This window comes from Osmerus mordax, chromosome 3 (genome assembly GCF_038355195.1).
Source record: "Osmerus mordax isolate fOsmMor3 chromosome 3, fOsmMor3.pri, whole genome shotgun sequence".
Classification (NCBI taxonomy): Eukaryota; Metazoa; Chordata; class Actinopteri; order Osmeriformes; family Osmeridae; genus Osmerus; species Osmerus mordax.
In genome coordinates this window covers 23,657,574-23,800,667 of record NC_090052.1, presented here as the reverse complement: position 1 = coordinate 23,800,667, position 143,094 = coordinate 23,657,574, and the positions used below count along the sequence as shown (strand labels likewise).

The window sequence follows — 143,094 nt, the reverse complement described above, 5'->3', positions numbered from 1 at the left end:
TTGTCCGGCCCATAACTCTGCCTAGAAAGCCCCTACATGCCCCAAACTTGGTCTGGTCTGCTCATCAGAGTCCCCTCTACGGGCGTGTTTTGGATTGGATCTTAAAAAAATTGACCATATTTGACTTCCCTTTTTGTCCGGCCCATAACTCTGCCTAGAAAGGCCCTACATGCCCCAAAATTGGTCTGGTCTGCTCATCAGAGTCCCCTCTACGGGCGTGTTTTGGATTGGATTTCAAGATTTTTGACCATATTTGTCTTCCCTTTTTGTCCGGCCCATAACTCTGCCTAGAAAGGCCCTACATGCCCCAAAATTGGTCTGGTCTGCTCATCAGAGTCCAATGTACAGGAGTGTTTTGGATTGGATTTTAATATTTTTGACCATATTTGACTTCCCTTTGTGTCCGGCCCATAACTCTGCCTAGAAAGGCCCTACATGCCCCAAACTTGGTCTGGTCTGCTCATCAGAGTCCCCTCTACGGGCGTACTTTGGATTGGATTTCAAGATTTTTGACCATATTTGTCTTCCCTTTTTGTCCTGCCCATAACTCTGCCTAGAAAGCCCCTACATGCCCCAAACTTGGTCTGGTCTGCTCATCAGAGTCCCCTCTACGGGCGTGTTTTGGATTGGATTTTAAAAAAATTGACCATATTTGACTTCCCTTTTTGTCCGGCCCATAACTATGCCTAGAAAGGCCCTACATGCCCCAAAATTGGTCTGGTCTGCTCATCAGAGTCCCCTGTACGGGAGTGTTTTGGATTGGATTTTGAGATTTTTGACCATATTTGACTTCCCTTTTTGTCCGGCCCATAACTCTGCCTAGAAAGCCCCTACATGCCCCAAAGTTGGTCTGGTCTGCTCATCAGAGTCCCCTCTACGGGCGTGTTTTGGATTGGATTAAAAAAAAATTGACCATATTTGACTTCCCTTTTTGTCCGGCCCATAACTCTGCCTAGAAAGGCCCTACATGCCCCAAAATTGGTCTGGTCTGCTCATCAGAGTCCCCTGTACGGGAGTGTTTTGGATTGGATTTCAAGATTTTTGACCATATTTGACTTCCCTTTTTGTCCGGCCCATAACTCTGCCTAGAAAGCCCCTACATGCCCCAAAGTTGGTCCGGTCTGCTCATCAGAGTCTTCTCAACGGGCTTGTTTTGGATTGGATTTTAAGATTTTTGACCATATTTGTCTTCCCTTTTTGTCCGGCCCATAACTCTGCCTAGAAAGCCCCTACATGCCCCAAACTTGGTCTGGTCTGCTCATCAGAGTCCCCTCTACGGGCGTGTTTTGGATTGGATCTTAAAAAAATTGACCATATTTGACTTCCCTTTTTGTCCGGCCCATAACTCTGCCTAGAAAGGCCCTACATGCCCCAAAATTGGTCTGGTCTGCTCATCAGAGTCCCCTCTACGGGCGTGTTTTGGATTGGATTTCAAGATTTTTGACCATATTTGTCTTCCCTTTTTGTCCGGCCCATAACTCTGCCTAGAAAGGCCCTACATGCCCCAAAATTGGTCTGGTCTGCTCATCAGAGTCCCCTGTACAGGAGTGTTTTGGATTGGATTTTAAAAAAATTGACCATATTTGACTTCCCTTTTTGTCCGTCCCATAACTATGCCTAGAAAGGCCCTACATGCCCCAAAATTGGTCTGGTCTGCTCATCAGAGTCCCCTGTACGGGAGTGTTTTGGATTGGATTTTGAGATTTTTGACCATATTTGACTTCCCTTTTTGTCCGGCCCATTACTCTGCCTAGAAAGCCCCTACATGCCCCAAAGTTGGTCTGGTCTGCTCATCAGAGTCCCCTGTACGGGAGTGTTTTGGATTGGATTTTAAGATTTTTGACCATATTTGACTTCCCTTTTTGCCCATAACTCTGCCTAGAAAGGCCCTACATGCCCCAAACTTGGTCTGGTCTGCTCATCAGAGTCCCCTCTACGGGCGTACTTTGGATTGGATTTCAAGATTTTTGACCATATTTGTCTTCCCTTTTTGTCCGGCCCATAACTCTGCCTAGAAAGGCCCTACATGCCCCAAACTTGGTCTTGTCTGCTCATCAGAGTCCCCTCTATGGGAGTGTTTTGGACAGGATTTTGATATTTTTTACCATATTTTTTAAATGCACCCCCCTTTATTGTCTGTTCTGTATATCCCAGCATCAAATTATTCTTACTGTACACTGAGGGCACTAGTATGAGTGACCACAGTAAGTTTCGGATTGTATTTTTTTTTTTACTGACCATATTTCACTTCCCTTTTTGTCCGGCCCATAACTCTGCCTAGAAAGGCCCTACATGCCCCAAACTTGGTCTGGTCTGCTCATCAGAGTCCCCTCTACGGGCATACTTTGGATTGGATTTCAAGATTTTTGACCATATTTGTCTTCCCTTTTTGTCCGGCCCATAACTCTGCCTAGAAAGGCCCTACATGCCCCAAACTTGGTCTGGTCTGCTCATCAGAGTCTTCTCTACGGGCTTGTTTTGGATTGGATTTTAAGATTTTTGACCATATTTGTCTTCCCTTTTTGTCCGGCCCATAACTCTGCCTAGAAAGCCCCTACATGCCCCAAACTTGGTCTGGTCTGCTCATCAGAGTCCCCTCTACGGGCGTGTTTTGGATTGGATCTTCAAAAAATTGACCATATTTGACTTCCCTTTTTGTCCGGCCCATAACTCTGCCTAGAAAGGCCCTACATGCCCCAAAATTGGTCTGGTCTGCTCATCAGAGTCCCCTCTACGGGCGTGTTTTGGATTGGATTTCAAGATTTTTGACCATATTTGTCTTCCCTTTTTGTCCGGCCCATAACTCTGCCTAGAAAGGCCCTACATGCCCCAAAATTGGTCTGGTCTGCTCATCAGAGTCCCCTGTACAGGAGTGTTTTGGATTGGATTTTAATATTTTTGACCATATTTGACTTCCCTTTGTGTCCGGCCCATAACTCTGCCTAGAAAGGCCCTACATGCCCCAAACTTGGTCTGGTCTGCTCATCAGAGTCCCCTCTACGGGCGTACTTTGGATTGGATTTCAAGATTTTTGACCATATTTGTCTTCCCTTTTTGTCCTGCCCATAACTCTGCCTAGAAAGCCCCTACATGCCCCAAACTTGGTCTGGTCTGCTCATCAGAGTCCCCTCTACGGGCGTGTTTTGGATTGGATTTTAAAAAAATTGACCATATTTGACTTCCCTTTTTGTCCGGCCCATAACTATGCCTAGAAAGGCCCTACATGCCCCAAAATTGGTCTGGTCTGCTCATCAGAGTCCCCTGTACGGGAGTGTTTTGGATTGGATTTTGAGATTTTTGACCATATTTGACTTCCCTTTTTGTCCGGCCCATAACTCTGCCTAGAAAGCCCCTACATGCCCCAAAGTTGGTCTGGTCTGCTCATCAGAGTCCCCTGTACGGGAGTGTTTTGGATTGGATTTTAAGATTTTTGACCATATTTGACTTCCCTTTTTGCCCATAACTCTGCCTAGAAAGGCCCTACATGCCCCAAACTTGGTCTGGTCTGCTCATCAGAGTCCCCTCTACGGGCGTACTTTGGATTGGATTTCAAGATTTTTGACCATATTTGTCTTCCCTTTTTGTCCGGCCCATAACTCTGCCTAGAAAGGCCCTACATGCCCCAAACTTGGTCTGGTCTGCTCATCAGAGTCTTCTCTACGGGCTTGTTTTGGATTGGATTTTAAGATTTTTGACCATATTTGTCTTCCCTTTTTGTCCGGCCCATAACTCTGCCTAGAAAGCCCCTTCATGCCCCAAACTTGGTCTGGTCTGCTCATCAGAGTCCCCTCTACGGGCGTGTTTTGGATTGGATCTTAAAAAAATTGACCATATTTGACTTCCCTTTTTGTCCGGCCCATAACTCTGCCTAGAAAGGCCCTACATGCCCCAAAATTGGTCTGGTCTGCTCATCAGAGTCCCCTCTACGGGCGTGTTTTGGATTGGATTTCAAGATTTTTGACCATATTTGTCTTCCCTTTTTGTCCGGCCCATAACTCTGCCTAGAAAGGCCCTACATGCCCCAAAATTGGTCTGGTCTGCTCATCAGAGTCCCCTATACAGGAGTGTTTTGGATTGGATTTTAATATTTTTGACCATATTTGACTTCCCTTTGTGTCCGGCCCATAACTCTGCCTAGAAAGGCCCTACATGCCCCAAACTTGGTCTGGTCTGCTCATCAGAGTCCCCTCTACGGGCGTACTTTGGATTGGATTTCAAGATTTTTGACCATATTTGTCTTCCCTTTTTGTCCTGCCCATAACTCTGCCTAGAAAGCCCCTACATGCCCCAAACTTGGTCTGGTCTGCTCATCAGAGTCCCCTCTACGGGCGTGTTTTGGATTGGATTTAAAAAAAATTGACCATATTTGACTTCCCTTTTTGTCCGGCCCATAACTATGCCTAGAAAGGCCCTACATGCCCCAAAATTGGTCTGGTCTGCTCATCAGAGTCCCCTGTACGGGAGTGTTTTGGATTGGATTTTGAGATTTTTGACCATATTTGACTTCCCTTTTTGTCCGGCCCATAACTCTGCCTAGAAAGCCCCTACATGCCCCAAAGTTGGTCTGGTCTGCTCATCAGAGTCCCCTGTACGGGAGTGTTTTGGATTGGATTTTAAGATTTTTGACCATATTTGACTTCCCTTTTTGCCCATAACTCTGCCTAGAAAGGCCCTACATGCCCCAAACTTGGTCTGGTCTGCTCATCAGAGTCCCCTCTATGGGAGTGTTTTGGACAGGATTTTGATATTTTTTACCATATTTTTTAAATGCACCCCCCTTTATTGTCTGTTCTGTATATCCCAGCATCAAATGATTCTTACTGTACACTGAGGGCACTAGTATGAGTGACCACAGTAAGTTTCGGATTGTATTTTTTTTTTTACTGACCATATTTCACTTCCCTTTTTGTCCGGCCCATAACTCTGCCTAGAAAGGCCCTACATGCCCCAAAATTGGTCTGGTCTGCTCATCAGAGTCCCCTCTACGGGCGTGTTTTGGATTGGATTTCAAGATTTTTGACCATATTTGTCTTCCCTTTTTGTCCGGCCCATAACTCTGCCTAGAAAGGCCCTACATGCCCCAAACTTGGTCTGGTCTGCTCATCAGAGTCTTCTCTACGGGCTTGTTTTGGATTGGATTTTAAGATTTTTGACCATATTTGTCTTCCCTTTTTGTCCGGCCCATAACTCTGCCTAGAAAGCCCCTACATGCCCCAAACTTGGTCTGGTCTGCTCATCAGAGTCCCCTCTACGGGCGTGTTTTGGATTGGATCTTAAAAAAATTGACCATATTTGACTTCCCTTTTTGTCCGGCCCATAACTCTGCCTAGAAAGGCCCTACATGCCCCAAAATTGGTCTGGTCTGCTCATCAGAGTCCCCTCTACGGGCGTGTTTTGGATTGGATTTCAAGATTTTTGACCATATTTGTCTTCCCTTTTTGTCCGGCCCATAACTCTGCCTAGAAAGGCCCTACATGCCCCAAAATTGGTCTGGTCTGCTCATCAGAGTCCCCTGTACAGGAGTGTTTTGGATTGGATTTTAATATTTTTGACCATATTTGACTTCCCTTTGTGTCCGGCCCATAACTCTGCCTAGAAAGGCCCTACATGCCCCAAACTTGGTCTGGTCTGCTCATCAGAGTCCCCTCTACGGGCGTACTTTGGATTGGATTTCAAGATTTTTGACCATATTTGTCTTCCCTTTTTGTCCTGCCCATAACTCTGCCTAGAAAGCCCCTACATGCCCCAAACTTGGTCTGGTCTGCTCATCAGAGTCCCCTCTACGGGCGTGTTTTGGATTGGATTTTAAAAAAATTGACCATATTTGACTTCCCTTTTTGTCCGGCCCATAACTATGCCTAGAAAGGCCCTACATGCCCCAAAATTGGTCTGGTCTGCTCATCAGAGTCCCCTGTACGGGAGTGTTTTGGATTGGATTTTGAGATTTTTGACCATATTTGACTTCCCTTTTTGTCCGGCCCATAACTCTGCCTAGAAAGCCCCTACATGCCCCAAAGTTGGTCTGGTCTGCTCATCAGAGTCCCCTCTACGGGCGTGTTTTGGATTGGATTAAAAAAAAATTGACCATATTTGACTTCCCTTTTTGTCCGGCCCATAACTCTGCCTAGAAAGGCCCTACATGCCCCAAAATTGGTCTGGTCTGCTCATCAGAGTCCCCTGTACGGGAGTGTTTTGGATTGGATTTCAAGATTTTTGACCATATTTGACTTCCCTTTTTGTCCGGCCCATAACTCTGCCTAGAAAGCCCCTACATGCCCCAAAGTTGGTCCGGTCTGCTCATCAGAGTCTTCTCAACGGGCTTGTTTTGGATTGGATTTTAAGATTTTTGACCATATTTGTCTTCCCTTTTTGTCCGGCCCATAACTCTGCCTAGAAAGCCCCTACATGCCCCAAACTTGGTCTGGTCTGCTCATCAGAGTCCCCTCTACGGGCGTGTTTTGGATTGGATCTTAAAACAATTGACCATATTTGACTTCCCTTTTTGTCCGGCCCATAACTCTGCCTAGAAAGGCCCTACATGCCCCAAAATTGGTCTGGTCTGCTCATCAGAGTCCCCTCTACGGGCGTGTTTTGGATTGGATTTCAAGATTTTTGACCATATTTGTCTTCCCTTTTTGTCCGGCCCATAACTCTGCCTAGAAAGGCCCTACATGCCCCAAAATTGGTCTGGTCTGCTCATCAGAGTCCCCTGTACAGGAGTGTTTTGGATTGGATTTTAAAAAAATTGACCATATTTGACTTCCCTTTTTGTCCGTCCCATAACTATGCCTAGAAAGGCCCTACATGCCCCAAAATTGGTCTGGTCTGCTCATCAGAGTCCCCTGTACGGGAGTGTTTTGGATTGGATTTTGAGATTTTTGACCATATTTGACTTCCCTTTTTGTCCGGCCCATTACTCTGCCTAGAAAGCCCCTACATGCCCCAAAGTTGGTCTGGTCTGCTCATCAGAGTCCCCTGTACGGGAGTGTTTTGGATTGGATTTTAAGATTTTTGACCATATTTGACTTCCCTTTTTGCCCATAACTCTGCCTAGAAAGGCCCTACATGCCCCAAACTTGGTCTGGTCTGCTCATCAGAGTCCCCTCTACGGGCGTACTTTGGATTGGATTTCAAGATTTTTGACCATATTTGTCTTCCCTTTTTGTCCGGCCCATAACTCTGCCTAGAAAGGCCCTACATGCCCCAAACTTGGTCTTGTCTGCTCATCAGAGTCCCCTCTATGGGAGTGTTTTGGACAGGATTTTGATATTTTTTACCATATTTTTTAAATGCACCCCCCTTTATTGTCTGTTCTGTATATCCCAGCATCAAATGATTCTTACTGTACACTGAGGGCACTAGTATGAGTGACCACAGTAAGTTTCGGATTGTATTTTTTTTTTTACTGACCATATTTCACTTCCCTTTTTGTCCGGCCCATAACTCTGCCTAGAAAGGCCCTACATGCCCCAAACTTGGTCTGGTCTGCTCATCAGAGTCCCCTCTACGGGCGTACTTTGGATTGGATTTCAAGATTTTTGACCATATTTGTCTTCCCTTTTTGTCCGGCCCATAACTCTGCCTAGAAAGGCCCTACATGCCCCAAACTTGGTCTGGTCTGCTCATCAGAGTCTTCTCTACGGGCTTGTTTTGGATTGGATTTTAAGATTTTTGACCATATTTGTCTTCCCTTTTTGTCCGGCCCATAACTCTGCCTAGAAAGCCCCTACATGCCCCAAACTTGGTCTGGTCTGCTCATCAGAGTCCCCTCTACGGGCGTGTTTTGGATTGGATCTTCAAAAAATTGACCATATTTGACTTCCCTTTTTGTCCGGCCCATAACTCTGCCTAGAAAGGCCCTACATGCCCCAAAATTGGTCTGGTCTGCTCATCAGAGTCCCCTCTACGGGCGTGTTTTGGATTGGATTTCAAGATTTTTGACCATATTTGTCTTCCCTTTTTGTCCGGCCCATAACTCTGCCTAGAAAGGCCCTACATGCCCCAAAATTGGTCTGGTCTGCTCATCAGAGTCCCCTGTACAGGAGTGTTTTGGATTGGATTTTAATATTTTTGACCATATTTGACTTCCCTTTGTGTCCGGCCCATAACTCTGCCTAGAAAGGCCCTACATGCCCCAAACTTGGTCTGGTCTGCTCATCAGAGTCCCCTCTACGGGCGTACTTTGGATTGGATTTCAAGATTTTTGACCATATTTGTCTTCCCTTTTTGTCCTGCCCATAACTCTGCCTAGAAAGCCCCTACATGCCCCAAAGTTGGTCTGGTCTGCTCATCAGAGTCCCCTGTACGGGAGTGTTTTGGATTGGATTTTAAGATTTTTGACCATATTTGACTTCCCTTTTTGCCCATAACTCTGCCTAGAAAGGCCCTACATGCCCCAAACTTGGTCTGGTCTGCTCATCAGAGTCTTCTCTACGGGCTTGTTTTGGATTGGATTTTAAGATTTTTGACCATATTTGTCTTCCCTTTTTGTCCGGCCCATAACTCTGCCTAGAAAGCCCCTTCATGCCCCAAACTTGGTCTGGTCTGCTCATCAGAGTCCCCTCTACGGGCGTGTTTTGGATTGGATCTTAAAAAAATTGACCATATTTGACTTCCCTTTTTGTCCGGCCCATAACTCTGCCTAGAAAGGCCCTACATGCCCCAAAATTGGTCTGGTCTGCTCATCAGAGTCCCCTCTACGGGCGTGTTTTGGATTGGATTTCAAGATTTTTGACCATATTTGTCTTCCCTTTTTGTCCGGCCCATAACTCTGCCTAGAAAGGCCCTACATGCCCCAAAATTGGTCTGGTCTGCTCATCAGAGTCCCCTATACAGGAGTGTTTTGGATTGGATTTTAATATTTTTGACCATATTTGACTTCCCTTTGTGTCCGGCCCATAACTCTGCCTAGAAAGGCCCTACATGCCCCAAACTTGGTCTGGTCTGCTCATCAGAGTCCCCTCTACGGGCGTACTTTGGATTGGATTTCAAGATTTTTGACCATATTTGTCTTCCCTTTTTGTCCTGCCCATAACTCTGCCTAGAAAGCCCCTACATGCCCCAAACTTGGTCTGGTCTGCTCATCAGAGTCCCCTCTACGGGCGTGTTTTGGATTGGATTTAAAAAAAATTGACCATATTTGACTTCCCTTTTTGTCCGGCCCATAACTATGCCTAGAAAGGCCCTACATGCCCCAAAATTGGTCTGGTCTGCTCATCAGAGTCCCCTGTACGGGAGTGTTTTGGATTGGATTTTGAGATTTTTGACCATATTTGACTTCCCTTTTTGTCCGGCCCATAACTCTGCCTAGAAAGCCCCTACATGCCCCAAAGTTGGTCTGGTCTGCTCATCAGAGTCCCCTGTACGGGAGTGTTTTGGATTGGATTTTAAGATTTTTGACCATATTTGACTTCCCTTTTTGCCCATAACTCTGCCTAGAAAGGCCCTACATGCCCCAAACTTGGTCTGGTCTGCTCATCAGAGTCCCCTCTATGGGAGTGTTTTGGACAGGATTTTGATATTTTTTACCATATTTTTTAAATGCACCCCCCTTTATTGTCTGTTCTGTATATCCCAGCATCAAATGATTCTTACTGTACACTGAGGGCACTAGTATGAGTGACCACAGTAAGTTTCGGATTGTATTTTTTTTTTTACTGACCATATTTCACTTCCCTTTTTGTCCGGCCCATAACTCTGCCTAGAAAGGCCCTACATGCCCCAAAATTGGTCTGGTCTGCTCATCAGAGTCCCCTCTACGGGCGTGTTTTGGATTGGATTTCAAGATTTTTGACCATATTTGTCTTCCCTTTTTGTCCGGCTCATAACTCTGCCTAGAAAGGCCCTACATGCCCCAAAATTGGTCTGGTCTGCTCATCAGAGTCCCCTGTACGGGAGTGTTTTGGATTGGATTTTGAGATTTTTGACCATATTTGACTTCCCTTTTTGTCCGGCCCATAACTCTGCCTAGAAAGCCCCTACATGCCCCAAAGTTGGTCTGGTCTGCTCATCAGAGTCCCCTGTACGGGAGTGTTTTGGATTGGATTTTAAGATTTTTGACCACATTTGTCTTCCCTTTTTGTCCGGCCCATAACTCTGCCTAGAAAGGCCCTACATGCCCCAAAATTGGTCTGGTCTGCTCATCAGAGTCCCCTCTATGGGAGTGTTTTGGACAGGATTTTTATATTTTTTACCATATTCTTTAAATGCACCCCCCTTTATTGTCTGTTCTGTATATCCCAGCATCAAATGATTCTTACTGTACACTGAGGGCACTAGTATGAGTGACCACAGTAAGTTTCGGATTGTATTTTTTTTTTTACTGACCATATTTCACTTCCCTTTTTGCCCATAACTCTGCCTAGAAAGGCCCTACATGCCCCAAACTTGGTCTGGTCTGCTCATCAGAGTCCCCTCTACGGGCGTGTTTTGGATTGGATCTTCAAAAAATTGACCATATTTGACTTCCCTTTTTGTCCGGCCCATAACTCTGCCTAGAAAGGCCCTACATGCCCCAAAATTGGTCTGGTCTGCTCATCAGAGTCCCCTCTACGGGCGTGTTTTGGATTGGATTTCAAGATTTTTGACCATATTTGTCTTCCCTTTTTGTCCGGCCCATAACTCTGCCTAGAAAGGCCCTACATGCCCCAAAATTGGTCTGGTCTGCTCATCAGAGTCCCCTCTACGGGCGTACTTTGGATTGGATTTCAAGATTTTTGACCATATTTGTCTTCCCTTTTTGTCCTGCCCATAACTCTGCCTAGAAAGCCCCTACATGCCCCAAACTTGGTCTGGTCTGCTCATCAGAGTCCCCTCTACGGGCGTGTTTTGGATTGGATTTTAAAAAAATTGACCATATTTGACTTCCCTTTTTGTCCGGCCCATAACTATGCCTAGAAAGGCCCTACATGCCCCAAAATTGGTCTGGTCTGCTCATCAGAGTCCCCTGTACGGGAGTGTTTTGGATTGGATTTTGAGATTTTTGACCATATTTGACTTCCCTTTTTATCCGGCCCATAACTCTGCCTAGAAAGCCCCTACATGCCCCAAAGTTGGTCTGGTCTGCTCATCAGAGTCCCCTCTACGGGCGTGTTTTGGATTGGATTAAAAAAAAATTGACCATATTTGACTTCCCTTTTTGTCCGGCCCATAACTCTGCCTAGAAAGGCCCTACATGCCCCAAAATTGGTCTGGTCTGCTCATCAGAGTCCCCTGTACGGGAGTGTTTTGGATTGGATTTCAAGATTTTTGACCATATTTGACTTCCCTTTTTGTCCGGCCCATAACTCTGCCTAGAAAGCCCCTACATGCCCCAAAGTTGGTCCGGTCTGCTCATCAGAGTCTTCTCAACGGGCTTGTTTTGGATTGGATTTTAAGATTTTTGACCATATTTGTCTTCCCTTTTTGTCCGGCCCATAACTCTGCCTAGAAAGCCCCTACATGCCCCAAACTTGGTCTGGTCTGCTCATCAGAGTCCCCTCTACGGGCGTGTTTTGGATTGGATCTTAAAAAAATTGACCATATTTGACTTCCCTTTTTGTCCGGCCCATAACTCTGCCTAGAAAGGCCCTACATGCCCCAAAATTGGTCTGGTCTGCTCATCAGAGTCCCCTCTACGGGCGTGTTTTGGATTGGATTTCAAGATTTTTGACCATATTTGTCTTCCCTTTTTGTCCGGCCCATAACTCTGCCTAGAAAGGCCCTACATGCCCCAAAATTGGTCTGGTCTGCTCATCAGAGTCCCCTGTACAGGAGTGTTTTGGATTGGATTTTAAAAAAATTGACCATATTTGACTTCCCTTTTTGTCCGTCCCATAACTATGCCTAGAAAGGCCCTACATGCCCCAAAATTGGTCTGGTCTGCTCATCAGAGTCCCCTGTACGGGAGTGTTTTGGATTGGATTTTGAGATTTTTGACCATATTTGACTTCCCTTTTTGTCCGGCCCATTACTCTGCCTAGAAAGCCCCTACATGCCCCAAAGTTGGTCTGGTCTGCTCATCAGAGTCCCCTGTACGGGAGTGTTTTGGATTGGATTTTAAGATTTTTGACCATATTTGACTTCCCTTTTTGCCCATAACTCTGCCTAGAAAGGCCCTACATGCCCCAAACTTGGTCTGGTCTGCTCATCAGAGTCCCCTCTACGGGCGTACTTTGGATTGGATTTCAAGATTTTTGACCATATTTGTCTTCCCTTTTTGTCCGGCCCATAACTCTGCCTAGAAAGGCCCTACATGCCCCAAACTTGGTCTTGTCTGCTCATCAGAGTCCCCTCTATGGGAGTGTTTTGGACAGGATTTTGATATTTTTTACCATATTTTTTAAATGCACCCCCCTTTATTGTCTGTTCTGTATATCCCAGCATCAAATGATTCTTACTGTACACTGAGGGCACTAGTATGAGTGACCACAGTAAGTTTCGGATTGTATTTTTTTTTTTACTGACCATATTTCACTTCCCTTTTTGTCCGGCCCATAACTCTGCCTAGAAAGGCCCTACATGCCCCAAACTTGGTCTGGTCTGCTCATCAGAGTCCCCTCTACGGGCGTACTTTGGATTGGATTTCAAGATTTTTGACCATATTTGTCTTCCCTTTTTGTCCGGCCCATAACTCTGCCTAGAAAGGCCCTACATGCCCCAAACTTGGTCTGGTCTGCTCATCAGAGTCCCCTCTACGGGCGTGTTTTGGATTGGATCTTAAAAAAATTGACCATATTTGACTTCCCTTTTTGTCCGGCCCATAACTCTGCCTAGAAAGGCCCTACATGCCCCAAAATTGGTCTGGTCTGCTCATCAGAGTCCCCTCTACGGGCGTGTTTTGGATTGGATTTCAAGATTTTTGACCATATTTGTCTTCCCTTTTTGTCCGGCCCATAACTCTGCCTAGAAAGGCCCTACATGCCCCAAAATTGGTCTGGTCTGCTCATCAGAGTCCCCTATACAGGAGTGTTTTGGATTGGATTTTAATATTTTTGACCATATTTGACTTCCCTTTGTGTCCGGCCCATAACTCTGCCTAGAAAGGCCCTACATGCCCCAAACTTGGTCTGGTCTGCTCATCAGAGTCCCCTCTACGGGCGTACTTTGGATTGGATTTCAAGATTTTTGACCATATTTGTCTTCCCTTTTTGTCCTGCCCATAACTCTGCCTAGAAAGCCCCTACATGCCCCAAACTTGGTCTGGTCTGCTCATCAGAGTCCCCTCTACGGGCGTGTTTTGGATTGGATTTAAAAAAAATTGACCATATTTGACTTCCCTTTTTGTCCGGCCCATAACTATGCCTAGAAAGGCCCTACATGCCCCAAAATTGGTCTGGTCTGCTCATCAGAGTCCCCTGTACGGGAGTGTTTTGGATTGGATTTTGAGATTTTTGACCATATTTGACTTCCCTTTTTGTCCGGCCCATAACTCTGCCTAGAAAGCCCCTACATGCCCCAAAGTTGGTCTGGTCTGCTCATCAGAGTCCCCTGTACGGGAGTGTTTTGGATTGGATTTTAAGATTTTTGACCATATTTGACTTCCCTTTTTGCCCATAACTCTGCCTAGAAAGCCCCTACATGCCCCAAACTTGGTCTGGTCTGCTCATCAGAGTCCCCTCTATGGGAGTGTTTTGGACAGGATTTTGATATTTTTTACCATATTTTTTAAATGCACCCCCCTTTATTGTCTGTTCTGTATATCCCAGCATCAAATGATTCTTACTGTACACTGAGGGCACTAGTATGAGTGACCACAGTAAGTTTCGGATTGTATTTTTTTTTTTACTGACCATATTTCACTTCCCTTTTTGTCCGGCCCATAACTCTGCCTAGAAAGGCCCTACATGCCCCAAAATTGGTCTGGTCTGCTCATCAGAGTCCCCTCTACGGGCGTGTTTTGGATTGGATTTCAAGATTTTTGACCATATTTGTCTTCCCTTTTTGTCCGGCCCATAACTCTGCCTAGAAAGGCCCTACATGCCCCAAAATTGGTCTGGTCTGCTCATCAGAGTCCCCTGTACGGGAGTGTTTTGGATTGGATTTTGAGATTTTTGACCATATTTGACTTCCCTTTTTGTCCGGCCCATAACTCTGCCTAGAAAGCCCCTACATGCCCCAAAGTTGGTCTGGTCTGCTCATCAGAGTCCCCTGTACGGGAGTGTTTTGGATTGGATTTTAAGATTTTTGACCATATTTGACTTCCCTTTTTGCCCATAACTCTGCCTAGAAAGCCCCTACATGCCCCAAACTTGGTCTGGTCTGCTCATCAGAGTCCCCTCTATGGGAGTGTTTTGGACAGGATTTTGATATTTTTTACCATATTTTTTAAATGCACCCCCCTTTATTGTCTGTTCTGTATATCCCAGCATCAAATGATTCTTACTGTACACTGAGGGCACTAGTATGAGTGACCACAGTAAGTTTCGGATTGTATTTTTTTTTTTACTGACCATATTTCACTTCCCTTTTTGTCCGGCCCATAACTCTGCCTAGAAAGGCCCTACATGCCCCAAAATTGGTCTGGTCTGCTCATCAGAGTCCCCTCTACGGGCGTGTTTTGGATTGGATTTCAAGATTTTTGACCATATTTGTCTTCCCTTTTTGTCCGGCCCATAACTCTGCCTAGAAAGGCCCTACATGCCCCAAAATTGGTCTGGTCTGCTCATCAGAGTCCCCTGTACGGGAGTGTTTTGGATTGGATTTTGAGATTTTTGACCATATTTGACTTCCCTTTTTGTCCGGCCCATAACTCTGCCTAGAAAGCCCCTACATGCCCCAAAGTTGGTCTGGTCTGCTCATCAGAGTCCCCTGTACGGGAGTGTTTTGGATTGGATTTTAAGATTTTAGACCACATTTGTCTTCCCTTTTTGTCCGGCCCATAACTCTGCCTAGAAAGGCCCTACATGCCCCAAAATTGGTCTGGTCTGCTCATCAGAGTCCCCTCTATGGGAGTGTTTTGGACAGGATTTTTATATTTTTTACCATATTCTTTAAATGCACCCCCCTTTATTGTCTGTTCTGTATATCCCAGCATCAAATGATTCTTACTGTACACTGAGGGCACTAGTATGAGTGACCACAGTAAGTTTCGGATTGTATTTTTTTTTTTACTGACCATATTTCACTTCCCTTTTTGCCCATAACTCTGCCTAGAAAGGCCCTACATGCCCCAAACTTGGTCTGGTCTGCTCATCAGAGTCCCCTCTACGGGCGTACTTTGGATTGGATTTCAAGATTTTTGACCATATTTGTCTTCCCTTTTTGTCCGGCCCATAACTCTGCCTAGAAAGCCCCTACATGCCCAAAAGTTGGCCTGGTCTGCTCATCAGAGTCCCCTCTACGGGCGTGTTTTGGATTGGATTTCAAGATTTTTGACCATATTTGTCTTCCCTTTTTGTCCGGCCCATAACTCTGCCTAGAAAGCCCCTACATGCCCCAAAGTTGGTCTGGTCTGCTCATCAGAGTCCCCTCTACGGGCGTGTTTTGGATTGGATTTCAAGATTTTTGACCATATTTGTCTTCCCTTTTTGTCCGGCCCATAACTCTGCCTAGAAAGGCCCTACATGCCCCAAACTTGGTCTGGTCTGCTCATCAGAGTCCCCTCTACGGGTGTACTTTGGATTGGATTTCAAGATTTTTGACCATATTTGTCTTCCCTTTTTGTCCGGCCCATAACTCTGCCTAGAAAGGCCCTACATGCCCCAAACTTGGTCTGGTCTGCTCATCAGAGTCCCCTCTACGGGGGTGTTTTGGATTGGATTTCAAGATTTTTGACCATATTTGTCTTCCCTTTTTGTCCGGCCCATAACTCTGCCTAGAAAGGCCCTACATGCCCCAAACTTGGTCTGGTCTGCTCATCAGAGTCCCCTCTACCGGCTTGTTTCGGATTGTATTTTTTTTTTTACCGACCATATTTGACTTCCCTTTTTGTCCGTCCCATAACTCTGCCTAGAAAGGCCCTACATGCCCCAAACTTGGTCTGGTCTGCTCATCAGAGTCCCCTCTACGGGTGTACTTTGGATTGGATTTCAAGATTTTTGACCATATTTGTCTTCCCTTTTTGTCCGGCCCATAACTCTGCCTAGAAAGGCCCTGCATGCCCCAAACTTGGTCTGGTCTGCTCATCAGAGTCCCCTCTACGGGCGTGTTTTGGATTGGATTTCAAGATTGTTGACCATATTTGTCTTCCCTTTTTGTCCGGCCCATAACTCTGCCTAGAAAGGCCCTACATGCCCCACAATTGGTCTGGTCTGCTCATCAGAGTCCCCTCTACGGGCGTACTTTGGATTGGATTTCAAGATTTTTGACCATATTTGACTTCCCTTTGTGTCCGGCCCATAACACTGCCTAGAAAGGCCCTACATGCCCCAAAATTGGTCTGGTCTGCTCATCAGAGTCCCCTGTACGGGAGTGTTTTGGATTGGATTTTAAGATTTTTGACCATATTTGACTTCCCTTTTTGTCGGGCCCATAACTCTGCCTAGAAAGCCCCTACATGCCCCAAACTTGGTCTGGTCTGCTCATCAGAGTCCCCTCTACGGGCGTGTTTTGGATTGGATTTCAAGATTTTTGACCTTATTTGTCTTCCCTTTTTGTCCGGCCCATAACCCTGCCTAGAAAGGCCCTACATGCCCCAAAATTGGTCTGGTCTGCTCATCAGAGTCCCCTGTACGGGAGTGTTTTGGATTGGATTTTAATATTTTTTACCATATTTGACTTCCCTTTGTGTCCGGCCCATAACTCTGCCTAGAAAGGCCCTACATGCCCCAAACTTGGTCTGGTCTGCTCATCAGAGTCCCCTCTACGGGCGTACTTTGGATTGGATTTCAAGATTGTTGACCATATTTGTCTTCCCTTTTTGTCCGGCCCATAACTCTGCCTAGAAAGGCCCTACATGCCCCACAATTGGTCTGGTCTGCTCATCAGAGTCCCCTCTACGGGCGTACTTTGGATTGGATTTCAAGATTTTTGACCATATTTGACTTCCCTTTTTGTCCGGCCCATAACTCTGCCTAGAAAGGCACTACATGCCCCAAAATTGGTCTGGTCTGCTCATCAGAGTCCCCTCTACGGGCGTGTTTTGGATTGGATTAAAAAAAAAAGTGACCATATTTGACTTCCCTTTTTGTCCGGCCCATAACTCTGCCTAGAAAGGCCCTACATGCCCCAAAATTGGTCTGGTCTGCTCATCAGAGTCCCCTGTACGGGAGTGTTTTGGATTGGATTTTAATATTTTAGACCATATTTGACTTCCCTTTGTGTCCGGCCCATAACTCTGCCTAGAAAGGCCCTACATGCCCCAAACTTGGTCTGGTCTGCTCATCAGAGCCCTCTATGGGAGTGTTTTGGACAGGATTTTGATATTTTTTACCATATTTTTTAAATGCACCCGCCTTTATTGTCTGTTCTGTATATCCCAGCATCAAATGATTCTTACTGTACACTGAGGGCACTAGTATGAGTGACCACAGTAAGTTTCGGATTGTATTTTTTTTTTTACTGACCATATTTCACTTCCCTTTTTGCCCATAACTCTGCCTAGAAAGGCCCTACATGCCCCAAACTTGGTCTGGTCTGCTCATCAGAGTCCCCTCTACGGGTGTGTTTTGGATTGGATAAAAAAAAAAAATGACCATATTTGACTTCCCTTTTTGTCCGGCCCATAACTCTGCCTAGAAAGGCCCTACAAGCCCCAAACTTGGTCTGGTCTGCTCATCAGAGTCCCCTCTACGGGCATGTTTTGGATTGGATTTTAAGATTTTTTACCATATTTGACTTCCCTTTTTGTCCGGCCCATAACTCTGCCTAGAAAGGCCCTACATGCCCCAAACTTGGTCTGGTCTGCTCATCAGAGTCCCCTCTATGGGAGTGTTTTGGACAGGATTTTGATATTTTTTACCATATTTTTTAAATGCACCCCCCTTTATTGTCTGTTCTGTATATCCCAGCATCAAATGATTCTTACTGTACACTGAGGGCACTAGTATGAGTGACCACAGTAAGTTTCGGATTGTATTTTTGTTTTTACTGACCATATTTCACTTCCCTTTTTGTGCGGCCCATAACTCTGCCTAGAAAGGCCCTACATGCCCCAAACTTGGTCTGGTCTGCTCATCAGAGTCCCCTCTACGGGCGTGTTTTGGATTGGATTTTAAAAAATTTGACCATATTTGTCTTCCCTTTTTGTCCGGCCCATAACTCTGCCTAGAAAGGCCCTACATGCCCCGAACTTGGTCTGGTCTGCTCATCAGAGTCCCCTCTACGGGCGTGTTTTGGATTGGATTTTAAGATTTCCGACCATATTTGACTTCCCTTTTTGTCCGGCCCATAACTCTGCCTAGAAAGGGCCTACATGCCCCAAACTTGGTCTGGTCTGCTCATCAGAGTCCCCTCTACGGGCGTGTTTTGGATTGGATTTTAAGATATTCGACCATATTTGACTTCCCTTTGTGTCCGGCCCATAACTCTGCCTAGAAAGGCCCTACATGCCCCAAAATTGGTCTGGTCTGCTCATCAGAGTCCCCTCTACGGGCGTGTTTTGGATTGGATTTCAAGATTTTTGACCATATTTGTCTTCCCTTTTTGTCCGGCCCATAACTCTGCCTAGAAAGGCCCTACATGCCCCAAAATTGGTCTGGTCTGCTCATCAGAGTCCCCTGTACAGGAGTGTTTTGGATTGGATTTTAATATTTTTGACCATATTTGACTTCCCTTTGTGTCCGGCCCATAACTCTGCCTAGAAAGGCCCTACATGCCCCAAACTTGGTCTGGTCTGCTCATCAGAGTCCCCTCTACGGGCGTACTTTGGATTGGATTTCAAGATTTTTGACCATATTTGTCTTCCCTTTTTGTCCTGCCCATAACTCTGCCTAGAAAGCCCCTACATGCCCCAAACTTGGTCTGGTCTGCTCATCAGAGTCCCCTCTACGGGCGTGTTTTGGATTGGATTTTAAAAAAATTGACCATATTTGACTTCCCTTTTTGTCCGGCCCATAACTATGCCTAGAAAGGCCCTACATGCCCCAAACTTGGTCTGGTCTGCTCATCAGAGTCCCCTCTACGGGCGTACTTTGGATTGGATTTCAAGATTTTTGACCATATTTGTCTTCCCTTTTTGTCCGGCCCATAACTCTGCCTAGAAAGGCCCTACATGCCCCAAAATTGGTCTGGTCTGCTCATCAGAGTCCCCTGTACAGGAGTGTTTTGGATTGGATTTTAAAAAAATTGACCATATTTGACTTCCCTTTTTGTCCGTCCCATAACTATGCCTAGAAAGGCCCTACATGCCCCAAAATTGGTCTGGTCTGCTCATCAGAGTCCCCTGTACGGGAGTGTTTTGGATTGGATTTTGAGATTTTTGACCATATTTGACTTCCCTTTTTGTCCGGCCCATAACTCTGCCTAGAAAGCCCCTACATGCCCCAAAGTTGGTCTGGTCTGCTCATCAGAGTCCCCTGTACGGGAGTGTTTTGGATTGGATTTTAAGATTTTTGACCATATTTGACTTCCCTTTTTGCCCATAACTCTGCCTAGAAAGGCCCTACATGCCCCAAACTTGGTCTGGTCTGCTCATCAGAGTCCCCTCTACGGGCGTACTTTGGATTGGATTTCAAGATTTTTGACCATATTTGTCTTCCCTTTTTGTCCGGCCCATAACTCTGCCTAGAAAGGCCCTACATGCCCCAAACTTGGTCTGGTCTGCTCATCAGAGTCCCCTCTATGGGAGTGTTTTGGACAGGATTTTGATATTTTTTACCATATTTTTTAAATGCACCCCCCTTTATTGTCTGTTCTGTATATCCCAGCATCAAATGATTCTTACTGTACACTGAGGGCACTAGTATGAGTGACCACAGTAAGTTTCGGATTGTATTTTTTTTTTTACTGACCATATTTCACTTCCCTTTTTGTCCGGCCCATAACTCTGCCTAGAAAGGCCCTACATGCCCCAAACTTGGTCTGGTCTGCTCATCAGAGTCCCCTCTACGGGCGTACTTTGGATTGGATTTCAAGATTTTTGACCATATTTGTCTTCCCTTTTTGTCCGGCCCATAACTCTGCCTAGAAAGCCCCTACATGCCCCAAACTTGGTCTGGTCTGCTCATCAGAGTCCCCTCTACGGGCGTGTTTTGGATTGGATCTTAAAAAAATTGACCATATTTGACTTCCCTTTTTGTCCGGCCCATAACTCTGCCTAGAAAGGCCCTACATGCCCCAAAATTGGTCTGGTCTGCTCATCAGAGTCCCCTATACAGGAGTGTTTTGGATTGGATTTTAATATTTTTGACCATATTTGACTTCCCTTTGTGTCCGGCCCATAACTCTGCCTAGAAAGGCCCTACATGCCCCAAACTTGGTCTGGTCTGCTCATCAGAGTCCCCTCTACGGGCGTACTTTGGATTGGATTTCAAGATTTTTGACCATATTTGTCTTCCCTTTTTGTCCTGCCCATAACTCTGCCTAGAAAGCCCCTACATGCCCCAAACTTGGTCTGGTCTGCTCATCAGAGTCCCCTCTACGGGCGTGTTTTGGATTGGATTTAAAAAAAATTGACCATATTTGACTTCCCTTTTTGTCCGGCCCATAACTATGCCTAGAAAGGCCCTACATGCCCCAAAATTGGTCTGGTCTGCTCATCAGAGTCCCCTGTACGGGAGTGTTTTGGATTGGATTTTGAGATTTTTGACCATATTTGACTTCCCTTTTTGTCCGGCCCATAACTCTGCCTAGAAAGCCCCTACATGCCCCAAAGTTGGTCTGGTCTGCTCATCAGAGTCCCCTGTACGGGAGTGTTTTGGATTGGATTTTAAGATTTTTGACCATATTTGACTTCCCTTTTTGCCCATAACTCTGCCTAGAAAGGCCCTACATGCCCCAAACTTGGTCTGGTCTGCTCATCAGAGTCCCCTCTATGGGAGTGTTTTGGACAGGATTTTGATATTTTTTACCATATTTTTTAAATGCAACCCCCTTTATTGTCTGTTCTGTATATCCCAGCATCAAATGATTCTTACTGTACACTGAGGGCACTAGTATGAGTGACCACAGTAAGTTTCGGATTGTATTTTTTTTTTTACTGACCATATTTCACTTCCCTTTTTGTCCGGCCCATAACTCTGCCTAGAAAGGCCCTACATGCCCCAAAATTGGTCTGGTCTGCTCATCAGAGTCCCCTCTACGGGCGTGTTTTGGATTGGATTTCAAGATTTTTGACCATATTTGTCTTCCCTTTTTGTCCGGCCCATAACTCTGCCTAGAAAGGCCCTACATGCCCCAAAATTGGTCTGGTCTGCTCATCAGAGTCCCCTGTACGGGAGTGTTTTGGATTGGATTTTGAGATTTTTGACCATATTTGACTTCCCTTTTTGTCCGGCCCATAACTCTGCCTAGAAAGCCCCTACATGCCCCAAAGTTGGTCTGGTCTGCTCATCAGAGTCCCCTGTACGGGAGTGTTTTGGATTGGATTTTAAGATTTTTGACCACATTTGTCTTCCCTTTTTGTCCGGCCCATAACTCTGCCTAGAAAGGCCCTACATGCCCCAAAATTGGTCTGGTCTGCTCATCAGAGTCCCCTCTATGGGAGTGTTTTGGACAGGATTTTTATATTTTTTACCATATTCTTTAAATGCACCCCCCTTTATTGTCTGTTCTGTATATCCCAGCATCAAATGATTCTTACTGTACACTGAGGGCACTAGTATGAGTGACCACAGTAAGTTTCGGATTGTATTTTTTTTTTTACTGACCATATTTCACTTCCCTTTTTGCCCATAACTCTGCCTAGAAAGGCCCTACATGCCCCAAACTTGGTCTGGTCTGCTCATCAGAGTCCCCTCTACGGGCGTACTTTGGATTGGATTTCAAGATTTTTGACCATATTTGTCTTCCCTTTTTGTCCGGCCCATAACTCTGCCTAGAAAGCCCCTACATGCCCAAAAGTTGGCCTGGTCTGCTCATCAGAGTCCCCTCTACGGGCGTGTTTTGGATTGGATTTCAAGATTTTTGACCATATTTGTCTTCCCTTTTTGTCCGGCCCATAACTCTGCCTAGAAAGCCCCTACATGCCCCAAAGTTGGTCTGGTCTGCTCATCAGAGTCCCCTCTACGGGCGTGTTTTGGATTGGATTTCAAGATTTTTGACCATATTTGTCTTCCCTTTTTGTCCGGCCCATAACTCTGCCTAGAAAGGCCCTACATGCCCCAAACTTGGTCTGGTCTGCTCATCAGAGTCCCCTCTACGGGTGTACTTTGGATTGGATTTCAAGATTTTTGACCATATTTGTCTTCCCTTTTTGTCCGGCCCATAACTCTGCCTAGAAAGGCCCTACATGCCCCAAACTTGGTCTGGTCTGCTCATCAGAGTCCCCTCTACGGGGGTGTTTTGGATTGGATTTCAAGATTTTTGACCATATTTGTCTTCCCTTTTTGTCCGGCCCATAACTCTGCCTAGAAAGGCCCTACATGCCCCAAACTTGGTCTGGTCTGCTCATCAGAGTCCCCTCTACCGGCTTGTTTCGGATTGTATTTTTTTTTTTACCGACCATATTTGACTTCCCTTTTTGTCCGTCCCATAACTCTGCCTAGAAAGGCCCTACATGCCCCAAACTTGGTCTGGTCTGCTCATCAGAGTCCCCTCTACGGGTGTACTTTGGATTGGATTTCAAGATTTTTGACCATATTTGTCTTCCCTTTTTGTCCGGCCCATAACTCTGCCTAGAAAGGCCCTGCATGCCCCAAACTTGGTCTGGTCTGCTCATCAGAGTCCCCTCTACGGGCGTGTTTTGGATTGGATTTCAAGATTTTTGACCATATTTGTCTTCCCTTTGTGTCCGGCCCATAACTCTGCCTAGAAAGGCCCTACATGCCCCACAATTGGTCTGGTCTGCTCATCAGAGTCCCCTCTACGGGCGTACTTTGGATTGGATTGAAAGATTTTTGACCATATTTGACTTCCCTTTGTGTCCGGCCCATAACACTGCCTAGAAAGGCCCTACATGCCCCAAAATTGGTCTGGTCTGCTCATCAGAGTCCCCTGTACGGGAGTGTTTTGGATTGGATTTTAAGATTTTTGACCATATTTGACTTCCCTTTTTGTCGGGCCCATAACTCTGCCTAGAAAGGCCCTACATGCCCCAAAATTGGTCTGGTCTGCTCATCAGAGTCCCCTGTACGGGAGTGTTTTGGATTGGATTTTGAGATTTTTGACCATATTTGACTTCCCTTTTTGTCCGGCCCATAACTCTGCCTAGAAAGCCCCTACATGCCCCAAAGTTGGTCTGGTCTGCTCATCAGAGTCCCCTGTACGGGAGTGTTTTGGATTGGATTTTAAGATTTTTGACCACATTTGTCTTCCCTTTTTGTCCGGCCCATAACTCTGCCTAGAAAGGCCCTACATGCCCCAAAATTGGTCTGGTCTGCTCATCAGAGTCCCCTCTATGGGAGTGTTTTGGACAGGATTTTTATATTTTTTACCATATTCTTTAAATGCACCCCCCTTTATTGTCTGTTCTGTATATCCCAGCATCAAATGATTCTTACTGTACACTGAGGGCACTAGTATGAGTGACCACAGTAAGTTTCGGATTGTATTTTTTTTTTTACTGACCATATTTCACTTCCCTTTTTGCCCATAACTCTGCCTAGAAAGGCCCTACATGCCCCAAACTTGGTCTGGTCTGCTCATCAGAGTCCCCTCTACGGGCGTACTTTGGATTGGATTTCAAGATTTTTGACCATATTTGTCTTCCCTTTTTGTCCGGCCCATAACTCTGCCTAGAAAGCCCCTACATGCCCAAAAGTTGGCCTGGTCTGCTCATCAGAGTCCCCTCTACGGGCGTGTTTTGGATTGGATTTCAAGATTTTTGACCATATTTGTCTTCCCTTTTTGTCCGGCCCATAACTCTGCCTAGAAAGCCCCTACATGCCCCAAAGTTGGTCTGGTCTGCTCATCAGAGTCCCCTCTACGGGCGTGTTTTGGATTGGATTTCAAGATTTTTGACCATATTTGTCTTCCCTTTTTGTCCGGCCCATAACTCTGCCTAGAAAGGCCCTACATGCCCCAAACTTGGTCTGGTCTGCTCATCAGAGTCCCCTCTACGGGTGTACTTTGGATTGGATTTCAAGATTTTTGACCATATTTGTCTTCCCTTTTTGTCCGGCCCATAACTCTGCCTAGAAAGGCCCTACATGCCCCAAACTTGGTCTGGTCTGCTCATCAGAGTCCCCTCTACGGGGGTGTTTTGGATTGGATTTCAAGATTTTTGACCATATTTGTCTTCCCTTTTTGTCCGGCCCATAACTCTGCCTAGAAAGGCCCTACATGCCCCAAACTTGGTCTGGTCTGCTCATCAGAGTCCCCTCTACCGGCTTGTTTCGGATTGTATTTTTTTTTTTACCGACCATATTTGACTTCCCTTTTTGTCCGTCCCATAACTCTGCCTAGAAAGGCCCTACATGCCCCAAACTTGGTCTGGTCTGCTCATCAGAGTCCCCTCTACGGGTGTACTTTGGATTGGATTTTGAGATTTTTGACCATATTTGTCTTCCCTTTTTGTCCGGCCCATAACTCTGCCTAGAAAGGCCCTGCATGCCCCAAACTTGGTCTGGTCTGCTCATCAGAGTCCCCTCTACGGGCGTGTTTTGGATTGGATTTCAAGATTTTTGACCATATTTGTCTTCCCTTTGTGTCCGGCCCATAACTCTGCCTAGAAAGGCCCTACATGCCCCACAATTGGTCTGGTCTGCTCATCAGAGTCCCCTCTACGGGCGTACTTTGGATTGGATTGAAAGATTTTTGACCATATTTGACTTCCCTTTGTGTCCGGCCCATAACACTGCCTAGAAAGGCCCTACATGCCCCAAAATTGGTCTGGTCTGCTCATCAGAGTCCCCTGTACGGGAGTGTTTTGGATTGGATTTTAAGATTTTTGACCATATTTGACTTCCCTTTTTGTCGGGCCCATAACTCTGCCTAGAAAGCCCCTACATGCCCCAAACTTGGTCTGGTCTGCTCATCAGAGTCCCCTCTACGGGCGTGTTTTGGATTGGATTTCAAGATTTTTGACCTTATTTGTCTTCCCTTTTTGTCCGGCCCATAACCCTGCCTAGAAAGGCCCTACATGCCCCAAAATTGGTCTGGTCTGCTCATCAGAGTCCCCTGTACGGGAGTGTTTTGGATTGGATTTTAATATTTTTTACCATATTTGACTTCCCTTTGTGTCCGGCCCATAACTCTGCCTAGAAAGGCCCTACATGCCCCAAACTTGGTCTGGTCTGCTCATCAGAGTCCCCTCTACGGGCGTACTTTGGATTGGATTTCAAGATTGTTGACCATATTTGTCTTCCCTTTTTGTCCGGCCCATAACTCTGCCTAGAAAGGCCCTACATGCCCCACAATTGGTCTGGTCTGCTCATCAGAGTCCCCTCTACGGGCGTACTTTGGATTGGATTTCAAGATTTTTGACCATATTTGACTTCCCTTTTTGTCCGGCCCATAACTCTGCCTAGAAAGGCACTACATGCCCCAAAATTGGTCTGGTCTGCTCATCAGAGTCCCCTCTACGGGCGTGTTTTGGATTGGATTAAAAAAAAAAGTGACCATATTTGACTTCCCTTTTTGTCCGGCCCATAACTCTGCCTAGAAAGGCCCTACATGCCCCAAAATTGGTCTGGTCTGCTCATCAGAGTCCCCTGTACGGGAGTGTTTTGGATTGGATTTTAATATTTTAGACCATATTTGACTTCCCTTTGTGTCCGGCCCATAACTCTGCCTAGAAAGGCCCTACATGCCCCAAACTTGGTCTGGTCTGCTCATCAGAGCCCTCTATGGGAGTGTTTTGGACAGGATTTTGATATTTTTTACCATATTTTTTAAATGCACCCGCCTTTATTGTCTGTTCTGTATATCCCAGCATCAAATGATTCTTACTGTACACTGAGGGCACTAGTATGAGTGACCACAGTAAGTTTCGGATTGTATTTTTTTTTTTACTGACCATATTTCACTTCCCTTTTTGCCCATAACTCTGCCTAGAAAGGCCCTACATGCCCCAAACTTGGTCTGGTCTGCTCATCAGAGTCCCCTCTACGGGTGTGTTTTGGATTGGATAAAAAAAAAAAATGACCATATTTGACTTCCCTTTTTGTCCGGCCCATAACTCTGCCTAGAAAGGCCCTACAAGCCCCAAACTTGGTCTGGTCTGCTCATCAGAGTCCCCTCTACGGGCATGTTTTGGATTGGATTTTAAGATTTTTTACCATATTTGACTTCCCTTTTTGTCCGGCCCATAACTCTGCCTAGAAAGGCCCTACATGCCCCAAACTTGGTCTGGTCTGCTCATCAGAGTCCCCTCTATGGGAGTGTTTTGGACAGGATTTTGATATTTTTTACCATATTTTTTAAATGCACCCCCCTTTATTGTCTGTTCTGTATATCCCAGCATCAAATGATTCTTACTGTACACTGAGGGCACTAGTATGAGTGACCACAGTAAGTTTCGGATTGTATTTTTGTTTTTACTGACCATATTTCACTTCCCTTTTTGTGCGGCCCATAACTCTGCCTAGAAAGGCCCTACATGCCCCAAACTTGGTCTGGTCTGCTCATCAGAGTCCCCTCTACGGGCGTGTTTTGGATTGGATTTTAAAAAATTTGACCATATTTGTCTTCCCTTTTTGTCCGGCCCATAACTCTGCCTAGAAAGGCCCTACATGCCCCGAACTTGGTCTGGTCTGCTCATCAGAGTCCCCTCTACGGGCGTGTTTTGGATTGGATTTTAAGATTTCCGACCATATTTGACTTCCCTTTTTGTCCGGCCCATAACTCTGCCTAGAAAGGGCCTACATGCCCCAAACTTGGTCTGGTCTGCTCATCAGAGTCCCCTCTACGGGCGTGTTTTGGATTGGATTTTAAGATATTCGACCATATTTGACTTCCCTTTGTGTCCGGCCCATAACTCTGCCTAGAAAGGCCCTACATGCCCCAAAATTGGTCTGGTCTGCTCATCAGAGTCCCCTCTACGGGCGTGTTTTGGATTGGATTTCAAGATTTTTGACCATATTTGTCTTCCCTTTTTGTCCGGCCCATAACTCTGCCTAGAAAGGCCCTACATGCCCCAAAATTGGTCTGGTCTGCTCATCAGAGTCCCCTGTACAGGAGTGTTTTGGATTGGATTTTAATATTTTTGACCATATTTGACTTCCCTTTGTGTCCGGCCCATAACTCTGCCTAGAAAGGCCCTACATGCCCCAAACTTGGTCTGGTCTGCTCATCAGAGTCCCCTCTACGGGCGTACTTTGGATTGGATTTCAAGATTTTTGACCATATTTGTCTTCCCTTTTTGTCCTGCCCATAACTCTGCCTAGAAAGCCCCTACATGCCCCAAACTTGGTCTGGTCTGCTCATCAGAGTCCCCTCTACGGGCGTGTTTTGGATTGGATTTTAAAAAAATTGACCATATTTGACTTCCCTTTTTGTCCGGCCCATAACTATGCCTAGAAAGGCCCTACATGCCCCAAACTTGGTCTGGTCTGCTCATCAGAGTCCCCTCTACGGGCGTACTTTGGATTGGATTTCAAGATTTTTGACCATATTTGTCTTCCCTTTTTGTCCGGCCCATAACTCTGCCTAGAAAGGCCCTACATGCCCCAAAATTGGTCTGGTCTGCTCATCAGAGTCCCCTGTACAGGAGTGTTTTGGATTGGATTTTAAAAAAATTGACCATATTTGACTTCCCTTTTTGTCCGTCCCATAACTATGCCTAGAAAGGCCCTACATGCCCCAAAATTGGTCTGGTCTGCTCATCAGAGTCCCCTGTACGGGAGTGTTTTGGATTGGATTTTGAGATTTTTGACCATATTTGACTTCCCTTTTTGTCCGGCCCATAACTCTGCCTAGAAAGCCCCTACATGCCCCAAAGTTGGTCTGGTCTGCTCATCAGAGTCCCCTGTACGGGAGTGTTTTGGATTGGATTTTAAGATTTTTGACCATATTTGACTTCCCTTTTTGCCCATAACTCTGCCTAGAAAGGCCCTACATGCCCCAAACTTGGTCTGGTCTGCTCATCAGAGTCCCCTCTACGGGCGTACTTTGGATTGGATTTCAAGATTTTTGACCATATTTGTCTTCCCTTTTTGTCCGGCCCATAACTCTGCCTAGAAAGGCCCTACATGCCCCAAACTTGGTCTGGTCTGCTCATCAGAGTCCCCTCTATGGGAGTGTTTTGGACAGGATTTTGATATTTTTTACCATATTTTTTAAATGCACCCCCCTTTATTGTCTGTTCTGTATATCCCAGCATCAAATGATTCTTACTGTACACTGAGGGCACTAGTATGAGTGACCACAGTAAGTTTCGGATTGTATTTTTTTTTTTACTGACCATATTTCACTTCCCTTTTTGTCCGGCCCATAACTCTGCCTAGAAAGGCCCTACATGCCCCAAACTTGGTCTGGTCTGCTCATCAGAGTCCCCTCTACGGGCGTACTTTGGATTGGATTTCAAGATTTTTGACCATATTTGTCTTCCCTTTTTGTCCGGCCCATAACTCTGCCTAGAAAGCCCCTACATGCCCCAAACTTGGTCTGGTCTGCTCATCAGAGTCCCCTCTACGGGCGTGTTTTGGATTGGATCTTAAAAAAATTGACCATATTTGACTTCCCTTTTTGTCCGGCCCATAACTCTGCCTAGAAAGGCCCTACATGCCCCAAAATTGGTCTGGTCTGCTCATCAGAGTCCCCTCTACGGGCGTGTTTTGGATTGGATTTCAAGATTTTTGACCATATTTGTCTTCCCTTTTTGTCCGGCCCATAACTCTGCCTAGAAAGGCCCTACATGCCCCAAAATTGGTCTGGTCTGCTCATCAGAGTCCCCTGTACAGGAGTGTTTTGGATTGGATTTTAATATTTTTTACCATATTTGACTTCCCTTTGTGTCCGGCCCATAACTCTGCCTAGAAAGGCCCTACATGCCCCAAAATTGGTCTGGTCTGCTCATCAGAGTCCCCTCTATGGGAGTGTTTTGGACAGGATTTTTATATTTTTTACCATATTCTTTAAATGCACCCCCCTTTATTGTCTGTTCTGTATATCCCAGCATCAAATGATTCTTACTGTACACTGAGGGCACTAGTATGAGTGACCACAGTAAGTTTCGGATTGTATTTTTTTTTTTACTGACCATATTTCACTTCCCTTTTTGCCCATAACTCTGCCTAGAAAGGCCCTACATGCCCCAAACTTGGTCTGGTCTGCTCATCAGAGTCCCCTCTACGGGCGTACTTTGGATTGGATTTCAAGATTTTTGACCATATTTGTCTTCCCTTTTTGTCCGGCCCATAACTCTGCCTAGAAAGCCCCTACATGCCCAAAAGTTGGCCTGGTCTGCTCATCAGAGTCCCCTCTACGGGCGTGTTTTGGATTGGATTTCAAGATTTTTGACCATATTTGTCTTCCCTTTTTGTCCGGCCCATAACTCTGCCTAGAAAGCCCCTACATGCCCCAAAGTTGGTCTGGTCTGCTCATCAGAGTCCCCTCTACGGGCGTGTTTTGGATTGGATTTCAAGATTTTTGACCATATTTGTCTTCCCTTTTTGTCCGGCCCATAACTCTGCCTAGAAAGGCCCTACATGCCCCAAACTTGGTCTGGTCTGCTCATCAGAGTCCCCTCTACGGGGGTGTTTTGGATTGGATTTCAAGATTTTTGACCATATTTGTCTTCCCTTTTTGTCCGGCCCATAACTCTGCCTAGAAAGGCCCTACATGCCCCAAACTTGGTCTGGTCTGCTCATCAGAGTCCCCTCTACCGGCTTGTTTCGGATTGTATTTTTTTTTTTACCGACCATATTTGACTTCCCTTTTTGTCCGTCCCATAACTCTGCCTAGAAAGGCCCTACATGCCCCAAACTTGGTCTGGTCTGCTCATCAGAGTCCCCTCTACGGGTGTACTTTGGATTGGATTTCAAGATTTTTGACCATATTTGTCTTCCCTTTTTGTCCGGCCCATAACTCTGCCTAGAAAGGCCCTGCATGCCCCAAACTTGGTCTGGTCTGCTCATCAGAGTCCCCTCTACGGGCGTGTTTTGGATTGGATTTCAAGATTTTTGACCATATTTGTCTTCCCTTTGTGTCCGGCCCATAACTCTGCCTAGAAAGGCCCTACATGCCCCAAACTTGGTCTGGTCTGCTCATCAGAGTCCCCTCTACGGGCGTACTTTGGATTGGATTTCAAGATTGTTGACCATATTTGTCTTCCCTTTTTGTCCGGCCCATAACTCTGCCTAGAAAGGCCCTACATGACCCACAATTGGTCTGGTCTGCTCATCAGAGTCCCCTCTACGGGCGTACTTTGGATTGGATTTAAAGATTTTTGACCATATTTGACTTCCCTTTGTGTCCGGCCCATAACACTGCCTAGAAAGGCCCTACATGCCCCAAAATTGGTCTGGTCTGCTCATCAGAGTCCCCTGTACGGGAGTGTTTTGGATTGGATTTTAAGATTTTTGACCATATTTGACTTCCCTTTTTGTCGGGCCCATAACTCTGCCTAGAAAGCCCCTACATGCCCCAAACTTGGTCTGGTCTGCTCATCAGAGTCCCCTCTACGGGCGTGTTTTGGATTGGATTTCAAGATTTTTGACCTTATTTGTCTTCCCTTTTTGTCCGGCCCATAACCCTGCCTAGAAAGGCCCTACATGCCCCAAAATTGGTCTGGTCTGCTCATCAGAGTCCCCTGTACGGGAGTGTTTTGGATTGGATTTTAATATTTTTTACCATATTTGACTTCCCTTTGTGTCCGGCCCATAACTCTGCCTAGAAAGGCCCTACATGCCCCAAACTTGGTCTGGTCTGCTCATCAGAGTCCCCTCTACGGGCGTACTTTGGATTGGATTTCAAGATTGTTGACCATATTTGTCTTCCCTTTTTGTCCGGCCCATAACTCTGCCTAGAAAGGCCCTACATGCCCCACAATTGGTCTGGTCTGCTCATCAGAGTCCCCTCTACGGGCGTACTTTGGATTGGATTTCAAGATTTTTGACCATATTTGACTTCCCTTTTTGTCCGGCCCATAACTCTGCCTAGAAAGGCACTACATGCCCCAAAATTGGTCTGGTCTGCTCATCAGAGTCCCCTCTACGGGCGTGTTTTGGATTGGATTAAAAAAAAAAGTGACCATATTTGACTTCCCTTTTTGTCCGGCCCATAACTCTGCCTAGAAAGGCCCTACATGCCCCAAAATTGGTCTGGTCTGCTCATCAGAGTCCCCTGTACGGGAGTGTTTTGGATTGGATTTTAATATTTTAGACCATATTTGACTTCCCTTTGTGTCCGGCCCATAACTCTGCCTAGAAAGGCCCTACATGCCCCAAACTTGGTCTGGTCTGCTCATCAGAGCCCTCTATGGGAGTGTTTTGGACAGGATTTTGATATTTTTTACCATATTTTTTAAATGCACCCGCCTTTATTGTCTGTTCTGTATATCCCAGCATCAAATGATTCTTACTGTACACTGAGGGCACTAGTATGAGTGACCACAGTAAGTTTCGGATTGTATTTTTTTTTTTACTGACCATATTTCACTTCCCTTTTTGCCCATAACTCTGCCTAGAAAGGCCCTACATGCCCCAAACTTGGTCTGGTCTGCTCATCAGAGTCCCCTCTACGGGTGTGTTTTGGATTGGATAAAAAAAAAAATTGACCATATTTGACTTCCCTTTTTGTCCGGCCCATAACTCTGCCTAGAAAGGCCCTACATGCCCCAAACTTGGTCTGGTCTGCTCATCAGAGTCCCCTCTACGGGCATGTTTTGGATTGGATTTTAAGATTTTTTACCATATTTGACTTCCCTTTTTGTCCGGCCCATAACTCTGCCTAGAAAGGCCCTACATGCCCCAAACTTGGTCTGGTCTGCTCATCAGAGTCCCCTCTATGGGAGTGTTTTGGACAGGATTTTAATATTTTTTACCATATTTTTTAAATGCACCCCCCTTTATTGTCTGTTCTGTATATCCCAGCATCAAATGATTCTTACTGTACACTGAGGGCACTAGTATGAGTGACCACAGTAAGTTTCGGATTGTATTTTTGTTTTTACTGACCATATTTCACTTCCCTTTTTGTGCGGCCCATAACTCTGCCTAGAAAGGCCCTACATGCCCCAAACTTGGTCTGGTCTGCTCATCAGAGTCCCCTCTACGGGCGTACTTTGGATTGGATTTCAAGATTTTTGACCATATTTGTCTTCCCTTTTTGTCCGGCCCATAACTCTGCCTAGAAAGCCCCTACATGCCCCAAACTTGGTCTGGTCTGCTCATCAGAGTCCCCTCTACGGGCGTGTTTTGGATTGGATTTTGATATTTTTTACCATATTTTTTAAATGCACCCGCCTTTATTGTCTGTTCTGTATATCCCAGCATCAAATGATTCTTACTGTACACTGAGGGCACTAGTATGAGTGACCACAGTAAGTTTCGGATTGTATTTTTTTTTTTACTGACCATATTTCACTTCCCTTTTTGCCCATAACTCTGCCTAGAAAGGCCCTACATGCCCCAAACTTGGTCTGGTCTGCTCATCAGAGTCCCCTCTACGGGTGTGTTTTGGATTGGATAAAAAAAAAAATTGACCATATTTGACTTCCCTTTTTGTCCGGCCCATAACTCTGCCTAGAAAGGCCCTACATGCCCCAAACTTGGTCTGGTCTGCTCATCAGAGTCCCCTCTACGGGCATGTTTTGGATTGGATTTTAAGATTTTTTACCATATTTGACTTCCCTTTTTGTCCGGCCCATAACTCTGCCTAGAAAGGCCCTACATGCCCCAAACTTGGTCTGGTCTGCTCATCAGAGTCCCCTCTATGGGAGTGTTTTGGACAGGATTTTAATATTTTTTACCATATTTTTTAAATGCACCCCCCTTTATTGTCTGTTCTGTATATCCCAGCATCAAATGATTCTTACTGTACACTGAGGGCACTAGTATGAGTGACCACAGTAAGTTTCGGATTGTATTTTTGTTTTTACTGACCATATTTCACTTCCCTTTTTGTGCGGCCCATAACTCTGCCTAGAAAGGCCCTACATGCCCCAAACTTGGTCTGGTCTGCTCATCAGAGTCCCCTCTACGGGCGTACTTTGGATTGGATTTCAAGATTTTTGACCATATTTGTCTTCCCTTTTTGTCCGGCCCATAACTCTGCCTAGAAAGCCCCTACATGCCCCAAACTTGGTCTGGTCTGCTCATCAGAGTCCCCTCTACGGGCGTGTTTTGGATTGGATTTTGATATTTTTTACCATATTTTTTAAATGCACCCGCCTTTATTGTCTGTTCTGTATATCCCAGCATCAAATGATTCTTACTGTACACTGAGGGCACTAGTATGAGTGACCACAGTAAGTTTCGGATTGTATTTTTTTTTTTACTGACCATATTTCACTTCCCTTTTTGCCCATAACTCTGCCTAGAAAGGCCCTACATGCCCCAAACTTGGTCTGGTCTGCTCATCAGAGTCCCCTCTACGGGTGTGTTTTGGATTGGATAAAAAAAAAATTGACCATATTTGACTTCCCTTTTTGTCCGGCCCATAACTCTGCCTAGAAAGGCCCTACATGCCCCAAACTTGGTCTGGTCTGCTCATCAGAGTCCCCTCTACGGGCATGTTTTGGATTGGATTTTAAGATTTTTTACCATATTTGACTTCCCTTTTTGTCCGGCCCATAACTCTGCCTAGAAAGGCCCTACATGCCCCAAACTTGGTCTGGTCTGCTCATCAGAGTCCCCTCTATGGGAGTGTTTTGGACAGGATTTTAATATTTTTTACCATATTTTTTAAATGCACCCGCCTTTATTGTCTGTTCTGTATATCCCAGCATCAAATGATTCTTACTGTACACTGAGGGCACTAGTATGAGTGACCACAGTAAGTTTCGGATTGTATTTTTTTTTTTACTGACCATATTTCACTTCCCTTTTTGCCCATAACTCTGCCTAGAAAGGCCCTACATGCCCCAAACTTGGTCTGGTCTGCTCATCAGAGTCCCCTCTACGGGTGTGTTTTGGATTGGATAAAAAAAAAATTGACCATATTTGACTTCCCTTTTTGTCCGGCCCATAACTCTGCCTAGAAAGGCCCTACATGCCCCAAACTTGGTCTGGTCTGCTCATCAGAGTCCCCTCTACGGGCATGTTTTGGATTGGATTTTAAGATTTTTTACCATATTTGACTTCCCTTTTTGTCCGGCCCATAACTCTGCCTAGAAAGGCCCTACATGCCCCAAACTTGGTCTGGTCTGCTCATCAGAGTCCCCTCTATGGGAGTGTTTTGGACAGGATTTTAATATTTTTTACCATATTTTTTAAATGCACCCCCCTTTATTGTCTGTTCTGTATATCCCAGCATCAAATGATTCTTACTGTACACTGAGGGCACTAGTATGAGTGACCACAGTAAGTTTCGGATTGTATTTTTGTTTTTACTGACCATATTTCACTTCCCTTTTTGTGCGGCCCATAACTCTGCCTAGAAAGGCCCTACATGCCCCAAACTTGGTCTGGTCTGCTCATCAGAGTCCCCTCTACGGGTGTGTTTTGGATTGGATAAAAAAAAAAATTGACCATATTTGACTTCCCTTTTTGTCCGGCCCATAACTCTGCCTAGAAAGGCCCTACATGCCCCAAACTTGGTCTGGTCTGCTCATCAGAGTCCCCTCTACGGGCATGTTTTGGATTGGATTTTAAGATTTTTTACCATATTTGACTTCCCTTTTTGTCCGGCCCATAACTCTGCCTAGAAAGGCCCTACATGCCCCAAAATTGGTCTGGTCTGCTCATCAGAGTCCCCTCTATGGGAGTGTTTTGGACAGGATTTTAATATTTTTTACCATATTTTTTAAATGCACCCCCCTTTATTGTCTGTTCTGTATATCCCAGCATCAAATGATTCTTACTGTACACTGAGGGCACTAGTATGAGTGACCACAGTAAGTTTCGGATTGTATTTTTGTTTTTACTGACCATATTTCACTTCCCTTTTTGTGCGGCCCATAACTCTGCCTAGAAAGGCCCTACATGCCCCAAACTTGGTCTGGTCTGCTCATCAGAGTCCCCTCTACGGGCGTACTTTGGATTGGATTTCAAGATTTTTGACCATATTTGTCTTCCCTTTTTGTCCGGCCCATAACTCTGCCTAGAAAGCCCCTACATGCCCCAAACTTGGTCTGGTCTGCTCATCAGAGTCCCCTCTACGGGCGTGTTTTGGATTGGATAAAAAAAAAATTGACCATATTTGACTTCCCTTTTTGTCCGGCCCATAACTCTGCCTAGAAAGCCCCTACATGCCCCAAACTTGGTCTGGTCTGCTCATCAGAGTCCCCTCTACGGGCATGTTTTGGATTGGATTTTAAGATTTTTGACCATATTTGACTTCCCTTCTTGTCCGGCCCATAACTCTGCCTAGAAAGGCCCTACATGCCCCACACTTGGTCTAGTCTGCTCATCAGAGTCCCCTCTATGGGAGTGTTTTGGACAGGATTTTGATATTTTTTACCATATTTTTTAAATGCACCCCCCTTTATTGTCTGTTCTGTATATCCCAGCATCAAATGATTCTTACTGTACACTGAGGGCACTAGTATGAGTGACCACAGTAAGTTTCGGATTGTATTTTTTTTTTTACTGACCATATTTGACTTCCCTTTTTGTCCGGCCCATAACTCTGCCTAGAAAGGCCCTACATGCCCCAAACTTGGTCTGGTCTGCTCATCAGAGTCCCCTCTACGGGCGTACTTTGGATTGGATTTCAAGATTTTTGACCATATTTGTCTTCCCTTTTTGTCCGGCCCATAACTCTGCCTAGAAAGGCCCTACATGCCCCAAAATTGGTCTGGTCTGCTCATCAGAGTCCCCTGTACGGGAGTGTTTTGGATTGGATTTTAAGATTTTTGACCATATTTGACTTCCCTTTTTGTCGGGCCCATAACTCTGCCTAGAAAGCCCCTACATGCCCCAAACTTGGGGCATGTAGGGGTCTGCTCATCAGAGTCCCCTCTACGGGCGTGTTTTGGATTGGATTTCAAGATTTTTGCCCTTATTTGTCTTCCCTTTTTGTCCGGCCCATAACTCTGCCTAGAAAGGCCCTACATGCCCCAAAATTGGTCTGGTCTGCTCATCAGAGTCCCCTGTACGGGAGTGTTTTGGATTGGATTTTAATATTTTTTACCATATTTGACTTCCCTTTGTGTCCGGCCCATAACTCTGCCTAGAAAGGCCTTACATGCCCCAAACTTGGTCTGGTCTGCTCATCAGAGTCTTCTCTACGGGCGTGTTTAGGATTGGATTTTAAGATTTTTGACCATATTTGTCTTCCCTTTTTGTCCGGCCCATAACTCTGCCTAGAAAACCCCTACATGCCCCAAACTTGGTCTGGTCTGCTCATCAGAGTCCCCTCTACGGGCGTGTTTTGGATTGGATTAAAAAAAAAATGACCATATTTGACTTCCCTTTTTGTCCGGCCCATAACTCTGCCTAGAAAGGCCCTACATGCCCCAAAATTGGTCTGGTCTGCTCATCAGAGTCCCCTGTACGGGAGTGTTTTGGATTGGATTTTAATATTTTAGACCATATTTGACTTCCCTTTGTGTCCGGCCCATAACTCTGCCTAGAAAGGCCCTACATGCCCCAAACTTGGTCTGGTCTGCTCATCAGAGTCTTCTCTACGGGCGTGTTTTGGATTGGATTTTAAGATTTTTGACCATATTTGTCTTCCCTTTTTGTCCGGCCCATAACTCTGCCTAGAAAGCCCCTACATGCCCCAAACTTGGTCTGGTCTGCTCATCAGTCCCCTCTACGGGCGTGTTTTGGATTGGATTAAAAAAAAAAATACCATATTTGACTTCCCTTTTTGTCCGGCCCATAACTCTGCCTAGAAAGGCCCTACATGCCCCAAAATTGGTCTGGTCTGCTCATCAGAGCCCTCTATGGGAGTGTTTTGGACAGGATTTTGATATTTTTTACCATATTTTTTAAATGCACCCGCCTTTATTGTCTGTTCTGTATATCCCAGCATCAAATGATTCTTACTGTACACTGAGGGCACTAGTATGAGTGACCACAGTAAGTTTCGGATTGTATTTTTTTTTTTACTGACCATATTTCACTTCCCTTTTTGCCCATAACTCTGCCTAGAAAGGCCCTACATGCCCCAAACTTGGTCTGGTCTGCTCATCAGAGTCCCCTCTACGGGTGTGTTTTGGATTGGATAAAAAAAAAATTTGACCATATTTGACTTCCCTTTTTGTCCGGCCCATAACTCTGCCTAGAAATGCCCTACATGCCCCAAACTTGGTCTGGTCTGCTCATCAGAGTCCCCTCTATGGGAGTGTTTTGGACAGGATTTTGATATTTTTTACCATATTTTTTAAATGCACCCCCCTTTATTGTCTGTTCTGTATATCCCAGCATCAAATGATTCTTACTGTACACTGAGGGCACTAGTATGAGTGACCACAGTAAGTTTCGGATTGTATTTTTGTTTTTACTGACCATATTTCACTTCCCTTTTTGTGCGGCCCATAACTCTGCCTAGAAAGGCCCTACATGCCCCAAACTTGGTCTGGTCTGCTCATCAGAGTCCCCTCTACGGGCGTACTTTGGATTGGATTTCAAGATTTTTGACCATATTTGTCTTCCCTTTTTGTCCGGCCCATAACTCTGCCTAGAAAGCCCCTACATGCCCCAAACTTGGTCTGGTCTGCTCATCAGAGTCCCCTCTACGGGCGTGTTTTGGATTGGATTAAAAAAAAAAATTGACCATATTTGACTTCCCTTTTTGTCCGGCCCATAACTCTGCCTAGAAAGGCCCTACATGCCCCAAAATTGGTCTGGTCTGCTCATCAGAGCCCTCTATGGGAGTGTTTTGGACAGGATTTTGATATTTTTTACCATATTTTTTTAATGCACCCGCCTTTATTGTCTGTTCTGTATATCCCAGCATCAAATGATTCTTACTGTACACTGAGGGCACTAGTATGAGTGACCACAGTAAGTTTCGGATTGTATTTTTGTTTTTACTGACCATATTTCACTTCCCTTTTTGCCCATAACTCTGCCTAGAAAGGCCCTACATGCCCCAAACTTGGTCTGGTCTGCTCATCAGAGTCCCCTCTACGGGTGTGTTTTGGATTGGATAAAAAAAAAAATTGACCATATTTGACTTCCCTTTTTGTCCGGCCCATAACTCTGCCTAGAAATGCCCTACATGCCCCAAACTTGGTCTGGTCTGCTCATCAGAGTCCCTTCTATGGGAGTGTTTTGGACAGGATTTTGATATTTTTTACCATATTTTTTAAATGCACCCCCCTTTATTGTCTGTTCTGTATATCCCAGCATCAAATGATTCTTACTGTACACTGAGGGCACTAGTATGAGTGACCACAGTAAGTTTCGGATTGTATTTTTGTTTTTACTGACCATATTTCACTTCCCTTTTTGTGCGGCCCATAACTCTGCCTAGAAAGGCCCTACATGCCCCAAACTTGGTCTGGTCTGCTCATCAGAGTCCCCTCTACGGGCGTACTTTGGATTGGATTTCAAGATTTTTGACCATATTTGTCTTCCCTTTTTGTCCGGCCCATAACTCTGCCTAGAAAGCCCCTACATGCCCCAAACTTGGTCTGGTCTGCTCATCAGAGTCCCCTCTACGGGCGTGTTTTGGATTGGATTATTAAAAAATTGACAAAATTTGACTTCCCTTTTTGTCCGGCCCATAACTCTGCCTACAAAGGCCCTACATGCCCCAAACTTGGTCTGGTCTGCTCATCAGAGTCCCCTCTACGGGCATGTTTTGGATTGGATTTTAAGATTTTTGACCATATTTGACTTCCCTTTTTGTCCGGCCCATAACTCTGCCTAGAAAGGCCCTACATGCCCCAAACTTGGTCTGGTCTGCTCATCAGAGTCCCCTCTATGGGAGTGTTTTGGACAGGATTTTGATATTTTTTACCATATTTTTTAAATGCACCCCCCTTTATTGTCTGTTCTGTATATCCCAGCATCAAATGATTCTTACTGTACACTGAGGGCACTAGTATGAGTGACCACAGTAAGTTTCGGATTGTATTTTTTTTTTTACAGACAATATTTCACTTCCCTTTTTGTGCGGCCCATAACTCTGCCTAGAAAGCCCCTACATGCCCCAAAGTTGGTCTGGTCTGCTCATCAGAGTCCCCTCTACGGGCGTGTTTTGGATTGGATTTCAAGATTTTTGACCATATTTGTCTTCCCTTTTTGTCCGGCCCATAACTCTGCCTAGAAAGGCCCTACATGCCCCAAACTTGGTCTGGTCTGCTTATCAGAGTCCCCTCTACGGGCATGTTTTGGATTGGATTTTAAGATTTTTGACCATATTTGACTTCCCTTCTTGTCCGGCCCATAACTCTGCCTAGAAAGGCCCTACATGCCCCAAACTTGGTCTGGTCTGCTCATCAGAGTCCCCTCTATGGGAGTGTTTTGGACAGGATTTTGATATTTTTTACCATATTTTTTAAATGCACCCCCCTTTATTGTCTGTTCTGTATATCCCAGCATCAAATGATTCTTACTGTACACTGAGGGCACTAGTATGAGTGACCACAGTAAGTTTCGGATTGTATATATTTTTTTACTGACCATATTTCACTTCCCTTTTTGTCCGGCCCATAACTCTGCCTAGAAAGGCCCTACATGCCCCAAACTTGGTCTGGTCTGCTCATCAGAGTCCCCTCTACGGGCGTACTTTGGATTGGATTTCAAGATTTTTGACCATATTTGTCTTCCCTTTTTGTCCGGCCCATAACTCTGCCTAGAAAGGCCCTACATGCCCCAAACTTGGTCTGGTCTGCTCATCAGAGTCTTCTCTACGGGCGTGTTTTGGATTGGATTTTAAGATTTTTGACCATATTTGTCTTCCCTTTTTGTCCGGCCCATAACTCTGCCTAGAAAGCCCCTACATGCCCCAAACTTGGTCTGGTCTGCTCATCAGAGTCCCCTCTACGGGCGTGTTTTGGACTGGATTTAGAGATTTCTGACCATATTTGTCTTCCCTTTATGTCCGGCCCATAACTCTTCCTAGAAAGGCCCTACATGCCCCAAACTTGGTCTGGTCTGCTCATCAGAGTCCCCTCTACGGCCGTGTTTTGGATTGGATTTTGAGATTTCTGACCATATTTGTCTTCCCTTTTTGTCCAGCCCATAACTCTGCCTAGAAAGGCCCTACATGCCCCAAACTTGGTCTGGTCTGCTCATCAGAGTCCCCTCTACGGGCATGTTTTGGATTGGATTATTAAAAAAATTGACCAAATTTCACTTCCCTTTTTGTCCAGCCCATAACTCTGCCTAGAAAGGCCCTACATTGCCCCAAACGTGGTCTGGTCTGCTCATCAGAGTCCCCTCTACGGGCGTGTTTTGGATTGGATTTTGAGATTTTTGACCATATTTGTCCTTCCTTTTTGTCCAGCCCATAACTCTTCCTAGAAAGGCCCTACATGCCCCAAACTTGGTCTGGTCTGCTCATCAGAGTCCCCTCTACGGGCGTGTTTTGGATTGGATTTTGAGATTTTTGACCATATTTGTCCTTCCTTTTTGTCCAGCCCATAACTCTGCCTAGAAAGGCCCTACATGCCCCAAACTTGGTCTGGTCTGCTCATCAGAGCCCCCTCTACGGGCATGTTTTGGATTGGATTATTAAAAAATTGACAAAATTTGACTTCCCTTTTTGTCCGGCCCATAACTCTGCTTAGAAAGGCCCTATATGCCCCAAACTTGGTCTGGTCTGCTCATCAGAGTCCCTTCTACGGGCGTGTTTTGGATTGGATTATTAAAAAAATTGACCAAATTTGACTTCCCTTTTTGTCCAGCCAATAACTCTGCCTAGAAAGGCCCTACATGCCCCAAACTTGGTCTGGTCTACTCATCAGAGTCCCCTCTACGGGCGTGTTTTGGATTGGATTTTGAGATTTCTGACCATATTTGTCTTCCTTTTTTGTCTGGCCCATAACTCGGGAGGCAAACTGTCAGGCCCTCGCCAGCTCTCCACTGGTGTCCCACAGGGCTCCGTCCTTGGACCCCTCCTCTTCTCTCTGTACACCACCTCACTTGGACCAATCATCACCTCCCATGGCTTCTCCTACCACTGCTACGCTGATGACACGCAGCTGTACCTGTCGTTCCCCCCGATCGATCCGGGGATCCCAGCTAGGATTGAGGCCTGCCTCACAGACATCTCCGCCTGGATGACCGAGCACCACCTCCAGCTGAACCTCGCCAAAACAGAACTTCTCATCATCCCGGCTAAACCCTCCATCTCCCACGATCTCTCAATCACCCTGGGATCTGTGACGGTGACCCCTTCATCCTCTGCCAGGAACCTTGGGGTTACCATGGACGACGAGCTCTCCCTCACGGCCCACATTGCTGCGGTCTCCCGGTCGTGTAGATTCACCCTCTACAACATCCGGAAGATCAGGAGATACCTGTCTGAACACTACACCCAGCTGCTAGTCCATTCACATTTACATTTAGTCATTTAGCAGACGCTCTTATCCAGAGCAACTTACAGTAAGTACAGGGACATTCCCCCGAGGCAAGTAGGGTGAAGTGCCTTGCCCAAGGACACAACGTCAGTTGGCATGACCGGGAATCGAACTGGCAACCTTCGGATTACTAGCCCGACTCCCTCACCGCTCAGCCACCCTCAGGACTGTCTTTAGGACCTGACTTTAGGACTTTACCATGGTGAAGAAAGGGTTTCGCTTGACTCCCCTTGACCTGAGAGAAACAAAAGGTAGGAATGGTAGCCACAAAGAGGGGTACTGGCATGATTTTAAATGAAGATCAAGCTGATCTGTTTGTCTGATAGACATAGCAACTGGTGACTGGCACCAAAGGTGTCAGGACCACTCCCCAGAAATGAATGGAGGCCCTGGGCTGCCCCCCCAAAACAATGCGGCGAGGCCCAGGGCCACCCCCCCAGAGAGATGGAGAGAGGCCCCTGTGAAGCTAAATGGTATGGCAGAACCAGGCACCTGAGGGTTACAGAAAGAGACTTTAGGACTTTACCATGGAGAAGAAAGGGGGGGTTTGGACTCCCGCTTGACTCCCGCTTGACTCCCGCTTGACTCCCGCTTTGTTTTTTTTGGGACTTTTTCTTCCACCCCATAACTCTGCCTAGGAAGGTCCCCCAGGCCCTAACTTGGTGTGGTTTGCTCCTTAGATTCCCCTGTAAGTGCAGTTTTTGGATGGGATTGTTTTACACTTTTTCAGTGAGGGAGAGCTTGTCATCCATGTTAATCCATGGTAACCTGGTAACCATGGTACTTAAGTATAAAAAGTATACAATTATCATGGTATTTAAAGTATACTAGTAGTGTACTTATTGGGTGTGCTCATGCCTTCGGCTAGCACACCCACAACCAACCTTTCTTTAGGGTTAGACATTGAGATAATCTCTGAAACTTTAAGTCATTCGCATATTTGGATGCATTTTTATTGGTTACATTTACAATGCATTCACCCATTGCATAACAGTGCGTGCAATAGCATAGGTACTGTGCTTAAAACTATACCTCGTGCATGTTCTCTACCATAATACTAATTTAAAAAACAATTAAAAAAAACATTATCCAGTATATGCCAAAAAGAGGTCACAATGTAAAAAAAACATTAGGCACAATAGAGAAACCAATGATTAGAAAGGCATAGAAATAAGAAAAATACATATGTGGGGCATACATTTTTACACATTGAACTTTTTGATAACTCACAGTAAATGTAGTTAGACTGCATTAGATCAAAACAATATTGTATGGCTATTTATGGAGTGAAAAAGCGTTCCCTATATATTTTGAGCAGGCACCATCTTTATACAAATTTTACAGCACAGATTACAATAGCACATGCACACACTGCACATGCATGGTAGATTTTATACGAAAACACATCAGTCAGCAGCCACAACATGTGTTCAAACAAATATGTCTATGTTTTCTTACATTTCATAGTTCAAATGTGTAAAACATTTTTTGTTGCTTTTTGATCATTTGAATTTTCAGTGATTAGAATACAATAGATTTTCTATGATTTATATTTTTTTCCCATGGGATTCACTTTTAACACAGTGATATTTCCACTGAAAAGATGTTGAGTTTCAGAATGAAAATCACAATCCTTCAGTCGAAGAGGAAGCTTAGCTGCCTTTTTTTCAAGAAAAACAAGAAAAACATGGCCACTGATGTTCATTGTTCAGGGCAGAAAATATAGTCCAAGGCTTGTCTCTCTGCTGCAGCCACATTTGGGTGCCAGAAGTCGACGCTGAAAATGACCCGTTGTCCATCCTCTGCCACCCCTTCATGAAAAGCAAGAACGTTAAATAATTTCATAAGTTGCAATTTGATCTACAGCGCTACCTAGTGAGCCTTGTAAATTTGGATAATGTTCTCTGTATTTCAGAAAAGATATTATTGGGATGGCATGCCCTCTTTCAGTATTCAAAGACTGGGATGAAAATGTGAAATGAGTGAGCGGTGTAGCTCACTTACCATTGTGGGAAACAGTGTGAAGGAAAGAGTCATCTACCAGGAGGCAGTGCCCCTCTGACCAGCACTGAGGCTCACCGCCCACTACCAGCTCACACTGAGGTGGGGTCTGTAAACCTAAGAGGACATCAATAGATGTGGGAACAAGATGGCATGAGCTGTTCATCTTCTTTTTTTTTATTGGCTGGAGAAAAGATTTTGAGTAAGTAAGTAGATTCACTCAAAATATAAGTAGATTTTTCAAGAATTACAATTTCAACTTTAGTCATAACTACGGTGGCCCTGAAGTGCAAACCACAACCCCTAATATGAGTACATCCCTCAAATGAAAACACTTCCCCCAAATACGAGTCAACTCCCCCCAAATAGGATGACTTGCTCACCTCCCCCCAATACAAAGACACACTCCCCCAAATGGGAAACGACATTACATTAACTCAAAAACACATTACATTAACTCAAAACGGAAAGGGTTGGTACTACACTTCGTCGCTGAAAATTCAATAAAAACTAAGAACTTGCAGCCCAAGTACCCCCCCAAATCTTACTCTGTATCATAAATAAATAAGATATATTTAGGTACCGTATGGTTAATTATGCAGATTTTATCCTTTTATTGATTTTATGATTTTATAGACTTGATGTCAAGATTCTCACATCAGAATCTGATTGTCTGCTGAGGGCTGTGAAAACATGAATTGAGTAAGCAATAAACCCAAATATGATTATCTTCCTTTATGGATCAATGAACCAGACCCCCACCTAAATGACAGCGTAGACGGGTGTTGGTGGGGCCATATGATCCACTCAATGTAGCCCCAGGTCCTAAAAGCCAGAATCCAGCAGCCCCCAAAGAATTGCTGCTTATGAAGGTGCGAAGTGAGAGGAGAGTACGGTAGGTGGAGGGGCTGGAGCGGCAGTTGGCGGTCATACACACACCTGCATTGTAAAGGAGAAATGCTGCCTGGCCCTGAAAAAGAAAGCTCTGAAATAAATGGCTAGTTTTCAAAATGAATAAAGAAAGAAAGAAAATTACTAAATAAATAATTACATTTTTGGTAATGAAAACATAAAATTGCATATGGAAGTTGTAGTTAGTTTTTACCTTTGGTCCAAAACAAGTCCAACCAAGCTTTGGGTCAATTCCCCGTTGGTAGATAGCCTGGAACTCTGCCAGGATAACAGGGTAGTTGGCCTCCAGTATTTCAATGTCATGGCGATGGGCATCACGTGGAAAGTAGGGGATGCTTGGGACATCTGGAAGGAAGAAAAGATGAGGCCTCTGGATAGCGGAGCGGTCTTTTGACCTGACCTGATAGAAAGAAATGTTTTATGTATTAAACAGGAAGAAATGTACTAACATTTATCAGCTGTGCAATCATTGATTGTTGAATGTTGTCTCCACGGATTAAATTAAGGTATAACATGATGGTTGACTCCCTTGAGTGAGTGAGCTGGCCCCTTTTTGAACCTTTCCAAATATTTTCAACATTCCACAGTGCAAGTTATTTTTCCGAAACGGTAGCTAGCCAGCTTTGTTAGTTGCCGGGCTAAGTTACCGAGCATTATACTCGTAGCAATGCTTCTACCAATGCTAATGTTACTTGCCAAACTTCTAATTAATACATTCTGAGGCCATACTAAAGCAATTGTTGCTTAGTTTTTTGCCTACACGCTCAGGTTGCCACACTATATCGGCAACTGTCCTTACAGTCTGATACTTTTCCAAAAATATTATTTCAACATGACAACATCTCTTAACTCATAACATCTCGATTAACTCATAACATCTCGATTAACTCATAACATGTCTCTTAACTCATAATTCAAACATACATATAAGGTGCATATGAGGCAATATGTAGATGTATAGACATAAAACATACCTGCTCACGGAGGCCCTTGTGGATGCGCCCCATCCCAGCCCAGCTATAGCGCTTAGCATACTCTTGCAGTGCTGCATACAACTTCCTACCACTTGAAGAGGTCTGAGCTGGAAACAAGACTTGGCTTAAAACTGGTGTGAGGTAACCCTGCCCTTGTTCTTCTTCATCTCCTGTCTCCAATGCAATGCATGGAGTGCCCTGTTCACTGGACAACACTTTGGACGCTGCAATGTTCTCTGGTCTTGCACTACCTGTACGGGATAAAATTGATCGCATTGAACTGGACTTGAGCTTTCCTGTGTGTGCTCGGCCTGAGGCTGGAAGGTCAGAGCCAACCCGGTAACAGTACCATAGGAAGAGAAGGAGAAGAGTCCACAGGAGCCCATTCAGAGGTCGGACCCCTGATTCCGCATATGGAGTGAGGGGGAGCAAGTCCATTGACCAATGCATCCTTGGCAGGAAGTGCTCTGAAATGATGCAGTAACTAAAGGTGAGATGGACTGAAAAATAATGAATGAAAGAAGGGAAAGTGGTAATGATAATAATAATAATTCCACAGCCCCCACACAGTATACAATACATTTGTGTTTGAGTTAGGAACAATTGAACAGTATGGAACAAACTAGTGGAAAAATTGAGCTTGAGACAAGGCAGAGCATCTGGACTTCAGTTAAATGTATATACAGTAGAAGGGTATATATATCTACTGTAACATGTGGGTTTCCCCATATGATTTCCTTGTTGCTGTCACCTTGACATGGTAGTTTGCCTAAAGGCTGTTTTATTAATTATTGAAAGACTGAACTATGGTCCAACTGTATGTTTCAATATTAGTTTTTGGTCCGAATTCAAATGAGTGCATAATAAATCTATATTATTACAATGTTTTAATTTAGATTTCAGAAATAAATTATTGTTTTCTCACAGACTAAAATAAGATTCGATTTAATTTCTCTGTTTGCATCTTACAAACAGTTTGATGTTACCTACCTAGGTCTGAACCATTGCAAGCCAATATATAAACAAGTTGTTAATCTTAGCACTTTAAAATTGCCATTACACTGAGATGAAACATAAATAGGCTTATCAGTGAACATTTGCTAAAATTACAGTATTATATGTTTTAAATATGGTGCTAAACTTGTCTTATCATCATCAGTTTGACTTACCACGGCTGATTTATTTTCTGTATTTCACCCTGTTCCTGGTTGCACAGCTACAATTCTCTATGCTACATAATGTTCCGCATTCTACGTTCCCGCAAATCACCGATGAGTCCAGACTCTATACGGAAAATACCGAAGTAGCAAATAACACGGATATTATTGTGAACATTTCTGTATTAAATTTTAAATGTAATATTTTCTAACGAGCTTCAATACCACTTAATAGGTCACGAGCACCAAAGCACCAAGGAAAACAATTTCAGCCCTTAATGGTAGACAGAAGGGCTAATGGTTCAACTGCGTTGAGGTGGTGTGTGCTATAACTGAAACAACCACTATACGGCGCAGCTGATAAGCGTAACTCCATGCACAAATGCCCTCACATCCCATCGATAGCCAACGCGTCAAACCTAAAAGATAAAACCTGCAAGCTCTGTGCGTTCTACCACCTTGGTGGCCTTGCAAAGAATCAGAGAGGCAAACGAGAAGTATATCTGAGGAAGAAGACAGTGGGGTAGGATACCTTTTTACAATACTGGTTGGATATGTATTAATTTCAGTGGGACTGTGCATCTTAAAAACATATTGCACGCGTTTGCCGAGACAATTCTACACAATAGGGCCGGGATGAGAAGAACTGTCATAATTTTCGTTAGCAGCATCGGTAGCCTACTGGTATTTTTGATGGCAGCCTACTGTCATTTACGACCGAGAAAACGTTGGCTCTAAATATGTTTTGGAATCAAAAGAGGCATTCTTTATATGCGTCTATATTAACGTGAAGATCCGCTGGCTAAACCGAATTCCACTATTCTCCATGAAACGTTATTTTTGTTCAGCAATAAATGTTACAACAGATTGTGTATAGCTTTCAAATTACGCTAGCCAAATGTTTTAGTCGATGGCCATTGCCATGAAAATATGTTTACATTTCATGTCTGTCCGAGGAAAATGACAAGCATAATGTGTTGATTTGATAGATATTGTCAAGGTACGGAGGGGAACGCAGGACCCATGTGGGGCTGTAGACTATGTCGCTGTTGCGTCATACATTTAGACAAGCTGCATTTTTCATGTTTTTGACAGGTAACCCAAAAGGTATGTCCAAACTAGCTCCATGATTGCCGTAACTTGTAGGTCGGTGTAACATCACACAATCTATATAGGTCTATTGTAGGCCTCGGAAGGCCTTGAAAAGTAATTTGAATGATTCAACAATGATTCTGTTTTGGTAGTCCCATGTTATTCTATGAACTGTAGTTAACTCTAAGCATTTCGAGTAATTTCCTCGTCTAAGATGGTACTACAAGATCAAGGGATTGTCATGACATTATAAAAAATTGTTGAGTGAAATTGAGTTTTTCAGCAATGAAGTGAGCTTGGTTCTATTCTTCTTTCAGTCCACACTCAAATCAAACATAGACCTACAACTCATAACATTGTAAGTTATTGGCCTACGTAGGTCTATAACTTATGAAAAGCATTGGAACAAAGTTATTGTCTATAGGCCTACTGTAGCGAGAACATTTTGCAACCTTACAACCTGAATTGGATTGATCAATTTTCTTCTACACAAATGCTTTATTTATTTTTACAATTCCGCACATATTCTAAACCAAATGCCAAAATATGAATGCGCTCAAGTATGTAGCCTAACTACACCCCTGCACCCTGCATTCTGACGCATCAACCAACACACAATATAATATGATTTGTCACTTCCACTCAATAACCTTGGAAAAGTGTGGAATATTTAGTTGATTACATAACTATACAGTAATATGGTATACATATGTACATTTACATTTAGCAGACGCTCTTATCCAGAGCGACTTACAGTAAGTACAGGGACATTCTCCCCGAGGCAAGTAGGGTGAAGTGCCTTGCCCAAGGACACAACGTCAATTGACACGGCCGAGAATCGAACCTGCAACCTTCTGATTACTAGTCCAATTCCCTAACCGCTCAGCCACCTGACTCCCTGTTTATCAGACGCTTTTATCCAAAGCGACTTAGAAGAAAGTGCTTTACAAAACGTGCATAGGTCAACTATCATAAACAACGAGCTAGCCCCAAAGGCGGGTAGCCAAAACCTGAAGCATACATTGTGAAAAGCAAATAAGTGCCAATGGGTAGAACCAGAAGAGCATGTAGTTAAACAAATTACAATTAAACAACATGATCCTCGAAAGTGCTAGAGTGTACCTGCACTGTAAAAAAAAAAACAATCTGGCATCTGGGACGCCAGATTAAACCCATTAAATTACAGTAAAAATAAAAATAAAAATATGAACATCAATTAACCGTAAAATAATTGTAATTTTCCTGTACCAATTTTACAAGATATATTACATTACAAGCTGTTCTTTACCGGTAAATATTACTTTTATTAATTAAACTTCAATGTAAAAATACAGCATTTTCAAAAAATACAAATATTCAATAAAGACAAAGCAAGATATCACGATTTAACATGTTCATTCAAAACAAGTCGTGTGCACAACATACAGCATCCAGATGCTATAATCAGTGGCAGTTAGCCCCGCCTCTTTCTTCCTCACAGCATTTAAAGCTACAGACACAGAAACAGGGCGTCCTGAGGAAAGCTCATTGTGGGACCGCTCGTAGTGCCTGTAATTCTGCACCAAGGCTGAATTTCGGGAAAGAGACTACAGTATTAGGGGACCACTGAGGCCTATATAAAAGCATCCAAAAACAGCATGTTATGGGATCTTTAACTCTGTAGCTTTTCAGCTTGCCACGGGGTATTCTGGGAAACAGGAGCATTGCCGCTACACAACTATCTAATCAACTTTCCTTTGTCCTACTCTGGAGTCTTTACATTTATTAATTTAGCAGACACTTTTATCCAAAGCGACTTCCAAGATAGAGCTTTACTAAAAGTGCATTGGTCAATGATCATAAACAACGAGATAGCCCCAAAAAGGCTTTTGCAGGCTTTTGTAGTCTTGGATATTGACTGGTGCATGCTGGGATTGCATGACAACTACCCGAGCTCAGTTCACAATTCAAGGTTCCTATGTCTAAACCAAATAAGTTATTAAGAAGTTATTTGTCCGTGGGATGAAAGTAAATATCTGCAAAATAACTGTTCAAATAGCTAGTTTTGATAAAGTGAAATTATGTGTTTTAACAGAACATTTTGGTGAAAATTGTATTCATATTTGTAAAAAAAAAACTGAAATTTTAGTGTATTTTTAAGTAACATTTATTTAGCTGTAATTGTAATGTAAATATATAAATTTAAAATTTTCCATTGTCTTTCTATCTGTATTTCTTGTCATTCAGAAATACAGAAAAAAACACGTATAATTTACAGAAAAAGTACTGTGATTAATCTTTTTTTTTTTTTTTTACAGTGTATTTATATTGTATTCATTCTTTAAGAACCCCCTTTGTAACAAGCTGAACCCCCTTTGCAACAAGATATTCAAACAATGTTGTCACCGGCAGTATTTTAGATGGAATCGCGATTCAAACAGTACCAACCACTACCACCGAAAAATATGGTAGATCCCAATAGAACAATCCAATCGGGACCAAGACGAACATTTTGACACTGACGTTGTGTATGTAGTCCAAATATTGAGGGATCCTTAGGGGTGGGAAAATAATAATAATAAGATATATGTGAGAGAACAATGGTTGTGCTCGCCAAAGGCTTGAGCATACCCAATAATAATATTCACAGCTAGTACAAGTAGTTAAATCAGTTACAACTAAACAACAAGTGCAACAAGTCCCTCAATAAGTGTCATTGTGTTCCTGGAGAAAATAAACTAACATCTGATCAACCAAATCTTTCTTAAGTATCGTTGTACTCCCGGAACAAGTGCGTCTTAAGCCTTTTCTTGAAGGTTCATGTAGATGAATAGTCGCTCTGGATAAGAGCGTCTGCTAAATGACTAAATGTAAATGAATAATGGAACATGTTATGTAATCCATTTAAAATTAATTCTGTGTAAATGTAAAATGTTTGAATAAATTCACTAACCTAACCTTTTTCTTGCAATTGAAAAAGTCCCGTCAAGTTCTATTTGTAAATCTTTACTCTGGAGAGATCAAGGGATAACTCAATTGCTTGAGAGTTGAGAAATTATTAAGGGTACGGTACCAGTCATGTAATAAAGAGGATGTTATTAACAGTAAGATCTTACCACAACTGAAGCAGTCAACTATCCACTTATGCTGAAAGAATGTTGTTTTAGAGGTTTGAAATTGTGAGTATGATATTTTTAAGGACAGCTGACCCCTGTATCCATCCTTTTCATCATCCTCAACTGAGATTATGTGAAATAATATTTTTAGATTTAAGAATAATAATAAAATAAATGTTTATTGAAAAGGATGTTAAATCCTGCACTGTAAAATAAATGCTGCGTACCACTTAAAATTACACATACTATGAACACACCCTGGTCAGAATTACATTTCAGTTTCCTTCACAGATGGCGTTTTCTTTCATATTATCCACCTAGAAATTCTATAAACCCTATTAAAATTCAGTGTTCAGGTTTAATAATTCGGATTTGTTCCCATGTTTTTCAGGAAAACAAATGTGTTGCTTTATTACCTCTTCTTCTCCTCAGACTTTGCCATGATGTCCACACTGTTTGCTGTGACACTGTCAACAGTTTTTAATCTAATATCAGGTAACAACAACTGGACTTTGTGTATGAGTGCATAGATGTAAGTATGTTTTATGTTTGATACTAATGTATTTCTCTCTTTATGTCTAGGTGTGAGCTTGGGGACTGTGGAGCCTGAGTCTCCTCCCACACCCTCCCCTGGTCCTCATGCTCTGGGTGACTTGATACATGCAGCTCTACTGAGGAAGGAGTACCTAGGACATGCCCCTATGGATACAGGTAACAGCTTAACAGTAATTACTGGGGCATTGGGGTATGTACTTTAGGAGTGTTTGAAATGTACCTTTAAAATTAAATTGACAGTCTGTCAAGTGAAAAGTATGTATTTTTTTAAAGAGATATTTTCAGCACAATTGAACATAGATAGACACGGAATGTAGGGAAGAGAGAGAAGACATGCAGAAATGAGGCCCTAACGCAGTATCCTGGATTAGGGCCTCATGGTACCAGCCTGTACCCTGTGAGCTAAACCTACAAATATGGTTCCATCTAAAGGATCCAAACCTTCTTTTTTTGTTTTAGGTTGAATCTGTGACTCTAAGACTATAAACCAGGCTTTGCTAGTATGACTTGTGAGTGTGTATGCATACTTCTCATTTTTTGGCAGACACAACCACCAACCCCACTCAAGCAGTCCCTGCTATTGGGCAGACTGAGCCTGCATCCACAGTGATGTCACCAGGGGTGCTCACTACAGCTTTGGGGTCGACCAGCCTGTCAGGAGCAAGGAGCAGCCTGCCACTTACAGAGGAAGAGACTACTACCACTTTGATCACCACAACAACCATAACTACTGTGCACGTACCAGGTAAATGTTAGGTGTTATGGATATAAAAAGGGGCCAGGTGAATAAGAGAGATATACATATTTAATCACTGTGGAATCTGGATGGGAATAAACCTTGTGTGTGCGTAATGTGTCAGTAGAAACCTGTCAGTCCAACCAAGGGGGTTAGGGCTAGGGCAGCACCCAGTATGTAACAGTGCAAATTTTACACAACACTGATTAAAAAAGACATAAAATTGGGAATTATTACAATCAAAGCAAACATGAAGTGTGATATGAGTTATTCTGCCTGTGGGAGGGTTCCACTCACTGTGCGGGTCTGTTGTTCCATCCAGTCCCCCAGAGCAAGTGAAAAGTAAAGACTGGTTGTCTTTGGATCTTATTTATCTAAAAAAAATCATTTGAATCTCAATAAATAATCCACAAGATGTTCATCCCCATCCCACTCTCTAACCCTAACCCTGCATCCATGCCTCTCTGTGACCCACTTGCTCACATTGCCATTAATTGCCTCGTTAGCAATAGCAACACACTCTCCTTCATATCTATATACATTTTTGCTGTTAGCTTTACAATTCCTTCGGGATGCTACAAAAACGGACTTGTTGCATTGGCTAAAGTAGCTAGCTACTGTCAGCTATGTCTGTGACTGTTAGATGAATTTGTCTGTCAGAAGATGGGCCAAGGAATACACCACAATGTAAAAGAGTTGACTTGGTTTATTAGTCGAGGTGCTCGGATCACATCATCAGTTCATGACAAAATGATTAGCATGAGTGCAAACTCTGTCTCTCAAGACGTGCTTATATACATTAGCTGGACATGTTCAAACATAGAATGCACAGAATCGCTCCTTACTGGGTCTCAGAGATCAGTACATTTGACAGTAAAACAGACAAAACAGGTGAAGTCATCGTGACTCATGTAAGCTCCTATTTGTGCATGTTTGCTCCCTACTTTCCCCTAAGAGTCTAAGCCCCAGTGCGTTCCGTGTCTATATTTTGCTCAGTGAGGGGCCTCGCTGCATGACCTCTTGACCTCACGAAGACCCAAGCTTCATGTACATAGAAAATCTGCCTATCAGTGACATAATGTCACAGATTAGCATGAAAAACAAAGTACATTGAATTGATGTCAGAGATCCTGCCCTAAGGAGGACAGCAGGAGCCCATCCTCCTCTGCCCTCCACACCCAACATCGCCATCACCACTTCACAATCCTCTCCCAACATTGCCATCACCACTTCACAATCCTCTCCCCACTTGCCTGCCCTGCAGGTGTAAAAAAATAATTTTACTATAGGTTTTCCAAAAAACTCGAAACTCTACACACTAACCACAAAACCTTACACCAAACCAGCAAAACATTACACACACTTAGCAGTAGCTAACTAGCACAGACAGTCATTGGACATGCCTCACATTTTGTCATCTTGGTTGAGCGACAATGAGATTATGGTGCAGATCATGGACATTTTATCTATATTGTAAAATATCTTATAATTAAAGCCGACAGTCTGCACTTTGCTATCTTTGTATCCTTTCATGGAGAGACACATGGTTGATTACTTTTTTCTCCCTCTTTAGTTCAGTGCAATGCCAGTCTCTCGGGCATGGAAGGAATTGTGGAGTCTCCAGAATCCATGTCACCATTTTCCCCCCTAGAGTGCATCTACAGCATCACTGTATATCCAGGGTATGGAGTGGAGTTGCAGGTATGAGAAGGCTATTGTCATTACAGTATGTTGTTAACTATTTAGCAGCCTCACTTATTTTGTGTAATCCTTCAAAGACATTAACACCAACCAGTTGGAATAAAACATATATGTTGTTTAGTAAAAGGTATATGCAGGTTTTTTCTTCTTCCACATATGATTTTGAGGTTAATTGTTAATCGCACATTTTATTGGGTACAGATGGTGATCCAAATATAAGTGAAGATTGGAAAAAAAGTACATTAAAATGGAAGCTAAAATATAATACATTTTGATCTCCATTACACAGGTGAAGAAGGTCAGCCTTTCAAAGAAGGAGTCACTGACCATTTTTGGATATGGAGAATTGGGACCTGAGGTTTTAGCCAATGAAACGTTGATCAATGAGGGTCAAGTAATTCGCAGCTCAACCAATAAGGTGCAGATTCACTACCGTAGCCTGCGGCAGACCAATCATGGCATTTTCAGCCTCCAGTATCAAGGTAATCATCCCAAATTACAATTATTAAACAGAAAATGCTATGTACGAGGGGTTATGATATGTGTCAAACAATAAATACATTTTTGGTCCTGTCTCTTTCCATCTTCTGTCAATACATTTCTGACTCTCCACATATTCCAGCATTCCTCCTTTCATGCACGTTCCCTCTCTCTCCTGGGGGAGGGGGTGTAACAGTAACAGACATTCATCCGGGAGGTCAGGCACACTTTCATTGTGATCCAGGGTTTCAGGTCAGGGGTCACGAGGTAGCCACCTGCCTCAACACGACACGTCCGCATTGGAGTTTTCCTGAGCCACAGTGTGTGGGTCAGTAATGCTCTTTTAAATTGTTTTTATTGTTAATTAGAAGTAATATTATGGTGGCTTCTTTTTCAGTCCAGTTCCAACATGTTTTTAAAGGAATCCTGAGTAATTTTTCCTATGAAATCAAAATAATTTATTGTCTTATCGCAGAATGAAATTGGAAACAAATTGATTTAGCAACTTCAAAAACTGTGTCAAGCTTGTATCTGCCGGCACTCACAATGAATGCCCATAGAGATCAAATGTATGCAGTGACCCAGTGGCTGGTGTGCGTACTAGGTAGAAGTATATAGGAATGTCACAGTACTTAATCAAGCAGACATATACAGATAGCAGTGAAAGAAATGAAAAAAAAACATGTATTTCACAGATGTGTCCAAAATCTGATAATTGTTGTAGCTAGATTTAACTTCTTTCTCCTCCTTCTTCCTCCTCTTTTCTAGCTGTGTCATGTGGAGGGTGGATTCGAAATGCAACCATGGGACGAATTTTCTCGCCACCTCACCCATCTGCAAATAACCACAGTAACGGAAATAATCTGAGCTGCCACTGGTTACTAGAGGCCCGGGAAGGACATAGACTTCATCTCCACTTTGAAAGGGTTGCGCTGGATGAAGATGATGATAAGTAAGCTTTAATATTACTTGTATTGTTATTAGTATGTTATAAAATTATTTAATACTAGCGGTGGTATCTTGCTAGTGCTCTTTACTGCTGCCACAATGACACTGTCAAATGGCAGTCCTATCCTTAAAGAGATGTGCTAACCAATGCTAGAGAAACTTCCTTCGTGAGATATAAATCTGTCAGATTTTCCATAGCTAAGTTACATATTTTTCCCAATAAACCTTTTCCTTTTGGTAAAGCCATAGTTGAATTGGAGGGGAGGGCAGCAGCCAGCTAGCATTTAATTTTGATAGCAAAATAAGCTAATTAACAAATTAATTAGCCTAGCTACATTGTTTGTGGAATTTGAATTTAATTATATAAAAGATAGGAATCATCAAAACACGTTTTACTGTTTTGTATGTGAGTAAAAAAAATCAATCCTCAAAAGAAATGAAATTCTAAATGTATTATACTGGGTCAGATGGCTGAGCAGTTAGGGAATCGGGCTATTAATCATAAGGTTGCCGGTTTGATTTCCGGACATGCAAATTGACGTTGTGTCCTTGGGCAAGGCACTTCACCCTACTTGCCTCGGGGGGCATGTCCCTGTTCTTACTGTAAGTCGCTCTGGATAAGAGCGTCTGCTAAATGTAATGTATACCACGTCATACAGTACATCACAAAACACCTTGATGTGCATCGTTGAGTTAGGGTTGTGGTGGTCATTTGATTTTCCTTTCTTTTGAGGATTTTCACAAACCATGACTCACCAAATAACGTTTTGTTTACATTTTTATTATGAAAATAGCATAGACAATTAACTAGTTCACATTGACGCCCATGCCATCATCTCCTTTTATTAAGCCTAAATGGTTTAGCCTACTATTTGCAAAATAGTTGCAAACTATTAAAGTAATATCATTTGTTTCGTTCATGTGTGAATATGCAAAATGTATTTAGGCTATTAGTTTGTATTAATATGATATATTATATGTAATATGAGCAATTATGTTCATCCACTTTACAATACATATTCGCATTTTAGATTACAATTATTGTTCCCACTATGTAATGACATAAGAAGAATTATAGAAAATATATAAACTATAAGTATTTTGCTAGATATATCTTATTTAGGCTGCATAACCTTTATCTGAAGGGGCAAGGGAATCCTTGCGACATCTGCTGATAGAAAGGTGAATTGCAGCCTTGAAAGGCAGGGGAAAAAATGGCAGAATGCGCAGCTAAACCAAAACATGAGCAAAATAGCCTTAAATTAGCTTTCCCCGGTGTGATTTTGAAAATGTAAAAATACTGGGTGATAAAAAACACATATCTAGGAAAAGTTAAGAAATCAGGGCCCTGGAATTTGATTGAGTGCGAAGATGAAATTTTATTTCTCTTCACTGGGGTCAAATGACTGCTCAGCGCTGAACATAGTCTCACGACTTCTGGATAAATTGCGACAGCACAATAAAAATGTCTGTCCATTTTGCCAGTATTATTTGTCCTGTGACAGCTACACAATCTACACAATATTGGGCAAGTGGTAATACTGTTATGGCTGAACGGTGTATGTTTGTAATTTAACATTTCCTTCAGTGGAACTTAAGGGCTTAAGCCAGCCCCTAACTCAGATATATGCTTGTCAAATATTTTCTTAACTGTAGGGAAATTACATTGTTTCTCAACTCCAAAAAAACCCTACATATGCAATATAAATTACTCATATATTATTTATTGTATTCGTATACATTACACAATATTAACCATAGTATATTCTCCCCTCCCTTTGGATAAAAGCTTCTTGTTCTTACCCCCCCCCTCCCTCCTCCGTAAGGCTGATTGTGCGCAGCGGCAACAGCTCTACAGCTCCTCTGCTCTTTGATTCAGACCTGGATGATGTTCCAGAGCGAGGGATTGTGAGTGAGGGCTCTATGCTCTACCTGGAGCTCACAGCAGACTCCTCTGCCATACCACTGCTTCTGGCTCTGCGCTATGAAGGTGAGCATAAAGAACTCACAATGTTCCCGTTATACCTCCATAAGTCACTTCCCTCTCTTTCTAAAACATCTATCAACAACAGCATCAAGTCAATCTGGTTCATCTATAAACAGATTTGTTTTTCCTAGAATGCACTAAAATATGTGTCTCTTCTCCATCAGCTTTTGACAGTGAACACTGTTATGAGCCCTACTTGCCTCATGGAAATTTCAGTAGCAGTGACATCACCTTTCAGCTGGGTACAACTGTAACCTTCTCCTGCTCTTCGGGATTTGTCATGGAACAGGGCTCTGGGATCATTGAGTGTGTTGACCCCAGTGACCCCCACTGGAATGAGAGTGAGCCTGTGTGTAGAGGTAAGAGCTAAGGCTGAAATATATAATATATATTCCACAGTAATTGAATGACTTCAGATTATGTGGGTAATGAGGTTAGACCAGTTGAGAAACACTGGTTTCTATCATTCACCCTGCAATACACTGTTGCTGAATGACTGAATGTCTTTACTCTTAAAACTATCTCCTTTTCTCTGTTCTGTTTCATACTACTCCTATTAATTATTTTATTGTTTTACCCTGTTTCTCTCCTTGCCTCCTTCTTTCTCTTTCTTTAATTGTTCCATTTCCATCTACATCTCCCTATTATCTTCTATTACCCCCAAATTGTCATTTCCTGTGTCTCTCTCTTTCATTTGTGTCTAAGCTCTATGTGGGGGGGAGCTGACTGACCCCACAGGCACTGTCCTTTCTCCCGACTGGCCTCAGAGCTATTCTAAAGGGCACGACTGTGTGTGGCAGATCCATGGAAGTGAGGAAAAGCGCATTGAACTGGATGTGCAGATGTGAGTTTAGCCTGGCTTGGTTTAAGTGATTGTCAATTCCTGCAAGATATCTAGTTATTGTATAACTATATAGGATGCTACTTGTTTAAAAATGCACTGGAAAGGGAGGAACAATGCTATTGGATCATATCTTCTATTACTCAAAGGTAAAGAGGGAGGAATCAATACAAAATCACTGAAGTTAGTTATTGGTGGTTTGTTTTCATAATGTGTAATAAAATGTCTTGAGAATAAATTATTGTGTTATATTCACCTCTTAGTGCAGCTATTGTAACTGTCAACAGTTTCTGCAATAGCAAAGGTAAGAGATACTTAATATAATTCCTGATTCTGGTTTTCTTTCTGCTTCTTGAAGCTTAAATATTCGTCACAAGGATGTCCTCACCATTTTTGATGGACATGACCTCATGTCCCATGTGATTGGTCAGTACCTGGGGTCCAAAGAGCGTTTCCAGGTTGTCTCAGGAGGCTCAGAAGTCACTATTCAGTTCCAGAGTGACCCTGACGATTCCACATTTATTTTAAGTCAAGGATTCCTTATTCACTACCGTGGTATGTATTTTGATACGTTTTTCTTTTTACCTGAATAAAAATGTTATATATCCATAGACAATATCAAATTGTTCAGATTCTGACTGTGGTAATTTGCTGATGTTAAGTGTGAAATTAGTTGAGTAATAGTAGTTAAAATTCAACTTACTGTTTGGTTCCTCTGCCTTGGCAATAAAAAAGATGCCATTAGTACATTTTGAAATTCCAATCTATTCAGTTTCAAGTGCATATGTAGCCGACACACTCTGTCTAAGTGATGGTGTGGTTGTGTTGTGTTCTGGCACAATTATAAGTGCTGAGGACACTACCAATTCTACTTCTGGGTTTAGCCGTTTTCACAAACAGATTGACATCAAGTTTAGGCTGTGGCATTGAAGACAGCAACCCACCACACAATCTTGAGTTTAAATACATTATTTAATGTGACCACTTACTGTACATTCAAGTTTTGAATTGCTTAAATGTATGATGCTGCTAGTACACCACGATACTTGCTGAGCAACAGTCTTACTAGCATGTTGTAGATACACGTCGCATCAATGCATCGTTGTGATGTTGGGCTAGCACTGAGGTCCCTTGGTGCACACAAGGCACTTTTTGCCACAAAAACTTAATTCAAGCCTAAACCGTGAAATGTCACGTAAATCCCAATATAAGCAACACAATCGCTACCAAGACAAACCTTTTGACACCAGCGTTGTCTATGTAGTCCAAATATTGACGGATCCTTAGGGGTGGGAAAATAATAATAATAAATATATATGAGAGAGTACAATGGTTGTGCTTGCCGAAGGCTTGAGCACACCCAACTAAATCATAACCTCATAACTGACTCAGGTAATTTACAGTTAGCGCTAGCATAATTGTAAAATGTTCATAAATTCCGCATAGGTGCACAACTTTAACAGTTTTTAAAATATACTTTAACACTAATACAATACAATTTATATTTTATATTTTAATTTAAAAGTATAGGCAACAATTTTACACATTCTAAACTTTGTTTTTGGAACTTTTATATTTTAATGCTATAGAGTGACAAAGACCTAACTTTTTACTACCTTCTCGTTCATATAGAACTAGCGATGAACAGGCACATACGCGCAACACTGACAACTCTCATAAACCTAAATAGCATATGAACATCCCAAAATGGATGAATGACACTGGGGTGAAATGGTGACAATTCATTCTGAGAACTTATTACAGTTTATTGAATGGAATAACTATATAAAATGTTATTCTGGTCATTTATTGTAATCATGTAATCCTGCACTGAAGTTATGAACATATCATCTGAACACCTCAATTTTGACATTATCCTTTAAAAAAGTGAAAATGCCTTTCAACAATTGCAATCCATATTTTCATTCATTTTCAGAAGTTGAGCCCAACGACACCTGTCCCATTCTCCCTCAAATTGAATTTGGATGGATTAGCTCCTCCCACACGTCTCCTGTCAGGGGCAGTGTGTTGACATATCAGTGTCAGCCTGGGTATGATATCAGTGGCTCTGACATCATCACTTGCCAATGGGACCTTTCCTGGAGCAACAGTCCACCTACCTGTGTTAAAGGTGAGATGGAGGTATTGCTTATGGTTGACTTTAGTTTGCACTGTAACTGTATAATAGTTCTGTATTATTATTCAGTTTTTATAGAAAACTAGTTGGAAGAATTGTTTGAAGAAAACGTAACAAGAAAGGTTTCCTTTTACAGTTTCCATTAAGTCTCCAAGTTTCTTTCATAAAAAAGTATTTGTTTTCAAGTCCCTGTATCTTTTGAGCATGTTTTTCAGTCAGTTTTATAAAACTTTAAGAAAGAACACCTAAGACATATGCTACAGTATTGGGAAAGATGAGGCAGAGGGTCTCCACGTACGACGGGTGGAGTGCATTATAAACAAAACGAACAAACCCCATCATAGCCAAGATCTCTCGTGGAAGGGATGGTACAAAATTTGTAACAGAAAACTGTATTTGTTAGACAGCACCCAGAAAGTCTGATAAGGACAAGACACAAAGACTGATCTTAAATATGCAATTCAAGTCATTGACATGTAAACAGAAAACAAACTTTGTCTTTGATAGTGATAATGCCACTTCAGTTGAACTTTTTGAGTTGTACAATAGTTGTCACAAAATTGCCAAAGCAGGTTGTGGGAGTGACAGAGAAGCAGTGTGAAGAGGTGTTCTTGAATACGTAGAATTACTGGTGTTTTGTCTTCATAATTGTTTATCCTATTTGCATTTATGTCACTACGAAACATTTACTACCATAAACATGTTTAAAACATATTAATTTAGCTGTCCAGACAATAAAGGTCCCATGACCTGAAAATTTCACTTTAGGAGGTTATTTAACATTAATATGAGTTCCCCGAGCCTGCCTTTGGTCCCCCAGTGGCTAGAAATTCAGATAGGTGTAAACCAAGCCCTGGGTATTCTTCTCCGCCTACGCTCCGATTTGAAAATGTTCCTCTAATGTCGTTATAGGGTTACCTCCCCTTTGCCCGACCAGAGAATTTGGCCCGCCTTTGAGAAAATGAGCTACGACCATGCTAGCGCGATATTGGTTTTTCCTCGAGAGACATCATGGCTTGCAAACGACCGAATCATGGCAGTTAGCCCCGCCTCTCTCCTCCTCATAGCATTTAAAGCTACAGACACAGAAATGGCATGTCCTAAGGAAAGCTCATTGTGGGACTGCTTTTAGTGGCTGTAATTCGGCACCATGGCTGAATTTCGGGAAATAGACTTCAGATACAGTATTAGGGGACCACTAAGGCCTATATACAGCATGCCATGGGTTAGGGTTAAGATTTTTAGGTCGTTATGACCCTACATTTCAAAAATTTTAATTATTTCCTTCATGGTGAATTAATTAAAATTCACTATTTAGTCATTGCCTATCCATCCTTATTACTTATAGGGAGTCAGGTGGCTGAGCAGTGAGGGAGTCGGGCTAGTAATTCGAAGGTTGCCAGTTCGATTCCCGGTCATGCCAACTGACGTTGTGTCCTTGGGCAAGGCACTTCACCCTACTTGCCTCGGGGGAATGTCCCTGTACTTACTGTAAGTCGCTCTGGATAAGAGTGACTGCTAAATGTAAATGTAAATACAACTGTAAATATTTATTAGAAATGTCCATTTGTCCTGTTATGATGGATAAGAACATTGTGTACCCTAAGACTTATAAACAAATAATTTTAAACAATCATCTGTTTTGAAAATGCCTATTAATCCCCAGGTGCATGTAGCTTTCAGCTATAAAGGGTTAAACTGTCATGTCTGGAAATGCTTAGGTCTTGATTTTTCCATAATGTACATTTCCACAATGCTAACACTTTTCCAAACTAGTTTCACACCCACTGTAATAACATCCAAGCCCTATCTTGTGTACCTCAGGTAGCTAATAACAGAATGTTTGGCAAATGCTTCTGTTGTTATCTCTGTTGCTAGGCGCTAATCTCACACCGTGCAGCCTCCCTACGTGTTTATTTTACAAAATCCTAATCTTTTATGGATCAGTTGGTTATTCCACCCATATTTTATATGCAGTCTAATTGACTCATCTAACAATGTTATGCTTTGATTGTTTTTTATTATTGTACAAAGACAATCCATAGTTAATATTAAGCTGAGATGTCTGCACATATTTATTAATTTCAGTTCAGCAGTGTCCGGATCCAGGGGAGGTTGTAAATGGAGCCCGTTCTGTACGGCCGGAAGCTGGTTTTGCAGTAGGAACTGTGGTGCGCTTCTCCTGTAACCAAGGTTATCAACTAGAGGGTCCTGGGCAGATTACTTGCCATGGGAGAGACACTGGCACTCCCAAATGGAGCGACCGCAGTCCAAAATGTGTCTGTGAGTCACAATACTAACGTGTCTGTATTTTTGTACCCAGTATCTTATTGGTCCTCCAACAATGAAAGGAGTCATCCCTAACTCCCCTCACCATTCTCTCTTTCAATCTTAAACAGTGAAGTATGACCCATGTCCAAACCCGGGCGTCCCTGACAATGGTTACCAGACTTTGTACAAGCATAGCTACCAGGCTGGAGAAACTCTACGGTTCTTCTGCTATGAGGGCTATGAACTGATTGGGGAGGTCATCATCAACTGTGTTCCAGGCCACCCCTCTCAGTGGAATAGCCCACCACCCTTCTGCAAAGGTAAAAACTATCTTGGATCTGTTTAGTCACAGTAAATTACCATACGTTAAACCAGACAATGTCCTATGTAACAATTTGGAAAAACACAAGGTTCTATTGAGCAGCCTGTAAAGGAAATGTTTAATTTAAAATAATAAACAAAATGAAAATATAATATTCATCTCTGTTTCAGTGGCATATGAGGAGCTACTGGATGATCATAAATTGGAAGGTAGTACTCTTGTAAAATGTGTTTAATAAATATCCCTCTATACAGTTACGGATTGATGAGATCTCATTTCATAGAAAGTGGCTTATCTTTACGTTTTCTTCTATTTTGACTTTTTCCAGTTTCCCAGTCATTTGAGCCGTCCCACCAGATCCTAAGTGAGAACATAGCCTTGGCCATTGTCCTGCCTATTGTCCTAGTCATTCTGCTGATTGGAGGAATTTATATGTATTACACAAAGTAAGTACACTTTTCTACTCTTTACACCCAAGAGGAAATATTATTTTACATAAATTAAATCCACTATATAGAAGGTGAAGAAAAAATTCTCAGTGATTGTATAGTAATTTAAGACCTACTGTTTTATAAAAACGTGTAGATTACAAACTAGAACTAATCCTGTTGTACAGATCTGTGGGACACATTTTAAATGTTTACTACGATTGAAGACTGATACAATTAATACGTTTTTTTCTTCTTCAAAGAACATGTAAAATAAAATAAAAAATCTTCAAGTGGACACTGTGCTCCCCCCCCCTAAACATTTAACTTTTTAATGAGTGAGTTCCAAATATTTCCAACAGTCCCCACAGCGCAAGTTATTTTTTCTGAAAAGGTAGCAAGCTAGCTTAGTTAGCTGCCAGGCTAAGTTATCTTGTATTATACTCGTAGCAATGCTACTACCATGCTAGTGTTACTTTCTAGCCTTCTGATAAGAATATTATGAAGCCATACTAAAGGGTCTGTTGGAAAATAATCAATTGGAATGTTCAAATCAGATATTTGTTACGCTTTGGGACCCACATTCAAACAATCATATATTTGTGATTAAAACCTCATTAAAAGGTTGTGACATACTGTACATACCATAGACCCAGGGGTAATAATAATGTGTGTAGGTTTAAAAAGTAACAATTAAACAAAAAGGTTTGCTGTGTGCATTCAGTGTATTTCCAGGCCCTGCTGTTTGAACACCGACAGCCTGTCTGTGTGCTTGCCTGTCTGTGTGCTTGCCTGTCTGTGTGCTTGCCTGTCTGAATGTCTTCTGATTTTTACCCTTTGTAATGTGTGAAACTACATTATTCAATACATTATTTAGATACATTGTAAAAAGTGTACTACTTTACTACACTCTACCCCAGCCAGGTGCAAATTGGTGGTTAGTTTGCAGAAATGGATTTGGCTGTATTGTTTTAAACCCCCAATAAGGTTGTGGGTCCATCAGACCCGTAAATATTGGGTGAGTATCAAAAATATGGACGCCACACCACTTCTAACTAAAACACCACTAAATTAGGTCTCAGATAGACTGGCATTGTAGATTTATCGATCATTTGCTAAATATGTTTTTTCATGGATGATTTATTTCTCTATTATGTATGTCTGTGGCATGGTGTGGTTGAAAATGCATTCAGGGTCTTGAGTGGGTCCCCTCCTTTCTGTCTTAGTATAGCTCTATACTTTGTGCACAGTTTCCACCTCTCTTCTTATTTGTAACACCAACAAAACACCTGTCAATATTTTCAGGCCACATGAAGTGAGGTTAACGGCTTCATAAACCAACCAAGATATTCTAGGTGTACAGAATACACGTCTGACTCAGAAAGGGTAGATATTCTAGGTGTACAGAGTACACGTCTGACTCAGAAAGGGTAGATATTCTAGGTGTACAGAGTACACGTCTGACTCAGAAAGGGTAGATATTCTAGGTGTACAGAGTACACGTGTTACTCAGAAAGAGTACAGCTGGTTACAATGTCTGAAAAAGTTGTCAATAGGGACCACATGACTTAATCCTCAACTGAAAACATCTTCCTATGGCAATTATAAGAGAGTAGTTCATTGTATTATTAGTTATTATTTGGGGGAGACAAGCAAGGTTGTATTATTTCTAAATAAATACTATAAACATTAGTTTACTGTTTGTGTATGTACATCATGAATTGTGGATGTTAAATGTTTAATAGCAATGAATAGTTATGCTTTTGTCTGGATATACTCGTCTCTTCATGAGTAGTGTCAGTGATGAGTAGTGAGTCATGAAGAGGCTGTAATTCTGTCTGTTTTTCTTTATTTTGATCTATGTCTCTCATTCCCTCTTCTTCTCAGTGTATGTAGACTACAGTGGAAGCCTCTGTTCTGGAAGTCTCTCTCACACACACACTCATACAGTCCAATTACAGTGGAGTCTGATTTCAACAACCCTCTATATGAGGCAGGGGTAAGTGTAACAATGTCAAAAACATTTACTATACAGGTATACTTATCCAAAAGATAAGTTTTGACATCTGTTAATTAGATAGAATGTATTAAATAATAACAAAGTAATAGATGTAGATTGAAGCAAATCAGCAAATCAGTAATTGTTTATTAACATATTTCAACATTCTAAATAAACTGTTTTGTTTTACTGTTTGTTTCCCAGGATACACGAGAATATGAAGTGTCTATTTAATATGGAAATGTAAAAAAGAAAAACTGGGAGACATGGCTTCTTTTTATCCCTTCATCTCAAGCCTGCCCTCTAACCCTAACCCAAGCCTGCCCTCTAACCCTAACCCAAGCCTGCCCTCTAACCCTAACCCAAGCCTGCCCTCTAACCCTAACCCAAGCCTGCCCTCTAACCCTAACCCTCTCCATGTCCTACCTGTTCTTTACAAGTGTAAAACTTTAACTGTGAATCATTTCCCTCCATCCCTCCAATCTCCCCATCTCGCTTTGTATTGATGGTCTGAGCTTGCGTTTTAACATTTATGTACTTTACGGCTGTCCTTCAGTGTTGTGCTCATATTCACATACCAACTTCGTCTCACATTAGGACTGGTGCCTTACAACAAGTAAGATGAGAGAGAGAGAGGCAGAGACAGAGAGAGGGAGACGGAAAGAAAAAGAATGAAAAAGAATGAAAATTGCATCAAAAGAGAGTTGAGGGTGAATAACACATTGTTAGAATTGATATAATTGTATAGAGGCAATTAGAAATCTACATATATACGGTTTACACATTATTCAGTTCTGGTACTTTACGTACATCTTTAGTGTGATGAAGGTTATACTGAAATTTAAAAAAATAAAAACGAGACAGAGAGGAATGCAGACACATACACACTGCCATCATTTCACCACACGCACAACCCCAGACACAATTGCGCACACACAAAACCCCCAAAAATATTGAATGTAAATACTTGGTTAAATATTGAGGCTGACTATATAAAGTATGTAGACTATTCAGTGCCAAAATGTAACATTGCATCATGTAATGTATCTAAATGTTTCTCTTGTTGCCATAGTATTTCCTTCATGAAATGTAAATTATGTGTAAAGCCAGCAATACAGATTGTTCTTTGCTGTTTCAAATTGTATTTTCACCTGTTTTTGACTGATGTGAAGAAAAGGTGAAGGCCTGAATGTCATCGCGCTATAGCACGCAATGATTGTATATTTTACTGCTTGTACTGAATCATGTTTTATGATTATGGTAAGTGAAAAGTATCATTGTTATTGATGCAGGTTTGGTGTTGTACATGCACTGTGTTGATGAAAATAGCTATATTGGCTGCTTGCTGTAATGCAGAATAAAAATAAAAGCTTTTTAATTTCTTACAGTTTATTGTTTGAGCAGTAAACTTGCGAGTCCTAGGGACTGTTGCATTGTACATTTATTCTGCTCTTATTACTATTTATTATATATACGGTATAATGTAGAAAATGTATTATTTATTTGAGAGAGAAAATTAACATAAAATAAAGTATTTGTTGAATGGTTTCATGAGGTTGTGTCCTGATTCATGCAAACAAATCATGAATTTATAACATTTACAATTGTTTTTGAACATCAGACATCAAAAACATCAGAAAGTTAACTGCCAGTAGAACAGAGCCCGGCCTAAAGTTGCAGAATTCCGCGAATCTTCTGCCTTGGAAACTTTTCATGGGAATTTGGGGGAATTAACCCTAACAAAATTAGATCTGGATGACAATTGAAAAACATCTCTAGGTCTTTAGATTGAGAGCATTTGAAACTAGAGAGGGTACAATTTCTGGGGAAATTGTAGGGTGTGCTTGCTTGCGTCGGTTGCAGGTGGGTCCATCCCATTAAGTTTTTCCCTTCTAGTGATATTTTCAAGCATTTAGCCTAGCTAGGCTACTCATATTGCATAATTCATTAAGAACCCCCTTTGAAACAAGCTATTGTAACAACATTGTCACCGGAAGTATTTCAGATGGAATTGCGATTCCATCAGCTAACTGAAAATATGCCCCCAAAAACTTAAATAAGCTTGACATTATTTAGGGGAAATGGCTAATTCAAAAGAAGTTCGCTATGAACAAGCTAGCTGCTATTGCAAGCCAAACATCAGTGAGGGGATTGTTTGAAAGCGCCAGAAATTAGAATGTTGGAGGAACCGACTCCGTCCGTCTGTCCGTAACGGAGTCGGAGAAGTAGAATTCGGCCTTTAGGGGGCAAAAAGGCGTGAGCACACCCAATAATAACCTTGACCCTGCCTCCACTTTCTCCCTTACTTTCTTTTTCCCTACTTCTCTCTGTTTCTGCATCTGCTTTTTGATGTTACAAAAGAACAACAATCAGTTAACTATAGTCAAAAATGAAAATCAATTAATTTCCATATAATAACCCTGTTAACATGGCCTAGTCTATTGTGTACAGTTGCATTGCTGCATCTGTCAAAGTCTCCACTGGACCCTGTCACCACAGCAGCCTCCATCTCTAACCCTAACCCTAGCTCTATATATTTGCTAGAAAATTGAAAACAATATGGTTTGGATATTTGAATTTTCTAAATGTCGAAAATGCAGCTGCTTGCACCTGACGCCTCTGGTACTGCCTCATCTTCGGGCTGCAGACTCTCCCTAACTTAGCTTGGCTTTTGGCGGTCTAAACATTTGTTCAATATTTTTACATTTTGCAGCATTTGCTTGGAGTGCCCGTTGTTTTTTGTCTCTTGCTTTTACCGCTCCACCCTTTTCTCCTTTTCTTTTCCTTTCCATTTCTTTGCAAAAGAAACTTTAATACAATGCATTGCTTCCACCCACTCCAACGAATTGGCCATACGAAAACGATAGATTTTTGACCAATCGCGATCTGTAAACCGGATGGACAAGTGCACCGTTCAAGTTTACACCGGGGGAATCCCCAACCCCACAGCCTTTGGATTTTGGATCGGTCCAGTTAAACAGTTGCTTGGTATTCAGGCCGTCTTCAAAGTGAGCGTAAACTATTAGGCTATATATTTGTTTGCATAGTGCAATGGCCATAGCGGCCGTTAGCTTGACCGGCCGTTCGGGAAATTTCCCGATTCTCCCGATGGCCAGTCCGACACTGTGGACAGGGCATGCAAGGAATTGCAACTTCACTGAATTCATACAGGTTTGTTTTCACCTAAATGCAAAATACAATGCAAAATACAATGTAGCCTATATATGCATTTATATAGCCTATATTGTGTGTGTCACTGAAATATGTGTGTGTCACTGACATCTTACTCACTGACTGCATCACGGCCACTGAGCCTTATCTATAATACTAGGAATTTGTGTGTTCATCATGGGCACTGTGCACTGGTATGGCCGTGTGCACTTATGCACCTTTTCGGTCGGTTATTTAATTTCTATTGACTTGAGAAATGTGACGTTCTAAGCAGGTATAGGGTGCAAGGGTGGGTGACAACAACGATAGGGATGTTTTTTCTTTAAGGGACTGAGACATTTTAAGCTACGATATCTTGTTGTAATGCCACTGTCTGACCTATACTCCAGAGCAAAAGGTGGCGGTAATGCACCAATAAACTGGATGCAGTAAAACAAGAAGTAGACATTCAGTTACATGCACAGTCAACAACGACAGCTTGCAGTTTGCTTTGTACTGTGTATTATAGCTAGTTAGTTAACCTAAGCTTCTCAGCATTTACATTCAAACGTAGCCACAGCAGGACACTTGCAGCGACTTTGCTGGCCTGGTTTGGTGAGTAGTCTAACGTTAATTTACACATAGGCCAGCTAGTAGGCTACGTGAGTAGCAGTATGTAGCAGGCACTTTAGCTAGCTAAAAATATGGCAACTACTGGAGATAACTTCTTACCAAGTCTACCTATGCATTGAGAATGGGTCACCTTTGGGCTCCCAGGAACCCTTCGCCATAACTGTGGTGGACTTGGACCGGGTCTCGAAACCGTGCATGATACCGGAGCGGCAGAATTCTAAAATCACTGATTTGATCAGCGTTTACACGTCGATTGTTTGTCAATGTAACAGGAAGAAGACGATGCGCAATGGACAATTTACCGCTATGGCAACTTAAATTAAGAAAGTGAATACATGTGAAAATAATTCAAATTTAAGAATGAATGAGTCAGTTGGCTGAGCGGTGAGGGAGTCGGGCTAGTAATTCGAAGGTTGCCAGTTCGATTCCCGGTCATGCAAACTGATGTTGTGTCCTTGGGCAAGGCACTTCACCCTACTTGCCTGGGGGGAATGTCCCTGTACTTACTGTAAGTCGCTCTGGATAAGAGCTTCTGCTAAATGACAAAATCTGAATATAGGCCAAGCAAATTGACTTGAGGTACTTTTTTTTTTTCATACCAACGATTAGCTAGCTAGACATACCTAGCTTCAAATTACTAAATGTAATGTAGTTAGTGATATGAAACCAATCACAAATTTGCAATAGCATGCGACCACATTACGTACGCACAGGCAATGTTAGTGAACTGACCGAAAGAGCGAGCCGTTGTTGCTATAGTGTCAAAAAAGCAAACAAGCTAGCCTAACACTTAGCCGAATTGTTCTGCAGATTTACATTACATTTACAATTAGTCATTTAGCAGACGCTCTTATCCAGAGCGACTTACAGTAAGTACAGGGACATTCTCCCTGAGGCAAGTAGGGTGAAGTGCCTTGCCCAAGGACACAACATCAGTTGGCATGACCGGGAATCGAACTGGCAACCTTCGGATTACTAGCCCGAATCCCTCACCGCTCAGCCACCTGACTCCGATAGATAGATTGTATTGTACGTTGTACATTAAATCGTACAAAGTAATTTTGAGCTAAACTGTGTACTGTATATTTCATCCAGTATCTAGAGCTATCACTAAGCGCGTTGTTGGTTTTACCCATGGCGGAGCTAACCCTTACCTACGAGGACGCTGTTACTGACACAATTGATCGCTAGATGGCGCATACTGCAACCAGTATGTTAGAGTTTACAGAGCTTTGAGTCCAGATAAATGACTGTAAAAAGAATGGACATAGTAACAGCAGAGAATGCCTGGTAACAGCCAGACCCCCGCCCTTCGGCTTGAGGCAACGCCCCGGTGGACGCGAATCGCTTGCCATCGCTCGCCTTCCCACAGTTCACCACGCGCGGGGGCGTATCAAACAGATTAATGTAGAATTGTAGTTCTCTAAAGTCACTGTTGTAGTTGTCATGGCCAAGTGTGCAGACTTGGGTTTACGTACTCGCAACATCGATCAAAATACAACTTGTATACTAAATACAAAACTGTTTAATAGACATACACGTTGACATGTGTAAAAACGTTTTATTATAGTACTCAAAGTCTCTGCTAATCTGTCGATACGACCAGGGAGTTCCAGCCGGGTTTATAGTAGTAGCCCGGCTAGAACTCCCTGGAACGTAACTTTGTTCGAGAGTACAAAGTACAAAAAAAACACCAGGAGCACTGACAACGTCGGCAAACCTGTGCCTGGCCTCATTCTTTTTATTAATGTCTTTGTACAAATACAGAGACGTATCGTACTGTACAGGACTGGATATGCAGCCACACAGGCGATTAGTTTCTCCTCCATCTTAAAAACTGAAAGCTAGACATGTTTACCATGGTTGCTACGTTACGAGAAACAAGAAAACACTGCCATTGGCCATCGCTAGCGAAAATCGCTCCTCATTTGCATAAATTTGAGAAAATCTCAACTCCGTCGCGTCGCTACCCACAATGCACCACGCAAGCGATTCGCCTGGCTCCATTGAAAATGAATGGAAAACATGTTGTCGCTCGCATCGCGTCGCTGCAGTGTAAACGCACCGTAAGAATTATTTTGCAAAGACGGTGTCTGTCATTTTAGGTTGTTCTTATCACTGATGTCTGCTCAAGTGCTAATTTTTTGCTCAGTTTGTTTTTAATTAGTTATTTGACAACCGCGGCACCACCACCCGATCACTACTGTGCAGACTTTGCCTACGTTCTGCCATTTATGCTCCAGCCTCTTCTGCTTACTCTCTTACCACTGTCACGCAGCGGGTGTAGCGGTTGTATACTCATCGTGCGTTGTGTATTGATGGCACCAGTTGTATGTAACAGACGTGGTCTTGCTCCATCAGAGGGTTCACTTGGCCAATGGTTGCTCCGGGAGTCAAACCTGCCACCTCTGGCATCCCAAGCGCGACCACTACCAGCTACGCCAAAGAAAATCTAGCTATTCATTGACGCGGGTGGCCTGTTACATACTTGAGGAGTGAGTTTCACCGATTCACACCGGCAAAACTGGGACCATCAGACAGACCCCCCCCTCAGACAGTTAGCTAGAGCTAGAGACGTTCACTGACAAGCTAGAGACACATTTATTTTGACAGACTGTTACAGAATGTAACAAACTCACACATTACACACATTGTTTCTTTTGTCGAGATATTAAAATGTCATTCTGGGCTACACTCAAAAGGTTGGAGGCTGCAGCCCCTGAAAAATGGTTGGCGACACCCCTGCTCAGAACTAGGTCATCAAATTCTGTGATGGTACTGCTATTTTTGGCATATTATACAGGGATAGCAATCAATCAGTTTATTACTCTAAAATAAAAGAAACTGTTAAACCCTGTTGACATGTTATGTTAAGATGGTCTCCTATCTGTGCCTTTGTTTTTCATTCTGGAATCTGTAGCTTCATGAGCTGCTATGTCTGCTGAGGCTTCAGCTCAGAGGATGGCAACTTCCCCAGTCCCTGTTCCTCTGTCTGCCAGCCAGGGCTCTGCCAGCCAGGGCTCTGAGGAGAAGGAGAGTGGTGGAGCACTGGCAAGGAGCAAGTATATCAAGTTGAACGTGGGGGGCTCCCTGCATTATACCACAGTACAAACCCTGAGCAAAGAGGAAAGCTTGCTGAGGAGCATGTGTGATGGAGGAACCGACGTCGCTATAGACTCGGAAGGTATGTGACACTTCCTGCTACCAGAGCTCACACTTTGGGATTAGAAGAAACAGTGCTGATTGTTGAAAGTTACAAGAAAGAAACATTTCATATGGTTTTATTCTAGGCTGGATAGTGTTGGATAGGTGTGGGCGCCATTTTGGATTGGTCTTGAACTTCTTACGGGATGGCTCAGTACCTCTCCCTGAAGCCCACAGAGAGCTGGAGGAAGTTTTGAAAGAGGCTCAGTACTACAGGGTCCAGGGGCTGGTCCAACACTGCCTCGCTACCATGCAGGTACTGTCTCGCCTCATCTGTTTAATTTTGCAGTGGAATTGGGTGTTCTTTATCCATACCCTTATAATAATCAGAACCCATGTATTGAATAAAATGCTGTTTATGTAACAATTCCTAAAATCTATATATACCTCAATCTACTTCTAAAGATTTGTCTGTGTTTTTTGTCATATCAGTCCTATTTATTTTTTCATTGATATATTGATGGAGAATGTAATGACTCTGGTGTCCCTCAGATGCGAAATGACATTTATGAGGGGGTGTGCCGCATTCCTATGATCACCTCAGCCAAAGAAGAACAAAGGATGATTACCACCTGTAGGAAGGTGAGAGAAACGAATGGGAATATCGAATGCCAAAGGAGAGCTTCAAGAGAAAAAAGTTCAGGGCAATACAGGGTGTTAAGACAACAATAAATCTTACATGTGCAAATGAAATATTATCCAGTAGTGAATTATATTTGAGCAGTAAATATAAATGAATTCATATTTTAATGTTTTCTGTCTTCTGCAGCCTGTAGTTAAGCTTCAAAACAACAGAGGAAACAACAAGTACTCGTATACCAGGTAATGTTACCCTTCAAAATGGTTCTCAGAAAAAGACATACCCTCACCTAAATAGCAAGCACAGAAGTGTTAACTTCATACAAGTAGTAGTGATAATAATAAATGTTTGTGGTGAGTTATGTTTTGTGAAAAGCCTCAAATGACAACCAGAACCTACTCCACCAATGCAATGCAAAAAAAAGAGGCGTTTCCTGATGTTTAAAGAACAGAACGCTGTGCATCTTTAAGGTTAGGTCATTTGAATTTCAGTTATTTCAAAGCTTTTCACAAACCATAAATCATCACATAAAAGTGATTATTTTTTCTAGGTTTATTCACTCCAGGCCTTTTCTTCTAGATATCTTTCAATATACAAGTTACCAAAAACAAAACAGTTCATTGGGTAGAATCACAGAAGCTCCTCGTGGATTAATAAATTGTCATTCCCCCTGGGATGTTAAGTCATCTTTAATTATATGAAATCGAAAATTTGTGAAAATGAATCAATTTACTGTACTGAATTATCAAATGATCTGGAGTCGTGCGCAAGCTAGCCAGATGTTGTAGAATATTTTAATGGTTGTCTAGCCAAAAGGTTTCCCTAAGCCCGAGAATCAGCTTTATTCAACAAGTTACACAAACAAGGAATGTACTGTGGCAGGAAGGTTCATACGATAAACATATAAGAATCTTAAATATTAAAAAGTAGAAAATGTACAACTGTCTAAATAATTCTAAACACTACTATACAATGTAAAATATAAAATAAGATAAGAAATAAGTGCAATATGACTGGTGATTTTGATTCAATATGATTCAGATTTTGAATGGAGGTGCCAACCAAATCATTTTCATCCAAGGAGTCCTTCAGATACTCTAATAATAATCTAGTAATATTTAAAAAGCATTATCCAGTCACTTTTACTAGTGAAGGCCAGAGTATTCACAGTCACTGAACTTTAACAGTAAATAATACAAAAAACTGCTTTGACAGTACTGGATCATTTGTCATTGGTTTTCTTGGTGTCAGATACATTTATAATTATGAGTAATGATTGGTTTGAGCCGTATATTACTGACGCCTTTCACAAGATTTTCATGTAATTATTGAAAATGTTGGCACACACATTAGTTATTATTAATTGTTATGGACTGACAAACCTAATTTTTTCCTTTTCATTAGTAACTCTGATGACAACCTACTCAAGAACATTGAGCTGTTTGATAAGCTGGGTCTACGCTTCAACGGCCGTGTTCTGTTTGTCAAAGATGTGCTTGGTGATGAGATCTGTTGTTGGTCCTTTTATGGCGAAGGCCGCAAGATTGCTGAGGTCTGCTGTACCTCCATTGTCTATGCAACTGAGAAGAAACAGACCAAAGTGAGTGCCTTGAAAGAAGTTAGAGTACCGTGATGATGTATAATCTGGCGACGGTGTGGTATACAGTTTTTGCAAAGTAAACATACGCACATGGGCAACATGGCATGCCAATAATGCTAGCCCACATGTGATCAAATCAAATTGTATTTTTATAGCCCTTTATACCTGCAATGTCACACAGGGCTTCCCGTGCCCATTGAACTGCACCTAAACCCCTCAAAGAAGACAAGGAAAAACTCCCAGGAAAAATATCTGGTGATAGAGAGGTGCAGACAGTAGGCTGAAAACAATTAGAAAAGTATGATTAGTCAAACATGGATATCCTTATGTTTAACCTGCTACTGATATCCAGGCAAAGGCTAATTTCTTGTTCAGGAAGTTTCCTAAATTTGGTCATCTTAGATTTTAGAAAATATATTTTTTCTGTATTATTGAGGGTGAAGAAAATCTATATTGACATATGGTGAATAATTTTAACCCCAAATGAACAGAATTATAACTATGAGTAACTCCCAGGAGCATACCGTCTTGTGCCTCATGAATCATTTATGTAGTCTGTAAGCCTCTATGTAGTCTGAAAGAAATAGGGCGCTATGTCAATGAAAATGGTCATAGTAACATTTATTCTTGTCCATGTCAGTTCATCATTTAATCTGAGTTGATGACTACTTTCAATGAATAGTTAATGTAGCTGATGTGAATTGGTTAAACTCACTCAAGTATAAGTACAGAATCAGGATGAATGAGAGGTCGGAGACCAGCTGTGTGGAGGGTTAGGGCTAACCCTAACCCTTAATCACTGGGTTAGGGTTCCCTTCATCACTGCTGTCTCAATCATCTCTGGCGAGTGTCCGCCTTTGAATCTGGATATGTGAGGGTCTAGCAGTTTGCTCCTGGTTAGAAAGGAAAGTGGCTTATTGTTGTTAAATATATGTCTAATATTCTTTAAAATTAAAAAAATCTGTTCAATGCTTGGACCTGATCATACTTTTTCATACCTGATAGGTGGAGTTTCCAGAAGCACGTATTTTTGAAGAAACTCTCAATATTCTTATCTATGAGAATGGACGCTCTGGTCCTGGTGGAGTGGGTCTTTTGGAGTCTGGTGGCTCGGGTTCCTCTCCCAGGGCTGGTCAGCTGGAGGAAGAGGGGGCAGGAGGGGACAGGGGGGCCGGCATGGCAGGAGTGGACAGAAGGGTGAGACGGATCCACGTGAGGAGGCACATTATGCATGATGAGAGGGGCCATGGTCAACAGACTGTCTACAAGGACTGAAAGAGAAGTCTTTATTCCTGGGGAAATGGAGAGGGATATTAAAAGATGAAGATGCACTACTAGGAGGTAACATTGGGAATCACTGCACATATGATAAATAGAATCCTTTATAGACTGGAAAACACCTAACTTGAAGTTCTCTTGATTTCAAACTTTGGAGAGGAACCTTTGATGTTGGCACAATGCGCTAATAATGATGCCCAAGTACCGTCAACTGGTTTGATATTCCCTGCTTATTGAATGAATGATATGTCATACCAAAATAACATGTACTCACATCATTTCAACAGTTATTGTTAGTGTCATGAACACAAAATAGAGGAGTTCACAGTCATAATTTGGTACTTAAACATTGCACAAGTAGTAATTGGGGAGTCTTGGGGATTTCTGGGGAAGGATATGTAAATAGAAACTACACCCACTATTTGCTTTCATATTTTTTTTATTACATTTTTCATCATTAAGTTATAAAAAATATGGTTAATTTATTATATTTATTTTATTATTGTGAATGTATTATGTAAGATCATCTTGTAGGGATTTTGTAGTAGAAGGTTTAGGCAACTGATTTACAGTTGAATGACAATTTAAAATTAATTCAGGATTCCCCATGTAATTTCTGAAATATAATGGATTTTTGTTCATTTGCATTTCAAATTCCAGTTCTGAAACTGAAAGTACCATACCAATGCCATATAATGGGGAGTTTTATTTTTTTGTTTTTACAGATGTGCAAGCCATAATTTCTCAACATTATGTAATTTGTTTGTCCAATGTTAAACTTGGTCTTGTTAAATGTCATTGTCTTCATTCATTTGTCATTGTATATAGTTTTATATTTGGATCCTTGAAATAAGTGATTTTTCTCTAACTGTGACAAGTTCCCACATTAAATGTGAGTGACTAACATCTAAATGTGGTATGGATGGAATATTTGTTTTATTTAATATTCGATTATTTGCATCCTATATGATGTTTTCAGTCTGTTAAACTAAACTGATCTAGCACTTCTTGGGGTACAAGTTTCTTAATTTGGGAAGCATTCACTGTGAGCAGTTACAAAAGTAAACAGTATTAGATGACATGATGATGTAAACAATACCTTCTTCCACAGATTTCAGATGTGAATTGCAAAGGTATCACGCAATTTTAAAAGTATCCTTTTTCAACCGTATAACCTAATTCAAGATCTCTCACAAATGTATTCAAAATGAAATATTTTATCTAATTTGCATAGGTAACACCTCTTCTAATTGTATGTGCCAATGACAATTAATCTTTGGATCTAATTCTAAGGTTAATGGCACTGGAATAGTATGGAATGCTTAGTTGATAAATGACAGCAAATCATCAAGTGTGTGTGTGGGTGCAAATCAGCATCAAACGATCATAGCCCGGCTAATAAGGAGTATGTTGGAGTTTAACTATGTACACAACAGAACTTCTTTCATTTAATGCTGTATTATGAAAGTAATAACCAAAGTATAATTTAAAGGGGTGATTGACTGGGTTTTTGGGGTATTTCACACTGTTCCTTAAGGTCTCCGAATAGGGTATGTAACATTGGTTGGGCTGAAAATGGCCCAGGTGCTGTTCTATGCCCCCTGATACATCCTCTGAAATTTTCCCGGGAAAAAACGCTAGGTTTTCTCCTTTTATGGTATTCTCATGAATATATAGATGAGCTGCGCGCTGATTGGTTGGTTTACAACAAGTGAAGCTGTGGAGCAAAGACGCAACACGGCCAACACTCACTGAAACAAGGAAGGTAGAGACTTGAAATAAAAATGTACAAATAAATCTATTGTGTCTACACAACACTGTTTTCAACAGATTGTCTAGATATCATTTGAAATGATTACGTTAGTCAGACCCTCCAGGAATTCGCGATGTTGCGATCGCACCAATTCACGCAATTTCAATGATTCCCCGCGAATTCAGCGCGATGTTGCAATTTTAACCAATCACCGCAATTTTCCAGCAACTTTGAACAATCATTGTCGTCTCCCACAACTCTCTCCAGTAGGGGTTAAATCCAGTGTTGCACCTGAACGCGTTCATTGAACGAAAGTTCATGAACTCATTGATAATTTTGGTGAACGTGAATTGAACGTACTGTATTACTGCCTGATGAATGATACTGTGAACGCGTTCATTCTGGTGTCTGTGAACTCTTTCACTCTTTTTAATTTCGTTCAATAAGGTGCCAGATTTCTAGAGACTTCCAGGCGAACAGTCCTGTATCCAGGGTTGCCCAACCAGTCAATTGCTGCGTGTGCTTTCTTCTACCGTCTATGCCTGGCAAGCGTGAGAGCGCCGAGTTGCGTAGAGGCCGAGAGCGGTATTGCAGACAGATGGAGATTTCAATCTTTTTGGGTAAAAAAAGGGAGATTCCTCCCTTCAATGCATGCGAATGTAAATCCTGGTTGGATAAGGATTAAAAATGGGATATGATGAAAATTGGCATGTTGGTAAGGTTATTTAGGGGACCATTTCTCAATGGTTTTATTCTTTGATGAATGTTTGTTAATTACTTAATTTTCAACCAATAACTCAATTAAAATTACAAAGAGGGAAATTCGCAACTTTTTATCGCAACTTTTACTTGCTCCCGCAATTTCATCGCAACAAACACCTAAAAAACACCGAAACTTTCATCGCAACATTTTGGAAAAACTCCCGGGAAATCAGGAATTTTAGCCCGCAACTGTCACAAAAAAGGCCTGCGAAATCCTGGGGGGACTGGTTAGTTGTTTCCACTTCTGTTACATTTACATTTAGTCATTTAGCAGACGCTCTTATCCAGAGCGACTTACAGTAAGTACACTGTTGCTTTGACTGTTGTCAAAGCAAACTGGATCGATTTAGGTGGGTAGAACGTTACATCTTAGCAACCAAACTATATCGTGATTCAACTCAGCTTCAGTTAGCTAGATAAAAAATAATCTGCCAAAGCTCTGGACAAACATGCATCGTGAATTGTAGATTTACATGTACGGGTTATGTATTCGAATGAAACACAGTCAGGAACAAGATATAACGTTAGCCCCATTGCCAATAAACTAAATCATCACACATTCTACCGACGGTAGATACAGACAGGATACGTTAGCATCAGTGTTGGGTAGTTACTCAGAAAAAGTAACTAGTTACAAGTTACTAGTTACTTCTGAAAATTGTAACTAGATTACTTTACTAGTTACTGTACTAGTTACTGCATTTGAAAAGTAACTTCACTACTAGTTACTTTACTTTCCAAAATTTTAAGCAAATGTCCAAATTTACCGCAAAGATACATGGACAAACATCATGGCCCTTTCATCACTTTATTTTTCAATTTTCAATAAAGGGCATCTCTTAGCCTTTCCACATAGTGTATTGTAATTGTAAACATGTAAAACAAAATGGCATATAAAACTCAGCCATTCACTTCAACGAACATTAACCCTGTCCACACTGTCTGACCAAAGAAATATGCCTCACTTTAAAATCCACAAGCAACAGGATACAAGAGGCTATGTATGGTGGGTACATTCAGGTGGGTCAATCAGCAGTAACACATTAAAAACAGGCTTTTGGAAACATGAAACCCCACTAAACCAAATGGGGACCTACTCCTGAGAACAAAACCAGCATGTTATAGGAACCATTGTAGTGGTTTAAGAAAAATAAATTTACATTAAATTTAGTCATTTAGCAGACGCTCTTATCCAGAGCGATTTACAGTAAGTACAGGGACATTCCCCCAAGGCAAGTGGGGTGAAGTGCCTTGCCCAAGGACACAACGTTAGGGTTAGGGTTAGGGTTAGCGCCACTAAAAGAGAACTTTTCGGACTGGCAAAAATGGCTTGGGTAACACAGGAAAGCGCGTTTCTGAGGTCGAGTAAAGTAGTGTAGTTACCAATATTTTGAGTGTAATGCGTTACTTTACTTTGTTACCTATAATAGTAATATCGTTACTGTAATCCGTTACTTTGTAACTCGTTACCCCCAACACTGGTTAGTATTGCTAATAACTGTTAGCGACAACATCATACAGCTTGCGGTTGTGATGAACCTAAGGTCGCAACAGCACCTCCTTTCTGGTTCAGCTTCTTAGCAAATCCTGATTTAAATTGTCCCCAGTTTTCGTGTCTTGTTCTTTGGAAAGATAGTGAAAAGTGTCAAGATTCCCGGTACAGCCTGGAACATTGCATTTACGGCGCTCCATTTTCAATATCTTGAAAACTTATGAACTTTCTTATTTGTACTTCCTGTGGAAGTACCGAGCAGCGCGCAGTTAGCAAAAAAAGTGTCGGAGATCTACGCGACCTCCGTTTATGTTCCTGGACCAGAAAACCAGAGGGCATTTTGTACATTTTGGGGCGTGACAAAGTTGATGCTGCAAGTTGTGACGTCACAACTTGCACCGTTTCAAAAGATAGCGTTTGCAAGTTGCAGTTTCAAAAAGTGAAATTCTGATAGGAAAGAGGTTTCAATGGACTTTGAGGTTCACTGTATGTCTATTTTACACACCAAACTGTCAATTTAACTATGACAAGGTAAAATCGGTTTTGCAATCAATCACCCCTTTAAAATGCCACTGTGCTTACAGGGAGTCAGGTGGCTGAGCGGTTAGGGAATCGGGCTAGTAATCGGAAGGTTGCCAGTTCGATTCCCGGCCGTGCAAAATGACGTTGTGTCCTTGGGCAAGGCACTTCACCCTACTTGTCTCAGGGGAATGTCTCTGTACTTAATGTAAGTCGCTCTGGAAAAGAGCGTTTGCTAAAATGACAAAAAATGTACAACCTTGTGTCCAAAGGAAGTGTTGGGAGTGCCTTGAGTCATTTGAGATATTTTACATTACATTTACACATTTAGCAGACGCTTTTATCCAAAGCGACTTCCACGAGAGAGCTTTACAAAAGTGCATAGGTCACTGATCATAACAACGAGATAGCCCCAACATTGCGAGCAACCAAAACATGAAGCCTACATTGTGAAAAACCAAATAAGTGCCAAAGGGAAGAACCATAAGAGCATGCAGTTAAACAAGTCACAATTAAACAACATGAAACTCAAAAAGTGCAAGAGTGTACCTGTAGAAAAACAATCAACGGTAAAATATTTCACAGTGAGTACAAGAATTTAAATCCGTTACAACTAACCAACAAGAGCAACAAGTCTCTCAAGAGTCATTGTGATCCTGGAGGAAACTAACATCAGGTCCAGCCAAGCATTCCTAAGTGCCGTTGTACTCCCGGAACAAGTGCGTCTTGAGCCTTTTCTTGAAGGTGGAGAGACAGTCAGTGTCCCTGATGGAGGTGGGGAGTTGATTCCACCATTGGGGGGCCAGACAGGAGAAGAGCTTGTGTTGGGACCGGGCGCTCTTGAGCGGTGGGACCACCAGACGGTTGTCAGAAGAAGACCGTAGGTGGCGGGTGGGGGTGTAAGGCTGGAGGAGAGACTTGATGTAGTCGGGTGCAGTCCCATTCACCGCTCGGAAGGTCAGTACCAGAGTTTTGAATCTGATACGGGCCGTGATGGGAAGCCAGTGAAGGGAGATGAGGAGCGGGGTAACATGGGAGCGTCTGGGTAGATTGAAGACCAGACGGGCCGCTGTGTTCTGAATCCTCTGGAGAGGGTGGGTTGCGCATGCTGGGAGACCGGCGAGCAGCGAGTTGCAGTAGTCCAACTTTGAGAGGACAAGTGCTTGGACTAGCAGCTGGGTGGAATGCTCAGACAGGTATCTCCTGATCTTCCGGATGTTGTAGAGGGTGAATCTACATGACCGGGAGACCACAGCAATGTGGGCTGTGAGGGAGATCCATGGTCATCCATGGTCACCCCGAGGTTCCTGGCAGAGGATGAAGGGTTACCGTCGCCGATCCCAGGGTGATTGAGAGATCGTGGGAGATAGAGGGTTTGGCCGGGATGATGAGGAGTTCTGTTTTGGCGAGGTTCAGCTGGAGGTGGTGCTCGGTCATCGAGGCGGAGATGTCTGTGAGGCAGGCCTCGATCCTAGCTGAGATCCCCGGATCAGTCGGGGGGAACGACAGGTACAACTGTGTGTCGTCAGTGTAGCAGTGGTAGGAGAAGCCATGGGAGGTGTTGATTGGTCCAAGCGAGGTGGTGTACAGGGAGAAGAGGAGGGGTCCAAGGACGAAGCCCTGTGGGACACCAGTGGAGAGCTGGCGTGTGCCTGACACTTTGCCTCCCCAGGAGACCTGATAGGATCTTCCCGACAGGTAGGATGAGATCCACTGAAGTGCAGTGCCAGTGATGCCCATCTGCTGGCCAGAAAGTCTGGCGAGCAGGATTTGATGGTTAACCATATCAAACGCTGCGGAAAGGTCCAGCAGAATGATGACAGATGACCTCGAAGCCGCTCTGGCAGACTGGAGGGCAGTGGTGACTGACAGGATAAAGTATAAAGTATCTTAGTTTTATAACTAATATAATAATTTATAAAGAATCTACTGTGGTACTCTGTGTCTAGAGGAGGCTACATAAAACGCACCTGACGCATGACAAAATATCAAATTTCAATAGCATTAGTTTTGTGTCTGCTGCGGCAGTTAACTGAAACCTGAAAGTGTCTTGTGCCTTGGCACAGGCTCTACTAGTCTTTGGAACTCTGCTGGAGGGGTGGCACACCATTATTCCAAAAGGTCCCATCATTAGGTGATGATGGTGGTGTAGTGCACTGTGTATTTGCTTGGTATATTTATAAGAACATACAAAACACATACAATTGAATATAGTAAAGCTAATGTGTAAAGCAAATTACAATAAATGTAAAACTATTTTTGGGACAGGTTCAATGGTTGATTCTAAGATGTCAACATGTAAAACATGTAAAAGTTGCAGCTGTGTTACTGTATTGTATTGGACAGGCTACTTGTCTACCTACCAACATCCCGGCAGTAGTCAGGCAATGCATTCATGTGTTTTGGGGGAGTGACTTTGAAGGGAGGTTGGTGGGATATTTTAGTTTGAATCCTTTTGAACTTAAGCCAAAACTGCTTGGTTCACCAAGCTTACCTGCTCTGCCTTAAGGAGTAAGACAGTCTTGGAACTGGGAGCAAGCAAAGTTCAGCAATACATTTTATGAATGTGAAGATAGCTTGTCCATGGAAAAGTTAATACGGTTAATCACATGTTCGAAAAAGAGTGGACAAGTACACATTCATCAACCAGTTAAAAAACATTTTTTAATTGTAGTTATGAAACAGATATAAAACCATGTATCCCAAATCATAACACATCATTACAAAGGCACCGATAAATGACAATAGCTATGTTCTGGACCTTTCCTTCTTGAGAAGTGTGAATGGATCTTCTCAAATGCTTTGAGAATATCTTTTTGGCCTAGGTAACTGTTGAATAGTACCTTTCAAATATTTTCCTTGTCAATTGTTCCCCATTATTAACTATGATCTGTTAAGAAAGATTTAAGGTTAGTAAAATCATAAAAGGAGAAAACGGTTACTTACCAACTTTAACATATAACTAAGATGATTTACTTATTATTTGTTGTGGTTGAGAATCATCTTCACAGAAACATTTATAACAAAGCTGCTATATTTCTGAACCAAAAATACAAAAGATTAAGACAATTAGTAGGGTAAATATGTTATTAGGGTACAAATGCCAAATCATTCTGAGAATAGTATTAGTAAAAAGGGTTTAATATACAATTTAACAACAACAAAAAATCATGGTCATCTGCAAGAGAGGTGAATTGATCATATTATAACGCTCATCCTGCTTTTAGGGTTAGGGTTTAGTTTTATTTACTATTTCCATTTTACAACTGGTAGGTAATACTGTGGTCACAGCAGTCCCAGTCTAGAAGTTCTCTTCCATGAAACCACAGCTTGATCTCTCTTTGAGCCCCCTCCACTGAATCACTGGCATGGACAACATTTCTAGAGAAACAAAACAATTAGGGTTTAGTTGGCATTTCCATTTAAAATTCCCATGTGCCATTGTGAATGTAGCTCTACAGCCATTTAAACCTAATTGACAGTTCCTCTGGCACATCATATAATACAAAGTAGGATTTGGGGGTTAGCGAGGTAACTTTAGATTTAAACTTTAACCCTTGTGTTCGGGTCATTCTGACCCATCAGTCATTGTGACCCACCGTCGTATTGCGACAACTTTACCGCATACAAAAACAAAGTGAATCATTTTCTTTTAACCGTTGGGCTGTCTCAGACCCCCCACATTGCAAAGGTTGAAAGAAAATTATTTGTATTTGTTTTTGTATTGGGTAAAATTGGGTAAACACAACGATGGTTCGTTATGAACATTTGGGTCATGTGACCCGAAGGCAGCACAAGGGTTAAGTGTCATGACAGTGGTTCACTTTTTACCTGGGTACCTATATCACCAAAGTCACCTGTGCTGCACACCTAACCTGCTTGGGAGCAGGTCATGTTCGAAATTGTTTGAAACTAATTGACTTGTTTGTTGTGGGTCAGATGAGGGGTATAACTGTTGTGTGAGTGTGTGTGTGTGTGTGTGTGGGGATGTTTCTATTGTTTTATTGTGCAGTTTTTTTGAGTGCCACCCTTTTATTTACTAGAGATAGTTTCACTTCCTTGTAGGCCATTTTATTCCTTTCATTTGGCACTATTGCTTTGTCCTTTGTGGTGTGCGTGGTTTGTTTATCATTTTATTATAATTAAACTATGATGAACTTGTATAATGAACTTGTATATTCTTTCTTTAGGAAGACCATTTCAGCTTATTGTGCTCACACCTTCCTACAATCTCATTATACCCATGTTAAGCACCTTTCTACGCCTAGAGCAAACCCAAACAATAAGGGATGTCACAGATTCGAATGTTATTGAAGGATAAAGAAATTACGAATACAAATATTGACTGATATACCAAAATCACCTGCTTATATGAATGCTGAAGTCTCCTCTAATGGTGCCTGCTTGGGCCTCAGCTGGGTTGGTGTGGCCTACCATGATCCGAGATGCCTGGACAACATTGTGCCCCTCCCACACCTACACAGCAAACAATATGATCATTCAAAAATATCCATGAAAATCTGACATCCAATAAAATCAAATAGGGTGATATGTAATGGTTAGTAAACTAGATTAGCTAACTGACACAGGGATATGTTTTTAATAGGGGTGTAACGGTACACAGAAGTATTGGAGTATAGGGAGTCAGTTGGCTGAGCGGTGAGGGAATCGGGCTAGTAATCCGAAGGTTGCCAGTTCGATTCCCGGTCATGCAAACTGACGTTGTGTCCTTGGGCAAGGCACTTCACCCTGCTTGCCTCGGGGGAATGTCCCTGTATTCACTGTAAGTCGCTCTGGATAAGAGCGTCTGCTAAATGACTAAAACTGTAAAGTTAAAATTCGATGTGAATGAAATTCTCTCACCATGACAACCACGGGCCCAGAGGTCATGTAGTGCAGCAGACCAGGGTAGAAAGGTTTCCTTTTCAACTCCTCATAGTGCTGAGAGAGCAAATCTTTTGGGACCTGTACAAAGTGGCATTTCATAATGCATTCATTCAGTATCGCGACTGATTGACTAAACGGTTTGGATTACATGTGCAATATATTAAAGAAGAGGTTTACATATATTGTACCTCAAATTCGTCAGGCATTCTCTTACCTGCAACATCTTTAAACCCACTAGTTTGAAGCCCCGTTGTTCAAAGCGATGCATGATATTTCCCACCAGATGGCGCTGCACCCCATCTGGTTTCACTGCAATGAGGGTCCTCTCTGTCACACCCGGGATCCCTGCGCAAGGAGGATTGTTTTGCATAATTTACTGGCCTTTCACATGCACCATTACCCAAGTAATCTAATGTGAAATAATATTTCCTAATGATCTAGCCTAAATCCAATATAGTCCTAAATCTTCTTTTCTACATTAATAATCCTAAGAGTTGGGAAGCTATGGGCAGTATGGATGGAGAACAGGCAAGGCCTCCCCCCTTTTTTGGCATCTTCCAATTAGTTAAATTAATGTTTCTGTCCATGTTATTTTTGTTGAGAAAGGTTGAACATTTATATATATTCTATTGGATAACTTTGTTCAGGGGAGACAGATAGTCCCAACAAGGGAGAGGGTGACAGGGGGGTTAGTCCAAGGGTGATCGAATGTTCGAAGAAGCTGCTGTAGAAGCTGTTCATTCTCATCATGATCTTTCACCCATCTGTAGCGTCTCATCTCTAACTGCCCTCCTGTACCAGAGTCTGCCATCTCTAACTGCCCCTGTACAGAGTCTAACTATTCCTTGCTGTTTTCAAGTGTGGACTTCATTAGTGGACGCTATTGAGCTTAAGAACTTTGTGACAATATATTTACGGTTTTAAGGTTTCAAAATTCAAATCAATTTTAATTTGCGACATTATCAATTAAATAACCATTTCATATCGACCCCATGGGTATATTTCTAATAGCCTACACAATTACTTCCAAAAACTAGCTGCCTGAATTGTTATTGTAGCCTATGATGATTTAAAGTGTTTATGTTATATGCTATGATGATCTTGATGTTATTGCCAACAAAACAGATTGGAAAACCAAAACTCTTGTTTTTGTAAAAACTGATCAAACACAAACTATGATAATAAAAAAAACGTAATCTTTATATAGTGTGTTTCATCCATAATCGAGGCAAAAATCGTGCAGTCTACGGCCGGCGAAATCCGGACCAGTGCGTTTTATTTAAAAACGCCTAGGTAATTTTCATGTAGACCGTGTCATCCCTGGTGGGGAGCAAATAAATTAAAAGGTTTATCGAGTTAATGGGAGATACAAGGACTCAACAAAAAATCTTGATTGTACTTGATCAAATTATTTTAAGTAGGCTATTATTTTGGAGTCGGCCTACCATGTGACTAAATGTAATGTAAATAACTAAATGTAATGTACCACAATTACAGAATAGTTTGCAAAATAGTTACTTCAATATAAATGAGCAATTTCAGAAGCACGTGAAGGCTCATGCGCTCAAAGCAAAACGTTGTCATGCGCTCCCAATGGTCCCATGGTGATACCCATATTAGTTTAAAAAAGTGCTCACTGTAGACCATTATATCTTTAGAGAATTGTATATTCTTATTACAAAGCGAATATTAAAATACCACAATGAGTATTTCCGTAGGCTACGTCGCACATCTGGAATTTTAACAAACCAAACAGACGGACATTAATGATAAACGTGATTGAAAATGCTTTTAATCCTGAATGGTGGAGGATCCGCATTACCTAAATGGACTTACCCGAATGTGTTTACCAATTAAAATTAAATAATCACAACTGGGAATGGTTTCACAAAGTAGGCTATGACACATAACCTGATTGCCGTTACTTTTCTCGCTAACAGTTTCTTTACATTACCTGATAAAGTGTTGTGTCCAGCGACGCTCTTTTGTCTTAACAGCGTAAAGGTGGTCTCCGGTACAAAACCATTTTTGGACGGATTTGCTACAGTATATGTCAGTTTACCATTTAGAAAAATATTCTTCAAAGCACCCCGAAAAAAAATAACCATGATTCAAAGTGTATGGATACACTTCCAAAACTTCAATGGTTTACGAGTCACGTCCTCCACGAGTCACTTCATGTTTAACCCCAAACATGCCAGCAGGTGTAGATAATCAAGACCACTTATGAGTAGTTTATTCGTTAAAAGGTTAGTTACCTTACATCCATTATGCATGTTTATTTTATTGTAATTTCTGGTCAAATGGTGCTATAGTATTTTAAGAAACTGCACTACAAAAATAAACACTGGTAGAGGATGAGTGAGGAAATGTACACTTTTATATCGCAACTGGGGTTAGGGTATCAACATGCATATGTAGAGTAACACACAGAAGACAGAAGTCCACTCCTTTGAAAAGTCAACACACTCTGTAAACTAACACAAGAGGATCATGTACCTGATAAAAAGGTCAAAGCCCGAGAACAAAATAATCTATCCTGCAATCATGTCCTTAAACACTCTTTTGTAGGTCAAAAAGCAACTATAAAAACTCTAACAAAAACACATACAGGAAAATCAAATGTTAGCTGATCAGGTCCATATTTTTTTTTTTACATCAAATCTAGTCTAAGGATCAAGAAACAAATACTTTCACCTATTTTGATCAAATGTGCAAATTTAGAAATGACCAACTTATCTTCTTATTTTCTAGTTTTGCGAAAGTTTGATTGTCAGAAGGATTTGAAAAAGAACCATTTTGTTTTTTAATTAATAAAGTATTCACTGAAATAAATGACAATATCATTCTTACAATTTTATACAAAACAAGCACTTTATTAATCAAGCATGGTTTTTCTGTTTCAGAATGGAATGATATGAAAGTTTTAAGTTTAAAATGTGTGTCTCCTTTGGAGATGAAAAACAGAATGCAAGTTCAATAAAGCAGACATTTTTTTAAACTCACAATTGAGTTAGAAAGTGCTGAGTTCCAGCCTGGCCTTGTTCCAGAGACTGGGACAGTCCTGCCTCAGTTTGCTCAAGGTTCGGGTTTAGACCAGGCCAGCCATCTTATGTCATCTCATTATTTGGCCTTGTCATCATTGGCAACAGACAAGTAAAAGAGGGCACTGCTAAAAACAAATCAAAAATGTTCAACCCTCCTACAGTAGAAATGGAGCAGAAGCCTATCCAAGTGGCATTCAACAAGACCATGAAGACTGGCACTCTTATTTTCCCAAAAGTTGACAAAGGTGTTCCAGGGAGCTGAAGTATTGGCAGTGGGAGTGGGCCTCATGTGACAGTGTGCTATAGCTTGACGGTGCCTGTAGGCAGGCTGCTATTACATAATCTATAATAGCGCAAGTCGTTAATCAGTCTGTGCACACTCTGAGTGAACGAGGGCAAGTCCTAGAGAAAGAATGCAGAGATATCAAAATCAAACCCTGCAGACAAGAAACATTAATAATTCAATATTCATACCCACATTTCATTGGTCGTTTCCAAGGCTTTCATTCTGTATAGACTGATTATTTCTTTCAATATGACTCCAACTTACATTCTTATTTAACACCTTATGGAAAAATGTTCAGTAAAGTCTAAAGGCCGAAATATGCTTCTGCATCTCCGTTTACGGATGGGCGGGCGCACGGATACGCACGGATAGACTGCGGTTATGGTTTCTCCGTAGGCTGTGGGTGCTGAAAACAATTCACCGCCAGAAGAGTAGGTGGCGCAACGTTTTTTTTGTAAGTCGTCGTGGAGTGTTTATTTACCTAGGTTATCGAGAAGTCGGAGCAAATTTACAAATTAGCCATTTCCTCAATAAAATACGCACATTTTCAGCAACTACACTGCCCATTTCTCGTCACATTTTAATTCAGATGCTGATTTACATGTACTGTTTAGCTGAAATATGAATTGTAAAAACTTACAGCAATGGCGGTCAAAGGATTCTGTTCGTCCTGTTTATCACGACAACCCCGCCCCCGCCCCTGACGCAAGCGGTTCTTAATACTGACCAATCACAGCCAAGGGGGTCTCCGTAGCTCTCCGAAATTACGACGGATAGTTCGAAAATTCAGGAGGTGCACGTCGAGCTCTCCGGGGCTCTCCGAGGGCTGACAGAGAGCTCGTAGTGGACGTTCCACGGAGACGAGGGCGTTCCCATGTGTCCGTTTTTCGAAAAACGCAGAAGCATATATCGGCCTTAAGCCCTCTTCATGCAGTAGGTCTAACCTCTCTTCCTGTAGTAGGTATAACCTCTTCATGTAGTAGGTCTAACCTCTTCTTACCTTCTCAAGTTTAAAATTGCGTCCAAGCACAACTCGTTGGTTTGAATCCACTCCCTGGCATCCATTCAGAAACTCTGGCATGAAGACGGAGTAGAAGACCTCAAAGTCCACAGAGGCCATGTTGTAGATGGCCAGAGCCACCTCCTCCTGCAGCAGGTCGTGGCTCCTGTGGAGAAGGACTTGCAGAAGAACATTGATGAAATGGAACAGCATGGAGGTCCGGAAAAGTTTCTGGGGGGGAAAAAAGTGTGACAGTCAAGGGTGTTTTGAGATTTCTCAAAGCAATTTGTCTTGCAGACATTGTTATCAGTTTACATGTTGTAATGAGTATGTTGAGTCTATGTAATGAGTAGAGTGTAAAGGAATGGCACCCAACTCACTCTATGGTACAGTTTGTGCTTGCTGTTGAGTGATTCCAGATAGGAGAGATTCTGTTTGAAGATGTGGATGTCAGGTTGCAGAAATGACTGTCCAAAAGCCTTAAGACACAAATCATACTCAAAATCAGGAAACTCAAAGCACATTTAAGAAAAAAATCTTCCACAAAATACACTGTAGGCTGCTATAACATTTTGCCCCACTCTGCTGTTTTTCCTCCCCCGAAAATGTATATATTCTTATAGATATTTGGTTTGCATCACCATTGTATACATTATGTAACATGAAAACAATATGGATAAGAGTGTTCATTTCTGTTAGGGTTAAAAAAAAAACAATAATAATTATAATGTTGATGTCTGCTGATCAAACAGCAGTAAGGAGGCACAAGAGTTTGTTAATTTACAATATTATTGAACAGAGAAAAAATATGACAAGAAATTAACATGCCCACTCAAATACAAATCAAAACGTAAGCACACACCTGCATAGCAGCTATGAACTGGGCTTGATTCTCCATGGCTTCCTCTGCCACTCCTCTCTGAACACTTGCCAGGACCGAGGTTTTGAAGAAGTACCTCCAGTTCTGGTGAAGAACCTGGTAAAGCAGCTCGAACATCTCTGCCTTCACATCCGGGGAGGAGCGCTGAATAATGAGATGCCACAGTCAGTCTGTGTGCATGTGTATGCAGTATGAGGATCCAACTATGAGCATGGGAGTGTGACATTATAAAAAAAGAAAGGTATTCCTGCTTGGATTACCTGAACACATTTCCCACATGTGTAGCACTTAAGTACTATTTACTTGTACTAACCCTACTTGTGCTAACCCTAACCCTGTGTTGTGGGTCTAGTTACTGTGGGCTTTCCTCTAACCTCTGCCACGATGGGATAGACCTGGTCCATGCACAGTGAGAGGATGTTTGGAAGAAAAGGTTTGAAGGCCTGTCCAGGCTCCTGCACCACCACCTGGAGGATCTTCAGAAACTTCTCCACCACTCTGCATCCAGCGCTACCTTCCTGCAAGATACTGGCAGCCAGCTGCTCTCTGCAACACACACAAACATAGCTACAGTGTAGAGCTTGCACAGCTACAAGAACAGCTTCCTGGTAGGACCACTGAAGCATTAATGCACTTGATACTATTCCCACTGAAACAGCTACACACAGCAATGACATTTTCAAAATAATTTCTAACATGGCAACATATTAGACAATAAAGCTTTTTGAATCTTTAATCTTTTATATAATAGAATTCAAATTCACAGTATGGACATCACAGTTTGGTGCATTCAGTCAGACGAAGAATACATCTTCAGTCAGTCACAAGCGTTTATATTTAATGGAAACGGAGGAGGTCGATCAGATGAAATGAGCGAATACGCTTCTCATCTGTCCGTATTTTAGTGCCGCGAGATTGTAAAATGCTCACGGCAAGCTAGCTAGATAGAGCGAAAACAGGTAAAGGAGGAAAAACTAAGATTCTAAGCTTGTTAGCTATCTGATCCAGTCTATTTTTTAAATATATATTTTATATTTTCCCACATGTAGATCAAATTTATTGCATCTCTACCAAAACCACACACTTTATATTGTCTTACTGCAAGTTAGCTAGCCAGAATTTCATCCAAAAAGAAACCCCTTTGAAACAGGCCGATTCAATCGAACCATGACCCCAAAACTGCGGTACGTACCGTGACTTCTGTGTACCGTTACACCCTCTTTGGTAATACATCTCAATGAAAAGTACAATTTGCATATGTAGCCCACCTTGTGAACATGCTGAGGAAAGTATGGATGACTTGTCCTGTGAAAGGAACCCCCATCTGCACACGTAGCCCTTGAAACAGTGTCAGGAAGAAGCTCAACATCGCATCTGTCACATCTAGGCACAAGAGAAGAACACAGTAAGCATTACCTTTTGAGTAAAACTAAATGTGGCAATATACACTCACAAAAAACATTCTTCATTGCAAGGATGTGAACATTTAGCAAATCCTTAACGTTGAATTAGTACATACTCTTAATATACTTTCGCATTACTTTGTAAGTAAGCATTCTGAAATAACAGAAACTACACCCTGGGTTATCTTAATGCCTACCATACCAAGTGTAAGCACAAAATCAAGACATTTTTTCTTGGGTTTGATCATTTTTATTTTCTATGTACAGCAGTGTATTGTAAGAAATAAGATCCCACGGCAGTTGTTTCTATTAAGCTCATTCATAGACTTGTAATTAAGAGTGATTATGTTCCCTTCTTACCTGGCTGCTCAATGATCACAGGAAACAGAGCCAGGGAAACTTGCACAGATTCCTGGAGAGACTGATAGCAGATCTGACGAGATTTGGTTGATTCGCCTGAAATGCTGTCCACAATGTCCCTCAACACAGGCAGGGTCTGGTGTAGTACTGCTTTCACTGTAAATAAACAGATTTTGACATTTTGAGGAAAGAAAGGAAGGAAGATAGAAAGGTAGATTAAAAGGTAGAACGAAAGAAAGGAAGGAAGGAAAGAAGGAAGGACTGACTGTCATCCAGGCCGAGTCGTGGTGGCAAGTTGGCGGTGCCCCTCAGCAAGCGGTAGTGGCGTGTCAGGGCTGCTAACATGTTGGCATGGTTACTGGACCGTGTGTGCCACTGCTGGTCACTCTCCGGAAGGTTAGGCCAAGGAAGAAGCAGCATGTTGGACAGGGCCCTACACACCAACATGTGAGCCTGTGTAGGAAACACACACTTTACCATCATGAATTCAGGTAACTTTTGAATTACAAGTTGAAGACAATGCCCTAATTACATAGGATTCATAGTAACAGTAACTATATAAGAGTAGAATATATTTAAAAGAACAAATACAAAACCGAAAGTAAAATAAATACAAGAAATAGGGGGGAAACCAATTAGTATTAGTTCACCAGCTGCAGTGACTAACTTTTCTAGAACCTCAAAGCTTTGTGTGTGCCCAATGTATTTGATTTTTTAATGAATAATGTTGTTGAATCCCTTAACCTCTGCTTGATCATTCTGTTGTAGGCCCTAAAGTTGTTGTTGAGTTTGAAGAATTTTGCAAGGTAAAAATTATAAAAAGTCTTATAGCTACTTAATACAGTGGCTGGTAGATTTCTATGTGCCCAAGTATTTAAAAAAAACATACCAGCATTTGGCAGGTATTAATTTAACTTTAGCACTAGCCCCATTGAGTTAGCCAACAAGGGTCAAGGATGGTGCCTTAACCGTAACCATAACCCGCTCCTGACCCGAGGACTGTGGCTCTCAAACTGTTCTGGAATCTAAAATGGTGCTCTAGCTTTAGTTACAATTCTGTCAGGAAGATTAAAATGTCTGAAACCTAGGTATCATCCCTGATGACAATATGGATTTGAAGAAGCATTTTGCTCAAAGAACACACACCTGTCAGTATTTTCCAAGCTACTGGACGGGCACTCAGAGCTGCACCAAGCCCTATGTTACTTCTTTGTGCACAAAACTGTCCTTTTCTACATGCTGTAGCACAGTCTCATAATATACTGCATCCACAATTGTTTACAATGTTGCTCTTAAACTATGATTCTGTTTTTGTTGAACTGTACTATGTGAGTTTTGTTGTTGATGTTATTGTTGCACTACTGTTGAGATGTGGTCACTTTACACAGTGCCTGGTAGCTGGTAACACACAGACCGCTTCTTTCCCCTAACAACTGAAATACTGTTGCCAGAACCATGCACTTCTGATGTGATATTGCTCTGTACTTTCAATATGCTCTATTTCTACAATGACGTATCCGCTAAATTATTAAAATGCAGTTGTAAATGAATCTCAGTCCCTGACCTCTGGGTGCAGCCTGTGTGTCTGGCTCTCTGTGATGAGGCTGAAGATGTTCTGGACAGCTGGCAATGTGGCCAAGAACACAGGCCGCACGGTGGTGGCCATGGAAACCAGGAGGTGGCATGCCGACAGCAGCAACTTTTCAGGTACCTGTGACAGAAGGGGCAAATAGAAAAAAATATTTTTGACAAAAATTATAATAATTTAAACACAAATACTTTATTATTCAAATATAATTTGACTGGTAAGTCCTGTCTGCTTGAGCAGCTCACCCCGTCACTACAAGAAGCCACAGAGATTTGTGCTGGGGCCTTCTCTAGATCAACTGGCCTGGTGTTTCAGTCACATGACTTCTTCCTGGTGATTCAGTCACATGACTTTTCCTACCATGACTACTTTGATGGCTGGCTGGCCTGTCTTCATACCCACCCCCCCCCCCCCCCCCCCCCCCCCCCGGATCCTGAAGCCTACAATCACACCGCTCTGATCTGTCTAGGATCCGTGTGTTGTTGTCTTACATGGAGAGTTATGCAGTATTGTAGTGCAGGATTGTTGCACCGTTCCTTGGCACTAACCACTGTAATACTGTAAGAACTGTACACTTCTTGTCCCAAATTATCTGCTGCAGTTACATTTTGCACTATTTGTTCATCACCTTGGTTAAACTCCTGTTACACAGGAAACACACCACTGATCTGTATTTGCAGTTCTTTTAAATAATTTGCTAAACTCTTTGGCAACTTGTAGTCTGCACTTTAAGTTCATAGAAATTAAACACCTTCAACCCCTGTGGAGGAGCACAGAGCAACACACGTTCCACAGTCCAAATACTTGTGTGGTGTCCACTTATATGAGAGTGCTGGTGATAATACCTTGGCTGTGATGAGTGGACTGCTGGCATTCACAACGGAGGTGATGAGGTTTATGAATCTGCTCTGGTTTTGCCTTTGAACCTCACTGTAGAACTGAGCCAGCCAATGGGAATAGGCCTGCAATGCAGCCAAGGACTGGGCATGGCTAGAACACACATCCATACAAGCATCAAAAGATAAGACCTGGTGAACTGGCAATAAAAACAAATGTTCAAGACCTGAAGATAGAGTTTTGTTTCCCTTCATGACTCATGAGAACAGATATGACAAAAGTATATTACTGTCAGTCAATACCATACAAATATACTTGACATTAAACAATGAAAAAATGAAAGTATAAGAGACCAACAGAAAAATTAAATAACTATGAACAAAAGCCACATAACTGAAAGGTTGACACTCACACATCAATTAGGTCTGGCTTGAGCACGGAGGGAACAGCAGTCTCTAGGTCGTACAGGCTGATCTGAGAGCCATAGCATGTTACCTCCGCCAACCTAAGTCAAGAAAAAGTTATATATGTATTAATGTTATATGCATATACAAATGCCAATGTCGTGTAACATTATAATGAGGTAAATGTATTGATGATTAGAGTTGATGTCCCAAATGGTGCCAACCAAACTAAATAAGCTAGTACTTACACATATATAGGCTGCAAATAAGTGAATATTATGTTGTTTTTTATATATATACACAATTATTTACCAAATTCTGGAATTCAACTCTATGAATTTATATTTTACAGACTTGTTTTATGTCTATTTGTAGAGACTGCAGAATTTCTAAATCCTATGTATTGTAACCTGCCCCAAGCTGAGGCCAATAGAACGTCAGTTTGGATGTGTTTAGCATTTGGATTCAACCCTGATGAGTGTTAAACAATACAAGAGCACTCTCTGACCTCTCCACCACAGCCAGGGCATCACTAAAACGTGCTGCAAACACATCTCCAATAAAATACTCTGCCAGGCGCCCAACTGCCTGGAGAAGGGAACTGAGATCCCTGAGGGAACAGTGAAGCCTGCGACAATCATTCTCCGCTGTGATGTTCAACCTACGACCTGCAGGGAGACAAGTTTACACATGGTGTTGTTGCATCTCTGAACATGCAAGTTTACACATGGTGTTGTTGACATCTCTGAACATGGTAACCGTAGTCAGCTAAATGAGAAATAATGTTGTAAAAAAACGAACTTGTGCCTGAGGTGATGATGAACTGCTGTAAACCCAGATACACATCCAAATTCTCTTGAAGAACAGGAAACTAGGTGGGAGGAGAGAGACTGGTTAGTTTTCTTATAATAAGTGGAAATTAGGGAAAGAGGGCAGATACTACTAAGTACGAGGGTGTCACTGCTCAAGTACTCATTCCTACTCTCTTCTAATATTAAATCCTGTTGTAAGTCCCGTCAACAGAACCTGCTTTAAACCGTGTCCTCAGTATATCCTTTAGGCACAATGCGTTTCAACTTAATCCACAAGTCAGTTTGAGCAACAATTTATTTTTCATGTGTTCATAAAATTGACTTAAAGTTGAGAGGGAATCAAAAAACGGTCTAGTAGGGACACGACAAACATTTGTTCTGCGGCTCCAACAGTAGTTACAGAACAGCCTGCTGATAATTGCACATTATTGTTTGAGAAATATTTGAATTGTGTTGGTTTATAATATGAATGATCTTATTCTTGACACATTTAGATCTTTTATACTTTCTGCCCTAGCTAGTGCTTAACTAGTTATATGCTCTACTACGGCTAATATAAAAACAACTCTTAGAAAAGGCCTTAAAAACAGCAAATTGATACTGTATCAGTTCTGACCAGCGATATTTACATTTACATGTAGTCATTTAGCAGACGCTCTTATCCAGAGCGACTTACAGCAAGTACAGGGACATTCCCCCGAGGCAAGTAGGGTGAAGTGTCTTGCCCAAGGACACAACGTCAGTTGGCATGACCGGGAATCGAACTGGCAACCTTCGGATTACTAGCCCGATTCCCTCACCGCTCAGCCACCTGACTCCCTGATATTTTGGCAGTGTACATGACACGGCATCCTTAGGTTTTAGCCTGGACATCCAACTAACATTTCAAAATCCAATAGCTAACATTTTCACCGTAGCACAATTTGGTTTTATATATCATACTTTAAAGCAGCAATTTGCTTCTTCATAGTCTTACCTTGAGTGAAATTCTGAATGAACGGAAAAGCCAAATAAATAGATGCTGCGCACTTGCTACTCTAACCCGCTAAATTAGTGTTGCCTTGTATGAGACAACTGAAAAATAAGCTCGCAGCTGTCAAAAATTGATAAATTCTTACTAAGTCTGATAGACTAAGCACTACTGAATAAAAATGTGCTGCTTGTCCTAGTAAATGTTTTGTCAGTGCGCAAACATAATGGCTGCACTAGGATTCTTTATTTAGACTTAGTTTTAATTTGAACATTTTCTTTAAGCGGTGAGGGAATCGGGCTAGTAATCTGAAGGTTGCCAGTTCAATTCCTGGCCGTGTCAATTGACGTTGTGTCCTTGGGCAAGGCACTTCACCTTACTTGCTTCAGGGGGAATGTCCCTGTACTTACTGTAAGTCGCTCTGGATAAGAGCGTCTGCTAAATGACTAAATGTAAATATAGCTTCTACATACTTTAATTTGAAGAAATCTAGCTATTAAAATTGTAGCCAATCATTTACTCACAGCTCTCAGACAATTATTCAATCAAACAATATCATGGGTTTGAATACTGATCCCTTTTTGAACACTTGAATATTGAAAGATTCTTGTCCATCCCTAGTAAGTACAAGAAACATGTTTCAGAGGGTAAAAACTCCTTCCAAGCTTGTGCTTTCAAATCATCAAGGGAATCCACTCTGAAATGTACAGCCCAAAATAAAAGTTCACACTAAGTCAAATATAGACCATTATTCTGGAAACGTATCCATAATGGACAGAGGACAACTTCAAGACTGACATCAAAACAACATCTACTTACCAAGGTGGAAAAGGCATGGGAGGGGAGCAGCTCCATCACCTTGGCAACCACCTCAAGACTTTGACGCAGGTACCGCTGCCACTCTGTCTGTTGCTGTGGTTACAGAAAAACATTTCCTAAATTTAGCACTTTTATCATACAGTGTGTGTAGGAGTGTCATTGCTACTTTGTTGTCTCCAGATTCTAAACTAATTTGATTTGTCAGGTGTTCATTTCTCTTACATCATCATCCAAGATCTCATCATCCAGTTCCTCAAACTGGGCCTGGTTGTATCGAAACTGGATTCGGTTCAGAACCTCCCTCAATAACAGCACCAAAGCATCTTTATACCTGTCCAGACAGACAGATGACCAGAATACCAAAGTGATATGACATAGGTATATATATATGTAATAATTTATATATATGTAATAATTTATATATATATATATATATATATATATATATATTGGACATATGACATTCAAGGGAATTCATATGTATATACCTGTTTAATACACTCTCTCTGTCAGCCAGTCTACTTTTGATTTTAGTGGTCAAGTAATCCAAGAAAATGCTCCATATATCCAAGCAGGCAAAGTAACCTTCATGGGTAGGCTGTAAAACAAAGTTATGGAAAATCGGAAATTAGCTTGTTCAAGAATTCTTGTAAAGTCAGCTTTTCAGGAATCCAATACATGCTGCATACAGTGCCAACATGTTGCACACTTAAATACATCAATCATATACTGACTCTGTAGATCAAGTGGTCCCATTTCAAATACAGCCCTCTGTTACTTTAGATAAAAGTGTCTGCTAAATGAATACTTGATATTTCTCATGAAGGCTAAATACCTTTAAATGGCCTGGAATTTTGACAATGGAGAATTATTTTATTTTTAGGATAAAACAACAACAAACTTGTACTGACTTGATAATATTATCAAATCACTTTCAATCAAGAGATTAGCACTTAGCACCAATGCTGTATTTTTATGTTATTCATGTCTACAAGGAAATCAACTAAATCTTTGAGAACAGCTTGTTTATGATGTCAGAACGAAAACAGAACTACTTTAAAATATGACATTTTACCCTGAATTTTATTTGTACTTAGTATTTACTATTGATCTAAAATTAGCCAGGCACAGTAGCTGAGCTGAGATATGTTTCTTATTTCACAAGACGGATTAAAGAAATGCTGCATGTATTTAAACAGGGTCTTAAGGTGTCATTTGTGGAGACTGATACCTGGTTGAAGGTGTACTTGAACAGCAGGGCTAGGAACTCCACAACAGGAAACTGAGCGTTGGATTCAATCCGCCTGAGGTGAACGCTGACAAAAAGGCGCAGAAAATCTGAAAACCTTTCCAAGTAGCTGTAGACAAAGAATAAGAGTTGATACTACTAATTAGCAGTAGTTAAATAAAAAATTGTAAATAAATCAAGGCCGTAATCATAATACATATTGGAGGGACACATCCCCACCAATATTCAAATCTGCTCAAAATGTCCCCCCCAATATATTGATATAAAAATATAAATGTGCTACGCTACGACAGGAAACCACGCACGCTGTTCGAAATTATCATTTAAAAAAAAATATTCGTCCCCACCAATGTTGACTCCATGGCTACGGCCTTGAAATAAATGCTGTTCATTCATAAATGCATGGTAATGTTGATATTGGCAATTAATGCAAAGATTGGGGAACTGTTTTTAACACAGATATAAACACACTGCGTATATTTTTTCTTTTACGTTGCGACTAGAAGATGGGACTATGAATTAGGCAACCTCACTGCAAAACTGAAAACTAAACTCGCTCGTCTGGTGCACACGGCCATGAAGGTCATTGGAAAAAGCAGCTACCAGACCTTGCAGTCTTTTTATGAACAATCTGTTCTTAGTCAAGCCCAGAGAATAGCAAGGGACCCTTCTCACATTCTCCATTCAGAGTATGACCTCCTACCCTCAGGGAGGCGATATAGAGTCCCTTACTGCAAACTCGACCGTTTTAAGAACTCATTTGTTCCAACTTCCATAACATTTCTCAATGCTGCTTGAGGATGAAATCTATGTAATAATTTTTATAGTGCCTTTATTACGGTGACCTTTTAGCATGTATTATTATGAGGTGTATGTATGTGTTATGTTATGGGATATGTGCAATACTGTTATGTAACTGTTGATAATGTTTGGCTGAGGATGTATTGTTTGTTGTTATTGTGACTGTCAAGGCATTTATGACGCACCACAGAGACCAAGACAAATTTCCCTGGGCGGGACAATAAAGTTCATCGTATCGTATCGTAGTGCAAGCTTAAAACATCACAGACTTATAAAACATGAAAAATCCTGACACAGTTTTGTTATACTACTGTTTAGCAAATATAATTTTCTGTGTGTGCACACGTGCGTAATTGAAAAGAACAGTTGAGAAGTCAAAAATGTCCAAACAAAAACAAACAGGTGTATGTATGGGAGAATGTGTACTTGTGCACAACCAGCTTTTATTTGTTTCCCATTCACATCAATAGATAGCAGAACCCTACATATTAACTTACATCTTGCTTGGAGGGTCATGACTGCAGCACAAACCATCCTATATTTGTGATACACCGCACCCTTTTTTAGTTTATTGCTTCATTAAAGCCTGCCAAATATTAAACTGTATTTTGTCCATGACTAACTATGTTTACTGATAATCCATGTGGATGTGCAGTAATATATCTAATAGAACTGTGACAAGGTTTACCCATGGTAAATCATCAATATACCATCAGACACCATCAGATAGAGCTGAACAACCTGTTGTACAACAAATTTAGACATGATGAGAATCAATCTTAAATGTTTTCAAATGCACCATGAGGAGATACATAGTCTTAGTATTGCTAGCAGTGAGGCATTGCAGAGGCATTTTCTGAGACGATCTCCAAAAATGACAACTGAGTCAATAAGAAACAACCTTCTTACCCAAAGGACACAGCCAAACCCCCACTGTAGTGTACAAGAACCCCCCCCCCCCCCCCCACCCCCCACCCCCCCACCCCACATGAAGGCATACCTCTCATCCAGTTCCTGCAGTCTGCTCTTAACGGTGTGAGCGTTGTGTTCACGGGTCAGCCTCTGCAGCAGGAAGAAGGTCTGTTGAAACATTCGGAGTAGGTACTCCTCAAAGTCCAGTGGCACGCAGTTCTTTGACACCAGTTCGTTGACACACGTCATGGCCAACACCCCAAGCCGTGCCCGCTCAGAGTGGCTGCCTGCAGGGAGCTGTGAGAGGCGGCCCCCTTCGCTGGCTGGAGGTGCCAAGGAGCCTGGGTCCAGCAGGCCGTTAGAGGAGGAAGACGAGGAGTAGATGGAGGGGGCAGGCTTGGCCTTTGCCCGTAGGTCACAACCAAAACGTGCAAAGTGGAAAATGGATGCCAACAGGGCTGGAGTGATGCTGGTGGACAGTGGAATCCAGCTAAACAGGTGGGCAAGACACTCCAGGGCTAGGGAACAGAGCTGCTCACTCTCCTGGTCAAGCATGGGCATGGGTTGGCATAGCAGCTTGGAGTACTGGTTACTCTGTAGTAGACTGCACAATACTTCTGCTACAACACAACAAGATGGAGCAGGGGGTGAATAACATGGCCACATCATATTCAAAATACATACCCATGGAACCAAGCACAATTTCTCAATTACTTTTGTTTTCAATTTATCAATTAAATGGTGTGGCTTTACATGGCAGTGGTTTTTGAAACACTTAATATACCATGCCAGAAGTAACAAAAGTCAGAGATCGAAAAAAGTAGATCCATATACAGTCTCCGAAAGCCGACTTGTTGAATAGTGACAGCTTTTACGAGTCAAATGGTTTCCCATAAAAATCAACTCACTGTTTTCTCCCGAGGTGGGGGAGGGAGGGGGGGTGGCAGCTGTAACACTGTGCTTGTCCCACATTGTCTCAAGGATACCTGAAGCACAGAACAACTATTAGCATCGAAATGTTTGATGGGATGTTTATCACAATTGAGAGTTGTTGAGAGGGGTGGTCGATGCTCTGCCCTGGGCCCGGGTTGGCTGTTGCTAGGAGATCACTGTGACTGACAAGTGCATTTCACTTGTAGCAGTCAGCGTTTGTAGTGTGTTATAGTCAACAGAGTAAACGGGCTGAAATTTGGAGAAGTATTTTATCAACTTGTTCAATTGCAAGAAGAAATTGTTTTTTCCCCCCGTTGCAAAAGTTTTTAATAGTAGATACATTAAATGCGCTCAATACTACGCTGAGTCGAAAGTGGTGGGGCGGGGCCCTACCACTTTGAAAAGTAGTGGGGCAAATGCATGTTCGCCACATGTGTGCCGGCGGCTCTGGTGCAAGCAAGTGCTCAGGTAGGGTTAGGGTTAGTGCTCAGGTATTAAGGTTAGGGTTAGTGCTCAGGTATTAGGGTTAGGGTTTGTGCTCAGGTATTAGTATAAACGCTAAACAGACTTCGAACGTCTCAAGCAATCCTATAGGAATGGGTTGATAAGAAATTAAGCAGGAAGTAGTCATATGCAAACTGTGTCACCTTGTTGGACAGGTGCACTGAAATTGGAAGGAAAAAAAAATCTATTGGGCTGTCAGCAATTTTATAAATCAGAATGACAAAGCCATTGCAAATAGTCCTGTTTTGTGAGAGACACATTTTGAAGAGTGATCATCAAAATGCTGTAAGAGCTTCCCCAGTAAAAGTGACACACGCACACTTCTATTGCAATCCAGCACCTTCCTCCAAACACCAGTGAGCCGTCCTCACCCGTCAACAGACCAAGCACTGTTGGCATCTGCTCCAGCAGCAGCTTGCGAAGCTCATCCTTCCGTGCCACACTGAGATCTTCCCGAGGGCATGCCAGCTCCTCAGATGTCGTCTTCAGTAACACCAGTCCCAGAGACGTCATCACTGGAGACTGGATCAACTACAGAGGCCCACAGAGGTTTTAACATTAGTTTACAATCAATGTTATAAATACATTAATGCTTCTGAAGATACTGTTACTGACTGTACCCTGATACAGAACCATTCCAGTTTAAATTAAGACAATAAAGTATGGTGCACTACCGTTACAATTGTGACTAGAGTTATACCTCAAGGGTGTTTGTGAAGAAGTCATGATAGAACATCGGCCAGTCCTGGCGACCAATGTCCACAATAACTTTGCAGAGTTTATTGCGTATGAAGTAGGGCATGGCTTTGTGCTGGGTTAACAGTAACTTGGGTAGACAGCTGCGGATCTCCATCTTGTCCTGGGAGACCACTCCAAGCCACATCTTATTCACCAGGTTCTACGAAAAGGGGTGAAAATCAAATAATGGTTGTTCTAACATTTCTAAAAGAAACAATATGGATTTAACATGATTACAAATAAAAAATTCAAATATGGGAGAGTGGGGAAAGTTGTTTCAGGATTAAGTTGTCAAAGTGAATTTTACTCAAACTATAGGCTTGATGTCAATGTCCAATAAACTAATTAGCAATCTAAGACAAACAACCCTCAGATTGTCAACATGGTTGTTCTATAGCTAATTCAATACACGTTTGTTATACGTGTGGTCAACAACAAATTGCAAAAATTTTGTAGTGAGACAGAATAAGGGGTCAGCTATTAAATGCTATTACACTTAAATGGCCATGTCAAGGTTTGTGGTCAGGGCAGGTGAATTTGTTGGGTTAGGGTTAGTTGTCTCATTATATTGATATTAAAATATAGGGAATCATACACATGCAAGAAAATAAAACAAAATAAGGTAAGGTTGTCTGGGAGTACAACAGTACTTAGGAATGATTTGTTGGACCTGATGTTAGTTTCCTCCAGGAACACAATGACTCTTATTGAGGGACTTGTTGCTCTTGTTGGTTAGTTGTAACTGATTTAACTACTTGTACTCGCTGTGAATTATATTATTGTTGCTTGCTTTTCTACAGGTAAACTCTTGTACTTTTGAGGTTCATGTTGTTTAATTGTAACTTGTTTAACTGCATGCTCTTATGGTTCTTCCCATTGGCACTTATTTGTTTTTCACAATGTATGCTTCATGTTTTGGCTACCCGCAATGTTTTTGGGGCTATCTCGTTGTTATGATCAGTGACCTATGCACTTTTGTAAAGCTCTTTCTTGGAATTCGCTTTGGATAAAAGCTAAATGAATAAATGTAAGGTCTTATGCCCACAAACTTGCATAATAAGTTGCTATCAACAACATTAATAATAACAACAAGAATATTAGGTTGGATGAATGGCCTGACTGTCAAAGCAGCAAATGCTTCATTTCTCTCTCAGAACGAATGGCTTGTCATTAAAAACAGTGACAGCATAATGTTTGAAACACCTTTATTTCACCATCAGCTCAACCCAAAATGAAGAAATGTAAGTTATGAAATTAGCAGTATGTCGTTGCATTGTTTATTCACTGTAGACAAATAAATACCAGGTAAATACCACTTGCAAAGAGTTTGGTACCCATCCTCATTAATCCTTATTTTTCAAATTCCTAAAATGCAACAAATAACTTTTAATAAACACCTATAGGTGTTATTAAAATCTTGCTATAGATAGCAACAGCCGTGGTCGAAAACATTAGCATCCTTGCATTTTCAAGTTGTGAATAAAAGAAACAGCTTTTTCAAGACTGACATACAGCACGTGTTGTATCCCCCTTGCTGCGGATTGTGGAACAGTGAGCTTCACAGTCCAGAGTTCTGCCTATGCGTCATTTTGAACTACTAACATAATTAATATTATATGCCAGTTGTTAATATATGTTAATATCTACTTCACCTGACCCTAACCCAGTTAATATCTACTTCACCTAACCCTAACCCAGTTAATATCTACTTCACCTAACACTAACCCAGTTAATATCTTCTTCAATATCATCACATCTACACAGGCCTAAAATCATGGAAGAATGTACAACTTACCTCAAACACTGTGAGGCTGTACATCATTACATACTCATTACTCGTATTAGACAGGAAGTACAAACAGTGGCGCCAGGCTCCTGTTTGCTGAGCAAAGTTGTTCAGCAGCTCCTCTGCAAAAAACCCAACCAGAACAAGAAACAAGATTGTATTTAATAGTTACTTTACATAAACAGGGTGGATTGATTAATCTCAATAGGAACTCATACGTGTCAACTGAAAATAATGCAGATGAGCTACTGAACATGTATTGTTGTTTTCACAATGCTTTGATTGGTCACCCAACTGCCTCCAGTCCAAAACTCTGGAAAAAAGGCTAAAATATATTTCTCCAAACCCGATATGATATGTGTATAATAATTGGGCTTCACTGGACCTATACATGGTGACTGCATTGAATGAGAGGAAGAAGGTCCATCAGGTAGACAAATGACTCCTTTCTTAAGAAAAATGTACTAAAAGAACACACCAGGTGAGAACCCCCTCAAGACAAGAACCTCCTCCACATTTTGAATGAGAAAATTATGTAAATTATAAATTGATAGTGGCTGCACACACATCAGACATACAACCAGTGCAAGACTCACCTATTTCTCTCTTGCGCTCATTGGTTGTGCAACTGTGAAAGAACTCAGTCATGAGACTTTCCAGTGCACGTAAAGACGCTTCCTCTGATGCCTGATGGATCAAAGAGTTTAGAGGCTGAGTTGACAGCGATTGAGGGATATTTGAAATTCAATGGTTAAAATGTTTTAGATTAAATTGTGTCAAGTTATTAGCACTAACTCAGTGGTATTTGCAACTACCGAAACAATTCTGTGAGTCTGAATTCTTCAAATGGGTCACAACATGCAGAAGATTACCCAATGCAAATATTTGGTTCTGCAAGATTGTGTACTACTGACATGCAACATCCCGGAAGCACTACAGCTCAAGCAGAAACTTTATTTACGTCTTACGACCTACAGAGATGTCTTACCTTATTTACATTTCAACACTATTACATTTAAATAATGTGATTATTTTTCATAATTATTGAACTGAAATCAATATTATATAAATCAACTGTAAGCGTGTGCGATGCATTTCAATTAATAGCAATCTAGTTGTATCATTATGGCACATTGTTCTGATAACGTTACTCACCATGTCTCGAGGTATTTTTATGCTGCTACAAGACTCCAATAAATAATTGTAGCTTCCTTGTTCGCTACTTGAGGTGTTGGCTACCCCGGCACAGGCTCATGCTTTGCTTGTGGCGTAGGGCCCACTTGCGACTCATTTACAGATCACAGAAACATTGCATCGAGAAAAACACTTCGGGTAGCTTGCACCGTCAAGTTGTTCGTTGGTACCGTTATCTATACAGAAATGCACTGGTCTAAAATTGTACCCTGGTAAATATTGACAATGTACACGCTGTGTGCTGCGTGTAGCTAGTAGCGACCGCACAAGTAGCCACCAAGCTAATGTTACTTGCTAGATAGGCTAATAGCTATACAGAAATGCTATACGACAGATCCGCCTAGTTTATCGCATACATGTAACTCCGATTTGAGCATAAAACAGCAACAAAAGCACATCTGTTTGAGTTTTCATACAACATACATTTACAAAATCGTAGCTAAACTTTCCTGTTTCCACTTGTCTTCCCTTTGGGTTATTCTAAACGGTCCGATGCTATTCTATATGCTGACATCTAGACACGGGCCTTAGCACTCGTCGTAACTTCCTCCTCAAAAACCAGCACCCAGTGTGAAACTAGCCTATGGCCTCAACGTTAGATCTAATTTCCGGTTGCCTCTTTCCACAAATGTCAAAATAAGGGTCATAAGACGAATTATATTTGTAAAAGAAAATGTGACACTATATTTATGATGAAATGGTATTTGGGAAAAAAACTAGTAATAATAAAAAAATGTAAAATGAAAACAGTTGGAGGGATAATTTTATTTATTCACTTTGGTGTACTCTTGAAAAATGTAATGCGACAGCAGGACTGAGCAGAAACACGTTGACTTTGACCAGCTGCACTCTGCCTTTTCCAGTCCGGGAAATTACATTACTTATTGTTACAACAGATCCTCCATAACTGTCAGTTCTCTGACTCAACACACAATCAACAATCAATACTCCTGCATCATAACCAGCAAATAAGCACACCAACACACATCAATGAGTCCTGACTTCCCCCTCAGGAGAGGATGGGGGCAGTCCAGGCCGCTGTCAGCTCCTTGTATTCTACTGGCACGTCTCAATATTCCCCTCCATCTGTCTTGAGTGGCAAGGCAGTTACCTAGGTAACTAAGCACTACAGTCTGGGGAAACGCCCGAGAACAATGCAAAATGCTTGTTGAGGAAATGTTTGAAATGTCAAAGAGTTTGACTGTTCAGCCAGGGGCCACTTGCAGTGAGCATCACCTTGGGTGACACTGCAGATCCCTAGCTTTGGGGGTTGGGTAAATCTAAGACAGACCCCTAGTTTAGGGGTTAGGTTAACCTAAGACAGCCTCCTAGTTTTGGGGTTTGGGCAAGTAACCTCCTGGATTCTGGCATGGTCAATCAACTTAAGATTCCCAAAACCTGTCTTGGCAAGCTCCTTCCTGTCCCAGTCTTGTAAAGCATGCCCTTAGTTGAGGGTGATGGCCACACCACCACAAAATGGGTTCAGCCGAGATGCATTTCAGCTTGGCAAAAGTGTCAGAGTTCAGTCTGTCAGTGCAACATAGGGGTAGTAATACAGATGTAAAGAACAACCAGAGTCGAAAACAGATACATATTTGGGTTTGGGGTACAGATACATATTTGTGTTAATAAAACAGTTGAGACACCAGGAATATCATATGGCCTACACTGAATACACAGTCACCTTTTTAGCTTTTCAGCTTGAAGCAAAAATAAAACAAATATTTGTACATACAACACTTTATATTCAAAGTTATAACATCTCTTTAGAAATATTACCACATTTATTACAAATATTTGTCTAATTTGCAGAACTACACATTCCCCTGAGTATGTCTACAGTAGAGTATTGGTGTTTGTCAGAATATCATTGCATGCTTCTTTTAAGTTGATACAAACCACTTGCATTTAAATGTTTCCATATGAATTACTATTCTTGATATTACTCTGGGACAGTATTGAAGATGTAAATCGAAGTGGTTCTTGAGTCAAATACAATAATGGAATCACGCATACTAGTTACAAGAACAAGCGATTAAACTTACAATACATGTAGTAATACATGTAGTACGCCAGGTTATCAGTCCCTACCCTGATAAGTTGTAAGGATCAAAACTTCTTAAATAAATACATAAAAAACTTAACAAAACTTAACTTGCAAGACTGCTGGGTTCTCACTTGTTCAGATTTAGTCAAGTTGTTGGTTTTGAATCTCTGATTTAGGAGATGTAACTGCTTCTGCTGCTGGAAGTCTCTGAGCCTGCATGCTATAAGCCCAGACTTGATCGACACCACACCCCTCAGTCCTGCAGGGGGTCCACTCAGGGAAGGGGTACCGCCCGGACAGCACTACAGCATCATCTTTTAGCTCAGTCAGCAACTTCTTCTGCAACAAAGACAGCTACCACAAACACACTGGTCCCATTAGGTGCTGCATAAAGAAGGTTACCATGTCAGTGTAGTTCAGCCTCTCAGAGGAGAATACTGATGTTAAAGATGTAAAGATCATTTTATTAATGTAGTGCTTTATATTCCATCTTGATATTACAGGTACATTATAGGTGTCTGTAAATACATTACATATAGTTAACTCGTTACATTAAGTCATAAGCAATTTTCCAGTACACCTTCAGACAAAATCTGGCCTGTTAATGTTAGTTTTAGCTCTTAATACTTCAGCAGTTTTCCCAGATGTCATGCATTAAGCGCCATCCATGAATAGAATGTTGAATTGTCGCCATTTGCCACTGCCATCTGTAACAGTACAGTTAGTGCAAATAAACACTGAATTCTGATACAGGTGGGGTTGAATCATGAAATTTGACCACAAGGCCATTTGATGCATCTTGACCTGAAACATATTGATGCTGATAACTTACCACGCTGGGGGCCAAAAAAACTGTGATATTCTTACAGTCTGTCAGGCTAACCTGTAATAAGAAACAGATTTAAATTATCCCATTATCTAAGAAAAACATACTTCTTTATTTCAAAATAAAGACATAAATCATTTGTTATCACAGGAAAAATGATTCAGTAAAATGTATGAATGTTGGCCTTTATGGGCTTCTGGAGAGCCTCCTCTCCTAACCCCACACCACTAGAACGCCTCCTCTCCTAACCCCACACCACTAGAACGCCTCTTCTCCTAACCCCACACCACTAGAACGCCTCCTCTCCTAACCCCACACCACTAGAACGCCTCCTCTCCTAACCCCACACCACTAGAACGCCTCTTCTCCTAACCCCACACCACTAGAACGCCTCTTCTCCTAACCCCACACCACTAGAACGCCTCCTCTCCTAACCCCACACCACTAGAACGCCTCCTCTCCTAACCCCACACCACTAGAACGCCTCCTCTCCTAACCCCACACCACTAGAACGCCTCCTCTCCTAACCCCACACCACTAGAACGCCTCTTCTCCTAACCCCACACCACTAGAACGCCTCCTCTCCTAACCCCACACCACTAGAACGCCTCCTCTCCTAACCCCACACCACTAGAACGCCTCTTCTCGTAACCCCACACCACTAGAACGCCTCCTCTCCTAACCCCACACCACTAGAACGCCTCCTCTCCAAACCCAACACCACTAGAACGCCTCCTCTCCAAACCCAACACCACTAGAACGCCTCCTCTCCTAACCCCACACCACTAGAACGCCTCCTCTCCTAACCCCACACCACTAGAACGCCTCCTCTCCTAACCCCACACCACTAGAACGCCTCCTCTCCTAACCCCACACCACTAGAACGCCTCCTCTCCTAACCCCACACCACTAGAACGCCTCCTCTCCAAACCCCACACCACTAATTCTCTCAATGAGACCCCTCAGCTGCAGCAGCTCCAGATACAATCAATGTTTTATCCTCTATGAGAAAACTAACACCAAACTGAACACTAAAACTAAGTGTAGGTTATGTCACCTTCCACAGGTCTTCTCGTCTGAAAGACACCTTCTCATATTGTCCTGCTCTCCATGCATGGAAGCGAGCCAGAGAAATAAGCCAAGGGTTCAGTTCGTACCCCACAGCAGGACTGAAGCCCTGACGGTTGGCTTCTAGCACCTGAACAGATCAAATAGAAGTTTGAGGCAACAAGTCTGAATGCTAGCTTTCCTAGTAAAGTGTTGTGTCTTCTTGGACTTGTCTGTGGTGTGTGATTTGTGCAAACACACGTGCAGGAACCAATAAAGCACACATGAATGCACACACTCACAATCCTTCCATCGCCTGAGCCCAAGTCTACAAGGGTTCCATGTCGACCTTTCAACAACGTCATAACATTGTTTACTTGGATTCTGCTGGCAGGTTGGTATGGCACCTGAAAGAAATCATCTCACATGAATACAGTGTCTTCTTTTAAAGGTTTTGTTTCTAAAAGTACTAACTATTTTAAATTACTGATGAAGGACGCAACATAACCATGGACATTCCACGTTCAACTGTAACAAAGTTACATCAAGTAGACAGTTATTATGATGGTCGGGCTTATTAAAGGCTGAATTGGCCAAATACGACTGTTAACTAGCAGACCCTGGCTACATTTAGCGGGTCATCACAGTTTACAGTTAAATTTAAGACGGTCAGCTCATACGTGCTCTATAGAGTGCTTCTAGGGTCTATTTGGAGGTCATTTCCCCCAAAATGTGTCTAAACCAGGGCAAAATGGTATATTGTACTGCCGGCAAAAGTTACGCTAGGATCCTGTACTACTTACATTGTAAGCCATCAGTGTTAATGCACTCATTTGAGTTCTACAACACGCCTGAGTTTCTATTCCATTTTCTTTCACACTGCCATGAGGATGGGCACAAAATATGCACAGTCGGGCTATAAAACAGTAACACAATACTTGACCTGTAATCTCAGGGGAACTTTTCGAAAGCCTGGCATAAGAACTCCTGCCCACATGGCATACACTGCTAGACCAGTGCCAGCTGTTATTTGGAAAATACCCCAGGCTCCCAGACGCCTGTCCTTGAATTCTGCAAGGACCTCCTCTGGGGTGTCTTGATCCATGATTAAGGACCAGGTAATTGAAATACACCGATGTTAAGCACTAATATATAGTGAAGGTGACTTCGCCACTCGTTTATAACGTTGATACATTACTGTCATCAAACAACATATTTGAGTCCGAACGCAAAATAATACGTACCTGAAACAATGTAGCCACTAAGGTTCCGCTACGAGATTTAAATATCATGGGACGCGGAACTGTTCATAAATTTACATTTATGCATTTAGCAGACGCTTTTATCCAAAGCGACTTCCAAGAGAGAGTTTTACAAAAGTGCATAGGTCAAAGATCATAACAACAAGATAGCCCCAAACATTGCAGGTAGCCAAACATGATGCATACATTGTGAAAACCAAATACGTCCCAAAGGGAAGAACAATTAGAGCATGTAGTTAGACAAGTTAGAATTTAACAGCAAGAACCTCAAAAGTGCAAGAGTGTACCTGTGGAAAAAGCAAGCAACAATAATATATTTCACGGCGAGTACAATAATTTTAAGACAGTTACAACAAACCAACAAAAGCAACAAGTCTCTCAATAAGAGACATTGTGATCCTGGAGGAAACTAACATCAGGTCCAGCCAATCATTCCTAAGTGCCGTTGTACTCCCGGAACAAGTGCGTATTGAGCCTTTTCATACCCATAATATAGGTTACTAAGTAAGCAAAATAATTAAGGCCTGGGCTGAAGATAATAATTGTATATTATATTAATTTATTGTTCTATATTTTAAGTTTTTCAGGCAATTAATACATTGAATTATTGCAACTAAAAAGCCAAATTATAATCTTTATATAAACACCATCACTAATTATTCAGGGGATCCATCTGAAGTATATTCTGGAAAACTGTAAATGTTCATAACCAAGAAACTTCTTTACCTACATAAATTCAATGTAGTTGAATAGGAGAACCTGTGTGTTTTATCTACTATGACACATCTTCTAGAACAGGGATTCACAACAGGTGGGCCGCCAAACCAATGAAAACTAAAGTATGAAAAATGAATACATATCAAAATATTTATGCATACTGTTGGTAAATGATTATAACAATTCTTACACATTTTAAAATGACATTTTGCCTTTAATTTATCATGACCGAAACGCCAATAGTTACGCTTGGCACGGTGACGAAACACCAAGGTTACTGTAGTCTAGCGAAATGAACTGCAAAGTCAATTATGATACCAAGTGAGGCTACATGCATGTTTTAGGTGCCGGGATAAGTAGTATACATAGGACCAGAGCCATTTCTCTCTGGCTCTGCATAGGACATTAGCTAGCAAGCTTAACTATTTACACATTTTAGTTTGTTAACCATAAGCCATGAATATTATAGAGATCCCACAAGTTGGCCCACATCTTCAGCTATGAATATGCATATTATTTTGTTCATTAGTTACCCAAAAACTATTTTTGTGAAGTCAGTTTTAGATAAAGTTTTGATTTTAATAACCCCCTTACTGAACCACAACAATCCTTCCATAGTTCTTTGAGCATCTAAAAATGCATCATTATACATGCAATTTATATTTTATATTGTATTTATGAACAAAGGCAGGACAGAAGTTGTTAGTTTGTGTTTTTAGACAAACTAACAGTTTGTCTAAAAAGAGTTTCTGATGAAGCCTGTAATAATATCTGGTTAGATTAAGGGATGCAATGGATATTTGAGTGGTCTCACCAGTAGACTCAGGGAGTACTTGACTTTCTGAAATATGTCCACAAACTCTTCCTCAGAGGGAGGGCAGGCCTTTAGGGTTTAACCTTTTGGCATGTTGCAGACATGTGTGTTTATGTTCACGTCTGGCACTGTTAACTGTTGAGCAAAGAAATTGAAAGTTTTTGACAACACAATTCCATGACATGCATATACACACATCAAAACACACTGTGATTGTAAATACATTTGAACATACACTGTTGAACATATAACAAAATATTATATTGTAGGAGTTTACAGGAGTTCAGGCCTACTGGAGTATTCAGTAGGCCTGGCTCCTGTTGCATCAAGGTCATAGGTCATCTACCAGATGTTACTTAGTTCCGTATGTATGCCATGAGGACAGTAGAAACCAGATGAATTATGATTCTGTCATGTTTCCCCATATAAGGCTAGAAGATAGTATTACTCTCTGTTGAGACTTGATTACCTCATGCTGTCCCCTAAAAGGAAAGTATTCTATGGAAACTATTTTTGTACTTGTTTACTTTATTGTACATAAGTATAGTCATTCATTCAACACAGACATCTGTGTGTGTGTGAGGAAAGAGGGGGTGAGACCGTTACAATTCAACTTCTTGTAGCCTACAGAGAAGCACTGATTATAGGAATCATGTTTTAAAATGTAACAGATCGTTTATGACTAGGGGAGATCAAAGGTGTATGAAAATAGTGACATAGCAATTTTTTAATTCTTCTGTGTCACACTACTTTTAGGACCGTGTCATTTGAAGGATTCTACAATGATTGTTATTCAGTTAGGTTAAGGTGAACTCACAGGATGTTCCACCAATTAAACATCTAAACCTGTTCCGGGTCCACATACAAATGACCACATCTGAGTCATGTGTCCTTATATATTTTTTTTATTTTTTATCCACCTTAACTCCTCCCTCAATTCATTCAATACACAGTCTCGATGTCAAAATGTTCGTCTTGATCCCGATTGCGTTGCTTGTATCTCCGCAAGCATTCCTGATTACGGTTTGGACAGCAGTCAGAAACGTCACACGACAAGGCATTTAGTAGGAAATGAGCCCTAACCCTAACTCCAGCTCTCTCTCTCCCTCTCTCTCTCTCTCTCTCTCTATATATATATATACAAATACCTGCAAGCTGTGAGTCAGCGTGAACGACCAGGTAGTCATTTAGCATAGCTAGCTACAGCTGACAAAATACAGCCCAGGGTGGTAATGCAAGAAAAATAGCTGGCAACATCAGCTGTGTCGCCATGTTTGTACTAACCCTAACCCTTCCTCAAGGCAGGATACAGTTAGAGACCCACTCCATTTGCCAGTAGCCAGTCTTCAAGCAGCCTTCTCTATGCACAGTCCCATTGTGTACTGTTAATGGCAGTCAGTCCAACCTTCTGAAGATATGTACGAAAAAGAAAAACTAGTCTCACATTCTTCTTGTAGGAAATCTTTCTGGCTTTCACTCTCTTGCTCTTTCTCCCAAAATGTCATTTTGTCATAATGTGTGTCTTTTTCATACTTTGTTTTCTCTGTGTCCTCCCCCAACCCAAAGTCACCATTGCTCTTCCAGTTGTATCTGTCTCAAAACATATCTTTCTCAATATCATTATCTATACCACAAGCTCCATGATGTAGTTCTAGTAACTAACTATGTTAAGAGGCAGATCTAATCTAAATCTGATGTCATCTCAGAAATGTAAGGCAGTAACTTAATGTAGTAAATGCATAAAAGTAAATCTTCATTACCCCTCTCATTCCATATTTAAAGTCCCTGTACTTTCATTGTGACCTTAAACTCCATTAAGATAGATGAGACTAAACGGGGGAAAGACACACGGAAGGACGCAATCATGTAACCATGTGTCACAGATCAAAGTGTCCTTAACTCCTAGCTGCAGACTGGCTAGTGTGTGAGATAAAAGTAAAAATGTCTGTTTTACAAAATGTTAAAGTTTAATTTCCTACAGGGAGCTTTTTGGGATACATATCATAAACCTTAAACAATAGTAAACCAGTAATCTTAATTCTAGGCTTATTCCCTTGATGCCCTCTATCACCCCTGGTGGTATCTTTACATTGTGGTTTTTATATATATTTATATATACTGTCTCTTTAGCACAACCCATTTGTGGCAAACTCATTTAAGTTCATGGGCTACATACAGCCCAGTTAGATTTCAAGTGGGCCGGACCAGTAAACCCATTGCATAATAACCTATAAATAATAAAATCACACCTCCAAACTTTTGCCTTTATTTTAGTGTGAAGAAGTACAAATACATTGTGAATAATAATAAATGAACCATCCATTTACAAAACAGATGTTGAACAGCCCTGATATGTCTTGAGATTAATGCAATTTCAACAATATTACTGTGGTAAAGCAGACAAGGAGTCAGCGTCTTTGGGACGAAAGTGCACTAGGTCTTTACTTGGAATAAACAAGGTTTAACAAAAACAAAGGTCAGGAAACAAAGGTCCGACGCCACACGGCCATAACATGAAAGAATAAGACTCCACAAGGAAGTGGAAAACATCTTGGCTTATATAGCCGTCCTAATTAGTCCCAACATAAAACAGGTGCGCACTAGAGTAAATAGTTATCACCCTGGCCTCTTTTCTTGTGGCGTTTCTGCAGCTGCCTTGCAGTAAAGCTATAGTTAGCCTAGCTATCCCCCAAGTTAACAGATGCGAAACATGTTCTGCCAAAGGTAGTCACGCGTGTTTTCGTGACGTTAGTGACGCAGTGACGTTAGTAACGTCAGTGACTGTGGCTAGCAAATTAGCCACCGTTAGCTTCACTTTTCGCCACAAAAACTTAACTTAAGCCTAAACCATGCAACGGAACGTAAATTCCAATAGAAGCAACTCAATCGCTACCAAGACGAAACTTTTGACACCTACGTTGTCTATGTAGACCAAATAATTATAATAATAATTAATAATAATAATATATATGTGAGAGAACAAAGGTTGTGTCCTTGCCGAAGGCAAAGCACACCCAATAATATATGTGAGAGAACAAAGGTTGTGCCCTTGCCGAAGGCAAAGCACACCCAATAAAGTTAAATACTAACAACTGATGATTGTTATCTTGATTTCCCAAAAATAGATTGTATACATATATAACTTACAAACGTATGGTTTTGTTTGCATAAATGTACACTCTTGTACATTTTAAAATGATTTAGCCTCGAAAGTTGTTAGCTATAGCCTACGTAACTGCTGTTACGGTATGCTCCTACATGTCTTTGGCTAAGTTCCCCAAAAATACTTGATTCGATGTTGAACAGTCAATGTTAGTTATTTGTAAGAGTTTGTTGACACGTCAGATACAAAGACAAAAATAGCGTGCCATGCTAAATTTAGGATTGGCTGTTGTAGTAAATATAACTGTTTTCTATATCCCATTGGGTAGACTACGCACTGGTCGTTGAGGCAATGGGGCAGGGCAAGGACCATGAAGTAACAGTACTCTGCAACCAATGGTAGCACTGTGTGCCCTTACCATACCTTGATATGATCATGTTCTAAACACAAACGTGGCGGTTGTCAAGTTCTTCCAAAGGATTTCCGAAGGCCTCCGTTCGAATTGGCATAAAACTATTCATCAAACTACAAACGCCTATAACTCCTCAGTAAAACGTTCGTAAAGACGTATCCCTACAGGGTAAACGAGTGAGGAGAAAGTGAAGACAAACCCCCTCCAGTGCTGCAGGTCGAGTTAGAGGGCACTCAACATGGTATGTTCTCAAATAAGTTAGTTAAACTTGTCACATTAAGCTTAAATGTGCAGTGTAAAAGGCCGGCGTTTGCAGGGCGTAAGTGAAACAAGCTTTTTAGTTTCATAGTTTTGTTTTGCTTGGCATTGCGTGAGTTACCCAAGCTCCAACCTTCTTTTGTTTGCTTGAGGGTTTACTGCATTGGCATCGGGTCTATATAGCACGCGAGAGTACCCCACTTTTCAAATATTTCTCTAATATTTCTGACATTTAATGCATATATCCTACTATCCTATAATTTCCTGATCCATCATTTTGAATAAGCTCCTGTGTTCTTTCATGATATTTTTCGTTTGACCTTTGTTTACTTCATAATCAAAATTCAGCAAAGTTTTTTTTTAAAGGGGTTTATTTATTATAAGCTACTGCTTGTGTACTAACGTGTAGGTTAGCTATTGTCAAGGAGCATTGAATGTTTTTATTACATCGGAGGGAACATCATTCTAATGCTAAACCCACAAGTTTACCAATGACTGGAAATTAACCTTCAGAGATATACTAAAATGGTATTTGTGTAGACAACCAATACAGTGATATTTTACAAATAACTCTACTCCATGACATTATTTATTACCTGAAGATGTGGATATTTTGAATTCACCGTTATTTCTGTATTGTCTCAGAGCAGACTAATCTACTGTGATTGTACAGTGTGCACACTACTTGTGATGGCAATCAGTAAATTATAAGAATTCACCTGTCTAAACTCAAGGTGACTTGAAGTATGTGAAGCCAACCTTCATTTGATCTTTGATTAACCACATGCATGAGATCGTATGGTTATCAACATGCAGGGAGTCAGGTGGCTGAGTGGTGAGGGAATCGGGCTAGTAATCCGAAGGTTGCCAGTTCGGTTCCCGGTCATGCCAACTGACGTTGTGTCCTTGGGCAAGGTACTTCACCCTACTTGCCTCGGGGGAATGTCCCTGTACTTACTGTAAGTCGCTCTGGATAAGAGCATCTGCTAAATGACTAAATGTAAATTTAAATATCGCTGGTCAGAACTGATACAGTATCAATTTGCTGTTTTTTTGCTGTGATTGAGCTAGGATGTTTATGATTGAGCTAGTATGGTTGTCTGCATGAATAAGCTAGTATGGTTGGTTGCCTACATGGATACCAGACAAAAAACATGGTGCAGTTTAAACATTTAGTTTAAATGATTTAATGCCATGCCCATGCTATTGAAATAAGTATATTGATTTCATATGTGTTTCATTTATGTGTACTGAGATATAAGGTTTTGACTTCAATGGCTTCAATGGTAATCCTAAAATGTGTAATAAATCCAGCAAGTGGCAGTGGAGGGGCAACGGCGACCATGTAGAGACAGAAATGACATGCCGTCGTGTAAATAAGATAAACAACATAAGGCCATGTAGTTTGTTTAATAAATGAGCTAGCTATATACCTGTTTTATAGGAAAAGTAACCTTAAATGACTTCCAGGGGGGGTGGGGGGTGCCGTTATGGGGGCGGGGCGCCCCCCTAATATAATGGTAGGGGAAACACTGAAGTAATATCAAAACAAAGTAACATAATATAATTACGTTTTACTTGAATCATCACTCTATCAAGTAAATGCAGAACGAATATCTTACTGAATAACATTGTCAAATGATAAAAAAAATTACATCAAACTGCAAACATGCTCATGTTAAAATATAATACGGATGTCAAATGAACATATTTCCAGTAGTATTATAGTATACACAACCCATTTGTACTGTTTAAGTCGATTTTTCTTAACAAAGCATACTCTATTCTGCTGCGCAAGATTGGAAGAGTTGAAAGTTAAGCATGGGCCTGACCATATCTCTGTTTTGCGAGCTTCAATGCATCACTGAGCGTTTGCCATAGAAATTAACGGGATGCCATCTTTAAACAGCTTGCATTTAATTTCAAAGGCTCACCATCTATCTCCATTGTTTCTAATTTGATCCAGCTAGCTAGCTAGCATTTTTTGTTAGAATATGTTTCATCTACGCTGTAAGTGAATAATTATGAGAAAATGACTTAATCAGAAAGCCTTTGTTGAAAATATGAAGAGGAGAACTGAGAGTGGACAGTTTTTAGTTACACTTTTTACTGTATTTTTTGGTTGTGCTACCACCCTCAACAGACGGTGTTATTGACCAAGAGCCTAAACCCTTACTGGACATGAAACCACTGTGGAGGGTTGAGTCTTTGAGAAAGAAGCGGATTGGTGGGCTAAATATAGAGGAGAGTAAAATAGATGCGTAGAGTTAGGTACAGAGAGTAAGAAAGGCAGTAAAATGTATGTTAGTAGGGTATCTGTACTTTAAAAAGTTATGGTTATAGTTTTGTCTCACAAAATTTGCCATTTTGTGAGAAATAATTGGAGATATAATGGATTGTTTCACCTAATATGAGATTGTTAGTTAGACAGAAAAAGTAAGCATTCCTTTCCTCCCCTCCACCCCCTCCTATGACTCGTTCCTCCCCCCACCCCCTCCTATGAGACTTTCCTCCCCCCCACCCCCTCCTATGAGACTTTCCTCCCCCTCCTATGACTCGTTCCTCCCCCCCACCCCCTCCTATGACTCGTTCCTCCCCCCCACCCCCTCCTATGAGACTTTCCTCCCCCCCACCCCCTCCTATGACTCGTTCCTCCCCCCCACCCCCTCCTATGACTCGTTCCTCCCCCCCACCCCCTCCTATGACACGTTCCTCCCACCCACCCCCTCCGATACACACAAACATTTGTTTATAACTGTCAGAATACACTTGCCCCACTTCTCTGTCAAGAAGTAAAAGACCCCCCCTGATGGACCTGTGTGTCAACGTGTGTGTATGTGGGGAAAACCTGTGTGTCAACGTGTGTGTGTGTTTAAAAAACACCTGTTACATTACATTTACATTTACATGTATTCATTTAGCAGACGCTTTTATCCAAAGCGACTTCCAAGAGAGAGCTTTACAAAGTGCATAGGTCACTGATAACAACAAGATAGCCCCAAAAACATTGCGGGTAGCCAAAACATGAAGCACATATGGTGAACAACCAAAATAAGTGCCAAAGGGAAGAACCACAAGAGCATGTAGTTAAACAAGTTACAATTAAACAACATGAATCGCTATAAGTGCAAGTGTACCTGTAGAAAAGCAAGCAACAGTAAAAAATATTTCAACAATTTAAATCAGTTACCACTAACCAACAAGAGCAGCAAGGGTAGATTGTAGACCAGGCGGGCCGCCGCGTTCTGAATCCTCTGGAGAGGGCGGGTTGCGCATGCTGGGAGACCGGCGAGCAGCGAGTTGCAGTAGTTCAACTTGGAGAGGACAAGTGCTTGGACTTGCAGCTGGATGGAGTGCTCAGACAGGTATCTCCTGATATTCCGGATGTTGTAGAGGGTGAATCTACACGACCGGGAGACCGCAGCAATGTGGGCTGTGAGGGAGAGCTCGTCATCCATGGTAACCCCAAGGTTCCTGGCAGAGGATGAAGGGGTCACCGTTGCAGATCCCAGGGTGATTGAGAGATCGTGGGAGATGGAGGGTTTGGCCGGGATGATGAGGAGTTCTGTTTTGGCGAGGCTGTTCTATCTGGCTCCTGCTCTCAGCCAGCCAATACCCCCCCTCCCCCAGACACACTCTAGCAGAGTGATACGTGTGATGATGTGCAGCTTGGAGTTTCTACCTGGAAATGTGGAGGTTGTCAGGTCTGTTGGCTTGTCAGCTGTGAACAGCAGAAAGGACAGAACGACGACAGACAGAAACCTTGTTTCAGCAGTGTGTCACACAGGTCCAGAAGATTGGACAGATTCTCCTGTGTGTGGTATAATGATTACATGAGACAGTACTTAATTTCAGTATGTCTTATCACATGGCTCTTAAGTGTCCATTTCGATTCCCGGCCGTGTCAAATGACGTTGTGTCCTTGGGCAAGGCACTTCACCCTACTTGCTTCGGGGGGAATGTCCCTGTACTTACTGTAAGTCGCTCTGGATAAGGGCGTCTGCTAAATGACTAAATGTAAATGTAAGTAGCAAATGCACTGCAAGTAGTTCCATATGTTGTGGTGTGGTAACAGCTTGCAGCATTGCTTAGAATGTTCTTTACATTCCTTGCTTCCTTACAAAATAATCAAACAAGCCCATGCCAGTCTTATTGGACATACTGTACAGCCAAACGGAGGAAAGCACCATCTAGTTATTAATAAGGATTGAGCTGGCTCTTCAAAACTAGAAGCAGGGCAGCTGGACCTAATACCTGAGCTAAAATGATACTGCAAATTAAAGTGTATATTTATGTTCATCGCAGACAAAACAGTGTATGATAACATCTATATTTCACCTTCTATTCACATGACAAGACTGAGAAGACGGCACTTCCCTGTGATGATGACAGCTCCCAGTTAGGGTTGAGCCAGTCCCAGGTTCAGCTTGTTGACCTGGCAGGGCAGGTGGCCCCCACGTCTGCAGTAGAAGCAGACCGCCCTGCATGGGACAGCAAGCTCCAGTACGTGCTGGCTCAGGTGGGGTTCAGTGTGGGGCTGGGGAATGTGTGGAGGTTCCCCTACCTCTGCCATCAGAATGGAGGAGGTGAGTATAGCTAAACAGTATTCTCTAAAACTATCTTACAGTTCTCAGTAACACCTAATAATAACTATTGTTTATTATACTGAACTAGCTTTGAATTAAACATTTTAAATAATAAATAAACAATGATTATGATACTGTTTTTACCTCTCTCTCTCCCCCTCAGGGGCGTTCATGTTGCTGTACATCATGATGCTGCTGTTGGTGGGGGTTCCCCTCTTCTTCATGGAGTTGGCGGCAGGCCAGTGTATACGTCAGGGAAGCATTGGGGTGTGGAAGCACATTTCTCCTAACCTGGCTGGGATTGGCTACTCCAGTTGTGTGGTACAGTGACCTTGAGAATCACACTGACAATATTATAGAACAAGGTTTTCAGCTGGATGGGCCTGTTGTTGCCAGACTGTTTACACAAGGTTTTGGGTGAGATCATTTTTAGTCATTTAACAACCTGCAAACGGTCTAGTTGCTAACATTTCTGATATTGAATAGCATATTAATGTTGAATAGTCAGTACAATAACGGTAGATTCTGTGCCAGGTTTTGTTGATTGAGATGCATATGTGGAGTGTTATTTATTATGAGATACCATTGGACTCACCCCAACCCTAACCCTAACCCTGGCATATACATTCTCCTCCTCAGGTAGCTGCTGTACTAATACTGAAGGTGCTCAGTAAATACTCAGTTAACCCTTTTCTTCCTGTTCCATAGGTCTGCTTCTTTGTGGCTCTCTACTATAATGTGATCATCGCATGGAGCCTGTTTTATTTGGGCAACTCCTTCCAGAATCCCCTACCTTGGCAGCAGTGTCCAATCGACATGGCCACAAACACGACTGGTACACATTGCCCCTCATTCAAATAATAAAGAGACATAAAAGCGTTTTAGATTTTTACTTGATATGTAAATTACATAACATGGTCTACGTTTGGGAAAACAGCTTATCTTCACTATCCTATGTCAACATCGACTGTGACCATGGAATTAAATGATTGTTTTAGACTCACAATCAACAGGGCTATCTCCTTTTCTCTCTCATTCTCTAAAACAATCTCTCTGCTGTAGTGAAGGAATGTGCAGGTACCTCCCCGACCTCCTACTTCTGGTTCCGGAAGGCTCTGGATATCACTGACTCTATAGAAGCATCGGGCACCATAAACCCTATCATGACAGGCTGTCTACTAGCTGCTTGGACTATTGTCTGCTTGGCCATGATCAAAGGAATCAAGTCTTCTGCCAAGGTAACTGAGCACACATTTCTCATCCACATTTCAATGGGATTATTCAGGAAACAGCATCTTAAACATGTAACCTCTGAAATCAAGCAGGTGTCCTGCTCTTCCAGGTGATGTATTTCTCCTCAGTCTTCCCCTATGTGGTGCTTTTTATCTTCCTCATAAGAGGCTTGATGCTGGATGGCGCAATGGATGGAGTCACTTTCATGTTCTACCCTAAAGTAAGTACACTAGTATGCAATACTTTCAATACTCTGTCCAGACTTGCTGGACCACCACTCTGCATAAATGTGTTACTTCTCACAATTCACAATATAAGCAGTGCAGCCTTGTGCAAGGGATGATGTAATACTAGGGGCACTACAGTTATTTGGATAGGAAATCTCATCTTCGCTCATAATTTATGAATGGGAACAATGAAGTACTGTAATAGTGGTTACCAGTGGCATGCTAAACCTCTTTCTATGAAAAATCAGCTAGAAACAATTATAGACTTACAACTGAGTTATATAAAGTCATACCTTTTAAGTAAAGGTGTTGACCCTTGATACTGACTGGTTAGCACTACTGCTGTCTTGTGGATATTTTGATTTGGCAAATGCAATCCTGGGGTCCTGGAATGAGGTGACAACAAGACTACACATTCTCAGGGAGCACAGCTACTCTAACCTACCATGACGACTGAAACCATGTAGCAATACAATCAAGGAGACTCAGCAGTCATTGATACCAAGTGGTGGGAGTATTTTTTAGAATAATATAAAAGGCCTGAATGTATTACAACACAAAGCTATTGCATTTAATCCAATATAAATATATGTTATTCTATATTTTTCTTAAGAGAGGGCGTGTTTAATTTGATAATAAGACCACCTATTATCAACCTTTAAAGGGGCACTGATGACAACACTTCATCCTTTATCCTTTATCTGAATGCTTACTAGTACTCATCTATATATGATTTGTATATGTAACCCCACCCCCTGTATGAAGTTCAATAAAACCACATCAACTCTTTTTGTTTGTCTCTAGTTGGAGATTTGGGGGGAGGTCCAGGTGTGGAGGCAAGCTGCTACTCAGGTGTTCTTTGCCCTAGGATTGGGTTACGGTTCAGTCATTGCTTACTCCTCCTACAACCCCATCCACAACAACTGCCACAGGGATGCTCTCATGGTCTCCTGCATCAACTTCATGACCTCTGTGCTCGCCTCACTGGTTGTGTTTGTTGTTCTGGGCTTTCGTGCCAAGAACATTGCCCTGGAATGCGTGGCCAAGTAAGAAGCACTTATGTGTGAGGGTTAAGGCTAGGGCTAGGTTAGTAAGAAGCACTTGTGTGTGAGGTTTAGGGTTTGTAAGAAGCACTTGAAAAGAAAGGCAAAAAAGGGGCTTAACTTATCTGTTTTGAATAAGCTATAGTTCCATCGAATTACCTTAAGTAAAAATGTACAATCATTAACTAAAACATTACCAAATTACATGTGAAGCACATTATACACATGTTAATGTTATGGTAATTAACAATAACAAAGTTCAAATCCTGCCTAAAACAGGTACATACATTAAGTGTAACTCCAACAGAATCCTTTAGATTGCCCACAGGCACTAGGGATCCATTCCATGAGGATAGTACCAGAACTCTAAAATCTCATGTTACTAGTCTTGTTACAGACTCCAGAGATTGTACATCATCTACCTTAATGCACTATTCTATCAGTTAGGTAGTTGTTAAACAAGATTGTTTGGATCGACCCAGTGGAAGACAGAATGTTGCATAAATGCAATTGTTATTCTAATTCTCCAGAAACCTTGGCATCCTAACAGTCAAAGCTTCTTCTGAGGTGAATCCTCATTGGTGGCCCTGGTTCAATATGTCAGACCCCAGCTCCGTCAGCATACCTGAGTACAGGGAGTGGTACCATCACTATGGCTCCCAGGTGGCACCTAACATCACTGACTGTAACCTGGAAGAAGAAATGAATAAGGTACACAAGGCGATGCCACAAACTCTGGGGCTAATTAAGAATCAAGATCAGCACATGCGACAGTCACCTCACCTCCTACAGCTTTCTGTCTTAGATATCAGACGCACATTTTATTCACTGACAAAGCTTCAGGAAAGTGTGATTGAATATATGTTCTCTTTTGTCTCAAGCTTTTGCAGAGTCTATTTGGGACAAGTCAGTGTCTCTTCAAATTAAAATATTGTTGATTCTTGCATAGGTTATTTAAAACAATTAGAAATTCAGAATTCAAACCCAGCTGAGAATGATTTTCCATATGTGAGTGTAGATGAGTTGAATTGGTTCCACACTGTCCTCAATGGGCTGTCTGCCTGTCGTCTAGGGAGTAGAAGGAACGGGGCTGGCGTTCATAGCCTTCACTGAGGCCATAGCCCTGTTCCCAGCCAGCCCACTGTGGTCCACGCTCTTCTTCCTCATGCTGCTCAACCTGGGCCTCAGCACCATGTTTGGGACCATGCAGGGAATCCTGACTCCCCTCATGGATAACTTCCTGCTGCTGGGCCGACACCGAACTCTGCTGACTGGTAAAGACCCGCTTCACAGAGCTTGTGGAAGCACAGGTTAAAGTACATGCTCACACATATTTTCTCATTGAGAGCAAAACAAATCTGTCTCGGGGCTGTACTGTATTGACTTTGATCTCTTTGCTTTATAGTTACTCAGAGTTTATAGGACCTTTTGGTTCATACATATTCACTATGTTGTTACAAAGACATACATATTGTTTTTTTGTATGATTGTGCAGAGCTTTTTAGTTTCAGCATATTAGGTTTATAACTGTTTTTTGTGTTTGTGTTTTAGTGTGTAGCTGTGCTCTCGGTTTCCTGATTGGCCTATTGTTCACCCAGCATTCAGGCAACTACTTTGTGGCAATGTTTGATGATTATTCAGCCACGCTCCCCCTGATTATTGTGGTGATCTTTGAAACTATAAGTGTGGCCTGGGTTTATGGTGCAGATCGGTAAGGCGTACACAGACAAACATACATTCACTTAGCGTACACAGACAAACATACAGTAACATTTTACAGGATGTACAGTGCCTTGCAACATTTCTTATCCCCTTTCAAACACTCCACCCCACAGCTTTTTAGATGACATTGAGATTATGCTGAAATGGCGTCCCCCGGTGGTGTATAAGTACCTGTGGAAGTATGTGTGCTTGTTCGCCATGGTGACTCTGCTGTGTGCCAGTCTGCTCCGCATGGTCTGGAAGCGACCCACCTACACGGCATGGAACCATGAAACAGTAAGACAACAAGACATGTTCACTATCTGCAAATAGTAAGTAGTTAATTACACAATCACACTTTGGAGACTGGTTTCATCCCGAATGAAGTAAATGACGGTGCCCTTGAGTAAATCATAGTATCTGCCCCTAGGCATTATGTAATCTTCACTGTCATGCTTGCTTTGCCCTAGCCATGATCAATTTCACATTTTATTTAGTCTTAAAAAATATCCCTGCTGGGCAACATATGCAGCAACCAACATTCATGCACATTATTGAAACCATTAGTTTATGTTCATAACTGTAATGTGGTAACTGTGTATTCCCCAGGCCTCTGAGAGCAGTCTAGAGTACCCTGGCTGGGCCATGGCTATGATAGCTCTGCTGATACTGTTTGCTTCCCTGCCTGTGCCGGTCGGGATCATCCACTCTGTGCTTCAGAACCGTGGAACCCAGGGCCTGGCTGGGGAGGAGAGCAGCCAGGAGCCTCATGAGAGGTACACCAAGTGCAACTCCAGTGAGCTGTTGAACTCCCAGCTGTCCTCAGAGGAGGGGGCAGGTCGCCCTAGGGCCTCCTTCCTACCCCTGGGTCTGGACCACTACAGGCTGCTACCTCAACAGGAGGAGCTGGAGGAGGAGGACCAACAGGATACAGGGGTGTGAGCCAAGGAGAAAACAACTGATGATGCTGTTCCACTGCATGGTACCGGCTCCATGGTACCAGCTCGACTTGACTGGACTCGCTACATTGGTTTCCCCCTGCAGATAGACCCCCCTCAGCTGGTGGTCAGTCTCTCTCGCTGGATCTGTTAGTTGGTAACCACAGGAACCTCCACACCCCCTCAGTCGATAACAGCGTTTTGTGTGTTGATATTTAATAGAGTCGTCCAGTGAATAGAACAATTATGGTCACTATTATATGCCACTATAATAGCAGCTGTGCAAAAAAAAAACTGATTTATGCAGGATGTCCCGTGTCGCGATTCTCTCTGACCAATCAGTAGTCTGCTGTGTTTTCACGTCACCTTTGGGTATTGCTTCAGCTTGCTTGGGACCTTGACGGAAGTGTTCCAAGAAAAGTGCCAAACCCGAGGTACCAAGTATGCGCAGTGGAAAAACAAAAAAGATGGGGAGAGCCGGTACCATGCAGTGGAAAAGCACCATGAGAGTAGGACGAGATGCAAATAAATATATATATACAGTAAGTATAGTGTATGCACTGTATTAATCATGTGTATAATTAATAACATATACTTCTATATATGTTTAGTTCCGCACAGTTGTCTGGTATAAAACTATATAGTTGCACAACTGTATTAATTATACACATGATTAACACAGTGCATACACTATTATATATCTGTTACATTTTAGTATTTTTCAGACACTTACTGTCCAAATGGTTTGGACAGTAAGTACAGCAGGTAATCAAGAACCAGAGGTGCACGGTTCTAACAAGGTTTTCAGTAGTTAATGTCATGGGACACCCGACAATTAGTTTCTCCTCAAAACAGTGAAACTATAATATATAATAATATAACATTTAATTTACAATTAGATATATATCTAATAGTGTAGTTTTTTGTGGGAAATAGTCATTTTGATTATCATCAACATGTTAAAAAGTTTAAAAGAATTAGAAACTATTTGATATTGGCCCCTAAATATCATGAGGTAAACTGAAACTAACCCTAAATATCATCTAGCTCCAGCGGGTGCTGCTGTTTTTATAACCCCTACTAACCTTTTTAGGCCTTATTTTTATGTCCTATTTTGTCCATTAAGATGAATATCTTGAACTTGTTCTGAGTACTTATATGTCATGTTATGCCAGGTTGCTTTGCATTGTCTTGTCCTAAGAATTTCAGTGCCCAGTCTGACCCTGTGTTGGTCTGTGCATCTGACAATAAAAGACTTGAACTTGAATATCTTAGTATGATCTTAACATACTTTCTAGTGCAAATAAATCTACACATAACTGCAAATTGAGACTTGCCATGGTCTGTTCCAAAATGCTAACTAGGAAACATGTAGTATTGTAGCATCACAGGCTTTTACCAGCTTGTTACATATTTTATGTCAATTTAAGTGTAACAGGCAGTGGAGGCCAACAGTTTGCAGTTTTTCCAACAGAGGGTGCAATTGGTGCAATTGGTGCAATTGGTGCAATTGGTGCAATTGGTGCAATTGACTTTTGGGAGTATTGGCAGGGCCAGTATCGAAAGGCAGAGTGCAAGTAGTAGTAAAGCTAGTATAGCTTAGTCCTAGTAAAGCTAGTATAGCTTAGTCCTAGTAAAGCTAGTATAGCTTAGTACTAGTAAAGCTAGTATAGCTTAGTCCTAGTAAAGCTAGTATAGCTGAATAGTAAAACTCTAGTTTAGGAACCCCTAGTACTCAAAACAACAGAACTGAAAGCTGTGAGTTACTGTAGAAGCCATGATCAGATATTGACAGCTCCAGACATTCAGGGTAATGTTTTTTGATGAACTTATGGGCAACACAATTATACCAATGCCATGCTTGGTAAAGTTGTCCGGAAATACACTTTTTTACATATTATGACTGATGTGCTATTGCATTAGTGTTGTACTGCTTTGTTTTTTGTCATCTTAAGGATGAGTTGGCATGTAACCACCTTTCCTTTTTTCACCCTCTACATCTAGATCATGTCTGTGATCATGTAGGTGTTGTTTTCATACATGACAACTTCACTTTGTGTGCTTTTGGTAGATGTGTGTGTCTTTATGTGTGGTGTATATTATTGTTGTCTATTTAACTGTTTAAAGCTGTTATTCTAAGCAATGTACAGTAGATATGTATTTCATAAGTATATGGAATGTATTCACTCAGTTTATGGTCCCTGCGGGAGCCAAACCTTTAACCATGTCATGCTATATATTATTTTGTTCTAAAATATACATTTAAAAAATAAAATATACTTTGGAATATGTGAAAAGTTGCCTGTTTTTTGTGTGTGTATGGGGGGGGGGGGGGTTCTTATAAAAGCGACTTTTCTACTACATGGACGTTTTCCAGGAATTTGTATCTTTCCAAGATAAGAGAGGTAGGCTACACAATGTTTTATTTTAGTTTTGTTATAGACAGCGATATGATTACCAAATGTGCATTTTGAACATGCATTGTAGTATCTGAGTCAAGAGGGATGGACTGACTGAAAGGGATGCAGTAAAATGTGTGTGCATGCTCAAGCGGGAGTGCGCACGGGACAGTAACACACCGGCCGGATCTGGGAGTTGCGAGGATGGAGATCCGACCAGACAGATTTAAGGCGTCTGCCGGCAAAACTCTGGGAAAGATACACAGGTACCCTCGAAATTTACTATTTCAGTTATTCTCAGTAGGCTATGTTCAGGTTAAACGCATTTTGTAGAGATGGGTTTGTAATTCTGATTGCTAGTTTTTCCTCCCAATCAAATTTTGATCCCTTGTCACTTTCTTTCCAAGTTTTTGAAGAAGCATTCGATAAATATAGATATTTGCAAACTTTAAAATAAGAGGGGGGTCTTTGCCGAAATTGTACTTACCAGGTACACCTGGGTCGCAGGAGCGCGCCTTTAATCCAAATGGCACCTGGACGCGCTCTGATGTTGCGCGCAAATGACATCATGAGCAACATCTGGATTGTAGTGAAAGAATGAGTTCATGACCAATAATTTAACTGCAATTACATTATTTTAATGTTGATTTACTATTCCATCCCTCAAACTCTTTAACAGAATTATAATCAAAGTTGATTAGTTAATGTAAATAGATTTCTCGATTCTGTCAAGATCATCTTTGACACTTTCGATGTCATGACATGCCGTGTCCTGTCTGGGTATTAGGCTAATGCGTATGTGTGCGTGTGTGTGTGTGTGTGTGTGTGTGTGTGTGGGGGGGGGGGGGGGGGGGGGATATAGACACAAAAGGAATTCAACACAATGTTGTCAAGAAATATAAAAAAGCTCAAATTGCAAATATCTGTTTAATCTATATCAAATAAATGGAATATCCTATTAACTTGATGACAAAGAAAGAAAATTAAAAAAAAAAATGTATAGAAGAAATATATCTGCACTATTATGTTTTTTATTTTAGAGATATTGATACATAGTTTTTCTTCAATAAGAAGAGATATTAAGCACATGGATAGGGCGATGTGCAATAACTATGGCTTTATAAACTCACTGCTCTCTCAGGATTTGAGGTAGCAACTAAACATATAAATCCAATCCTGAAATATCCTGTTTCTCAGCCCAGCTGTCGGCCCATGCAAATCCCTAAACTAACCCCATCCCACTCTCTTCCCCATGCCGTGTCACTTCCTCCAGCCCTCCTTCCACCATCCTCTGACCCCTCCCCTCCCTACAGTCCCATTCAGGGCCTCTAGATGACTATCATCCCATCAGGGTCTCCTGGATTAGTGAGTAGGGGCGTGCGAGTCGACAGCTCTCCCCCTAACTGGCTACGCACATGCACGCTGCTTGAGGATGGGGAGAAGCATTTTTATTGGTTTTAGATGCGGTTTGGTTTGCAGTTACTGTGGATACATGTGTTAAAGTGTGTGTGTGTGTGGCCTTGTATACATGCAGATTGCTTGGTGTATATTGGTGAATGTGAGCAAGATGCTTCACAGGTCAGAGCCCTGATCTCTCACTGTGAATACAGTCAGTAGTTCATCTATTATTTAGAGGTGTTCTCCCTCTGAAGGCGTCTCTTGGTTCTATTTTGAACTTTGCTAAGTACGCTAGGGTCTGGTAAGGCCAGGAAGCACCTCGCTCTTCATGGCTCTTTCTTGTGGAATCAAGCAGTTGCCGGGATCAGTGCTGACCTGGGACACAATGGAACTAATGGACTGTTCATACATTAAAAACCCATGTACTTAATATCCCAAACAGACAAAAGGAAAAAATGTTTTAAGCGATTAATTATTTAGAATAAAATGACAGGTCTGTTGTAGCCTCCAATTACATGTTGATAGCAAAATAAACCTGAAAAACTAAGGTGCAAAGGTTGCAAATAAAATGCAGTGTCTTTTTTTATACACTGATTTTTTCACACTTTGTAAAAAAAACAAAGTCCATTTAGAGATACAATGAAGAGATACATGGGTATCTGAAATAAGAAAGCTGCTTACGATCAATTTATGATCCCCACAAATATCGTGTGGACGTTTATCTGTATGAAGCTATTTTACAATGTTTTGGTGGAATTGGAGGAGTGTGTAAAGACCATATAGTGTTTATTGATGTCTGCTTGTGTTTCTGTATGTGTAAAGTAAGTTAGAAAGATAGAGTGAGTGAGTGAAAGAGAGAGATTGTGTGTGGTGAGAAGAGGGGGGTGTCTCCCTAGGTAACACAGTCCCACTGAGACCCAATCTGTTCACGAGAGAGAGATGGGAGAGAGGGACACGCGTGTTGAGGGGGGAGGGGGCAGAGGCTGACACTGCTGTTACCTTGACTCAAATGAGGAGAGCAATCATTTTACAGCTTTTCTGAGCGGATTGCAATCAATTTTATGAGAGAGTATCTGTTGGTTAATGTCTTTACTCTTAGTCTTCACATTGGGCTGTGAAAATGTTTAAACTAAACCACTCATCCTTAGTTATTCATTCCAGTATTGAGAAAAGGCAAAGAAGTGTATTATATGCAGAGTGTTGGAAAACAATAGTAGGAAAGGAATGAGAGAAAAGTGTTGGCAACCTATACAGTTTTCATTATATGTAAAGCATGGGGGGGAAATGATCGTCTGGCATTATATAACATGGCATTGGTTTTTCTGCTACTGATGCTGCTCGCTCTCTCTTCTCTCTCTCTCTCTCTCTCTCTCTCTCTCTCTCTCTCTCTCTCTCTCTCTCTCTCTCTCTCTCTCTCTCTCTCTCTCTCTCTCTCTCTCTCTCTGCCTCTCTGTCTCTTGCTCATCCTCTTATTGTGGGATTATCAGGAACACATTGAGCACTGTGAATCTGTGAATTTAATATAAAAGGTAACAATAGAGTCTTTGTTGCTAACTCATTCACCAAGGGAAGGAAGGATGAATCTGGTCCCCAAATTTCATATTGGAGTGTCGTTGTCTAAAGTACTCTTAAAAACGGTAAAATACAAGAAGCAGCATTGTTTAATAAATACTCCAACAGGTTGTTTTAAAAGCACATGAAAGTCCACTTAAAGTCCTTTGATCCCAACCTGCATTATCTCCAGATAATGCAGGTTGGGATAATATAGACTCATGCTTCTCAGATGATCACTGTGGTACTGAAGGGTCTGTGGTAAATGACACCAAGGTTTTCACCCTAGTCAAAGTCTAGTCAAAGCCATTTGGTAAGGTCAGTAAGTGAACAACATAGCATTTGACATGGCTTTAAATGTTATTGTCATACAGAGGACCTAGACTGGGCCCACAGATTTCTGATTGCTTACAATAAAAAAATTAAGGATTGTTGATTTGTTTAGCTTTTGTGGCACCCTGATTCTAAGATGCGACCCCCCAAAGATAGGATGTTGGCTACGCTATTGATCGCAAGACCAATTCACAAATACAAATTTGTCTGGAACCTCTATGTTTGTTTTCAATTTCTAACGAGCGCAGACCGAAAACCTCTGTACGCAATTGAATAGATCCGGATAGTGGATATTGGTATGGCACTCTCCATGCCTGGTGGAAATGTGTTGGACTGGGAGGGTGAAACCCTCAGGTTGGCAGGTCTAACACTTACCCAGCAGCCAAGCCTCACAATCAAACCTTTTACAACAAATACAAATATTCCTGTTATGCTTCAAGTGGGAAATACGTTTGGTGTGCAAACAATGGAAAACTCATATTGGAAAAAAAACCTTGTCATAATAGAATTTCTAAAAATAATATGGCGTTTTATTCATAAGTGGGATGTGATTGTGTTACAGAAATATGATGTAATTACTGCTGTGGGCTAGTCTCATTAGCAGGTAGCATATGTGTAAGGGTCAGGCTGCAGTCTGTCGGATGCTTAATGAGAATCCTTGCAATACTTACATTACTCCAATATATGAAGGACTATCGTTGGTGGTTACTCATGATTTCCTACGGCTAGTTTTAATTTGTGTGCATGCATGTGTTTTATGTGTATGTGATTACAAATGTGTGTATGTGTTGGTGTATTTATATATGAGGTTTACTTTTGGAAGAGAAGGGTGAGTTAGAACAAACCGATCATGATGATTCTGCATATTTAACATATTTAACACCTACCATTTTGACAAGTTTTGACAGACATAAATGCAGTACATAGTGCTGTTTCAAATCTGGGTTTCATGCTGGTAAGACAGAGCTAGGACATTTTTATAAATCTGTGAGAAATTCTACTAAAAACAAACCAAAGGAATCTTATATAAACCAGACAGATGTGATGAGAGGGTCCCAGACAGACAGATGTGATGAGAGGGGGGGGGGGGGGAGGGTCATCGATGGAAGACTGGCTATTAAGAAACAGGTAGTAGTGCTTAGATGTACAATATGTAGTTACTGTACTATTATGACATTCTAAATGAGGCTGTTGAGTGGTGTGGGAGAATAGCATGTGACGCATTTGATAAACAGGTTTATCTCCATATAAATTTCCGGAAGTAAATCATTTCTAATCCTAATCTGTATGTTGTGACAGATTACGAGAGAGTGGGAGGAGAGCAAGTGAAGTCACGCCTGCCGCTTGGGGAGAGAGAGACGGGTGGTCGATGGGGGGAGGGAGGGGGGGAGGGAGGGGAGGGGTGGGGGGGGAGGGGAGGGAGGGGAGGGGTGGGGGGGGAGGGGAGGGGGGGAGGGAGGGGATGGGGGGAGGGAGGGGCGGTGGGGGAGGGGGGAGGGGAGGGGGGGAGGGAGGGAGGGGCGGTGGGGGAGGGTGGGGGGGGAGGGGAGGGTGTGAGGGAGGGAGGGAGGGAGGGGAGGGGGTGAGGGAGAGCGGTGGGGGAGGGGTGGAGGGGAGGGAGGGGGGGGAGAATACACCGGAAGAGATAGTCTCTTATCCCTTCTGCATTTACATGATGTCTGATAAAAAGATTTTCTTGCTTTCTCTTTCAACATATTACTACAGTAGATACCATTTATTTTAGTTTACCAAGACGAGGACAACAAGTATGTGGTCCTTTCTCTTTAACTGATTGTATTTATTCTGTGTTTGGAGGATTACATAGAATCAGCTGTTTTAACCCTAAAGGGGTCGGTGAAAGATGCATGTACAGGATGGATGGATGGATGGATAGATGGATAGATGGATGGATGGATGGATGGATGGATAGATAGATGGATAGATGGATATATAGATAGATAGCAATGCTAATCTTAGTTACAGGGATGAAGAAAGTAAAATGCATAATTTATCTCCACCACAAATGTATAAATAATTGAGTCTGTCTTGTGTTGGAGTGTGTAGAGGAGGAAGGGAGCTATATTAAATAGAACTATCTAACACAGATACAACTCTATGATTATAGCTGACAGTTGCATGGGTAAAACAAAAACACCATACTTGGTGTCAATGGAATTTGTGTGGTGATTCTGGTTGCTGTTCCCGACACAATTCTCCTGCTCACTGAGTAACTGGATCAGCCCAGTGGAAACCATGCAGCCTACTGTCCATGTGCCTGTCTGTCCCTGTGTACACACACATGCTTGCACACCAGAGATGACAGAAGTACACACATCCTTCACTCAACTAGAAGTACAGATACTCATGTTTAAAATGACTCTGTAAAAGTTGAAGTACTGACTACACTTTTTCACTCAAGTTATTAAAGGAAAGAAGTATGGGCTCTGACTTATACTTAAGTAAAAAGTAGCCATTACTACTACGTGTTGCCAACTTTGTGACAATGAAATACAAGACAAAAGGTGGCCTGCTGCAGCAGTGAGGGTATGGTTTTGTGTGAATATACAGTGTATTGTTTCAAGCCATTTGTCATAACGTTAACTAATTGGCAAATTGACTCATTCACTTAACTTCTACTGATGCGCATGATGATGGGCTGTGATTGGATGATGACAGGCGACAAGTGTTGTGATTGGATGATGACTGTTGACACGTGTTTTGATTGGATGATGACTGGTGACAAGTGTTATGATCAGCACAGCTGCTGTTGCTGTTGTATCAGTCAGTGGTTAGATCAGCGTAGTCATAGGGGCTGAACTGTGGGCATCTGTGAAGCCCTCTGTGACATAGCTTGAAAAAAGGGTTATGCAAAATGTTAATGGATGTATACAGTATCTACCTACAGGAAATGAGTGGAGAGCTTTTCATACATGTCTACTGCAAGCCTTAAATGCTTGAAGCACTAGGCTCTTGACCAGGTCCTCCTATTAATGCCCCAAAAAGTGATGTCATTTTAATCTGCTCTGACATCAGAATCTAATGAAACGTTATGTGGATGAGGATGCCTTTACTCACATTTTTATGACATTTATGACATTGGCACAACAAATTACTCAGCCTGTACAGTTTCCCAGCCTCAACATGGCTCTACCGGCACCAGACCATGGCTCTACCGGCACCAGACCATGGCTCTACCGGCACCAGACCATGGCTCTACCCGGCACCAGACTGTCCCTCTAACTTGTTCCGCTCTGTGTCCTCCAAGACTGCTGGAGAAACGGCAGCCCAATGGCGAGACTATCGAGCTGTCAGCCGAGGGGCGTCCGGAGCTGGTGGAGGAGAAGGAGCTGCCCGTGGTTGACTGTACCTGCTTTGGCCTGCCCCGCCGCTACATCATGGCCATCCTGTCTGGCCTGGGCTTTTGCATCTCTTTTGGTATACGCTGTAATCTGGGCGTAGCCATTGTTAGCATGGTCAACGACCACACTGTCTTTAAAGGCAACAAGGAGGTGCTAGTGGTAAGTGTTGAATGTTCTTGGTTCATAATATCATTCTCTGGTCATGTCAGTGAAGGCCAGTATAGATCACTGATCACCATCACTGATCCCCAGTAGACATTAATGTCATTCATCTCATTATGCTGCACCATTACTGTACGTTTTAAAATTATGTACAAGCTAAACATCTGGAACCTCTTAAAGTAGCCTCTTCTTAGATTCCAAACTTTGACAAAAAGTATAATGAGTAGATGTTGTGTGTTGTGTTGTTCCCCTGCAGGCAGCACAGTTCAGATGGGACCCAGAGACGGTGGGGATGATACACGGTTCTTTCTTCTGGGGCTACATCGTCACACAGATTCCAGGTGGCTTCATATGTCAAAAGTTTGCTGCCAACAGGTATTTACTGATAACTTCATTTAACCCTTGTGTTATCTCCGGGTCATTCTGACCCATCAGTCATTGTGACCCACCGTTGTATTGCGACAAATTTACCTCATACAAAAACAAAGTGAAGCATTTTCTTTTAACTGTCGGGCTGTCTCAGACCCCCCACATTGGAATGGTTAAAAGAAAATTATTTGTATTTGTTTTTGTATTGGGTAAAATTGGGTAAACACAACGATGGTTCGTTATGAACCTTTGGGTCACGTGACCCGAAGGCAGCACGAGGGTTAACAAAATACACTTTCAGACATTTCCATCATTCTTCACTCATGGGAATCCAACCCTGGTTTTAAATCTTGGTATTTTTGGAATACAATCTGTTACTATAGTCACCATCAGAGCCTAGCTGTACTGCATGTCTTCCAAAAGCATGATGTAAAGTTTAAAGCCCTGTGGTACAAAAAAAACAGGATTTAATCATTTGAAACCACTTAGATTTGTTTTCACATCTCAATCACTGAGATGCAGTTGTTTAAAAATAAATGTTTGTTTGCCTGTTTTTGTGTTCTGTTCCAGAGTGTTTGGCTTTGCCATAGTGGCCACATCTACTTTGAACATGCTGATTCCATCTGCCGCCCGCTGCCACTACAGCTGTGTCATTCTAGTCAGGATATGCCAGGGCCTCGTTGAGGTACACTGTGTACAAATGAGTGTGTGTTTGTGTGTGCACACAAGCATAAAGTGTGTGTTTCTCTATTTACTGTACATCATCCTTTAATTATGTCCTGCAGGGGGTCTCATACCCAGCATGCCATGGGATCTGGGCCAAGTGGGCTCCACCTCTGGAGAGAAGTCGTCTGGCCACAACAGCCTTCTGTGGTGGGTTTAACATTCTCTCTTTGTAATCCCATTCTTTAAAACCGAATTTCCTAGACATAAATCAGTTAACAGTGTTTGAACTGTGCTACAGTCTAAAACACGTTTTTAAGCTTCTGAAAAACTCCTGTGAAGAAACTGTCTGGATGCTAGTTCAGATACAACAGATAAGACTGTCTGGATGCGAGTTCAGATACAGCAGACAAGTCAAGATCCTTCTTTCAGTATGTTCGCCTCACGTAATTGGCTATACAGGTATCTTTATCTTTGCTAATACTGAAAAGAACCTGCTGTAACGGCCATAGGGTAGACAATAAAAGGCTACAGGGCCATTTGAACTGGGACCAGATTCAGTGATCTTAAGTGATCACTAGTGATCTAGTGATGGTTTTCTTTTCACACTGTAGGTGTTTCAGTTTGTGTCTCTGCTGTGTTGTGTCAGGTTCCTATGCTGGAGCTGTGGTGGCCATGCCTCTAGCTGGAATACTGGTGCAGTACACAGGGTGGCCATCTGTCTTCTACCTATATGGTTAGTAACAAAACACTTATTTATTCATTGTAACTTTCCATATATTTACATACATGATAGCCTACTGGCTAGTTTGTTCTGTGAAAATTCACTATTATTAGTAGATAGTGCCTACATAGTGGATGTATTGATAGAATATTCCTTTATCCTCATTTTGTCTTTATCCGACAAAGACATACCTTCTGTGCATCTTTCTGATGTTCCCTGTCCTCTTGTATTCTCTGATCTCTATATTCCTTTCCTATCTAATGCACTTTGTTGACTGTGTGTCTTCTGCTTTACATCTCTTTATATTTCATCATGGCAACGCCTTTCCTCTGTATTATACCTTCCCCACCTTTCCCTGTATCTCTCCTACCTTTCCCTGTATCTCTACTCTCTTTCCAAATATCTATCCTACCTTTTCCACACTCCTTCTACATTCACCTTTCAACTTTTGATTGTTTTCATCTTCTTATCGTTTCCATCCCTTCCCCTTCTTCTACCAAACCCTTTCTGTCAACCCCCTCTTACTATTATCACCCGACCTCCCCCCTATTTCACATGCTTTCAACTCCAACATTTCTACCCCCCCTCTCTGTCCCCCCCCCTCTCTCTGTCCCCCTCTCTCTGACCCCCCCCTCTCTGTCCCCCCCCATACCTCCCCTTCCCCTCCCAGGCTGCGTTGGGATATTTTGGTATCTCTTCTGGCTGCTGGTGTCTTATGAGAGTCCAGCCGCTCATCCCACCATCACTCCTGAGGAGAGGAAATACATTGAAGACGCCATCGGAGAGTCTGCTGGCCTGGTGAATCCCCTTCAGGTAACCGGCTGAGACTGGACTCACAAACACAGGAACGCACACGTACATTCCTAATTCAGCTAAACTTATTCTGTTTAATGTGAGGTGTAAGTAAATACAGATAACTTGCATTCCTGCTTGTTTCAGAAATTCAAAACCCCATGGAAACATTTCTTCACCTCCATGCCGGTGTACGCCATCATTGTGGCCAACTTCTGCAGGAGCTGGACCTTCTACCTGCTCCTCATCAGCCAGCCAGCTTACTTTGAAGAGGTGTTTGGCTTTGAGATCAGCAAGGTGAGGCTATCCTAACGAGTGACCTGATACTTTATATTGTATACCATGCATCTCTCTCCCTCTCCCCTTCTGTCCCTCATCCTGTCTGCTTGTTCTCAGGTGGGGATGGTGTCAGCCCTGCCTCACCTGGTGATGACCATCATCGTGCCCATCGGGGGCCAGCTGGCAGATTACCTGAGAACTCACAACCTGATGACCACCACCAACGTCAGAAAGCTTATGAACTGTGGAGGTAGGCTGTAGTGTATGTGCATCTACAGTATGTGTGTATGTATTGGGGGGAATGAGACGTGAGGAGGAAAAGAGAATGTCTGTTCCAAACGTGCAGCAGATCCCATGGTGACAGTCATGAGGCTATCAGAATGCTATACTCGTGCTTAACCATAGAGTTTCAGTTCCATGTAGCACATGATCCTGTGTGGTTCATCTACATGGCAGCAATAGGATCAACAACAGGTGCTTTTGAGCTGTTGGTTCTTTATAGCCGCCAGAACAGTGTAGACTTTAGCATCAGTAACCTTAAACATGCTATTAGGATGTTACTCAGTCAGCCTGCTTTTCTGAGTGGACTTCTGGGTGTTTCTTGAGGTTGTCTCGGAAGAATGGTTGAATAAACATCCTGAATAACTTAGTGTGTGACATTGTGGGAACCAAGGACAATGTTGCAGTGTCTCTGTGTAGGGTTTGATAGGCAGTATTAAAGCATCTTGTAAGCATCTTGTTTGGTGAAAAGCAGACTTGTGGCCATCTGCTGCCTTGTAGGCCTCTGTGTGTCCTGCCCGTCCCCTGTGGTTCAGCCGGTCTCAGGTCAGGAGGGGAGCAGAGGGGGTGCTGGTCAGATGCAGAGCCACGGAGCACCTGCTCAACATGCACCATGTGCTTCTCAGGGTAGGATGGAGCCGTGTTGGCCATGGGACGACACACCAACACAGAGTAGCCATGAGCCACAGGGGGATTCCTAGCTAGCGACGTCAGCAAGGCTAAATGTAGGAAAGCAAATTCTCCTATTCTCAACTATTGTGAACCTCAACCACTGAGATGCAAACCAAAGGGTTGAAACACAATGTAACAAACAGTTGTGTAATAAAACATGTTAACCTGTCAAAGCATCAAGGCGTAGAGATTTACAGTTGAAGAAGATGGTGTCATTTTGTATTTTAGCAAGGGCAGAGTCACCCTGGGGCACTTTACACTATAGGCTTGTGTTTTTAATAAACAGCAGATCACATAAGATATCCTACAATCATGTGTTGTCAGAGTGTACCAAATGAACATTATGAATTACGCATAGAACTGACATTTGAAGATTTGCATATTGAGGCCCTTGAAGTCCATGGAATTCCCCCCAAAATTTGGATGATAAACGATATTCAACAAAAAAAATTATGCTTCACGAGTAGACTATATTTAGGGTATTGCCAACGTGCTATTTGCGTCATCTTACAAAATGTCATGCACTGCTACATGTAATATGCTGACATGGATAGAGAGAAATGCATGGTGTGTGTTTGTGTTGTTTACATACGACGACCACATGGTATTACAACTGCCTGTGCATGTGAGAGGCATATGTGCATGAGAGGTTGCACAAACCCTGAGCTTGCAGACATGCAGGAGAGTAAAGAGATATTCTGCTACACCGGACGCAGCTGAGATACAATTATCTTTTTACTTTTACAGTCCTCACTGTTAAAAGATGTGAAACCATTCTGGTTTTGTAAGCAAACATTATTTTTCCATACACAAATGTAAACTGATTTAGCCAGGTGAATATTTGATCACAATTGTTAAGTTTAAGTTTGAAGCACCGACACTAACGTCCTCAAAAGCGATGTTGTTGTCATGTAAGTTCCCTGCCTGGCACAGGCTTCATGTGGTTGACTTCTTCACCACCCCAGAGATGATAAGAGGATGCTCATTGGTCAAACCACAAAGTGAATTAAAAGGGGGGGGGGGGGGGGCTGGTAGAATCTGTTTGGGCCATTGTGCACCTGAGTGTGTCCATGGTTACCTTGGCTGCGGGAACAAGGAGTGCTGCAGCACCCCTTGACAGCACAAGAATTTAAAATGATCCACCACAGTGGCACCGCCCGGCAACATGAGTCCCCCCCCACCCCCCCTATCTACCTTAGGTGACTGAAGATATTAGGTTTTATTTTTCCTACTAACATTGTTAGATCTTGTTGAGATAATTTACTGTGAAGATTTAAGACATAACATTTGGGGTTCCACGGTGCCCTAACAACCTACTGGTATTGAGGGGAACTCATGGGTAAGGTTAGGGAGAACTCCACTCATGGTACCTTGTTTCTGTTTGTCTGTTGCCATGTTAGGGTTTGGTATGGAGGCCACTCTGCTGCTGGTGGTAGGATTCTCACACACCAAAGTTGTAGCCATTTCATTCTTGGTCCTCGCTGTGGGTTTTAGCGGATTTGCCATCTCAGGTAAAAAAATAAAATATTAATGATTTTCATGATGTGCACCAATGGATACAAAACACAGTTTGTTTCACTCAAATATTTGTTATTGACAATCTGTAGCGACAGTACGCAAGCAAAGATGATGTAAATGGCAATTCTAAGATTTTATACAAACTATAATGCATCATATATTAACCCAAGGTTGTACATGCCGTATTAAGTTATGTCCTGTATGCTTCAGTTGAGGGTTGTGGTAATGTACAGTATACAGTTACATTTGTGGGGTTGACTTTTGGTAAATAAGTAAATTCACTTTTGCCCGAATCATAACCACCTATCATATCCACCTCACCATTGTGAGGACCTTACCTGAGTTCCAACAGAACACCACTCACACAATTCAGACACAAACTAAATATTACCATTTCACTGAGACTCAATCATAAAGAGTGTCTTTTTATAATCTTTTAGGTTTCAATGTCAATCACCTAGACATAGCTCCCCGCTATGCCAGCATTCTGATGGGGATCTCCAATGGAGTAGGCACTCTGTCTGGGATGGTGTGTCCTCTTATTGTTGGAGCTATGACCAAGCATAAGGTGAAGATGTAAATACTTGTAACAGGATTTGCTTGTTCAGGAGTCAGCATTGTGGATAAACTCCCTTTATTGTACATTAACTGAACAGTTTGTTCCCAACCCTAAACAACATACTTGTCTGCACTCATCAGACACGTGATGAATGGCAGTATGTGTTCCTCATCGCCAGCCTGGTTCACTATGGAGGGGTCATCTTCTATGGTATGTATCCACTCTCACTAGGTCCAGACGGGTGTCCACTCTCCTAATCCCATCTGACACCTGTGTGAAGAGAAACCAGTGGAAGCCTTTCAGACAGACTCCACCTGTAACCTGGTGCTCTCTCTCTCCCTCCTCTGACCTGGTGCCGTTTCTCTCTCACAGGGATTTTTGCATCTGGAGAGAAGCAGCCATGGGCAGACGCGGAGGACACAAGCGATGAGAAGTGTGGCATCATTAATGAGGATGAACTGGCCAATGAAACTGAAGAAATGTACCGAACAGGTGGAGGCGGTCACTACGGAGCTATGAGCCAGCCGAACGCAGGACCCAACGGAGGGCGAGGTGGAGAGGGTGGGGGTGCGGGGTGGGTGACGGACTGGGAGAAGACGGAAGAGTATGTTCAGCCTCCAGGTTACAACAAGGGGGAGGGCCAGAGAAACCTGACATAAAAGCGATAAACAGGAAGAAAGAAAAGTCAAAAGACAGGAAGACATTCAGAATAAAGGGGATGAAATAAGTGAATGTGTGTGTATTTGAGTAAATGGAATGGTTAAATCTACTTATTGTGTACTGTACCAGAATCTGACCTCAATCTACCAGGGGCTCCTTCTGTTTCTGAACTCTTTATGATTGGTCAGGAATATTTTAAATGGAAGTAAATGTATGTTGGAGATGTGTTGTTTGTGTATATGTACAGTACCTTTAAATTATCCAGACTCCTACTTGTTCATCATTTTGTTGTGTCATAGACTTTAAAATGACAACAAACAAAAGAATTCAGTCTTGCTCTGATATTCCAAATGAGCTGCATCCTGTTTCCTTTGATCATCGAGGCAACCCTCTAATCTCTAGAAGGATCCAGTGGTAGGGTTAGGCTGTAACCAGTGGTTACTCGAACACAGCTTCAGTGCTCATCTACAGAGGTGGACAAGCCAGATGTACAGTTTTATAAAGTACATTTAGTCAGTATTTTGCCAAATGGCACTGAAATGACTCTGAGGAGATGATCTTGTCTGATTAGACAACAGTTGGACTCATTGGCCTGAATGCCAAGAACGTTGTCTGACAAATATCTGATACTGCTAATCACCTATAACAATTTCTACATTAATAATGAATTGCCTGGTTGTAAAGAATTACCCAAAGGTGTGCAGAATCTGGTAGAGGCAGTCAATTCAGTAGGACTGAAGCTGTAAATGCTGCCAAAGGCTCTTCTGCAAACTGAATAAAGGGTCTTAATTTCGAAATTTGTTCTGTATTTCTTATTGTATAACTTATTTGAAAATAGTCTATAACACAATAATGTATATACACAATATTATGTGGAACAAGTGAAGGGGTATAAATACTTTCTGAAGGCACTGTACTGAATACATACTGTATGTGTGTGTGTGTGTGTGTGTGCGTGTACAGTCGTTTGTAAGTGCTACAGTCTGAAATAAAACTCTGGTTGTAATCAGAGTTAAATGGCATTGCACTCATACATATTTTTGGTGTGTAAGTCTCCATAAGAGGTTGGCTACAGTATGTGGTTGTGCAAAGACAATCACACTTTATTTTAATAGAATTGGTTTCCAAAACCCTCAACTTTTATTCAATTTTAGTCAGTTAAAGCATTGTATTGGTTCTGATGTTTCACACAACAATCCTGCAAATTGCGCCAAAGATAAAGTGTGCATAGTCAATAAAAACGTTTTTATTTGCCCCTACATACTGCATTCTGTTATGACAATACTGCCATGAAAGGAGATCTTGTGAGCTTAAGGTACCTGCCCTCCCATTAGCTCAGGTACCAAAATTACTGAAACAACATTGTGTTATGCACTATAAATACTAATTTTGCCCTGGCTATGTGTGTAATAGGTTGTATATGCACTTGTGTGTGTATGTGTGAAGATACTGCTTATCTGGATCTGTATTAATTGTTTAGATGGATTGGGTAGTGTTGATAGCTGTGCAGGTTTCAGCATGCTGCAGCAAATCAGTTGTGTGTTTATGCTTTGCTCTATCTCTGTGTATTTCTATTTGTCTCTCTCTTCCCCCTCTGCAGTCAATGCATT

The 143,094-nt window shown here is 41.9% G+C and overlaps 8 protein-coding genes across 11 annotated transcripts; 4 read left to right on the top strand and 4 right to left on the bottom strand.

Moving 5' to 3' along the window:
- Positions 1-42,521: 42,521 nt before the first annotated feature.
- asphd1 (aspartate beta-hydroxylase domain containing 1) lies at positions 42,522-46,660 on the bottom strand. The gene is made up of 6 exons (XM_067233258.1): positions 46,593-46,660; positions 45,424-45,890; positions 44,643-44,849; positions 44,300-44,507; positions 43,541-43,654; positions 42,522-43,347 (listed from the first exon to the last, which is right to left on the bottom strand). The coding sequence occupies exons 2-6, from the start codon at positions 45,871-45,873 to the stop codon at positions 43,238-43,240; spliced, it is 1,089 nt and encodes a 362-aa protein (XP_067089359.1). The 5' UTR covers positions 45,874-45,890; positions 46,593-46,660; the 3' UTR covers positions 42,522-43,237.
- Positions 46,661-46,974: 314 nt separating this feature from the next.
- Positions 46,975-66,720, top strand: sez6l2 (seizure related 6 homolog (mouse)-like 2). Its single transcript, XM_067232628.1, has 19 exons — positions 46,975-47,103; positions 51,200-51,262; positions 51,350-51,478; positions 51,867-52,067; positions 53,632-53,759; positions 54,049-54,241; positions 54,382-54,567; positions 55,008-55,191; positions 57,014-57,177; positions 57,339-57,533; positions 57,880-58,018; positions 58,374-58,570; positions 59,952-60,146; positions 62,241-62,435; positions 62,552-62,743; positions 62,916-62,954; positions 63,074-63,191; positions 65,061-65,172; positions 65,377-66,720. Exons 2-19 carry the CDS (start codon positions 51,208-51,210, stop codon positions 65,404-65,406), a joined length of 2,652 nt encoding a protein of 883 aa, XP_067088729.1. The 5' UTR covers positions 46,975-47,103; positions 51,200-51,207; the 3' UTR covers positions 65,407-66,720.
- Positions 66,721-68,915: 2,195 nt separating this feature from the next.
- On the top strand, positions 68,916-76,729 carry kctd13 (potassium channel tetramerization domain containing 13). The gene is made up of 7 exons (XM_067233014.1): positions 68,916-68,937; positions 71,876-72,139; positions 72,246-72,415; positions 72,652-72,741; positions 72,929-72,981; positions 74,144-74,339; positions 75,345-76,729. Exons 2-7 carry the CDS (start codon positions 71,890-71,892, stop codon positions 75,612-75,614), a joined length of 1,029 nt encoding a protein of 342 aa, XP_067089115.1. The 5' UTR covers positions 68,916-68,937; positions 71,876-71,889; the 3' UTR covers positions 75,615-76,729.
- Positions 76,730-83,020: 6,291 nt separating this feature from the next.
- Positions 83,021-87,139, bottom strand: nme4 (NME/NM23 nucleoside diphosphate kinase 4). The gene is made up of 5 exons (XM_067232667.1): positions 86,985-87,139; positions 85,245-85,375; positions 85,007-85,108; positions 84,507-84,619; positions 83,021-83,524 (listed from the first exon to the last, which is right to left on the bottom strand). Exons 1-5 carry the CDS (start codon positions 87,136-87,138, stop codon positions 83,404-83,406), a joined length of 621 nt encoding a protein of 206 aa, XP_067088768.1. The 5' UTR covers position 87,139; the 3' UTR covers positions 83,021-83,403.
- A 149-nt stretch (positions 87,140-87,288) lies between these two features.
- On the bottom strand, positions 87,289-106,074 carry xpo6 (exportin 6). 2 transcript variants are annotated; one of them, XM_067232889.1, is made up of 24 exons: positions 105,515-106,074; positions 104,956-105,046; positions 104,369-104,481; positions 102,536-102,733; positions 102,207-102,366; positions 101,307-101,384; positions 100,487-101,018; positions 98,668-98,794; positions 97,925-98,034; positions 97,659-97,767; positions 97,437-97,529; positions 95,637-95,706; positions 95,344-95,503; positions 94,844-94,936; positions 94,440-94,584; positions 93,571-93,717; positions 92,273-92,459; positions 92,007-92,162; positions 91,512-91,626; positions 90,618-90,789; positions 90,226-90,387; positions 89,744-89,842; positions 89,364-89,594; positions 87,289-88,479 (listed from the first exon to the last, which is right to left on the bottom strand). In XM_067232889.1, the coding sequence occupies exons 1-24, from the start codon at positions 105,515-105,517 to the stop codon at positions 88,378-88,380; spliced, it is 3,453 nt and encodes a 1,150-aa protein (XP_067088990.1). In that variant the 5' UTR covers positions 105,518-106,074; the 3' UTR covers positions 87,289-88,377. The 2 variants fall into 2 exon arrangements, with proteins under 2 accessions (XP_067088990.1, XP_067088991.1); XM_067232890.1 differs by having other exon boundaries at positions 100,487-101,015.
- A 237-nt stretch (positions 106,075-106,311) lies between these two features.
- Positions 106,312-110,679, bottom strand: antkmt (adenine nucleotide translocase lysine methyltransferase). The gene is made up of 5 exons (XM_067232892.1): positions 110,417-110,679; positions 109,776-109,880; positions 109,484-109,624; positions 108,433-108,483; positions 106,312-107,954 (listed from the first exon to the last, which is right to left on the bottom strand). Exons 1-5 carry the CDS (start codon positions 110,576-110,578, stop codon positions 107,742-107,744), a joined length of 672 nt encoding a protein of 223 aa, XP_067088993.1. The 5' UTR covers positions 110,579-110,679; the 3' UTR covers positions 106,312-107,741.
- A 5,076-nt stretch (positions 110,680-115,755) lies between these two features.
- slc6a16a (solute carrier family 6 member 16a) lies at positions 115,756-127,034 on the top strand. 3 transcript variants are annotated; one of them, XM_067232661.1, is made up of 12 exons: positions 115,756-116,022; positions 120,397-120,625; positions 120,789-120,892; positions 121,334-121,460; positions 121,688-121,863; positions 121,968-122,078; positions 122,890-123,131; positions 123,659-123,839; positions 124,201-124,402; positions 124,680-124,839; positions 124,964-125,126; positions 125,439-127,034. In XM_067232661.1, the coding sequence occupies exons 1-12, from the start codon at positions 116,020-116,022 to the stop codon at positions 125,769-125,771; spliced, it is 2,031 nt and encodes a 676-aa protein (XP_067088762.1). In that variant the 5' UTR covers positions 115,756-116,019; the 3' UTR covers positions 125,772-127,034. The 3 variants fall into 3 exon arrangements, with proteins under 3 accessions (XP_067088762.1, XP_067088761.1, XP_067088763.1); XM_067232660.1 differs by having other exon boundaries at positions 120,789-120,946; XM_067232662.1 differs by having other exon boundaries at positions 120,789-120,946; positions 124,964-125,161; positions 125,439-125,494.
- A 1,336-nt stretch (positions 127,035-128,370) lies between these two features.
- On the top strand, positions 128,371-141,483 carry slc17a7a (solute carrier family 17 member 7a). Its single transcript, XM_067233137.1, has 13 exons — positions 128,371-128,432; positions 134,714-134,966; positions 135,226-135,344; positions 135,909-136,023; positions 136,124-136,211; positions 136,651-136,737; positions 137,396-137,538; positions 137,665-137,814; positions 137,914-138,046; positions 140,148-140,258; positions 140,706-140,833; positions 140,965-141,034; positions 141,197-141,483. The coding sequence occupies exons 1-13, from the start codon at positions 128,371-128,373 to the stop codon at positions 141,481-141,483; spliced, it is 1,746 nt and encodes a 581-aa protein (XP_067089238.1).
- Positions 141,484-143,094: the final 1,611 nt, after the last annotated feature.

Bases quoted from the DNA above. Each gene is read 5' to 3' on its own strand.
- kctd13 (XM_067233014.1), top strand. From the start codon at position 71,890: ATGTCTGCTGAGGCTTCAGCTCAGAGGATGGCAACTTCCCCAGTCCCT. The intron at 72,416-72,651 runs GTACTGTCTCGC...GGTGTCCCTCAG, and splicing joins ACTGCCTCGCTACCATGCAG to ATGCGAAATGACATTTATGA. The intron at 74,340-75,344 runs GTGAGTGCCTTG...CATACCTGATAG, and splicing joins CTGAGAAGAAACAGACCAAA to GTGGAGTTTCCAGAAGCACG.
- xpo6 (XM_067232889.1), bottom strand. The intron at 102,367-102,535 runs GTATAACTCTAG...GGGCCTCTGTAG, and splicing joins TCTTCACAAACACCCTTGAG to TTGATCCAGTCTCCAGTGAT. The intron at 98,795-100,486 runs GTATGCCTTCAT...CTTTGTCTACAG, and splicing joins CTGCAGGAACTGGATGAGAG to CTACTTGGAAAGGTTTTCAG.
- slc6a16a (XM_067232660.1), top strand. The intron at 121,864-121,967 runs GTAACTGAGCAC...CTGCTCTTCCAG, and splicing joins GAATCAAGTCTTCTGCCAAG to GTGATGTATTTCTCCTCAGT. The intron at 124,840-124,963 runs GTAAGGCGTACA...TCCACCCCACAG, and splicing joins TGGGTTTATGGTGCAGATCG to CTTTTTAGATGACATTGAGA.
- slc17a7a (XM_067233137.1), top strand. From the start codon at position 128,371: ATGGAGATCCGACCAGACAGATTTAAGGCGTCTGCCGGCAAAACTCTG. The intron at 128,433-134,713 runs GTACCCTCGAAA...GTGTCCTCCAAG, and splicing joins ACTCTGGGAAAGATACACAG to ACTGCTGGAGAAACGGCAGC. The intron at 134,967-135,225 runs GTAAGTGTTGAA...GTTCCCCTGCAG, and splicing joins GCAACAAGGAGGTGCTAGTG to GCAGCACAGTTCAGATGGGA.
- sez6l2 (XM_067232628.1), top strand. From the start codon at position 51,208: ATGATGTCCACACTGTTTGCTGTGACACTGTCAACAGTTTTTAATCTA. The intron at 54,242-54,381 runs GTAATCATCCCA...CACATATTCCAG, and splicing joins TTTCAGCCTCCAGTATCAAG to CATTCCTCCTTTCATGCACG. The intron at 54,568-55,007 runs GTCAGTAATGCT...CCTCTTTTCTAG, and splicing joins TCCTGAGCCACAGTGTGTGG to CTGTGTCATGTGGAGGGTGG.
- nme4 (XM_067232667.1), bottom strand. From the start codon at position 87,138: ATGGTTATTTTTTTTCGGGGTGCTTTGAAGAATATTTTTCTAAATGGT. The intron at 85,109-85,244 runs GTAAGAGAATGC...CACTTTGTACAG, and splicing joins TGGGTTTAAAGATGTTGCAG to GTCCCAAAAGATTTGCTCTC. The intron at 83,525-84,506 runs GTGATTTTGGTA...TTGTTTCTCTAG, and splicing joins TTCAGCATTCATATAAGCAG to AAATGTTGTCCATGCCAGTG.
- asphd1 (XM_067233258.1), bottom strand. From the start codon at position 45,873: ATGCATTGGTCAATGGACTTGCTCCCCCTCACTCCATATGCGGAATCA. The intron at 44,850-45,423 runs GTATGTTTTATG...TCTTTCTATCAG, and splicing joins ACAAGGGCCTCCGTGAGCAG to GTCAGGTCAAAAGACCGCTC. The intron at 43,655-44,299 runs GTGGGGGTCTGG...ATGTCCTCTTAG, and splicing joins CCGTCTACGCTGTCATTTAG to GTTTACAGACCCCACCTCAG.
- antkmt (XM_067232892.1), bottom strand. From the start codon at position 110,578: ATGGATCAAGACACCCCAGAGGAGGTCCTTGCAGAATTCAAGGACAGG. The intron at 109,881-110,416 runs GTCAAGTATTGT...GATTTCTTTCAG, and splicing joins AAGTTCCCCTGAGATTACAG to GTGCCATACCAACCTGCCAG. The intron at 109,625-109,775 runs GTGAGTGTGTGC...TGATCTGTTCAG, and splicing joins GCTCAGGCGATGGAAGGATT to GTGCTAGAAGCCAACCGTCA.